The 144,179-nt window shown below is 41.0% G+C and overlaps 2 protein-coding genes across 2 annotated transcripts in view; both read right to left on the bottom strand.

The window, feature by feature from the left end:
• NXNL2 (nucleoredoxin like 2) overlaps positions 1–2,612 on the bottom strand; it is a gene marked incomplete at both ends in the record, with an annotated part of 6,448 nt that extends 3,836 nt beyond the window's left edge. The window contains 2 exon segments of the mRNA XM_082657518.1: positions 2,311–2,573; positions 2,577–2,612. Of these exon segments, the coding sequence (XP_082513644.1) occupies positions 2,311–2,573; positions 2,577–2,612 (299 nt within the window).
• A 56,137-nt stretch (positions 2,613–58,749) lies between these two features.
• Positions 58,750–124,059, bottom strand: SPIN1 (spindlin 1). The gene is given in 7 exon segments (XM_082655880.1): positions 58,750–62,167; positions 62,170–62,355; positions 66,322–66,555; positions 71,484–71,737; positions 85,111–85,159; positions 101,221–101,435; positions 123,968–124,059. Coding segments are annotated over 6 exon segments (834 nt in total). The 5' UTR covers positions 101,273–101,435; positions 123,968–124,059; the 3' UTR covers positions 58,750–62,108.
• Between the last annotated feature and the right edge of the window lie 20,120 nt (positions 124,060–144,179).

Genomic DNA, 144,179 nt, shown 5'->3' with positions numbered 1-144,179 from the left:
ACACAACCAGCTGACAACGCTCTGAATTCATGCATCAGCACAGTCCTCATCCGTCCTGTGAGGTATCATTATACTCAGAGATTGAATACCTTACCTACTGTCACCCCACGAATAGGTCCCACAGCTGGGCTCTGCCCAGGGCCTGAGCTTATTACTAACACTGTCACTCTGTCAGCTTCAAAACTAAGTATGTTCTTTCAAAAGCTGTTTATAACTTGAACGCTAAGCAAATCAAAAACTTAGCACCACTAGATGTGAAGGTATATGAATCCTTCCGCCAGTAAATCACGGGCATTTGGATTTATCATCGAAGACTTTCCTAATCCTGCTGTGAGTGAGGCCTCAGGAAGCAGGCACCCCCGCCCCCACCGTCGAGGGCCTGGGCCTCACTTCTTCCTCGGCATCACCAAAAGCATGTGCTGGGGGGAAATGACTCCTCCAGGGAACTTTCCAAAGTTAGCTTCCATTTTTAATTGTCCAGAAGGAAAACCATCTCAGAATAATTAATTTGGTGGGGGGGGGGGAGGAAATGCCACAACTGAATATTAATCCCCAGAGAAATGCAACACATGCTGCTATGAAACAAAACCCAGAAATTCACCTCCATATTTGTTAAGGGACGGTGGTGTAATGTACTTTGTGAAGAGCAATAAACCTACATGTGGACTCTTACACCAGAGGAGACCCCCAACATGCCAGACAATTGGTGCCTGTGCTCCATTCCTCTCTGCAAATCCTCCACAAAGTCCTCCCCCTCCCCTCCCCTCCCCCCTCCCCCTCCCCTCCCCCTCCCCCTCTCCCCTCCCCCTTTCCCCCTCTCCCCCTCCCCCCTCCCCTCCCCTCCCCTCTCCCCCTCCTCCCCCTCCCCCTCCCTCCGTCCCTCCCTCATCCTTCCTTTTTTTTTTTTTTTTTGTGGTATGCAGGCCGCTCACTGTTGTGGCCTCTCCTGCTGCAGAGCACAGGCTCCAGACGCGCAGGCTCAGCGGCCATGGCTCACGGGCCCAGCCGCTCTGCGGCATGTGGGATCTTCCCGGACCGGGGCACGAACCCGTGTCCCCTGCATCGGCAGGCAGACTGTCACCCACTGCGCCACCAGGGAAGCCCCTCTTTTTTTTTTTTAAATTTAATTTATTTATTTTTGGCTGCTGGGTCTTCATTGCTGCATGTGGGCTTTCTCTAGTTGTGGCGAGTGGAAACTACTCTTTGTTGTGTTGCAGGCTTCTCATTGTGGTGGCTTGTCCTGTTGCAGAGCACGGGCTCTAGGCGTGTGGGCTTCAGTAGTTGTGGTACATGGGCTCAGTAGTTGTGGCACACGGGCTTAGATACTCCGTGGCATGTGGGATCTTCCCGGACCAGGACTCGAACCCATGTCCCCTGCATTGGCAGGTGGATTCTTAACCACTGCGCCACCAGGGAAGCCCCCACATCCTTCCTTTTCCTCCTCCCCCTCCCAGGTCCTACCACCTCCCCCGCTTCTCCCTCCTCCTCTCCATGGAGCTCATTGACCACACCCAATAGAGCACTAGGGTCAATTTCCAGTTTGCTCACAAACTCTGAAATCCAGCGGAGCTGAGGTTTCCTGCCATGTTACATCTTGTCTAAAGCAAGGGTGGGGCAAGATCCCTTCAGAGAGCAAGGATTTTTGTCACCTCTGACACGTCTCCTCAAGAGTCCAGGAACCTGCTTCTTTCTACAGTTATAGGAGCAGGAGACGTCTTAATGAAATTTCAGTCACTGCCAGTAAAAATGAAACTGCAACGTGGCCTGGCACTAAGTTCCTCCAGCCCTTGAGTCCTCAGCCTCAAGTAGTACGGCCTCCAGTCCCGTACTACTGGCCCACAGCAGTCAACCCATGGTCTCCAGTTCTGACCTGAGTGGCCTTTCTGGGTCTCCCTCTTCCGCTCTCCAGATAAGGGGCGGTATCTTCCTGTGCTGTAGGATGGGGCACCCCCGGGCTGTGATTTACCAGAGCAGGCTTCCTGGACAGCAGCATCAGCATCACCAGAACTCCTTATAAATTCAGATTCCCGGAGCCTCAGACCCACTGAGTCAGAGGCTAGAGGCCACTGCCCAGGCTCACCAAGCGCCCATGGTGATGCAGATGCTACCTGTCAGCCAACCGCTAGAGCCTCCCTGGGAAGCCGAAGCAGAGACTACGATGTAGCTGAGAGAGGCTCGAACGGGTTGGCGTGGGGATGGGGTTATCAAAGAGCTCCCGGTAGCTGGGAGAAGCACAGGGATGAGGGATTGGGATGGGGGTTGGGGGGTGCGCCTAACAGCTCCCAGAACCCCCAATCCGTCCCCACTCACTGCCGGTAGGGGTCGTGGAAGGGCAGCGCCAGCCAGGCGCCGTGCAGCTCCCGCATGAAGTCCAGCATCTCCTGAGCGCTGCCGTCGGCGGACACGAAGACCACCTCGAAGGGCCCGGAGGGCCGCGCCTGGTCCACTAGCTCCGCGTAGAAGTCGCAGATCAGCGGCGTGAAATCGCGGCTGGGCGCGCACCGGCCCGTGGAGAAGTACAGAGCCACCACCTTGTTCTGCAGCGCCGCCTCGGCCTCCACCCACGTGCCGTCTTAGGTCACCAGGCTCCGCCCGCCTAGCACGTTCACCATGGCCGGGAGCCTGGACAGCTGCGGCGGGAGGACACCAGCCGGGAGACGCGGGGAGGTGAGTCGGAGCGCACGGACACCTGCGGGAAAACGAGGCGGAGGAGGGGCTGCAGTGAGCGCAGGTGGCTGATCACCTGCAGGCGGACGGTCACCTGCGGTCACCGTCCACCTGCAGCCAGCCGAAGGGACCGGCTAGGTCCCTTCGCACAGCCGGGCACCCGGACCTCGGCACGGGCCTGAGCCTCGGCCTCCGGCAGGAGTAACAGCGTCCGTACTGGGGAGAGGGGTGTACACTCACAGACAGCCGCGACCCCAGACGCAGCGGCTGCAGCAGCGGCACACACAGCACCCGCCTCCAGGGAGCCGAGGGGCCCCGCCCCCGACCCTCCTGCCCCCGCGTCCCGCCCCAAAGCCCTCCTCTGCAGCCCCCTTCACCTCCCACCCACCTGCGCAGCTCTCGGTCGTGCGCGGCAAGCCTTCTCCGCGCTCCCGGCGACGCACTCTTCTCCCCCCTCTCCCATGCCCTCCCCCTCTGCTCCTCCCCTGAGCCCCGCCTGTCGCACCCTCGCCCCAGGTCCCGCTGGCGCTCGCCCCACCCCGCGATCGGTCGCTCCTCGCCTGCCCCAGGGGTCCCGGCGACCCGCGCGGGAGGGTAAGAGCGGTTCCACATTTAGTGGGTAGGGACCCGGCGTTGGGGACACCCTGTTCTTTCCTGGGGTTTGCTCCGAAGTACTGCGCTCGGACCGCGAGGGTCCCTGCAAGAAACCGGAGGCGGTTCTTAAAGAATGTTTTATTCCGAGAACCAGAGTATTACTGTGCCCGGCACTGGGATTCAACAGCGAGCAAAAAAGTTTCAACTCCCTGCGCGGAATGGGTGAGGCACTCGCGCGGGGCGAGTGAATTCAAGGGAGAATTCAAGGGAGTTAGCGCCAAAAAACTCAGTGACCAAGATAAATAGTATTCTGATGCAATATTTTAAGTTTTCAAAATTAATGCAAAAAAAAAAAAGTTAGTGGTGAACAAAACATCAGATATGCGAGTAAGGACAGGATCCCACCCTGCCCTTGGACGCCGACCGCGCTCCTCTCGCCCTGAGTCCCGGCCCGCACCCTGCCTCGCGGAGTTTATATTCCCGTGGGGACAAGAGAAAAGCAAAGGTGAATGAGGAAAATAGAGTGCGTGCGATGGAGAGAGAAGGGAAGGGAAGCGGCGCGAAATGAATGAGCGACGGTGAAGGAGGGGTCGCGGGCAGAAGAGACGCGAGCTCCCTCCCAGCCGCTCGCTGTTCCCGGTTCTCTGCGCCACCCTCCCCCAACCCCGCTTCCCAGTGAAATGGGACGAAAATGCGCAGACACTGTTCGCTACTAGCCAGAGTTAAGGGAAATTCTGTCGGAGGACTGATGCTGTTCCATGAAGCGCGCTGCCAAAGCCTTGATTCACTGTCCTCTTGGAAGACTCAGGGGAATTTACAGGCGCATCGGAGGAAAAACAAATTTTTTTTTGAGAGGAACTAGGAGAACTATAAATCTTGCATATAGAGGTGCCTGACTTTTCTTAAAACTCAGAACTAAGATGAATGTAGCTAAACTCTAAATATCATGAAAACTATTTTGTGATGTTTGGCGTTTCTTCTTTTATCACCACAGTGAGGTAAGTAGAGAACATTCATTTTAGTAACGGTGCCACCGCCCACCAAGAAATTCCCAATTATTCGTATAAATACTGTGTGCCCTCAGAGTGCTGGGGGAGGGGTGGATGTCCCTGTCTGAGAGAACAGCCCACTCAGGTACCATGGTGAAGTGGGGACAGCGCTCCAGGAAAGAGGATCCTGGGGAGAACAGTGCACCAGCACCCCTCCTCACCTAGGGACCCTCCTCCTGTGGCTGCTCTGAGTGTGTGTGTGTGTGTGTGTGTGTGTGTGTGTGTGCGCGCGCGCGCGTGTGTAAGCAGGGGACCCTGCTCTCAAGAGCCTTCCTCATGAGGGACACAGGCACAGCTCAGCTCATCCTCCAGTTCTGCGTCTAATGGGTGTTCTCAACCAGTCTAGGAAGGGACTTCCCAGGACCCTTCCTGAAGCACGATCTTGTGTCATTCGCTACTGACCCCATCCCACTGGCTGGTCTTTAAGGTGGAAGGGGGCTGCAGGTGCCATGAAAGGAAGCCCAGGACCCTCTCCTTGCCTCTTCTGGAACCAAGTCTCCTACACATGTTCCTCCACTGAGCACAGGAGCAACCACAAATGGAGTCCTGGAAACTAGATTAGGTGACTCCTAACCCCAGCTGGGCTGTGCCACATCAGTTCATAGCCAACTTCCTTCCAGGGCATCAAAGAGTGCCTGGATTGCTAGCATCTGCTAATCAGTCTTATGTGTCCTGGATAGTCTCCACGGAGCCAGGCAGCATTCTTACTGCTGATGCTTGAGAGCAGCCCCATGAGGGCTTCCTCACACCTGCCCTCCCTCCCCAGCCCCATCTCCCTGACCCCTGCCACTATAAAAATAGTTTGCTACTTACATACTCTACCCTATCATCCATTTCCCACCTGAATTTAAGGGCAATCTTTTCTGCATTTTCTCCTGTCTGATAGCTTCGGTTCTGTTAAAGACACTCCTTGACCGATCTTTAGACAGGCTCCTCTGAACGCTCTTCTCTACCAGGCCTCATCCTTCTGATAGGGATAGAGTAGGATAATCAAATAGCTAGTTTAAAAATCCCACTGAGGGATTATAGATAGAGAGGGAAATTTAGGGGGCTTTGGGAGAACATTGTAAATTAATGATCACTCAAGAAAGCAATCAGAAAATCGTGAAACAAAGCAGGCTTGCTTAATAATGAAACTAACAACAAAACTATACATCAAGTCAATGAGGCCTGCATCCTGCTGGTTGAGGTTAGTAAATTAAGACCCCTAGGACATGCTCCTCTGTGTGCACTAAAATGTAGGGGAAAGGTGACATACCAAAGTAGAAGACCCTCATTATACTGAAACCTGAGATGATTTACCATATTTTAGCATATGTTACCACCCTTCTGCTGATTCGAATAGCACCGTGACAGTCCTGGTTTGACTATGTAGAGACCAAAAAACTACCCCGCCCAATGTAGAGGAGGAGCTGATTATGGAAGTTTGAGGTATACTCAAGAAAGAGGAATAACGTGGTCTTCTCCCCCTCCCTACTTTTCCTTTGATTATAAAAATATAGCCCGCTAAGTTCTCCAGGCAGAGCCCTCTTGCCTGCCCGCTTGTATCCTTCACAAGCGTCCTATACAAATAAATCACTTATCTATCACTTTGCCTCTCACTGAATTCTTTCCATGCTAACACATAAACTGAGCTCCACCAAGCCCTGAGACGTGTTCTGTGGTTTCATTTGGGGCCCATCCTCAGCCTGCCTCAGCAGTCTTAGCAAAGAATCCTGCTAAGTCATCCCTCACCCGTGAACTGACCACTCTAGCCTGCCTTCAGCAAGACTCCTAAGTAGGTTTAGCAAGAATACCTCACCCTTGATGTCTCCTCTCAGTAATTTTCCATTCGATGATGCCTCAACCCCCCTTTCTTGGCCATAAATCCCCACTTGTCCTTGCCTTTGGAATTGAGTTTAACTCTTTCCCCTATTGCAGTAGTATTGAATAAAATCTTAGTTGCCTTTAACTAGTGTCTGGCTCTATTTCTTTTGGAACAGTTATCAACGGCTGTGACATCTCGGTTTGCTTATAACCATGATATCGACTGAAAGGCAGAACGTTTCCAGAGCTAACTACTGGTTGGCTGGGTACATGGGGTCTTCAAATTCTCTCTGGGGAGAAACTCTACAGTAAAATCATGACTCTACATTTCTGTGTTCAGCATGCATGCTCCCCCCACTTCTGAATGAGACTATTTCTCATTACGGAAATTCCTTTTCTAAGCAGGAATATTTGAGAAGTTCCCATCAGTGCACCTCTGCTCAGTCCTGCCTTTTGTTGACACACTGGATTGCTTCTCCACGCCAAAAGAGGAGCATGTGCAAAACATGGGACCTTAGGCTACTTGACATAAAGTTGACTTTTTCTTTTCACTGACAAAATGTATAAACAATGATTCATTTCTGTCTACTAACAGTTATGAATATACAAATAGAACTATGGAAATAGTTTCTGCTCTGATCAGCATAGCAAACAAATTAGATATCTCAGTGTGCAAATATTACATTTTAAATTCCCTGGCTTTAAATATTCATGCTTATGTTATTTATTTCCTGTATTTAAATATGTGTTATTAGGGATTGGTATCATGAGGTTTTCATGACTCGTTTTCAAAAGAGAGTTTGGCCCATTGCAGGGAAGGGACATTGAAGTGACAAACAGAAGCCTGGGTTTGTCAGTGATGAGCCGTGGGGCCATGGGCAAGTCATCCTCAGTGGGCGCTGGCTTCTCAGAGAGGACTTAACATTTAGCAGTCAAAACAGGCCTAGTGTTGGACTGAGGAAGTGCTCCTTGGTCCCACCAGCTTCTTACCAGTGATGCTTTTAGATAATTCTAGAAGCAGTTGGATTGCTCCACCAGATGGCTTGGAACAGAAAAGTGCAGGCGTGAGAGAAGATGGCAGCATGTCTCACTCAGCTTGGGCTGCCGTAACAAAGAATCACAAGCTGGGTGGCTCAAGCAACAGAAAGTTACTTTCCTACAGTTCTGGAGGCTGGAAGTCCAAGTTCAAGGTTCTGGTGCTAGCTCCCTTCCTGGCTTTTAGACCACCTTTTCACTGTGTCCACCATGGCAGAGAGACAGAGAGAGAGATCTTCCTTGTCTTATAAGGCCATGGTCCTATTGGCTTAAGGCCCCACCCTTATGACCTTGTGTGGTGTTGTGATTTATAATAAAAAATATTTATTTGGTGTTTGTCTGCCATTCCTGGCACAGAGATCCTAAAACTCTTGGGATTTCCTAAGTGATGAGAGCAATAAAGGTATCTTTTTTATGTTAATGAGGTGACCTTTGGAATACACCTAACGGTGGGGGCTGGTTACCAGAGGAACTAACCAGGTGCTTAGAGGGTTAGAACTTTCAATCCCACCCCCTGATCTCCAGGGAAGAGAGAAGGACTGGAAGTTGGATCAATCACCAACCAACTGCCAAAGGTTTAATCATTCTCTCAGCAGACTGAGAGTGTGACCAACTAGTATAGTATTACTCTGGGTTCCCACTGTTGATGTAGCCAGGCTGAAGAATCACATATTCAATGTTTCTGCTAGTTGAGTTGTCAGGACAGAGTGTCATGTAGTCACTGTTACCAGCAGTTGCACTGTCATCATAGACATGGGATGCCAGATCATTGAGTTCTTCAAGTTGTCTAATCCTGACAGATATCATTCGATGTGTGAGCGGCTGCCGAAAGGTATTTAAAACGCTTAAGGGAATACAACACACTAGAGAGGTTAATATGATGCCTATAAGGAGAATGATAACCAAGGATTGAAAAATTCCCCTGAGCAGAGATTCCCGGAAGCCAAGACTTAACCAACTGAATAACTTAGATAGGTTATAATCAAATTCAGGTTTTACTATTCTAAGTCAATCTACATTATTTTTTTTAGTAACTTACATAGACACAACATGATGTATTAGCAAACACATATCCTCATGATTACTTAGGACAGGATGAACATGAGGATGTGTTATTTCAGGAGGCAGAGTTAGGTGAGCTTCCATCTAAATTAGGCCTCTATATGATGTGGGCAAACAGGTAATTTAATGAGGCATTTCTATGGAAACAAAGGAAAAATAAAAGTTAATAGTTCAAGCAAATTATAATTTGTTTCCAATTTTGGAGAGAAGCCAGCTGAGAAATTTTCTAGATTTGAGTCTGAAGCATCTTTAGATGATGGAATGAGGCTGGCAGTTTCAATCTGATGGATTTTCCTGGTTTGTAGTTTGACAATCTTTCTTTGATCATGTCCTCAGAGGTTCTATACAGCAACAGGCATGAACGTTGTCCACATATAATCTGTTGTGGTGAGTTCTCTGAGTTCTATAAGTAGTGATGAAATAAAATTCATATTCTATAGCAAGATGAGCAAAAATTTAAACATAAAATTTTTCTTTGCCCATTTGGGCTCCTCCCTCCCGTTTATTGTGTACTGTGTGTCTGCATTAATGAGAACTCCTTAGGAAATAATCTTCCTTCTTAATCCTGTAAGGGGCCCTGATGACCCATTACACATAGATCTGGATTGCATAAACTGTCAATAATATGTCATTTAACATACAGCCCTCTGTCTCAAAAACTTAAATAACTATGCTTTGACCTCTAACAGGTAGGTCGAACAGTTCTCAAAGCTTTCTGGGAGGTTGTTCCCAGGTTATAATGCTCAATTTGGCTCAAATAAAATTTTGTGGTAGGACATGTGGACTGGCGTCTCCTCTCTGCTTTTGACCTTTCCCTTCTTCTGGTTGGTGGTAGCTTGTTAGTTCCGAGTTCCTTACCAGGACCTCCTGTTGTAAGGTAACTCATGTTGGTGGTTACTAGCTTGCCTAGCCAGAGTGGGCAGTTTCAGTCAGTGTTTCCCCTAACAGCACTGGCTTCTCAGTACTTCTCAGGTGTTCTGATGAGTTCTCCTGTTATTGGATCTCATTGTTTGATTGACGGTCCTGGAAATTTTATTCCAGCTGTTTTACTTAAGACCTGAAGTCATAATGGGCACCAGTGCATTTCCTAGGCAGGGATCTAAAGGCATCTGAGCAGGACATCCAGGGAAACATAAATGGCTGGGGTTCTGTTAAATTTGTTTTAAACAAGTTGATATATGGTCTGAATAAAACTTTTGCTAGTTAAATGAGAGACTGAATTATTCAACTCCAAAGAACAAGGAGACTGACTACTACAACCATTGTGGGGGGCTGGGGGGAGCAGAAGGAGGGCATGAGGGCTGAGACAGAGGCCGATAACTTAGTGTTGCAGGAAGGGGGAAACTTTCCAGGGCCCGAGACTGGGCTCTTGTCTGACACTTGGAAATGAATTGTCCAAGGAGACACACATGCTGACAAAGCAAGAGACTTCATTGGGAAGAGGCACTTGGGTGGAGAGCATAAGCGTAAGGGAACCCAGGAGGACTGCTCTGCCACGTGGCTCGCAGTCTCAGGGTTTATGGTAATTGGGTTAGTTTCCGGGTTGTCTCTGGCCAATCATTCTGACTCAGGGTCCTTTCTTGTGGCGCGTGCAACCGCTTAGCCGAGGTGGATTACAGCGAGGAGGATTCTGGGAGGTTGGTAGGACATGTGGACTGGTGTCTCCTCTCTCCTTTCGACCTTTCCCATATTCTTCCAGTTGGTGGTGGCTTGTTAGTTCTGTGTTCCTTACCAGGATCACCTGTCGTAAAATAACTCATGCAAATTGTTACTGTCTTTGCCTGGCCAGGATGGGCTGTTTCAGTCATTGTTTCCCCTAACATTAGCACTTCGGCAGTTTTAGACTGTCGCAGGGGGAAACCGAGACCTATAAGAGAGTTGAATTGACCCAAGGGGAGCTAGACTCAGAAGCAGCACACATTTGATTCACCACACTGTCCTCAGAAAGTTGTTCAGATCATATCTCATATCTGAATTAGCCTACCAAGTTAATAATGGGAAATTTTACCTCGAAGGCCAAACAGCTCCCAGGCAGACAGCCACCTATGGGAATACCAGCTGGGTTTATGTATGCTTGCAAGTACTTGATTAGGAATTAAAGGAAATCAGGCCCTGAAATGGCTAAAATTGGGTTCTTTTGGCACTCCAAAACATTTTTTGCACAGTTAAACCTGGCAGTCTTCTGGATCTCTGTCTGTAGGGTCTACTGGAAACAATAGTGGTAAGTTTTTCTCTTTTCTAAAATTAGGTTAGCAGGGAAAAATAGTTGTAGAGCTAGTTCCTTGGATCCTTTGAATTGGAAAGTCTTATAAACTCTTAAAATTTTATAGAGATCTTATTTCAAACTATTGTACCTATTTTATTCAATAATTAGTATGCAGAAGTCCCAAAAGCCTTCAAAATTCCAAAATAGCCTCATTGAAAGATTTGTTGTAGGAGGCTAACTAAAGGTTAATGATTTAAAAGGTACCTAAAACTTCAACTACTGCTCCCCTTTACCCTCATTTATTTGAGTACTTATTCTAGTAATCCTGTTTGAATTGCCTTTCCACTCTAAAGACACTATTAAGTGGTTACCTTTAGAAATGGGACCACCTGAGGCTGTAGGCAAGCCTCTTCAGCTCAAAGGCCCAACTGAGGGCCATAGTTAAAAGAATCTCTTGAACCCAGGAAGGATCCTCAAAAGTGCTTCTAAATGGGTTACCAAGATGGGAGGAGGCCACCAGTCTGACTAAACCGACCAAAGCTGATATTCAGAGCGTTAATAGGAATTTTTTTCTTTTTCTTTGGGTGTGGGGGGGAGGCTGCTCCCCTAAGCTAAATGAAAGAAAGTAAAACATTCCAACATAGGTGAATGGGTGTGCCAGTCCTTTGATATCATTGACATGGCCACCCAATTCTTTGAGGAATTAAAAACAACCATCCTTGTTTTACAATTTAGTTTTTAAAGGACCAGCGATGTGACTCCAGAAACAATCCAAAGCCCACCAACCCTTTTGCCAATCTCCAAACCTCACCTATTTATCTTAAAAGGCTTGTAAGTCTTGAGAAAAATTTTGTGGCCTTAAGGGAACAAATTCCTCCTAGGAGGAACTTGCCTTTCTTCTCCTATGCCTTTGAGATGCAAATGTTGTACCTGGTCTTCTCCAGGTATTCTTATCTCTAACATCTTTTTATTTTATTTTATTATTTTTTAACATCTTTATTGGAGTATAATTGCTCTACAATGGTGTGTTAGTTTCTACTTTATAACAAAGTGAATCAGCTATACATGTACATATATCCCCATATCTCCTCCCTCTTGCATCTCCCTCCCACCCTCCCTATCCCACCCCTCTAGGTGGTCACAAAGCTGATCTCCCTGTGCTATGCAGCTGCTTCCCACTAGCTATCTATTTTACATTTGGTATTATATATAAGTCCATGCCACTCTCTCACTTCATCCCAGCTTACCCTTCCCCTTCTCTCTACCATCTTTTTAAAAGTGCAATTTCAAGAAGGTAAAAGCAAAGGGGGGGTAGGTAATTTACAACTTGACTTGTCAAGGACAAATAGAAATCTTAAGTGTCTTTATAAATATTAGTAAAAAGGGTGGACTTCCCTGGTCGTGCAGTGGTTAGGAGTCTGCCCGCCAATGCAGGGGACACGGATTCTAGCCTTGGTCCAGGAGGATCCCACATGCTGCAGAGCAACTAAGCCTGTGCGCCACAACTACTGAGCCTGCTCTCTAGAGCCCGCAACCCACAACTACTGAAGCCCACATGCCTAGAGCCAGTGCTCCGCAACGGGAGAGGCCACCACAATGAGAAGCCCGTGCACTGCAACGAGGTGTAAACCCCGCTCGCTGAAACTGGAGGGAGCCCGCATGCAGCAGCGGGGACCCAACACAGCCAAAAATAAATTTAAAAAAAAAGGATTTAGCCACCTAATCAGATAACCTTGATTTGTTCCATTTGCCAGAAACACAATTTGAATCCAACCTCTTTTGTAACTGATGGGTATTATGTTAAAATTATTTTAACTGATTCATAGCTGAAATTTTGGAATGGGAACTATGGGGTCTCTGCATTTGTGTGTTTGTATGTATCTATATATGTGTGTTGTAAATGTGTGGTATTGCCAAAATTAATTTGTAAAAGAGCTCTAGTTAATTGGCTTAAGGTGCACTTATGAAACCGTGCACCTCAGATTGGGACTTGAACCCACGTGCCAGGACTGGAACCGGCCAAAACCCAGTCTTCCAACTGAGTTCACACACCTGGTTTCAGGACTTAATGAAGCTCAGGTTCTTGATGTCTCATCACAGAAAGAATTCAGTGAGAGACAAAGTGATAGGTAAGAAGTGGATTTATCTAGAGAGAAACACACTCCACAGACAGAGTGTGGGTCATCTCAGAAGGTGAGAAAGGCACCAGGGTATGGGGTTGTCAGTTTTTATACGAGTGGGTAATTTCATAGGCTAATGAGTGGCAGGAGTATGCCAGCTACTTTAGGAAGGAGCAGGGATTTCCAGGAATTGGGTCACCGCCCACTTTTTGATCCTTATGGTAGGTCTTGGAAATGTCATGGTGCCTGTGGGTGTGTCATTTAGCTTGTGAGGGTATCCTGAGGCTCAAGGTCTAGTGGAAGTCAACTTGTCTGCCATCTTGGACCCATTTGGTTCTAATCAGTTTATGTCATATCCTCTGGCTATGTCATTCTTTCAAATGTTGTGCCCTGCCTCCTTCCCTCCTGTTTCATTTATATAAGTACTCAGAAATATAAAGGAAACTGTCCAGAATGAATTTCAGGTTCATATAATCTGGGAAATATTCAGCATTGAATTAATATCTGGTATTAAAGTTAGTTTAAGATTGTTGTTTTAATTAATGCAGACATGTCTTTAGAGCCATCAACATTAAGCATAACACTTTTATTATACTTAGGTTTATTAGAAATCAAATAAGATCTTATTATTCCTGTTATAAAGTTTGTCAGCAAGGAAAATAACTTGATATGATGAAACTTTTAAGTAAATAAAATAGAGGTAAATGAGAAGAGCTTTTTGGCAAACTCTTTAGGAATAATTATGTTTTGGGAATGTCCATCTAAAATAGTATCTGCAGATTTTTGTAACCTGAAACTTTGGAGTTGTGCTAAGTTAAGTTAAGCTTTCTGAGAGGCTGTTCCTGGGTTATAATCCTCAATTTGGCTCAAATAATATTTTCCATTTTTTTTCTTAGATTGACTAATTTTTTCATTGACAGTAGAAAACAAAACCTCAAAGACAATTAACTGGACTAGAATAATGGGTACACTATAGTTTTCTACTGAAAATTTTTTATAGGCATCCCATTTTAATCGAAGATAATTACAGTGAAACTAATTTATAAAATAAATAAGTCTAGTCTTATTAAAGTTGGATTATTAACATAAATGTAGTAAGAATAGTAATTATATGCATAGTTTTAAATATGACATTTCGGGGCTACAGCTTTCATAATATCCAAAGGGCTTTATTGGCTCCATAGAGTCAACCTTAAAAAGTTCTTTAAAACTGCCTGGTAATAAGGGAAGAAATGGAATATTTCCTGCCATATCAGTAAACAAAGGATGTCACGGTCATCAGCAATTGCAGCCCTCCAACGGGAACCCTGAGGAAACTCAGGATATGAAAACACAGGATACTGGCCCCAGATAGCTGAGGTGAATATCAAAGGAATGATTTCAGTGAGCCCAGATTCTTGCATCTTCCCATATATAGAAAAGCGCTAAATTCCTTAACTTAGGATATGTGGTTTTCTTTAATCTACAATAATCTTTTGATGTTCCCCACGACCTGCCCTTTGTTGCAAAACTTCTAAATAACCTGGCTCCCACCCTTACTCCTCGGAGCAGTGCTCTCAGGGTTACTTGAGAGACTGCCCCCTGGGCTTAAGTCCTAAACATTTCTGCCAAATAAAACATAACTCAACTTTTAGGTTGTGAATAATTTTTTGGTTGTGAATAATTTTTTAAGTCCACAAAGGAATCTCATATTAGACCTTTAAAGTCTCTTTAGGTTAAGAAGCTAAGTCAAGGACTTGTCTAATTGTGTCCTATTACAAGGAGAACAGATTTTTATTGTTTATATAAATACTTGTGTTGCCATGAAAAATGAGAATATTTAACAAGAGCTTCTGAATTCTGGAGGGATCAGATAGGGAGAAAAAGATAAATGTTTCAACTTTGTTTACAAAAGTATACTTTATTAAATCGCTGTAAGTTATAGGTAGCTTAAGAGACAGGAGAAGAGGTCCTTTAAATCTGGAAAAAAAAACATGAAAGAACCAGCAACGTTTAAATTAAATCATAAAAGTGATAATCATCTTCATGAGTTCATTCAGTCTCCTGTTAATTCTTGTTTTGCTTCATCTTGGGTTAGCAGCTTCATCAATCAACCAGTTTTCATTAGAGTTTTATAAAGTCTTACCCAGTTCAGTGTTACGATCTTAAAGTTATCAGAAACGTATACTTTAGAGTACTTGTTTAGGACTCGGCGCTTTCACTGCCTGGGCCCGGGGTTCAATCCCTGGTCGAGGAATTAAGATTCTGAAAGCCACCCAGCGTTGCCAAAAACAAGACGGGGGTGGATTCCCTGGTGGTCCAGTCGTTAGAGTACTTGTCAGGGTCCTTTCCATGAATCTCTTTGAAGATGAAGCATTTTTGCCTATAGTTGACTGTAAGTGCATTCAGAGAAGAATAGAGAATAAAAAACAACTGTGAGTGACGAAAGACTTAAAAACAGCCATGGTTAAAATTCACCAAAAAATTGATGCAATTGAGAGGCAAATTGTTTTTTGGTTTTTTTTTGCGGTACACGGGCCTCTCACTGCCGTGGCCTCTCCCGTCGTGGAGCACAGGCTCTGGACGCGCAGGGCCAGCGGCCATGGCTCACGGGCCCAGCCGCTCCGCGGCCTGTGGGATCCTCCCGGACCAGGGCACGAACCCGTGTCCCCTGCATCAGCAGGCGGACCCTCAACCACTGCGCCACCAGGGAAGCCCACAAATTGTTATTTTTGTGATGTATAATACTATAAAATAATAACGGAAATTATGACTGATAACATTACAGCAGGACATAGATTTTTAGGAATTTCATATAATTTCTGAATTACTTATATTAATAATATACAACCATGTAAATAAATATAAGAAAGTTAAACATTAGTTTTTATTTATGTTTCCCATGTAACTTAACATATCAAATAAGCCTAATAAATTAACATTTCTCTGTTATAAGGAGAGAGAGCAACTCTTTTGAAGTCTTCCAGGCACCCTCTGGAAAATTCCTAAGTTAGTTTGAGGTCAAAAAGACTTCAGTCAGAATTTGATTTTGGGAAGTGTGTCAAAAATGTCAAAATGGGACTTCCCTGGTGGCACAGTGGTTAAGAATCCACCTGCCAATGCAGGGGACACGGGTTCAAGCCCTGGTCTGCGAGGATCCCACATGCCGCGGAGCAACTAAGCCTGTGCGCCACAACTACTGAGCCTGCATTCTAGAGCCCGTGAGCCACAACTACTGAGCCTGCATGCCACAACTACTGAGCCCACGTGCCACAACTACTGAAGCCCGAGTGCCTAGAGCCTGTGCTCTGCAACAAGAGAAGCTGCCACAATGAGAAGCCCAAGCACCGCAACGAAGAGCAGCTCCCTCTCGCCACAACTAGAGAAAGCCTGTGCACAGCAACGAAAACCCAATGCAGCCAAAAATAAAAATAAATAAATAAGTAAATAAATTTTAAAAATAAAATAAAATAACTTTAAAAAAAAAGGTCAAAATGTTTAAGACACTTGATCAAATAGGATCACAGGTCACTGTGAAACAACACTTATTCATTCAACCAAGGTGACAAAAGATTTCAAAGGCAAATACAGAAAGTTATATACAACTGACCCTTGAACAACATAGAAACACAACCCTCCATGCAGTGAAAAATCCACATGTAACTTTACAGTTGGCCCTCCAAATCTGAGGTTCTGTATCCTTGGATCCAACCAACCTGGAATCGTGTAGTACCTATCTACTGAAAAAAATGTGAGTATAAGTGGACCCATGCAGTTCAAATCCATGTCGTTCAAAGGTCAACTGTAGTTGTAAAATACCCTAGCTTTTTTAACAGAGAAGACTCAGTTTTCTTAAGTAATCAGACTTGATAAAGACAACATGAAGCACAGGAAATTATTTTCATAAACAACAGAATCTTTGTTTTCTAGGCAGACTACTTGAAAAGTAAAGAAAAACCTTTCAGAGTCTTACCAAGAGCAGACTAAGAGTCTAATAAAACTTTGTCCTTTTAGCAGATGAAAGAACATTGTTTTAGTTTTACATAAGTACACTATTTATTAAAGGTTATTTTTAAAAAACCTTATAATATATCTATTCAATTTTAGCCAGATTTGTCCTCACACATAAAATTTATTTTCCATAAACCTCCTGAAATGTTCTATATCCATTTAGGTTTTGTCTTATTTTTTTTTTCTTTTCTTATTCTGGAACAACCAGTCATTTTTTTTTAGACAACATTGCTCTCTTTTCCCTTAAAATCTTATATTCCTTGTATACTCTTCATATAAAAATATATCCCATTTTCTTCCCATATGTTGTATGCAGAGTTGTTTCCCTTTGCTAAGTTTAACTATTACTAATCTTTACTTCCCAGTGAAAACTAGGAAGCAGGCAGTTGTGAACTGTTTATCACATATTAACATTCTGTAGTAAATTAGCAAATATATAAATACAATCATTCCTCCATGTCTTCGGGGGATTGGTTCCAGGACCCCCATGGATACCAAAATCAGCAGATGCTCAAGTCCCTTATATAAAATGATGTATATTTGCATGTAACCTACACACATTCTCCTGTATACCTTAAATCATCTCTAGACTACCTATGATACCTAATACAATGTAAATGCCATGTAAATTGTTGCCAACATGTGGTAAAATCAAGTTTTGCTTTTTGGAACTTTCTGGAATTTTTTTCTGAATATTTTCAATCCACAGTTAGTTGAATCCATGGATGCAGAACCCAAGGATACATGGTGCCAACTGTACATAAATAATTTATAGTTTTTAGAAACATGTTTTTCATAGCATACTTTTTTTAATGCGGCAAATGACATATTTATTAACAGACCCAGATATCCATTGTCTCTCTATAAAAATTAAAAAGCCAAAAGTAGATAAACTTATCTTTATGTTTAGTGATCAATATCTCAGTATACTATCTTATTTGGATATGACCTAGATATTCAAAGTATATCCATTATTTAGTTAAACTTAGTATAAACTTTTTCTTAACAGTTATGCTTAGATTAGACATCAAACAGCTAACCATCATCTTAAGTTATTTTTCTGGCTGACAATTTTGTAATATAGAGATAGCATGAGGTAATTTGACTAGTAAACCCAGGAAGAAAAAGTTGTATGTTTATGCTATACTTAATGCTGACAATTCTGAAAACATGACTGTTTTATTAAACTAACAAACTTAAACTAGTTTTTATTTATCCAAGATTATCCCAGATCATGTGAACTTAAAAAATATTTGAGTTAGATTCTATATTTCTGTTTTTTACGAATACTTTATACAAGCACTTAGTCTTCTTTTAGCCAATTAAATAGAACGCTTTTAAAATTATCACATATACATAATATAGATACTTACATAGGTAAACATATTGACAGACAAAAACCGAGACCTTTTAGCTTTCATTTAAAAATTTTAGGGACTTCCCTGGTTGTCTAGTGGGTAATACTCCCCGCTCCCAATGCAGGGGGCCCAGGTCGATCCCTGGTCAGGGAACTAGATCCTGCAAGCATGCCGCAACGAAGATCCTGCGTGCCGCAGCTAAGACCCAGCATAGCCAAAATAAATATTAATAAAAAGTAAAAATTTTAGCCATGTCACAGGTACAATAATACAAAACCCAAAAGAAGAGCTGGATCCAAATTGTGTTCCTGGCTGCTGGACTAAGCTAAGGTTACCTGCTCAGATGACCAAAGTTTTTTGCTAAAGATTGTTGTTTGCATGCTGTAAGGATTCTTTTAGAAAAGTTAGTTTTGGAATCATTTTGTGTTTTAGAAACTTCTGCATACCAATCAAAGAATGCATTCTATTGTCTCTGAGAAGTTTGAGATCCTCTTTTCAGGTAGACTTGTCTAAGTTGAAGTTTCCCTAAAGTGGCCATTACAATTCCAAATTATCCAAAAGTTCACTCATTTTCCAAAAAGGCACAAGTTCCTGGTCCATAGTGGGTATACATATAGGAAATAGGAATTTTTGAGGACAGTGGAGCAAGAGTTTTAGACCAGGTAGAATCCATCTTTGCCTTTGGATTCCCTAAAACAAATAATCTACAGGGAGCCCTGTAATCCTACTGCTCCCTAAAACCCAGGGAATCACAGGTTTCTACCCTTACAGACAAAAGGGTGACTTACCAAGAAGCTTCAACAAACAAAATACAGGTATGCACAGTAAAGTCAGAGAGTTCAAAACGTAAAGAGCATGGAGCTGGGATCCAAGAGAAACCCTTACCCTCTGAAACCGTAGTGGAATACTTGCATGCCTCTTCCTAGCTTTCAGTAGTTTACAGCAATCTTTGGTGCCCCTTGGCTTGTAGACGCATCTCTCCAGCCCTCCATCTTCACATGGCCGTTTTGTGACACCAGTCACATTGGATCATGAGCCCATCCTACTGCAGTACGTCTTCATTTAACTTAACTAATCATATCTGCAATGACCCTACTTCCAAATAAGGTCACATTCTGAGGTTCTGAGAATTAGGACATCAACATATCTTTGTTGGGGGGACATAATTCAGCCCATATCACAAGTCTAGAGGAAGAACAGTTACTTCAAGGAGGAGGATTGGAAGACTCTGTAGGAGGATGGGCCCAAGAAAGAGGTGGTAGATGGTGGGCCCAAGCAGGTTGGGGAGAGGGAATAGCAAGCATCTCAATTTGGCTTCAGTGGACATTTGTCAGGAGGGTGGATGGAGAGGATGATGGAAGGTGGATTGTGCCAGCTCACGCAGGGCACTGGATGCCCGGGATGCTTAATGATGATGGTGTTTTATTCAGTGCTGTATGCCAGGCACTGTGTTACCTATTTAATGTTGACAGGCATTACCTATTTTATGTTAACTTATTAAATCCTCCAAAAAGTCCCATAAAGTATTGTAGAAACAAAATAATATATGTAGTTCCTCTCTTTGAAACAAGAAAGTGTGAAATCAGAAATGTGGACTTTTATTTTATTAAAACGAGAAACAGTGAAGCCCAAAAGTACTTTACTTGTTCAGGCACTGAGGCTTCCCATCGCTAACCCCATTCTTTCTGCTGCCACCCCCCACAGAAGCATGACAACCCGAACGCTTCCTTTCTGAGCCTCCTGCAGTCCTGGCCAGTGGCACTTAAGGCTCTTCCTGGAATCTTCCTCTCTGTGATACAAAAGGAATAAGAAGAACCCCCTGTCTGGTGCTTACCTACCTCCAGAAGGCTTGCAGACAGCTTATAAGGAAAATAAACCCCTATCTCAGCAGTTTTCAACATACGTTCTCCAGAACCCTGTGTGACCCAAGACCCTTTCAGATGGCTTGCAGGGTGGAAACCGTTTTCACAATAACACTAAAATGGTATTTGCCTTCACTATATTGACATTTGCCCAAATGGTACAAAAGCAACAGTGGGTAAAATCGCTGGTACAACCTAAATCAAGCCAGTGGCACCAAATTGTACTTAGTAGTAACCATATTCCTCACTTACATGCATTCACACAGTTTAAAAAAAAGTGTTTCACTTAAGAATATTCATGATGATGCTGTAAGAGTTATTAATTTATTAAATCTCAAACTCTGAGTACAAGTCTTTTGCATTCTGTACGACAAAATGGGAAGTTTGCATAAAGCACTTCTGCTGCATACCAAACTACTATGGTTTTCTTCAGGAAAAACACTGTGCGATTGTTTGGCTAGCAAGCCAAACTAGCCATTTTTTCATGGAACATCATTTCTTCCGGAAAGAACAATTGGCAGATGAACTGAATATTTAGACTTGAGCATTTGGCAGACATTTTCTCAGAAATGAATAAATGGAGCCTATCGATTCAAGAAAAACATTACTTGTTGCCTGTGATAACATTCAATCTTTCAAGCAAAAATTAAAATTTTGAAAAGCTTATACTCAGAGCCATGAGCTCAACAGGTTTTCAGTCATTAAAACACTTGAGAGCTTGGTGGTGATATTAACAAATGTGATTTGTTTCATGTTGTATAATAACTAGGTCAAAATTTGGAAGTTCTGCTTAACTCAGTGAACCAATATTTTCCAGTGGTCAATGCATAGTCATATAAATCCATGCACAGATTTTCCATGCACAGATCTGTTCAAAGTACAAGATGCTCTAATTGACTGTAGTGTAACAGAGGATAAAAACTCCATTGATAAGGCTTCATATTGCACATTGCAGCTAACCTTTAAGAAGCTACCACTTATCAAGTGTTGGTGTAGTATCAAAGAAGAATATCCGCAACTATCTGAAGGCGCTAAAAATTCTCTTCCCTTTTCAAACTACAGATCTACATGAGGTTGTATTTTCTTCATATACTTCAACCAAAACAACCTATCACAGCAGATTGAATGTCAAAGTAGATATCAGAATCCAGCTATTTTTTATTAAGCCAGACATTAAAGAGATTTACAGAAAGACACACAGTGATGCTCTTCTCCAAACAAAATAATTACTGGTAAAACATCATTTTTGTAAAAAGATGTGAGTTAACATGTAATGGGTTTATTAGTGTTATTTTAATTGAATTAATACGTAAAAAAATTTAAGTTATTATTTTAAATTTCTAATAAATAGTAATACTTCCAACCCACATGAATGAAAGATCTTTGTCATCCTCAATAGTTTATAAGAGTATAAAGGATCCTAAGAACAGAAGTCTGAGAACACTGCTCTTGTTCAAGGTCACTGCTGGCAGGAGGTATCTGTTATGTACCACAGAAGCATTCATGTTTGTAAGTGTTGGAAATACCTTCTCTTCTGCTAATCAGAGAAGCTAAAGAATACAGATTTTTGATGATCCAGGGCAAATCTTGATGAAGTAAGCAATTCTAATCAAATTGAAGAAATAGAAAGAAGACTTAGTTTAACTATACTCTCTTGTTCCAAGGACACATTTTTCTGCTGTGATGACTTTCCCCTTCATCTGTAAAGAGATCCACGTGTTTCTGCTATTTCCACCTGTACACAAACCTTTAATGTCTGTGTGGTTGTCTAGGAATTGTGAACTGTATTTTATAGAATTATGTTAAGTTACAAAATACAACTGGTATAGACGATATTGATTGCTTTAAAACCACTTCTTAATTGCTTCAGATATCATTACACTGAGGCTGGACTTTCTGGGCTCCTGACACCATTTCCCAGGCCCCATGGGCCTGACCTTAGCACCCACCTGCTAGCAGCACTTGTGCCTCCCCGCTGCTCCCACGTGGGCCTTCATGTCCACTCCAGGCCATGCTGCCCATTGAGAGCACTTTCCTCACTTCCAATGTGCTCGGTGATTCTTGGTCTTTCTATTTCAAGATAACTGTAATCTAAATAGGATTTGGAGATGGCTCAATAAAGAGAAAAAACAGGAAGAAAAGCTGTGACGCCCCAGGAGCATGGGTGCCTCATGCTCAGTGGCCAAGCAGAACTGAGGGTCCTCACACTGATTCACAGCACAGAGGGGAACCCAATGAACCAGAAGTCTCCCCACAGCCTCAGGGAACCCCCAACAGTGAGGGCCTCTTCCCCTGGGGACTCAGGCTTGGATAAGCCAATGCACCCAGTTGGGTTTCTCCACTCACATTTTCGCTTTCCGATTTCATGTTATCTTTTTTTAACTTGTCTATTTCTATTAGTTGGTTTAAATCCCTTCTGGAGCAAGGAGGGAGGGAGATGACTGGTCTGTGAGCTTGCTGGTGACTTAATAAAGAGCCGGCAGATACACACTACTGTATATAAAATAGGTAAACAACAAGGACCTACTGTATGGCACAGGGAACTATATTCAATATCTTGTAATAACCTACAAAGGAGAAGAATCTGAAAACGAATATATATATATATATATAACTGAATCATTTTTGCTGTACACTTGAAACATTGTAAATCAACTATACTCAGTTTGGGCAGGGGTGGAGAGATGTATATCCAGCTCTCACTTTTAGCGTTCACTAAGAATCCCCACTTCACCAACCTCTCAGGTCTCTGCTGAGGGCTCTTTCAGACAGACATTGGGAGAGCAGTTGGCCTGACTAGGGTGAGTGAGAACAGGAAGCTTGAATATAACAACTACAATGTTTGCTCTCACTCAGTCCTCACATCCACCTGTTGACGAGGCTCTGTGTCCGTCCAAACTCGGAGGCCTCAAGGAGCTAGCATTTGAATGAGAAAACCATAAAACTCTTAGTCCTGCTTATCTTTTTTTTTTTTTTTGCGGTACGCGGGCCCCTCACTGTTGTGGCCTCTCCCGTTGCGGAGCACAGGCTCCAGACGCGCAGGCTCAGCGGCCATGGCACACGGGCCCAGCCGCTCCGAGGCATGTGGGATCTTCCCGGACCGGGGCACAAACCCGTGTCCCCTGCATCGGCAGGCGGACTCTCAACCACTGTGCCACCAGGGAAGCCCCCTGCTCATCTTTTTATCAACATCCAACACTAAGCAGTCATACCCAGAAGCCAGTGACATCCACCATTAAGGAAAATTGTCTTCAAGTCTTAACTAACAAAGTCAAAGACAAAGGCAAATGTTTTTTGTAAAATCTTCTCAGCCCAACCTCTGACATGTAAGGACAACAGCGTCTGGCAGCTACCGATAGCTTCTGGTATTCTTTCTGGCCCCTCCATGGATTTTTTCTTATCTCATCCATGTGTTTCTTTAAGCTTTTACTGTAAAGAAGAAAAGGGATTTGGAAAACCACACAAGACAAATGTGCAGCTTAAGATAAACACCCCCACAGAGGCCACAACACAGCTTCGTGGCAGCCCAGGGATGCCCACCAGGCCTCTCTCCCTTTCCAGGAAGGAGACAGAAGTGTCCTGGTGTCCCGCTGGCTCAGGGACTGCTTGCAAGGGGAGGGGGTGCTCCTTCTATGCCCCCTGGGCCCTCCAGCGTGCTTGTCCTTCTTCCCACTGGCCACACTGAGAAGGGAGGATGCCATCCACTGTTAGAACAAACATGATTTGGGGGCTCAGTGCAGCCATGCAGCCAGCGCCATCCTGACACATTTGCAGAGGGTGGATCTCGGGGTCTGGTGAGAAAAAGGAGTCCAATGGCTCTTGGAGGCAGCGGGATGGCCTCAGACCAGCTTTAGAATAATGGACATTGGTAGGGCAATGGCTACACAACTAAAAATATGAGTTTCCCAACTTGCTGCCTTTAACTCGTGCAGGAATGAGAGTTACTAACCTAGTGCAGTAACCATACTCTGACAATAGTTGCCTGTAGGCTGTCTCCAGGCCCGACCTGGGTCTCTGCCAGGGCTCCCACCAGCTGGGTCCAGGACCCAAAGTTAGGAGACGCCTCCTTTTCTTCATCTTCTAAGCCTCAAGGTAAGTTTTTCTGGAAGACACTTGACCAGCTGTTCTTAATTGATAAGGGGCTTAAGCTGCCCATATGTTGTTGATGCAGGAATACTATCTGACACATTTTTATCCCAAATTACAGCTCTTGTAAACTACGCTCCTTTTTTTCAAAAAAGAGAAATCACATGCATCTGCCTTTTGGTTTACTGGCATGATGAGCCTTGCACTTGCTACAAGTGCTGGCTTAAGACAGTGTCATGGTTAGACAGTGAATGCTGCAAAGGCAGCTGCCCCTGCTGGGGGCCATGGCCTCTGTGGGGACATTTCTCTAGCTGAGCCACCTTTACAACCCTGCCTATTTCAAAGTCATATCCAAACACAGTCAACAAGGTTGCTGGAGAGCAGCTCGGAGATGACATCACCCCTAATTAGCAGCTGAGAGAGGAGGGCATGAAAAACAGGACGATGCACGATGCAGGTACAGGGAAAAAAAGATGCTTGAAATAATTTCTATCCTATTAAATTGTTGAGGCTGAAGTCCAATTGGTCTATTTTGTCATTTAGGATCTCTGTTGCCTTATCTTCTATTTGGAAAATCTGTTCATTGATGTCAGTGGGGTGTTAAAGTCTCCTACTATTATGGTATTCCTGTCAGTTTCTCCCTTTATATCTGTTAGTATTCATTTCATTTATTTAGGTGCTCCAGTATTGGGTGCATATATGTTAATGAGTATAATATCCTCTTCTTATATTGATCCCTTTATCGTTATATAATGTCCTTCTTTGTCTTTATGGACTTTGTTTTAAAGTCTATTTTGTCTGATATGAGTATTGCTACCCCAGGTTTCTTGTCATTTCTATTTGCATGGAATATCTTTTTCCATCGCCTTTCAATCTGTGCATGTCTTTCACCCTGAAGTGAGTCTCTTGTAGGCAACATATTGTAGGTTTTTGTTTTCTTTAATCCAGTCTGCCATTCTGTTTTTTTATTAGGGCATTTAGTCCATTGACATTTAAAGTAATTTTTTTTTAAGTAAAAACAAGGTTTATTTCAGTATACACAATGAATCATCAAGGAAGGGCAACTGAGCTTCAGCGTCATTAGAAATAAAAAGCTGGTAGAATAAACTGCGTTTTTGTTTTTGTTTTTTTACATCTTTATTGGAGTATAATTGCTTTACAATGGTGCTCCCACCAAAAGACACAGATTTGGCTGAATAGATACAAAAACAAGACCCATATATATGCTGTCTACAAGAGACCCACCTCAGATCTAGAGACACATACAGACTGAAAGTAAGGGGATGGAAAAAGATATTCCATGCAAATGGAAGCCAAAAGAAAGCTGGAGTAGCAATTCTCATATCAGACAAAATAGACTTTAAAATAAAGACTATTACAAGAGACAAAGAAGGACATCCCATAATGATTAAGGGATCGATCCAAGAAGAAGATATAACAATTGTAAATATTTATGCACCCAACATAGGAGCACCTCAATACATAAGGCAAATACTAACAGCCATAAAAGGGGAAATCGACAGTAACACATTCACAGTAGGGGGCTTTAACACCCCACTTTCACCAATGGACAGATCATCCAAAATGAAAATAAATAAGGAAACTCCTTCCAAAAACAACAGAATACACATTTTTCTCAAGTGCTCATGGAACATTCTCCAGGATAGATCATATCTTGGGTCACAAATCAAGCCTTGGTAAATTTAAGAAAATTGAAATTATATCAAGTGTCTTTTCCGACCACATCACTATGAGACTAGATATCAATTACAGGAAAAGATCTGTAAAAAATACAAACACATGGAGGCTAAACGATACACTACTTAATAACGAAGTGATCACTGAAGAAATCAAATAGGAAATCAAAAAATACCTAGAAACAAATGATAATGGAGACACGACGACCCAAAACCTATGGGATGCAGCAAAAGCAGTTCTAAGAGGGAAGTTTATAGCAATACAATCCTACTTTAAGAAACAGGAAACATCTCGAATAAACAACCTAAACTTGCACCTAAAGCAATTAGAGAAAGAAGAACAAAAAAACCCCAAAGTTAGCAGAAGGAAAGAAATCATAAAGATCAGATCAGAAATAAATGAAAAAGAAATGAAGGAAACAATAGCAAAGATCAATAAAACTAAAAGCTGGTTCTTCAAGAAGATAAACAAAATTGATAAACCATTAGCCAGACTCATCAAGAAAAAAAAGGAGAAGACTCAAATCAATAGAATTAGAAATGAAAAAGAAGTAACAACTGACACTGCAGAAATACAAAAGATCGTGAGAGATTACTACAAGCAACTCTATGCCAATAAAATGGACAATCTGGGAGAAATGGACAAATTCTTAGAAATGCACAACCTGGCAAGACTGAATCAGGAAGAAATAGAAAATATGAACAGATCAATCACAAGCACTGAAATTGAAACTGTGATTAAAAATCTTCCAACAGATTGGCAGAGGGGAAGATGGCGGAAGAGTAAGACACGGAGATCACCTTCCTCCCCACAGATACACCAGAAATACATCTACACGTGGAGCAACTCCTACAGAACACCTACTGAATGCTGGAAGAAGACCTCAGACCTCCCAAAAGGCAAGAAACTCCCCACGTACCTGGGTATGGCAAAAGAAAAAAAGAAAAAACAGAGACAAAAGAATAGGGACGGGACCTGCACCAGTGGGAGGGAGCTGTGAGGGAAAAAAGGTTTCCACACACTAGGAAGCCCCTTCGCAGGCGGAGACTGCGGGAGGCGGAGAGGGGAGCTTCGGAGCCGGAGCCGCAGAGGAGAGCACAGCAACAGGGGTGCGGAGGGCAAAGCGGGGAGATTCCCGCACAGAGGATTGGTGCCGACTGGCACTCACCAACCCAAGAGGCTTGTCTGCTCGCCCGCCAGGGCGGTGGGGGGGCTGCGAGCTGAGGCTCGGGCTTTGGTCGGAGCGCAGGGAGAGGACTGGGGTTGGCTGAGTGAACACAGCCTGAAGGGGTTAGTGCACCACGGATAGCCGGGAGGGAGTCCGGGAAAAGGTCTGGAGCTGCCGAAGAGGCAAGAGACTTTTTTTTCCCTCTTTGTTTCCTGGTGCGGGAGGAGAGGGGATTAAGAGCGCTGCTTAAACGAGCTCCAGAGACGGGCTTGAGCCGCGGCTAAAAAAGTGAACCCCAGAGACGGGTGCGAGCCGTGGTGAAAAGCGCGGACTCCAGAGACGGGCGGGGGACACTAAGGCTGCTGCTGCCACCAACAAGGGGCCTGTGTGCGAGCACAGGTCACTATCCACACCCCCCTTCCGGAGAGCCTGTGCAGCCCGCCACTGCCGGCTTCCCGGGATCCAGGGACAACTTCCCCGGGAGAATGCACGGCGGGCCTCAGGCTGGTGCAACGTCACTTTGGCCTCTGCCGCCGCAGGCTCGCCCCGCACTCCGCGCACCTCCCTCCCCCCGGCCTGAGTGAGCCAGAGGCTCCGAATCAGCGGCTCCTTTAACCCTGTCCTGTCTGAGCAAAAAACAGACCCCCTCCAGCGACTTACACTCAGAGGTGGGGCCAAATCAAAGCTGAGCCCCTGGGAGCTGTGAGAACAAAGAAGAGAAAGGGAAATCTCTCCCAACAGCCTCAGAAGCAGCGGATTAAAGCTCCACAATCAACTTGATGTACCCTGCATCTGTGGAATACATGAATAGAAAACGAGTCATCCCAAATTGAGGAGGTGGACTTCGAGAGGAAGATTTATGATTTTTTCCCCTTTTCCTCTTTTTGTGAGTGTGTATGTGTATGCTTCTGTGTGAGATTTTGTCTGTATAGCTTTGCTTCCACCATTTGTCCTACGGTTCTATCCGTACAGTTTTTTTGTTTTTTTTTTTAATATTTTTCTTAATAATTAATTTTAATAACTTTATTATACTTTTCTTTCTTCCTTTCTTTCTTTCTTCCTTCCTTCCTTCCTTCCTCCCTTTCTTCCTTCCTTCCTTCCTTCCTTTCTTTCTTTCTTTCTTTCTTTCTTTCTTTCTTTCTTTCTTTCTTTCTTTCTTTCTTTCTTTCTTTCTTTCTTTCTTTCTTTCTTTCCTTCCTTCCTTCCCTCCTTTAGACAATGAATCATCCCAAACGGAAGAGGTGGACTTTGAGAGCAAGATTTATGATTTTTTCCACTTTACCTCTTTTTGTGAGGGTGTATGTGTATGCTTCTGTGTAAGATTTTGTCTGTATAGCTTTGCTTCCACCATTTGTCCTAAGGTTCTATCCGTCCCTTTTTTTTCTAATTATTTTTTAATTTAATAACATTATTATATTTTACTTTATTTTATTTTACTGTATCTTCTTTCTTTCTTTCTTCCTTCCTTCCCTCCTTCCTTCCTTCCTCCCTCCCTCCCTGCCTCCCTCCCTCCCTCCTTTCTTTCCTTCTTTCCTACTTTCCTTCTTTCTTTCTTTCTTTCTTTCTTTCTTTCTTTCTTTCTTTCGTTCTTTCTTTCTTCCTACTTCTACTAATTCTTTCTCTCTACTTTTTCTCCCTTGTATTCTGAGCCGTGTGGATGAAAGGCTCTTGGTGCTGCAGCCAGGAGTCAGTGCTGTGCCACTGACGTGGGACAGCCAACTTCAGGACAATGGTCAACAAGAGACCTGCCAGCTCCACATAATATCAAACGGCAAAAATCTCCCAGAGATCTCCATCTCAACACCAGCACTCAGCTTCACTCAACGACCAGCAAGCTACAGTGCTGGACAACCTATGCCAAACAACTAGCAAGACAGGAACACAACCCCACCCATTAGCAGAGAGGCTGCCTAAAATCATAATAAGTCCACAGACACCCCAAAACACACCACCAGACGTGGACCTGCCCACTAGAGAGACAAGATCCAGCCTCATCCAGCAGAACACAGGCACTAGTCCCCTCCACCAGGAAGCCTACACAACCCACTGAACCAACCTTAGCCACTGGGAACAGACATCAAAAACAACGGGAACTACAAACCTGCAGCCTGCAAAAAGGAGACCCCAAACACAGTAAGATAAGCAAAATGAGAAGACAGAAAAACACGCAGCAGATGAAGGCACAAGATAAAAACGCACCAGACCTAACAAATGAAGAGGAAATAGGCAGTCTACCTGAAAAAGAATTCAGAATAATGATAGTAAAGTTGATCCAAAATCTTAGAAATAGAATGGACAAAATGCAAGGAACATTTAACAAGGACCTAGAAGAACTAAAGATGAAACAAACAATGATGAACAACACAATAAATGAAATTAAAAATACTCTAGATGGGGTCAATAGCAGAATAACTGAGGCAGGAGAACGGATAAGTGACCTGGAAGATAAAATAGTGGAAATAACTACTGCAGAGAAGAATAAAGAAAAAAGAATGAAAAGAACTGAGGACAGTCTCAGAGACCTCTGGGACAACATTAAATGCACCAACATTCGAATTATAGGGGTTCCAGAAGAAGAAGAGAAAAAGAAAGGGACTGAGAAAATATTTGAAGAGATTATAGTTGAAAACTTCCCTAATATGGGAAAGGAAATAGTTAATCAAGTCCAGGAAGCACAGAGAGTCCCATACAGGATAAATACAAGGAGAAATACGCCAAGACACATATTAATCAAACTGTCAAAAATTAAATACAAAGAAAGCATATTAAAAGCAGCAAAGGAAAAACAACAAATAACACACAAGGGAATCCCCATAAGGTTAACAGCTTATCTTTCAGCAGAAACTCTGCAAGCCAGAAGGGAGTGGCAGGACATACTGAAAGTGATGAAGGAGAAAAACCTGCAACAAAGATTACTCTACCCAGCAAGGATCTCATTCAGGTTTGATGGAGAGATTAAAACATTTACAGACAAGCAAAAGCTGAGAGAGTTCAGCACCACCAAACCAGCTTTACAACAAATGCTAAAGGAACTTCTCTAGGCAAGAAACACAAGAGAAGGAAAAGACCTATAATAACGAACCCAAAACAATTTAGAAAATGGGAATAGGAACATACATATCGATAATTACCTTAAATGTAAATGGACTAAATCCTCCGGCCAAAAGACACAGATTGGCTGAATGGATACAAAAACAAGACCCATATATATGCTGTCTACAAGAGACCCACTTCAGACCTAGAGACACATACAGACTGAAAGTAAGCAGATGGAAAAAGATATCCCATGCAAATGGAAACCAAAAGAAAGCTGGAGTAGCAATTCTCATATCAGACAAAATAGACTTTAAAATAAAGACTATTACAAGAGACAAAGAAGGACACTCCATAATGATCAAGGGATCGATCCAAGAAGAAGATATAACAATTGTAAATATTTATGCACCAAACATAGGAGCACCTCAATACATAAGGCAAATACTAACAGCCATAAAAGGGGAAATTGACAGTAACACATTCATAGTAGGGGGCTTTAACACCCCACTTTCACCAATGGACAGATCATCCAAATTGAAAATAAATAAGGAAACAGAAGCTTTAAATGATACATTAAACAGGATGGACTTAATTGATATTTATAGGACACTCCATCCAAAAACAACAGAATACACATTTTTCTCAAGTGCTCATGGAACATTCTCCAGGATAGATCATATCTTGGGTCACAAATCAAGCCTTGGTAAATTTAGAGAAAATTGAAATTATATCAAGTGTCTTTTCTGACCACAATGCTATGAGACTAGATATCAATTACAGGAAAAGATCTGTAAAAAATACAAACACATGGAGGCTAAACAATACACTACTTAATAACGAAGTGATCACTGAAGAAATCAGAGAGGAAATTAAAAAATACCTAGAAACAAATGACAATGGAGACACAACGACCCAAAACGTATGGGATGCAGCAAAAGCAGTTCTAAGAGGGAAGTTTATAGCAATACAAGCCCACCTTAAGAAGCAGGAAACATCTCGAATAAACAACCTAAATTTGCACCTAAAGCAATTAGAGAAAGAACAAAAAAACCCCAAAGTTAGCAGAAGGAAAGAAATCATAAAGATCAGATCAGAAATAAATGAAAAAGAAATGAAGGAAACAATAGCAAAGATCAATAAAACTAAAAGCTGGTTCTTTGAGAAGATAAACAAAATTGATAAACCATTAGCCACACTCATCAAGAAAAAAAGGGAGAAGACTCAAATCAATAGAATTAGAAATGAAAAAGGAGAAGTAACAACTGACACTGCAGAAATACAAAAGATCATGAGAGATTACTACAAGTAACTCTGTGCCAATAAAATGGACAAATTCTTAAAAAGGCACAACCTGGGAAGACTGAACCAGGAAGAAAGAGAAAATATGAACAGATCAATCACAAGCACTGAAATTGAAACTGTGTTTAAAAATCTTCCAACAAACAAAAGCTCAGAACCAGGTGGCTTCACAGGTGAATTCTATCAAACATGTAGAAAAGAGCTAACACCTATCCTTCTCAAACTCTTCCAAAATATAGCAGAGGGAGGAACACTCCCAAATTCCTTCTACGAGGCCACCATCACCTTGATACCAAAGCCAGACAAGGATGTCACAAAGAAAGAAAACTCCAGGCCAATATCACTGATGAACATAGATGCAAAAATCCTCAACAAAATACTAGCAAACAGAATCCAACAGCACATTAAAAGGATCATACACCATGATCAAGTGGGGTTTATTCCAGGAATGCAAGGATTCTTCAATACATGCAAATCTATCAATGTGACAAACCATATTAACAAACTGAAGGAGAAAAACCATATGATCATCTCAATAGATGCAGAGAAAGCTTTTGACAAAATTCAACACCCATTTATGATTAAAACCCTGCAGAAAGTAGGCATAGAGGGAACTTTCCTCAACATAATAAAGGCCATATATGACAAGCCCACAGCCAACATCATCCTCAATGGTGAAAAACTGAAAGCTTTTCCACTAAGATCAGGAACAAGACAAGGTTGCCCACTCTCACCACTCTTATTCAACGTAGTTTTCGAAGCTTTAGCCACAGCAATCAGAGAAGAAAAGGAAATAAAAGGAATCCAAATTGGAAAAGAAGAAGTAAAGCTGTCACTGTTTGCAGATGACATGATACTATACATAGAGAATTCTAAAGATGCTACCAGAGTACTACTAGAACTAATCAATGAATTTGGTAGAGTAGCAGTATACAAAATTAATGCACAGAAATCTCTTGCATTCCTATACACTAATGATGAAAAATCTGAAAGTGAAATCAAGAAAACACTCCCATTTACCATTGCAACAAAAAGAATAAAATATCTAGGAATAAACCTACCTAAGGAGACAAAAGACCTGTATGCAGAAAATTATAAGACACTGATGAAAGAAATTAAAGATGATACAAATAGGTGGAGAGATATACCATGTTCTTGGATTGGAAGATTCAACATTGTGAAAACGACTCTACTACCCAAAGCAATCTACAGATTCAATGCAATCCCTATCAAATTACCACTGGCATTTTTCACAGAACTAGAACAAAAAATTTCACAATTTGTATGGAAATACAAAGGACCCCGAATACCCAAAGCAATCTTGAGAATGAAAAACGAAGCTGGAGGAATAAGGTTCCCTGACTTCAGACTATACTACAAAGCTACAGTAATCAAGACACTATGGTACTGGCACAAAAACAGAAAGACAGATCAATGGAACAGGATAGAAAGACCAGAGATAAACCCACGCACATATGGTCACCTTATCTTTGATAAAGTAGGCAGGAATGTACAGTGGAGAAAGGACAACCTCTTCAATAAGTGATGCTGGGAAAACTGGACAGGTATATGTAAAAGTATGAGATTGGATCACTCCCTAACACCATACACAAAAATGAGCTCAAAATGGATTAAAGGCCTAAATGTAAGACCAGAAACTATCAAACTCTTAGAGAAAAACATAGGCAGAACACTCTATGACATAAATCACAGCAAGATCCTTTTTGACCCACCTCCTAGAGTAATGGAAATAAAAACAAAAATAAATGGGACCTAATGAAACTTCAAAGCTTTTGCACAGCAAAGGAAACCATAAAGAAGACCAAAAGACAACCCTCAGAATGGGAGAAAATATTTGCAAATGAAGCAAGCGACAAAGGATTAATTTCCAAAATTTACAAGCAGCTCATGCAGCTCAATAACAAAAAAACAAACAACCCAATCCAAATATGGGCAGAAGACCTAAAGAGACATTTCTCCAAAGAAGATATACAGACTGCCAACAAACACATGAAAGAATGCTCAACATCATTAATCATTAGAGAAATGCAAATCAAAACTACAATGAGATATCATCTCACACCAGTCAGAATGGCCATCATCAAAAAATCTAGAAACAATAAATGCTGGAGAGGGTGTGGAGAAAAGGGAACACTCTTGCACTGCTGGTGGGAATGTGAATTGGTTCAGCCACTATGGAGAACAGTATGGAGGTTCCTTAAAAAACTACAAATAGAACTACCATGTGACCCAGCAATCCCACTACTGGGCATATACCCTGAGAAAACCAAAATTCAAAAAGAGTCATGTACCAAAATGTTCATTGCAGCTCTATTTACAATAGCCCAGAGATGGAAACAACCTAAGTGCCCATCATCAGATGAATGGATAAAGAAGATGTGGCACATATATACAATGGAATATTACTCAGCCTTAAAAAGAAACGAAATTGAGCTATTTGTAATAAGGTGGATAGATCCAGAGTCTGTCATACAGAGTGAAGTAAGTCAGAAAGGGAAAGACAAATACCATATGCTAACACATATATATGGAATTTAAGAAAAAAAATGTCATGAAGAACCTATGGGTAAGACAGGAATAAAGACACAGACCTACTGGAGAACAGATTTGAGGATATAGGGAGGGGAAAGGGTGAGCTGTGACAAAGTGAGAGAGAGGCATGGACATATATACACTAACAAACGTAAGGTAGATAGCTAGTGGGAAGCACTCGCATAGCACAGGGAGATCAGCTCGGTGCTTTGTGACCGCCTGGAGGGGTGGGATGGGGAGGGTGGGAGGGAGGGAGACGCAAGAGGGAAGAGATATGGGAACATATGTATATGTATAACTGATTCACTTTGTTATAAAGCAGAAACTAACACACCACTGTAAAGCAATTATACCCCAATAAAGTTGTTAAAAAAAAAAAAAATCTTCCAACAAACAAAAGCCCAGGACCAGATGGCTTCACAGGCGAATTCTGTCAAACATTTAGAGAAGAGCTAACACATATCCTTCTCAAACTCTTCCAAAATATAGCAAGGGAGGAACACTCCCAAATTCATTCTACGAGGCCACCATCACCTTGATACCAAAACCAGACAACGATGTCACAAAGAAAGAAAACTCTAGGCCAATATCACTGATGAACATAGATGCAAAAATCCTCAACAAAATACTAGCAAACAGAATCCAACAGCACATTAAAAGGATCATACACCATGATCAAGTGGGGTTTATTCCAGGAATGCAAGGATTCTTCAATATACGCAAATCTATCAATGTGATACACCATATTAACAAATTGAAGGAGAAAAATCATATGATCATCTCAATAGATGTAACGTAATTATTGATAGTTATATACTTATTGTCATGTTAAACCTTGTTTTCCAGTTGATTTTGTAGTTCTTCTACAAAACTTTTTTGTTTTTCCTTTTGTGGTTTGATATGGTTTTCTTTTTTATTATGCTTGAGTTTCTTTTTGGTTTTTGTGAATCTATTGCATGTTTTGATTTGTGGTTACCATGGTTTTCAAGTATGTTGACCCTTAACTATATCTACTTGCTTTAGACTGATAATACAAGTTCAAACACATTCTAAAAGAGCTACATTTTTTATTCCCCGCCCTCACATTTTTGTGATTTTGATGCCCTATTTTACATCTTCATGTTCATCCTTTTGCTGTTAATTGTAGTTAGAATTGCCTTTACAAAAATTTTTTATTTGTTTTTGAATCTATTTACTGGCCTATTTAAGTGATCTTCCATCCTTTTATGTATTTGTCTTTCCTATTGTGATTTTCCCTTTCCTATAGATTCTTGCTTCTTTTCTATTTAGAGAAGATATTTCAATATTTCTTTTAGGGTAGGTTTAGTATTGTTGTATTATTTTAGTTTTTGCTTGTCTGAGAAATTCTTTATCTCTCTTTCTATTCTAAATGATAATCTTCCTGGGTAGAGTATCCTTGGTTCCAGGTTTTTCTGTTTCAGGGCTTTGAATAAATCATGTCACTCACTTCTAGCCTGCAAAATTTCTGCAGAGAAATCAGCTGACAGCCTTATTGGGGTTCCCTTGTAACTGACTCTTTGTTTTTCTCTTGCTGCCTTTAGAATCCTCTCTTTATTTTTAACTTTTGCCATTTTACTTATAATATTTATGTCTTGGTGTGGGTCTGTTTGGGTTCATCTTGTTTGGGACCCTCTGTGCTTCCCGTACCTGGATATTTGTTTCCTTTTTCAAGTTTGGGAAGTTTTCAGCCATAATTTCTTCAAATACATTTTTGATCCCCTTCTCTCTCTCTTCTCCTTCTGGAACTCCTATTATGTGTAGGTTTGCATGCTTTACATTATCCCATGGATCTCACCTGTTGCTTTCATTTGTTTTTCATTTGTCTTTCTGTGTGCTGTTCTGATTAGGCGATTTCCATTATTCTATCTTCCAGATCACTTATCTGTTCATCTGTGTTATTTAGTTTGCTATTCACTGCTTCTAGATCGGTTTTTATCTCAGCAATTAAGCTGTATAATTTTGATTGGTTCCGCTTTATAATTTCTAGTTCCTTGTTACAGTGATCTGCATTTCTATCGATAATCTTTCTTGTTTCCTTTAGCATTTGTGCTACCTCCTTTTTGAACTCAGTGTCTAGTAGACTGGTGAGGTCTGTTTCATTATTTGTCCTTTCATGGGATTTCTCTTGTTCCTTTAATTGGGAGTGGTGCTTCTGCTTTTTCATTTTACTTAACTTTCTCTGCCTCTATGACTTTAGGAGAAACAGTTATCGACTGTGGTCTTGAAGGGGTGTTTTTGTGTGGGAGCAGCCCTGTGTAGACTGTGTGAGTCCAATATTTTTGGTATGGATGCCAGCCACATCTTTTCTCAGTGTGTGCTGGCCATTATCCCCTTGATAGTGGGTGTAATTGGTGTTGTGGTGTCCAGAGCCAGCACTGGATGTTTGGCAGGGTCTCCTCTTTGCTCCATGGCTATCACAGTCCTGTTGGGGGCGGGTTCCGCTCCCCAGTTACTGGAGTAGAAGCCCTGAGGATTGGGTTCAATTTGGCTACGTTGCCCTTGACTGCATTCTTTGTCCCAAAGGAGGTGAGTGCTGAAGTAAGTGAGGTCCCTGTGGTCACAGCGAACCTATTCACCACCTGTGCAGAAGTCCATGGTTCTGCCCAGAAGCAGCCCAAGGTCACATCCCTTTCTCCATTGTGTTTATCCTAGACCTAGTGCTAGGCTGGTGCTGGGGTCCAGAGTTCTGTAGCTGCAGGAATTGAGGTGGTTGTGCTGCCGCCTGGGACCTGGGCTGCCTCTGTGGCTGCTCTCTCCCAGGACCTGTTCATCCCAGCTCTGGCTCCAAGCCATAGTGTGGGGTGGGCAGGACCGGAGCACTCCTGCCAGGAAAGGAACTGCTGCATATTCCTCCTCAGAGGCTGTCCGCCCAAGACGTGTGTTTCTGTGGTACCACCCTGTGTGCACGCCACTGCTGGACCTGTGCCCCACTGTGCACATGCTGACAATGGGCTCCAATGAAGGACCACACCCACCATTCATACACTGGCAATGGGCTCTGAGGTTTGGACCATTACCACACCCCAAGCCCTCCAGGCTGTCTCTGCACAGTTAAACCAAGTTTTCTCCCAGGGCCCATCCACCTGAGATTCAGTGCCTAGCTGCTGCTGGTACTAGCAGTCCTACCGGGCATGCATTTCAGGCTGGGAAGTGCGGCAAGTTGGCGGCCTGTCTCTCTCCACCCTGATTGCTAGCAAGCTGGCACATGTGCACTCTTTGAGAGCAAAGTTCAGACCCCTCCAGCCCCTCTATCTGTCCCATCAGACCTCCCAGCAGGCAAGGCGGGTCCCTAGGGAGAGTGCCTGTCTGTGTGGACTTTCCCTCCTATGTCCTCATCCTCTTACTCAGGGTCCTACTGTCTCTCAGAAAGGCTTGAGTTCTTGGGACAGGACCAGGAGAGGACATGATGCCTGGGATTGCAGCACCCATTGTGCTATCAGACTATAGCTAGAGTCAATCATGGAGGAAGGCAGAGGCGGCCCTGGAGTACTACACCTCATCACCCCTCCCCTTCTAAGAACCTTCAGTTATGGGAGGTAATCCATTCTCGTTTGAGTCAATGTTTTCTATCACTGTTGCAGAAAACAACCTATGTGGTGTTTTGTCTAAAATTTCTATCTTGTATAAAGTATTTTGGCAGATTTTTTTCCTACTGTATGTGATGAAATCACAGGGAGAAGAGGCAGTTCAGAATCATGATTCAACAGGTGGTCTAGTCAGACCTGCAGAGCCTTCACCCCTTCCTGGTTCACTCTGGTGGGGGTCACACCCACTCCCTGTGACAGCCCTTTAAAGAGGCCCCTACTGGGGTAATCAGCCCATTTTAAAGGTGTAGATCTGAAGCCTGACTACCACGCCCTGAGCAACAGGGCATGAAGGCAGAGATGAGTCCTCTGTTAGGACATGAAGAGCTGACTGTTCAAACGATTACTTGCTAAGAGATTAGTTTCCAATGAGAGATCTAGAGTTCCTCATGTACATTACAGTAACTGTTGGCTCAAGGCACCTGTGTCTGCTCTCTCCACAGACTTCCCAGCTAAAGGGGCCTTCAAGCCTCTAAGAGCACGTGGTGAATGGCTGGCAGTCTCTGGTTGTCATTTCTCTGTAACCCCCGCCACTGTTACAGACACACACACACATACCACACACCCCACACACACCACACTCACCACACACACACCACACACACAACACACACACACCGCACACACACCACACACACACACACACACACACCACACACACACATACCACACACCACACACACCACACAACACACACACACCCCACACACACCACACTCACCACACACACACCACACACACACACCGCACACACCCACACACACACCACACACAACACACTCACCACACACACACACCGCACACACACCACACACACACCACACACACACCACACACACCACACACACACCACACACACACCACACCACACACATACCACACACACCACACACACACCACACACACCACACACACACCACACACACCACACACAAACGCACACCACACTCACCACACACACACACCACACACACACACACACCACACACACCACACACTACACACATACCACACACACATACTACACACACCACACACACACACACACACACACACACAGGGCCCCGAGCTACCTTCCCTGCACCCCCACACTGTTCACCACTTGTTTTGCCAGAACAGAACAAATATTCTTATGTGGTCATTTTGCCTACAGAGCGTCCACTAAAACACAGGTCTCGTGCACCCCTCCCCCTGCCTTCCTCCCTGCAGAGGTTTGGTCCACAGGCAATGCTCTGTGAGCCGGGACCACTGTTTTCAGAAGAAGCCAATGGGGAGCCCCGTAGACCTCGTATGTAACTACAAATGGAAATCCTTGTGACACCCTTGAATAAAGTAACAGAATGCATGGAGGGCTCTCTGACAGATCATTAATACGTGACTTGAGGAAGTTGGGAAGCTTTTATCAGTAAGTGCTGACCTCACAAAGAAGTCTGTAAGAGAATTAAAACAGAGAAATACAAAGTGTGTGCATGTGTGTGTTAGGGAGAGGATACAGGACAAAAGCAGGTGTAGCTCTCGCTGGCCCCTCTCTGGCGTGGCCTGAGTACATTGATAGTGACCATCAATTATACTGCCTGAGATGGTTGTTGAGACCAAACTTCACCCTGCCCGTCTATCCCATCTCGCATTCTTTGCCAGCCTCACTGCCCACCCTGCAGTTTCTCTAACATAATAAGCCGTGTGCTTTCTCACCCCAGGGCCTTTGCACATGCTGTTTCACTAATCCTCCTTCCCCTTCAGGGCTCTGCTTAAATGCCCTGTCCCAGCAAGTCCACCTTCAACCCCTGGACCCCGTCAGGCCAGGTTAACTCACGCTGAGCACATTTCACACTGTGTAAACAATTAGCATAGTTGTATGTGTGGTATATCTTTTATAGTATATATAACCACATAGTGTGGCAGGAGATAGTTAGTGTTACTAGTAGTTTGAGTCTATCCTACCCTGTGGGCTGCGTGCTTTGTGAGGAAGGGGCTGTGGCTCTCCTGTTCAGATTTGGGCCCTGGGTAACTGGCATGAACCTTCCATGTAAAAGTAAAAACCCACCCTGCCACTCACTGGGCTGAAAGGGCAGCCCCAGAAGACCAGCTGCAGAATTCATAAGAAAAGCACTTCTCACAGGACAGCTGTGCCCTGTCACGACAATGCCTTCTGTGAAGGATTGCTGCTGTTCCCACTGAGAAGCTTGAGTCTCTAAAATCCTAGATTGTCAGACACTTGCCATTTGGAATGAAAGCTGTGAGAATGAAGCAGCCCATGATCCCCAAGGGACTTGGGTCTCTGACTCAGGGATGAAGCCCAGATGTACAACCCAGGTGCACAGCTTCAGACAAGGGGTCTCTGGACACACGTTCTTGCAGTTCCCAAGGAGGTCTACACAGCTCTGCAGGGTAAGCCTATCAACCCATAGCTTCATTCCAATTTCACCTAAACTCCATCCTTTACAAATCCTAAAAAACTCTTTCCCTTTATTGGTAAGATGCCCAAAGACTCCTTTGGTAAGCAATCAGCTCACTATAACAGGTCAATGAACCAGAGGCCAGGTTGGTCCCCGGAGGTCCCAGGCGAGAAGACACATTGATCTGAAGCAGAGCGTGGTGCCTCCTGACAGCCTGTGTGTTGTCCACGTCCCCAGCACTTGGGCCAGTAGGCTCCACGTGGTGACCAGGGCTGCAGCCTCTGTCTTCTCCAGGTTCAATCATAGACATTTAAAAAATTGAGATATAAGTCACAAACTGTAAATTCACCCTTTAAAAGTGAACTTTTATTTCAGTGGGGTTTTGTTGTGCAATCATCACCACTATCTAGTTCCACAACATTTTCATAGTCCAAAAACAGATCCCCAAGACCCACTGAACAGTCACTCCCCATTCCCACACAGCCCCTGGCAACCTCTGATCTGCTTCCTGTCTCTACAGATTTGCCTATTCTGGACATTTCATAGAAATGAAAACTTACGACGTGGCCTTTGTGTCCGGCTTCTTTCATTCAGTATAATGTTTTCAAGGTTCATCCAGCTTGTAGCACGTACCAGTATTTCATTCCTTTTGTGGCTGAATAATATTCCTCTGTATGGGTAGACTATATTTTGCTTATCTCGTCATCAGTTTATAAGACACTTGAGGTTTTTTTTTTTTTTTGGCTATTGTGAATATTGCAGCTATGAACATTTGTATACAAACTATTGTGTGGACACATGTTTTCATTTCTCTTGGGTTTAAACCTAGGAATGGAAATGCTGGTTCATGTGGTAACTCTGTTTACCATTTTGAGGAACTGCCAGACTGTTTCCCAAAGCAGCTGCACCATTTGCATTCCCACCAGCAGTAAATGATGGTTCCAGTTTTTCCACATCCTCACCAACACTTGTCTTTTTGACTAGAGCCACCTTAGTGGGTGTGGAATGAGTGTGACTATATTATTCTTGAGTAAATAGGTTTCCCCTCTTACTATCATACCCAAATTCAAACGTCCCTTTAAGAACACACAATCCTGATGCATAATCACAAGCATGTCCAAGTGCCCTTCATGCTGTGGCCTGAGAGCTATGTACGTAGCGGATATGTGAAGCAGATCCAACCTCTTCCTACCTGTATGACCTTGGGCAAGTTATTTATCATCTATCAGCCTGAGTTTCCACATCTATAAAATGGAGATGGTAATGTCTATTGGGAGGTTTTAATGAGATAATATATGTAAAGTCTCTAGAAAAGTACCTGGAAAATAAGAAGCTACTGTGTTTCTCATTATCATTTTAATATAAATTGATACTCCTGAGCTCCTATTAGCAATAGAGTGACTTAATTTGTTAGAGCAAATTAGACATAGTGATCTACTTACCATCATTTGATCGAACCAAGTGACCCACAATCCAGAAACAATCTCTAAAGACAGCTGGCCAGGGAGGGGCTGAGGCTCAGATATCTGTAATCGACCTCAAAGTGTGGTGTTACAGGCTCCAACCAGCAGGGCAAGATGGGAACTGAGCACTTAGGATGAAGCCCAAAGGATAGAAAGTCATGCCACTGCATTCCCAGTGGCTTGCATCCCCTCTTTCCTGGGGCCTCCCTTGGGAACACCAAGATTGGCCTGGGGGGCTGTCCAGATAACACATTCAGGGCAAACCAGGCTTTCCAAAGCCCTTTCCGTTTTCAGTCTCTGATTCTTCCCTCATCAAGGCAGACTCATTCCCTCATTTGTGGAGGTTTCTTACCCCCTCCAGGCCTGGTGACCTGTTTCTCCAAAGTTGTAACTGCTCAGACCCTCTCATGGATGGTAAAGCGCCCATCTTGGTGACTACTACAGTTTATCCAACCAGCATGAGGGGTGTCACCATGTCACAAGCTCACTAGCCTTTGACTCTCAGAGCGGAGCAGAGGCTCCACACACCTTGCCATCCTGTCTCACAAATCACGGGGGGCCTGTATGAATCTTATTCACCTTGCCTAGGCTACCTCTCCCACGGTCTGGGACTGCTCGGGCAGCCCAGGGTCTCCAGATTTCTCTGTGGAGCCCTGTCCTCTACACCTCAGGCTACTCCGAGGGCAGCAGCTGTCCCTGGAGCCGGTTAGAAATGTAGATTCTCAGTCTTCACCCCACACCCGCTGAATCAGAATCTGCATTCACACTCCAGGAGAATCGTGCTCTCAACCTAATAGTTTCCAACCAACTGACAAATCTTAGAGCAACGCCCTGGGCAGCTGTTCTGCTTAAACAGAGGCCTTTAGTCAGGAACATTCTGTTTTCTGGGTGCCTAGTTTTCATCAGCGTATAAGCCTGCGGCCGTCACCTCTCTTCACTGGCCTTCACAGCTGGTCTACTCTTCCTCCCATCTGTGTGCTCACCCTCAGTCCCCAGAGACAGGACTCCACTGCCTGCACACATGCACACTCACCCGCACATGCATATGCTAACACCACCCATGTGTTCACGTGCTGCACATGCATACACTTTACACGTGGATGTGTACACACACACATGCACATTTAAACACATGCTCGCATACCCACCTGAACATGCAGAGACACACATGCACCCTTGTGTGCATACTTACACACTTGTGAGCACACACAGGACCCTGTTCTCAATCTCTGGGACCAGCTGAGAGAGGGAAGAATAAGATTGATTCCAACATACATCAAGACTCTCTGTAAAACCTGTGGGTAAAATACACAGTCCTCTCTCCTGAGAAAGATCAGGATTTTTCAGCCTGACTTTTGAGAGCCTATTTTGTAAATCTGTATATATTGAGAAACAGTCGGTGGTCTGAATGAATTAAGATCAGCTGCATGGATGCTGACTGACATGGTCAGGTCATGATCACGTTGGCAGGTGTGAGTTCGTGGAAGGACAGGAACCACCCCCTCTGCATTGCCCTCCAATAGGCAGGTGTCCACAACTGGAGAGACCCTTGACCTCGAGGTCTGCCCGTCATCTGTAAGATGTGACCACCCACCTATTTCAGTCTCTGCACAGGGTTCCTGCTGGCCCAATGGCAGAAACTGAGGCTCTCACAGTTCACTGGTCGAGGGCCCTTCACATCTGAACTGAAGCCCCCCCAAAAGTCACACTGAACTTATGGGGAGAAACGCAAAGGAGGCAGATGCCCACCTTTTTAAGGCATGGAATTTATTTTATGTACCAACGAACACATAGTACTTACCTGTACAGTTTACAGGACTGAGATGGACAACCATCCGTGTTAGGTTATGCTAGCGCCTCATCTGCACTGTCCACGACAGCAGATACAGGCCACACGCAGCTATCTATATTACAATGAAATAAAATTAAAAATTTAGTTCCTCAGCCCCACGAACCATATTTTGGGTGCTCAGAAGCCACGTGTGGCTACCGTATTGGGCAGCACAGACAGAACATCCCCCAAGGTTCTACTGGACAGCCTTGTCTTGGATGTTCAGTGCAAGCTCAGCTTTCCATAGCACAGGTCTGATCGTTACTACAAGACACTCAAGTGGACCCATCTGTAAAATGGGAGTGAAAATAATGCCTAACCATCAGAAGAAGTTATTGCAAGGATTTTATATCTTATATATGAAACACACACACAGAACAACCAAGTTCCCAGCACGTACACACATAGTGTTCTGTTGCCTGACAAATCTGAGTTACTGCTATGTCTTAGTCCACTCAGGCTGCTGGGTGGCTTACAAACAAGAAATCTGCTCACAGTTCTGGAGGCTTTAAGTCCAAGATCAAGGCACCAGAAGGTGGGTGAGGACCTGCTTCCTGGTTCATAGATGGATGACTTACTGCTGTCTGCTATCATATGGAGGAAGGGGCAAGGGAGGTCTCTAGGGTTTCTTTTGTAAGGGCACTAATCCCAACAGGGGGCTCCACCTTCATGATCTAGTCACCTCCCAAAGGTCCCACTTCCTAATACCATCACACTGGGCCTCAGGATTTAACATAGGAATTTTGTAGAGACACAACCTGTAGCAATGGGCTCGAGCTTCTGCCAAGTGCCTTAATGCAGGCACACGTGGTTCTCCCTGGAGTCCTTACTTTGTCAGATGTTAATAAGATATCTCTACTGTTAAAGGACTGAGGAAATCTAACTCTGAAATGCTTGCAACATTCCTGTCCTGCACAGGATTTCTCTGCCTTGGCTTCTTCCAAGGTATTCTCCCGAAATCCAAAGCCAGAGCTGCTTTACCCTGGTAAGGTCTGCATTGGCTTGTTACTCACTTGGAAAGGGTTAATCGCTCACCATTGTGTTGGTAGCCATCAGCAGACGAGGGGGTAAGTGATAACTGAGGGTCCATGACATCTCTCCACCAGAGTCTTCTCCAAGCCACAGGTTGCAAACTTCTCTTTCTAGGTCCCCCATCCACAAGTCCAAACAAACTTTTATTCTTGAGAGACTTTCATTCAAAGATAAACTGGTAAAACTCATTTCTTAGTAGCAACCACCAAGCAACTGTATTTCTAAAGACTTCTTTAGGATCAACTATCAAATGTGAATTTTAAAAGACCATCTCAAATTATCACAAAGTCACTGGGAGCAGGGGATGCACTTCTGGAGGAGGCTTTGCAATCCATCATGGCTGTGGGCCCTAGAGGACGAGAGGGATGGAGGCAGTGATTTATTCATTTAACCATTAATTCATTGTTGTTGTGATCAATTTTTCCAAAATAATGACACTATTACCTAGGACAGATATTTGGCTTTATTCTTTTGTACATAATTTAGACAAGAATATCGCCGATATTAAGAGAGACCAATACATCTACACGGACGTGAAATAAATCAAAGCAGTTTTGAAATGGCTACCACCCCAAGGCTACTGAGACATGGGGCGTAAAGAAAAGCACAGGCCAAGGTCAAAGCCACGGCTACCACGAACACAGAGGTGGATGTCGCCTGTTTGCCTCAAAATCTTATGTTCTTATGCTGTGCAAAGAAAGTAACCAGTCCTAAGCACGAACATTCATCTTCATTATAGTGCAGGCATTCTTTTTAGGGCTTCAGTTTAACACTACAGATTCTCGAATACATGGCGCACACCGGGGGAAACAGCTCTCATGGCCAAGTGTAGTCGACATAACCTTGAGTTGCTCTCCTGTGTAAATGTGGCCATGTAAGAACGGAGAGCGAGTCCTCTTGGAGACTGGAAGGTACCTCTCTTCCTTTTGCATCTGGACCCAACTGTCCTTCCTGCCTGGATCTTGAAGGAGCAAGCACATCCAAGCCTGCGAGGAGATGGGGCACTGGCAGTCACTGCTCTCAGGGTCAAGGCTGGGGCTGGCACTGGCTGACCACTAACTTGTGAGTACAACATCCAGGCCAAGGAAACACCAGGAGAGCCGGGGCAGCTTGCAAAGTACATGCAAAATGCCCAAGGGGAATAGCGAAGTGTTCCCAGTTATGACTGCGAAGTGGGAATCCCTTTGCAATGACAGCAACTGGAACTGGAATCTGACGTGGAGAAACTCATAAAGTAGCACATGCAGAAGTGGTTAGGCAACAAAAATGCAAAAAAAGCAAGGCAATCTCTCTAGCCAAGAACTCGAATAGGAGAGACTTGTGAAATCCTCACAGATTCTTATCCCAAATAGCTTCCAGCAGGAACTCCCAGCTTGATACTCTGGTCCTTGAATAATCTCCCCCCTCTGAAGTGTTTTATTTGTTCTCCCTCAAAGTCCAGGTACCTTAGGCAGGAAAGGGTTAGACATCCTGTTTGCTCCCTTCTCTCGTCAGTGTGTCCACCTGTGCAAGGGTAGGAGGCAGCAATGAAGAAATGCACTGAGCCACACACATGTTCTGGTGGGGGAAGGCATGCCGTCTGCCCACCAGCCTCCTGCCGGACTTTGATGAAACATTTTCCCACATGAATTTGCCCTGGTGCTGGGCTGACTTGTAGGATTGCCTCCATAGCTAATTTTTCCTCAAAAACTGCTTTCAGGGCTTCCCAGGTGGTGCAGTGGTTGAGAATCCACCTGCCAATGCAGGGGACACGGGTTCGAGCTGTGGTCCGGGAAGATCTTACATGCCACGGAGCAACTAAGCCCCTGCGCCACAACTACTGAGCCTGTGCTCTAGAGCCTGCGAGCCACAACTACTGGAGCCCATGTGCCACAACTCCTGAAGCCTGCGCGTCTAGAGCCTGTGCTCCACAACAAGAGAAGCCACCACAATGAGAAGCCCGCAGACCGCAACGAAGAGTAGCCCCCACTTGCTGCGTGCAGCAACGAAGACCCAACACAGCCAAAAAAAAAAAAAAAATAAAAAACTACTTTCACAAAACCCCCTAGGACCACAAATGTACATGAGACTAACATTCTCCTGTCCCTCGCACTACCACCTGTGTGCTCTCACACCTGCTCCAGCCAACAAATGCAGCATCCCAAAGCACATCCCAAAGCACACAGGCGTGCATAAACACAAGTCTGCATTCCACCCCAAGGTAGACTCTGGAAGGTTCCTCACTGCAGCGGGCTGAGCTCTGATGGACGGATGTAGTGGTGAGACTCGAAGGGTGACAAGGCGGCGTTCTCGACCAGCCTGAGTGACCTAGGTCCACCTCTCCACTTGCCTTCGCTTTCTGAGGGCAGGCTCAGCCCCACAGCATGTAAGATGTGTTTAATTCCCAAACTAGCCTAAAGCAGAATATTTCCAGTAACGGGTCACTGGGAGTGAAAATAAAGTGTATAAGGTCTCATTCTCAGCTGCTTTTGCTTTCGGTATTCTTAACTTTTTGGTTTTAGTTTTTGGCTTTTCACACTCCCTTCTAGCCGCCTCTTCTGGTTCTGCCTTTCTCATGGGCCTGCTCCCTCTTCCAGATTGAGCCTGCTCTCGGTCTCCGGAAGAATCAGACTGTCAGCATCAGAAGGGGCCCCCTGGCGTCAAGGTGCTTCCTGTAGCTTTTGGTAAACCTGCAGGCCTCACAGCACCGACTCACCACCAACCACTGCTGCCCCGTGGGGGCCCATGGGCCACATGTGGGCATTCGCCCAAAGGGCTTCTCAGCCTGGGCCGTAAGCTGCCCAGCTCCACAAGTATTAATACTTGTAGCTTTTTCTCTAGTTTTCTTGCCCTCCTCTCAGCCTTTTAGCAAGATGATTCACTTGTGATGATGACGTTATGGTTCCCACCAGTTATTTTCCTAAATAGAGAAAACTTTAGTTTTTCGTGACTTCAGCTCTGATGCTGTTTCCCAGCACTTGACCCAGAGGACAAAGGCGCATGACGCTCATGGAGCTCACAACCCCCAACCCCCTCGGCAATCTACCTCGTCCAAATGCAAGTCACAAACTAGAACACCCTCCTTTGGTCTAGCCCCGTGTCCTCAGACTGGATACCAAAGCATCACCCATGAGGTTGTCAGAAAAACAAATTCCCAGGCAGGCAGCCCAAACTCAGAATCACAAACTGTCCCTCCCACCTTTCCTTCTTTTTAGAATTCAGATATCATCTCAGGAGTCTTCTAAATGCTTTATTTGAGATATAATTCACATATGTATCATAAAATCAACTATTTTAAGTGAATAATTTTTTAGTAAATTTAGTAAATGGTTATACAATCATCAGTAACAGTTCCCTCAACGCAAAATGACTCCTAGTATCCACTGGCAGGTGGTCTCCATTCCCAACTGCAGCCTCCAGCAACCAACCAATAATCTACTTTCTGTAGTTTTTACTTTTTAGGAAATTTCACATAAATGGAATCACAGAATATGTGGTATTTTCCATCTGTCTTCCTCCATTTTATGTTTCTGATATTGTAGCTTGTACCAGTTCATTCCTTTTCCTATCTGAGTAGTGTTCCATTGTATGGATCTACCAGTGTGTTTATCCACTCACTGGTTGATGATAATTTGGTGTATTTCCATTTGGGGGCTATTATGAACAATGTTTCTATAAACATTAGTTTACAAGTTTTCTGTAGACATATTTTCTCGATTTTCATGTGTATTTTCCTAGGTACCTAGGGTCTTATGGTAAATTTGTATTTAACTTTTTAAGAAACTGCTAAACTGTTATCCAAAGGGGCTGCACCAATTTCTCCACATCTTTACCAATATTTGTCATTGCCTATCCTTTGGGTTACAGCTATTTTGGTACTGTTATTTGGTACAGTTATTCTGCATGGGAAGTGGCATCTCAGTTTTAATTTGCACTTCCCTAATGACTAAGGATGTTGAACATCTTTTTGTATTTATTGGCCACTTGTGGATCTTCCTTGGAGAGATATCTATTCAAATCCTTTGCACTATTACTTGGATTGTCTTCTTGTTAAAGAGCTCTTTGTATACTCTGAACACCAATCTTTTATCAATATGATTTATAAATGTTTCTTTCCAGTCTGGCTTGCATTCTCATTTCCTTAACAGTGGCTTGTAACACACAAGTTTTTAATTTTGATGGAGCCTAACATCAATTTTACCTTTTAGATTGTGCTTTTGGTGTTGTATACAAGAAATCTTTGACAAAGAGAGTTTTTATCATGAAAGGTGTCACACTTTGTCAAAAGGCTTTCCCTCTGCCTTTTGAAATGACTCGTGTCTTTTGTCCTTCCATCTGTTAATATGGTGGAATACATTCATTGGCTTTCTGGTATTAAATCTCACCTGGCCATGAACCTAAGCCTTTCTAAATGTCATTGGATTTGTTGAAGATTTTTGTATCTATATTCATAAGGGATACTGGTCTGTAGTAGTGTTTGTGATGCTTTTGTCTGGCTTTTGTATCAGGATAATAGGGGGCTCATAACATAGAACAAGTAAGTATTCCCTCCTCTTCCATTTTCTGAGTCTCTGAAAGATTGGCATTATTTCTTCTTTATATGTTTGATTGCATTCACCAGTGAAGCTATCTGGCCCTGGGGTTTATTTTCATGAGAGAAGTCTAGTTTCCAGCCTAATCTCTCCACTTGTTATAGATCTAATGAAATTTTCTATTTCTTCTTGACAAAGTGTTGATTTGTGTCTTAAGATTTGTCCATTTCACTTGAGTTGTCCATGTGTTGACATAAAGTTGTTCACAGCATTTCCTTACCGTTCTTTTAATTTCTATAAAATTGGTAGTTATGTGACCTCTTTGATTCTTTTTTTTTTTTTTTTTTTTTTTTTTTTTTGACCTCTTTGATTCTTGATGTTGGTAATTTGTGTCTTCTCTTTCTTCCTTGGTCAGTGTAGCTAAAGGTATGCCAAACTTGAGCTTTTCAAAGACCCAACAATTGCTTTCATTGATTTTTCTGTACTATTTTTGTTTTCTATTTCACTGATTTCCATACTAATCTTTATTATTTCTTTCCTTCTGTTTGCTTTGGATTTATTCTTGCTCTTCTTTTTCTAGTTCTTTTAAGGTGGAAGCTTAGACTTTGATTTGAGATCTTTTTAATATAAGTATTCACAGCTATAAATTTCCCTCCGAGCACTGTTTAGCTGCATCCCATATATTTTGATATTATGTTGTGATTAACACTTATTAGGAAGTGATATCCAAATTTTTTTTTTTTTACAAACACCTCTTTAATCATCCACTTACTATCGTTTTTGCAAAAGTCCAACTTCCAGGAAGATAACAACGAATTTAATATAAAAGGTTGTTAGTTAACTAATTCAAGCTCTGTACTTCAGATTCTAAGAAGTAACACTGAGCATATTAAGATCTATCTATGCATACAGTCCAGTAATCAGGCCAATGTGAGCTATGTGGAAAATAAACATGGATGCATTTGGTATTAAGCCACTGCCTACACACACACCCATGTCATCATTCAGACGGTTTGAAGACTGAGTTCCATCCTCTTAAAGACAAATAAGAATTCTGTGAAACACACAGCTAAGTGGTTATTTAGAGAAATTCCAAGTGTACATGGCAAATGAATTGTGATAAAATACTATTCTTTTGTTCCTACAATAGTTTCTTTTAATTAATAAGCACCTTTCAAAGTTATAAAATGACATCAATTCATTTTCCAAAGTTAAATCAATGTGTGAGAGCATGAGAGAGCATCCTGCAGGTGAAAATCATTTTGGCACAAGGTACTTCCGTGTCCTGCAAGTTTTCTGTTTTGTTTTAAAACTATTACTGAGTATCCTTTCAGGAATAGAAGTAGTCTAAAATGACTTGAGTTCTGTTTCTGATGAAGCTCTCAACATCATTTGAATACTGAAGCCTGAGGGTTGTTTTCCATCAGAAAGTCATACCTAAATGGGCAACAGCAGACAGGGGTCACCTGGCTGAGGTCCGAGGTAGAACTAACACAGCCTGGCTCATGAATGGGCAAACACAGGAATGCCATGTGCTGACATCTGAACAATCTCATAAGCACATTCACAGAACTCCAAACACAACAACTTTAATCATTTCCCCAGTTCCAAAGTCTTTTAAGACTTGTATATTGACATAAAAATTAATCTGAAGGCTTAAAACAGGAAGATTTAAGTCAAAATCATTAGAAACATGAAAGCATTTTCTAACCATCCCTGAGATACAGCCTTGGAAATATTAAAATAACAAAAACTCCATGATTTTTAAATACTCCCTAAGATCCAAGATGGTAGGTCTCAAACTTGAGTATGCACAAAATTAGGGGTAGGGAAGGAGTTCTTCTAAGATTGCAGTTTCCTGAGTGTCAACTTTAGTTTGTGTGAAGCCTAGGAATCTGTATTTCTAATAACCCTCACACAGATGATCATGTAGCTGACTCTCATGCTGCACTCAAAGACACTAGCCTAAGATGGGTTAGCAGAAACAATTTCTCAGTCTTACTGACCACTCTTAAAGACCACCCATTTCTGATGATTACCAAAATTAACATGTAATCGATTCCTATTTCTTAGCTCTTTAACCCCTTTCTACTCCAGAATAATAACTTAATGGTGAGTTACAAGCACAATGTCAGACAGTGAGGAAAAAAGCTACAGAACCTCACCTTTTAAATACATAATCTTAATATAAGTAAATGAATCTTCTATAAAGGCTTATTTAGGCTCATGACAGACCATTAAAAGTGTGTTAACTGTTGATAAGGCAAGGAAAATAAAAGCATGAAAGGAATGCGGACTAATGTGTAAGAGAAAATGGTCACGTCAGCCAACATTTCATTACAGTACACGGTACCTGCTTAGCCACCAGCTCCAACAGGCAACCTGGAGCTAGGCAGCTGCCCTTTTCTCTGCAATCCTGGTCACCAATGTGTGGTGCTAAAGTGAAAGGGAGAAATTAGACCCTCAGTGGCCTTCCCAGGAACCACTCAGAGAAAGAATTCCCATGTTGAAAAATGAAGTGCTCTTAGCTGCCACAGCAAACCCCACCATCAAACACACTCTTCATTGACAGTCATGTAGGACCAACTCCTGAGGCTGTAAATCCAGCATGGTCACTTGGGATACAGATTTGACACTTCTGTCTGTGAACATTTTCCTGGGGCCTCCTGACCATCCACAATAGGAGTGTAACTGAGACAGCAGTTACGCAACAGATCTTTGTGCAAAGAGAGCAGTTCTCTCACTGCTCTTCCTTCCAGGAAGCAGCCAGGGGGTAGGGGTGGGGGGGTAGGGGTTGGGCAGCAGGGTCCTTGGGGGCAGGTGGACATCCTGACCTCTGAGGTTTGAGTGTCACCTCAGTGTTCGGCAGACTGGATACAATCACTTTACCAGGGACTACACTTGCCACTGGCCCTCAGGCCCAGGCTGCTCCCTGGACTTTACGGATGCCATGAGGGGTGACGGGTGACAACCCCAAAACTCAACTGGTCTGTGACACCAATCACGATGTTATGAACATGCTGTGCAGCAGGCAGTCAAAGAGGCCCTGGTGGAGGCCAGAACAGTGGAGATGCCTCCTGACTCTAGCGTGGGCCTCCGCCCAAGCCCTCAGCTTCACAGGCACTCTGCAGGCACTCAGGAGCTGGCAGACAGCCTGAAGTGGAGAGCCACTGAAAGACAGACTCAGGTGAACCTGAGATGAATCTGCTCAGAGTGTCTCTTCTAATGCTTAAAGGTATCCTAGGCACTGTATGAATTAGCTTACTCCTTTCTGCAATAATGTACTTTCATATACTTCCCTTTTGGGGGGATTTTCTGCTCAAAGTCACTCAAACCAGAACTTTTTCAAAACGATACTCTGGACAGTACCCAGGGAACTAGGTATGACTTTACCATCTGAAAAAATTCATGACATAAGATTCTTAAAATCTTGTCTTTAAAGATCATAAAAAGTAAATAAATCAACAGAAAATTATATTAACATGATCCTGAAATAAGATGCTTAATAAAGGTATGACAATTTACTTAAGTACAAAGGAATTTTGGTAATATGGTTAGCTATAAAAGGAACTTAATTTTCTTGGAAAAATTAACAGTCAGCTTAGAACAATGGCTTCAAATAAATTTTGAAAAACTTCTAATTTACCTTCAGTTCAGTGCTGAATGAGCATATAAACTATTAAGTTAAACCTAGGATGCTCAGTATAAGGAAAACATTAAAATACCTTGGTATATAAAAGTCCCATCTTAATAGTGTCTTTCCTCAAAATACTTAAAATGTCTTGAAATCCAGTAAATCCTACAATATCACATCAGAAAAGTGAAGCTGGTAAAGTTGGTCTTTTCTCCAAAGAAGGTAGAGATAAGAATACAGAGCAACCGTTAAGATGGGTGTCTTAAAAAAAAAAAAAGATGGGTGTCTAGCCAAAAATCATGCCTTCACCCGTTTCAGCTTGAAATTGTAAGTAGAACTGTTTTTAAACAGGAAACAAATTACAACAATTTTAGAATATTTTAAATTATGAAGACACAGAAACTGCAGAAAAGGTTTTGGATTTTTCTGATATTAATGGTACACAATTTGAAACTTAACCTTGCACTTCATGATAAACTATAAGGTGCACGTAAACCCTGAGAAGCAGCAGGTATGACAACACAACCAGGCAAGTCCTGACCACAGCCAAATGGATCCTGCTGGAACGTGGAACACAAGTTTGTCCTGCTGTCTCACAGAAAGCCCCTCACTGGAGGAGGCTGGGCAGAAACAGCCCTGGTGGATTCCAGCGTATTAACGGTCTGTTGGCCAATGGTCGGCTGGGAGGATTTTGACTGTAAACTGAGAATATGCTACAATTTACATTTTACTTTGTTTTCTCTTTCTAAAAGCTACACCACACCACTCTTTGGTGTCACAGACAACTAAAATGCTTAAATGGCAGTTGTAAGCTCCTCCATGGAGCACAGTGTAGCAGGGAGAACACCGGTTAGGAATAAACACCTTCATCAGCTTCATGTTCATCAGCCAAAGTAATTGTTGGTATAAGGCACCTCACTAAACCAGATGAGCAGTGGGAAGACTTCGATGTAGTAACACGTAGAACAGACACGAGCTTATTGCTATCTGAATTACGTTGCTAGTTTAAATGTAGTATAGACTGTCACTTATTCTGAGGCATTTTTGCAAAAACAAGTTACTCTTTCCTAAGTGCTTTTAAAAAACAGGAGATAATAATATTATTCTGGATAAACAAGTTAGAAGTTCAGAGATGTTAAAAAAAATAATCATGCAAAGAAAGAAACTGAGCACAGAGATGTTTTAAAATAGAGAACAGAGACCAGACTCCAAATACCTGCCCAGGGCTAATTCTACCAGGCCTTGTGAATTTATCCTGCAAAGTCCAGCTGCTGCACCGGACAGTGCCCCCCAAAATCCCAAGTCGTAACCACCATATAACTCACGTACTGGTGAAATTTAACCACACAACAGTGACCACAAGTTTTAGGAGCCATTTCAGTGAGGTGCCTCTCTGAGATGGCAGTATACCATATCAATTTACATTATCTGGAAAGAAACAGCAATCTTCCACAGGACTCTTAAAACTTCACTATTAAGGATGGAGAATTTTCAAGGGCAAAATAACTATGTATACCTATTTTGTTCCATAAAAGATTTTAGGTAGCTTATGAAATTATTTGTATAGTATTCACATTTACAAAATATCCTAGAGGCAAATGTACATTTTTGCTACTATCTGAAGAGTATTAAAGCTGAATTAGGTTAGAATTGACTTGTTTACAGGTTATAATAAAGACTTGCAACATAGCAACATTTGTAATTCCATTCTTAAGAAGTTTAATTAAACCCTCACCTCCTTTAGAGGAAGGCAGCCTGCTATCTTCACTTTCTCAGCAGGACAAAATCCTGCTCTTGGTGTCCACACCCTCGACACTTTCCCAGGCGCCCCACTGAAGAACACAAGCAATGGCACCGTTACGCGCCAGCTGCCAGCTACCATTCTCGGACAATTTGATGGTTATTTCTTTTGAGCACACATGAAAATAAAATGAAATTCGGTTGCAGTTTAAATAAAGCAGCTGGCTTTACCTGAGTGTGGGACCAATGTTAAATAGTCATACCAGAAATTAATTAAAGATGGGACATCAAATACTAAGGTGAAATTAATACCTGCAAACAACCCCGCCCCCTCAAACCATAATCAACTTTTAAAACTTTTCCAAAGAGGGACTGATTTCAGATTATATTAGAGAAAAAGCAACATTGGTGATTAAAGACACAGTGCATCAAGGCCTCACTTGGGGTGGGAGTGAGGACAGTGGTCATTACTCTCCTATTACACACAACGGCTACGTTTCATTGGGCATAACTGTACTGTTTTAAAGATACGACTTCCCTCTTAGGCAGCAAAACATTCTGAAAGTAGACTATTTAAATTACTCCAAATCAGGCCACTGGCTGACACTGCCAACTCTAGCACCATGTTTTACGAAAGCACTAAGGAGGCAGTTCAGTGTTCATGACCCCTACGACAATGTGAGAACATTAGCAAAACACAGATGCAGACCTTTATTCATGAAGGTTATCTTCATAGTCTCCTTCTTAGTCACAATAAAATGGAAAATGTGGAACATCCCACTGACCTTTCAACGGTGCTTTTTACAACAATTTTTACATATGCTGGGAGATGCTACTGTTCTGAAAAAATATAAAAATGGAAATCTTCCCGATTGACATTATATTAAGTGAAACTGTATCAAACTAAAAGATCTCAAAGATCATAAAATCAAAGCAAATCATGGCAAGGCCTGAAATGACAGAGCTGCTGTCTGTGTAAGGCCCTGACACCCAATGAAATCCCAGCACGAAGGTGACTCGCTCCCTCTGCATCAGGCTCAGGTCTGCATCACGCGAACATCCAGCATCACTGGATCCACTCATCTTTTGAGTGAGTAGGGCAGGATTCTCCCCAAATACAGATGAGGAAAAGAAGTTAGAAAGGCTAAACAATTTGCCTGAGATCATACTGATAGGAAGTGGGCAACCAGAACTCAGAGATTTGGCTCTTCTTTCAATGCTCTCTTTAGTACACTAAATTTATCCATCCCTTTTAAATAAAAATAGAAAATTAGTATTGTTTTTAAAATAATTAGTCTATCAAAAATAATGCTCTGCCAATAAGATTTCTTTTCCATTGTAAGCTTAACAGTAAGAAAGCCCAACTAAATTTTAACACGGTGCTGTGGATTAAATTGCATTACCCCAAAATTCACCTGTTGGTATCCTAACCCCTGGCAACTCAGAATGTGACTGTATTTGGAGATATGGCCTTTAAAGAAGCGGTTAAGGTTAAATGAGGTGGTTATAGCGGGCCCTAATCCAGTGTAACTGATGTTCTTACAAGAAGAGATCACGGCAGACACACACAGAGGGAACACCATGTGAAGTTGGAGGTAGGACAGCTGTCTGCAAGCCAAGGAGAAAGGCCTCAGGAGAAACCATCCTGCTGACACCTTAACCATGGAGTTTCACCTTCTAGACCTGAGCAAGAATAAATGTCTATTGTTTAAGCCCCACAGTCTGTGGTGTTTGTTACGGCAGCCTGAGCTGACGGACACATATAATATGTAAAGCAGTATCAGAAAACAATCCTTCAGTGGTCTACCACATGTAATTTGATCAGAGCATGACCCTTTTTAAAAAACATAACTACCAAATTTTAAAAAAGGGCCAGTGACAACGGCTGAGACATTTGTTTTCGTTTACTTGTTTGTCTTACAAATGCATGTGAATTAAGGAGACGGCTGGTAACAGGTGTTAGTTTCCTGTGCTCTGTGTGATCTCTCCCCCACAAACTGCTCAGAGGCAGTAATTCTAGTTGTAGGACAATGCAGACTGTGGACTCCATCCCTTCAGACATGTTTTTCAGTCCTTAACATACTGCTCTCTTCTGCTGGCTGGACTGCTCTGAAAATGACCACAATCTTGTCCTTCTCCTGTGACAAATCAGATTTGGGATAAATTAAGACAAATGCAGTGGTTAAAACTACTTGGCCACGGTATTACAGGGCAACTCGAAGCAACACTTTGCTCAAATCAGGTCCCCCGTAAATAACAGACACGCACACACACACACACACACACACAGAGTAAACACAGCCCACACAAAGTACAACTCTTGGGAAAAAAGCCACAGTCACCAGGGACTACTCTCCTCTCGTTTTTCTAGTGGGAATGCACAGTGCACAAGAAGTCGTGTTCAGATTTCTTACAAATCCTTTAGGAGACAAATCTAAGGCAAAAGCTTTAAAGCAACTTTCACAATCTGTATCAGAAGACAATTCAGAATGCTGAATTTCAATCTTCAGTTGTTAACTGTTCATATCAATGTCAAGGTTTTTAAAAGGTCTTGGTCTTCCTTCTGTCCCTTTCACATCATAATCTGCTTTGGTTCCAACAAGAAGACACAGAATTTAAAGTTACGTGTAATGTGCCAATCCTATGAAAAGGATTTTTAGGTAGTTCACATGGTACTTCAAGCTCTAATGTTCCCCCAGAGCATGAATTTTCAAAGCATAAGTTGAAAGTAATGAAAGAGGATGGAGATAAAGCGGAAGCAGGAACACGCCCACAGTACACATGGCAGCCTACTCACCTACTGTTAATAGCCAACGTAAAAAAGAAATGCATGGAAAGGGCCCACGCCTCTGTGTCACCATTGCGAGAGGTGACAGGGGTCAATGCGCTACCTGGTCCAGTGCCCTCACATAAAAATTAAGCAGAAAGAATGCAATGTCATTTTTAGGCAAAATGATGTGCCAAGGCAGTACCCGAAGACCATCTGCCACTGAGTTACCAAAACCTACGAATTTTAGGGCCCATACAGGGGCAGAGACTATCCTAGAATGTCTGGAGAAACAGTTTACAGACTCACCTAATTTTCCGAAATTCAGCAGCCTAAAAACTTAAACACACACACACACACACACACGTATATTAATGACATAAGACAATTACTGTGAAAACTAGGAAGGAGCATAAGAAGTCTAGGTTTTATAAGAATATTAACTTAATGACATGTTTAAAGTGTCTGAAATATAAAATAGTATCTACATTCTTGTGATGGAAATTATTTAAATATTTCCAGTATAATTTCTCTCCAAATAAAAGATACTTATTTTTATACCTTTTATTAGCTATATTTATTATAACTTTGGGTTACAATTCTCACTATAAAGAGACAGATTTCTACATTCTAGTGACTTAATATAAAACCTTTTATTATGCAACTTGGAAATAAAATACTTTTTGCTATCAATGTACAAAATAAGGTTACAAAAAATTATCCATAGAAATTACTGGACCATAGACTATTCAAATCAAATCACCCCACTTTAGTAATTTAATTCTGAGGCGTGAACACAGCAGCTTGGAGCCTGGGCACAGGCATTGAAGGTCTGAGTCCTGATGGCCTCTGTAATCCTGGACAAGGTACTCAACCCTCACTCCTTTTACAACAGCACAACATGGAAAAACGTCATGCCTTCCTCACAGTATTAAGAATTAAATGAAGGGACTTCCCTGGCAGTTCAGTAGTTAAGACTCTGCGCTTCCACTGCAGGGGGCATGGGTTCGATCCCTGGTTGGGGAACTAAGATCCCGCATGCCACATGGCATGGTCAAAAAACAAAAAAACAGAAGGTGTTTGGCAAGGTACTTACTAAGCACTTTTGCTAGTGCTTTATTAGTATCAAATGCTTTATTATCACAGAGCTGTGACTGTACCAAGTGAAGAAACAATGGAAAGCAAGCCCATCCCTGCAATTCTCCAATAGTGGCGACTGCTCTAGACCTAGTTCTTCAGTTTACAAACAGCAGTCAGCAACCGCCAACCTTTCGACTAAGCTTGCTTTGTTATTTTGGGGGAAAATATTTCCTGAGCTGTACCTTCGATACTGCAACGAGTGATTTACCTTCAGGAAGAAGACTGTAAGATCTCGCCCAGGGTGAACACGTGTGCTTCCAGGTTCATCTTCTCCCAACACCTGTCTGCGACTCCTCCCACCAGAGTCTGAGAGGTGGTCCTGAATCCCCTTGGCCAGGGCCTCAGCAGTAGTCATTGCAGCTGCCATGCCAAGCCTCCCCAGCCACTCTGGCCGCAACAAAAGTGACCTGTCCCGTCCTAGCTTTAATCACGGATCCTTGGGCCAAACAGGGAAACATAAAAAATGAATCTAATTAAGGGCAGGCATACCATAAACTCTACTTTTCACTCTCACTGATAAAATTATCCAGGAAGATAAAATATAGAGTACATATAGTTCCAGTATTACCTAAATGTCTTTGTCCTTACTACTGGAAAAAAAAAAAAAGGAGATTTTTTCACTGCAGAATTTCACTAGTTGGTATTTAAGTATTAATAAAAGCAATATATAATTATAGCAAGAAAAGATGTGAAAGTATAAAACACACATTATTTAATTCTATTTAAAACAATTCTTTTAAGTTTAAAATTTTATGATAAATTGAAATTTCTCATTAATTGCTAATCACAAACTTTCATATTTTGGACTATATAATATATTGGGGCTACTGATTATTGCTCCCTTTCTTTACAGGTCCTATTACTTATCATTCAAATAAAAATTCTATTTCTTTCTGTTCCTATATATATCTGACATTTACATTTGGTGAAAAGAGGGAAAAAAGGTCTCTTAAAATCTTCAAGTAAAACTTCAAAAACTTTTTCAGAAGCACGTTTAACACATCACAGTTTGCTCATAAGCACAAAATTTACAGTCAAAAGTTGCACATAAAGGGTTTATTTTAAATGTTTTAAGGATAGGATAGAGTTACATCATAATTATAAAAATTACTTACAGAATGAACAGATTTATATTGTTTATACTTCTAAATGCAGAGAACAGGGAACTGTCTACACATTGTATAAAATAAAATTAAAAATGAATTCAAGCTTGAAAGATGAGGTCATTTACCTAATATTAAAATGCGAACACGAAGACCTCTGAACTATACACATTCGTTCGAACTGCACTAATGATGGAAAATACAAAAAGCGCAGCATTTCCAAGGAACCACAGACATTTTGACCATAATTATTTTCTGTTACAATAATTCCTGTTTTGTCTTTGGAGAACTGTCTTTTTTTTTTTTTTTAAGACAATCAGCTTCAAGAATGTCTTCAGGCACTACAATTTGTGACAATCAAAACAGTCTTCTAATGGGTCCACAGCGTTCAGAGATTCAAGCCCAATGCACTTCAGGGTTTGGCACGTAAAACAATAATAGAAATGAAATCTGGTTTAGAAGCAACTGTGATTGTTTTAAGAATGCACAGTCCCTTCAAATGCTGCATGACATACACAACTGGAAAATCACCTTCTGTTGGCACTACATTTGCTTCACCAGTGCATCTTCATCCTACAACCACTGAAACAGCACAGTTAAGCAAATATACAGAAACTGAAACCAAATAAAAACAAAGATAGAAAACAAAAAACCTAAATATATTTAACATGCAATTTTAGTTAGTTACATTGAACATTCTACTTAGAATAGAGCATGCAAAAAAGGATGGTCTGCTTTTAAGGTTTTCCTTTGAAGCTTTACATGGCAGCCAGACATCACGCACGCACACACACACGACACAATAATACTATAGCAGGTCAATGAGAAAGGCCAATACATTTTATACAGAGATTCATGTCTTGTGTTGTCACAAGTCCCATGATAATTTTGGAAATTAATGTTGTATTCCTAGAACAAGGAACCAACATTCCGATACCAGGAAAATGCAAGCAATGCATGCAGATCTGAAACATGAGCCTAGACGAAGCCTGAAATACTCGGCTGGGGAGCAGAGTTAGTCATGGCATCAGGAAGTGTGGTTTAAGCCACCAAAAGAAAAAAGAATGGGAAAAAAAAAGGAAAAAACAAAAAAAAAAAGACCCCTTCCCCTTCCTTCAACCCTAAAGGCAATAAATGGAACAATGATTAAAATAATGATGATAATAAATCACGTCACATTCATCTAGAGAGATCACGTGGTATTAAAAGTTGCTAAAGGTACTTGCAGAAAAACCACAATGCAAGTCATTAAGTAATGCCAGAAATGTTTCAACTCAACTGACCCAACCCTCAGGATACCTCCAAAGGACTTTGTTTTTCAGTCTGAAGTCACTGTGTCCTGTTCATGCAGTGCACGCTGGACAACACACTCTCTGGGCCACATGTGTCCACTTGGGCACAGGGAGCTGGGCTCAACCTTGAGATTCACATGCAGGAACTCTTACAAGAGCCTCCAGGAGAACAGATGACAGATCTGTAGCATGACACTTGTTTCAAGCACAGGAGGAACATCTAAGACCTGGGTACCCACTGCATGGAGAAGCTCACCCCTGGCTGCCCTCAGTGAGGCACTGGGCACGCTGGAGAGAACTGGGGTGCTGTATTTACATGGTGTGCGAGGTTACCACCCACCAGCACAACAAGGCACAGCCTTCCTGAAGGCAAAAATGGGCATCACACAAACCATGCAGAGCGCGGCCTTGAAACTACAGAATCTCTTAACATCAAGAACAGCCATGACAGACGTCACACAGACCTGGTGTTTGACTGAGATTCATATGCATTTAAGCTTTCTGCCCAAATCAGAGGTAAGATTTTCAATCTCCACAAGACTGGTTTCACATATCATCTTTCTCCTAGCTTTCAAACTGCCAGGGATCATCCAAAACAAAGTGATAGACTGATGTTCTGCTGCTAAATGAACCACTTTTGCAGTTCTATTTTAGTTAAAACCACCTTGCAGGAAAGGATTCAATGGCTAAGGGCTGCTATCAGTCACACCCACAAGCCAGTGCAGGTGACTGACCCTGATGTGGCAGGATCCACCAAATGGAATGAATCCACATCAACAGCATACCATGAGTAAGAACATACAGCACCACAAGAGGTGTCAGGAATTTAAGCTGTTATTTGTCTAGACATTCTTCGAGGGGAAAAGCCAAGGGGGAAAAGCCTTCTGACCATAATCATATATCAGTAATAACAGTAATAAAAATAAAGGTATCCCAGAGAACTTGTTAAAAGGCAACAATGTCATTCTTAAACTTACATTTCTAATATAAAAGCACTACGTTCTTCCAGGAACTTACCAAATACACATAAACCGCTGATATACTGTTGCCTTTTAAAGCCGTGTACTAAAATTCCAGATTACTAATTTGTACAAATAATGGACCAAATGTGCCATCCAAAATACACCTGGCATTACACTATGTGGACCAAGTACCTGGGCTTTGCTTAAAAAGAAGTATTTATGATAAAAAATGTAAACAAATAATATACAAAGCTTAGAATTAAAGGCAGCCTTTTACCCAGATTTCTAACTGTTTTGTAAAATTGTAATGTGGGTCATTAAACGTTCACAGGTGATTCATATTTGAATTTACAGTTTAAAGCCTCCAGACTGAAATGGTACTCTGAACTTGACTTTCAAAATAAGCTGAATGTCCCGATGTGCTTCCTGTGCCCAAATTTAATTTTAAATAAACAGCAGTAATACAATGAATACACTAAATACAAATGGCTTGGGTCAGCACTCCTGTTAAACTGGAGAAAATTATGTAACCCCCACTCCAACCCACAAAGAAAGGACTGCCCACGAAGTGTGTGTGTGTGTGTGTGTGTGTGTGTGTGTGTGTGTGTGTGTGCGCGTGCGCGTGCACACAGATCTATGTGTGTGTATATATACATTATATATGTATACACACAGATATAGATAGATAGGTAGATATAGATACATATATATCTCAAAAAAAGGCAATAACAAAAATACCAAACTATGCTTGCATTGTGGCAGCAGAATAACAGTGTTAAGCGTGAAGGGGAAAGTGGATAAGATCTACTACAGTTTTAAATGACTATGATACTAGCTTAACTTTTACCAGACTTGCCTGTAACTCCCTTCCAAACAGACAGACTTCTTTTAAGAGGAAGGAGTTCCTTACACAAAATGCTTTGTGTTCACATAAATCTGTACTATTCAGAACAAAACCAGTTCTGCTGGCAGAGATTGTGGGTTCGCAGGGACATTTAAGCTTTCATTAAACTGGAAAGCAATCAAGTCTTTATGTCTACAAATTATACATTTAAGAGTTCCACAAATTTGGCAAAGTTCGTGATGACATCTAGGATGTTTTCACCAAATCGTAGACATAAATATGGAAATCATCATCAAACTTGATGAAATAGACAGACGGTTTGGCTTCTACTTGATGAATGACCATGCCAGTCCTTTTAGAGCCATCTTCTTTGGCATATTCCACTTGTTTGCCTACCAGGCTGTCCACAACTTCTCCTGGTTCCCTTTCTGCTGGAGGTGAATCATCTGTATTTAAAAGGGGGAAAAAAGAGAATTTAGAGTCAATTTTTAGATACACACCAACTCACATATCTATTTTAATAATTAAAAAAAATTTTTTTTAATATCCTGAATTCACCTTGATTTTCTAGACCAAGAGTCAGCAAACTTTTCCTTCAAAGGCCAGACAATACATATGTTAGGCCTGAAGCCATACGGTCTCTGTACCAACTACTCAGCTGTATTGTTGTCACATGAGAGCAGCCACAGATGATATATAAATGAATGGTGTGGTTGTGTGCCAATAAAACTTTATTTACAAAAACAGTGTGCTGATCCCCAAGAGCTAGACATGTAAATGATTTTGAAAATCATAACCAGAAATTTCTTTGGCTTATATTTAGTTATAGCTATAATTACCTAAAGAGGGATGGACTAAAAGAAGGAAAGGGTCAAGAAGAAAACTGAATACAGTTGACCCTTGAACAACAGGGGTTTGAACTGCATGGGTCCACTTATACAGGGATTTTTTCCAATAGTAAATACACGATCTGCAGTTAGTTGAATCCACAGATGCAGAGGAACTGCAGATACGAAGGGCTGCCCATAAGTCATATGCAGATTTTCAACTGCGCGGAGGATCAGTCTCCCCAACCCCCAAGCTGTTCAAGAATCAACTGTAATTATACAACTTCTTTCTTTTTTAAAAAAATTTTATTGAAGTATAGTTGATTTACAATGTTGTGTTCTATAGCTTCTTAAAAATAAGGCTGTTTTCCTTTGAAATAATTTCAAAGCAGATAATACCTACTGGGATTACTGAGAATGTGCCTAAATGCCTAAGTATTCCTGTCTTATCCTGTGAATCCTTAAAGCTTTTTTCCCCTCAACTTCATTTCATCACACATGGTCCTCTTAACCCAGTTTCAAAATAAAAGAGATTTCCTGTGCTATAAAAATAGGTGCTAAGTGAACTCCATCCTCAGACCAATTACAACTGAATCTCAGAGGATGGCTGAGGCACCTGTACTTTTTGAGAAACCCCCAAGAAAATCTGAGTGTTGGAAAACACTGCCCGCCCTATGACCTAGCAAGAACTCTGTAAATTCTAGGAATACACATAAAATGAGAACAAACCATCACTGCCAACAATAAAGAAACAAAGTACAAAAAAGGGTAGCCAGGGGATGGAGCTAGGCAGTTACAATTCTATTTTAAGAAACCCCTAACAAGTCCTGAATAACTCAAGCTCTTATCCATGTAGTAACAGAGAGCCTTCAAGTAGGACAACCAGGTATCCTGGTTTGCCCAAGACAGTCAGTGCTTATGCCTGTAGTCCTGACACAATGGTTAGCAGTGCACCTTTTTATTTTCACATGTATCCTGGTTTGGATCATATCATGTATCTGTATTAACAGTAGTTTGCCTCTTTGATTATAATAAATTCTCTCATTGAATGGCATAATCTGAAACCTGCTATTCTGATCTCACACAACACAAACAAACCACCTGAGCATAGTGTTATCAGTTCTTTAAAAAAAGGAAGTAAAGAGGAAATCTAAGCTGAACTCTTCTTCAACAGTGCTCTTCCATCAAGCAGCAACATCATACCACACCACACTTTTGTGGCACCTCATGTGTACAAAGAAATTACGAACACATGATCGCCATACGTTTTACAGTAACCATAAGTGAAGAAGCCAAGGACTCAGAGGCCACTGCAGAGCTCTTTGTATCAGAACATCACAACAGCAAGTAACAGCAAATAAACTTCCATACCACTCGAAAGAAAGGAGGAGTGAGAGGATAAAGACGTGGTTGGTACAGGCAATGATTTAATCTGCAAATGACCTCATACTTTCTATTATCAAGTCAACAGTACTTGCTTTGGACATTTCTCTACAAAAAAAGTTTAAAACTTCATATAGGTTGGAGGAAATGTTTTTATGGTATGCTCTCATATTTAAATTCCCGCCTATATAACACTTTCCATTACACATTTATAACAAATATACACGCACTTAAAAAAAAAAAGATTAAGAAGGCAGAAGTCAGGGCTAGATGAGCACATGAGTAGATTCAATGAGTGGCTTGTTCACAGGAAGAACTTAAAAAAAAAAGGAACAGAGATGGTGTTACATTGCTAATATATCCAGTGTCTGTCAGTCAGCCATATCTGCCTAGGGCCAAGAATTCATGTGTTTGAGGAAAAGCTATTGAGTAGTTTAAAGAAAAAAAAAAAAAGGCTTACGCAAAAGTGAAATTAAGAAAATAATTTTATTCACAATAGCATCAAAAAGAATAAAATACTTAGGACTACAAGAAGTGCAAAAACGTATACTCAGAAAACTAGAAAACGTTGATAGAAATGGAAAAAACTCAATAAATGAAAAAACATCCCATGCGCATGGGTCAATGGCTTAACTTAAGATGGCAATACGCTCCCGCCAAACTGATCTAGAGATTCAACACAATACCTAACAGAATCCCAGCTGACTTTTTTGCAGAAATTGACAAGCTGATTCTAAAATTCATACGAAATTGCAAAGAACAGCCAAAACAATTCTGAAAAAGGAGGATTCACACTTCTTGATTTTAAAACTTATTATGAAGCAGTGTAATCAAGTGTGACACTGGCATAACTACAGACATATGGACAAATGGAATAGAACTCAAAGTCCAGAAATATCTTCATACCTCCATAGTCAAGTAATTTTTACCAAGGGTGCCAAAACTATTCAGTAGGAAAAAGAACAGTCTTTTCAAAAAGTGGTTTTCAGACAACTGGATTGCCACATGCAAAACAAAGAAGTTGGACATGACACATCATAAACAAATATTGACTCAAAATGTATCAAAGATCCAAGTAAGACCTACATGTAAGAGCTAAAACTGTAAGACTCTTAGAAGAAAACATAGGGGCAAATCTTCATAACCTTTGATTTGGCAAGGGTTTATTAGATATGACACCAAAAGCATGAGCAATAAAAGGAAAACTAGAAAAATAGGATTTCATCAAAATTAAAAACTTTTGTACTTCAAAGAATACTTTTAAGAAACTGAAAAGACAACTCAGAGAATAAGAGAAAGCATCTGCAAGTCACATATCTGACAAGAGACTTATACCTATACTATTGACTGTTACGACTCAATAACAGAAAGACAATGCAATTGAAAAACAGGCAAAGGATGTGAATAGATATTTCTCCAACAAGACACACAAATGGCCAATAACACACGAAAAGATACTTGACATCTTTAGTCATCAAAAAAAAATGAAAACCAAAACCACAATGAGATACCATTTCACTACCACTAGGATGGCTAAAATCAAAAAGTCAAGTAACAAGTGTTGGTAAGGATGTGGAGAAATCAGAACCCTCACACACTGTTGGTGAGAATCTAAAATGATGCAACCACTTTGAAAATCAGTCTGGCAGTTGCCTAAATGATTCAACCCAGAGTGATCACTATGCCTCATCAATTCCATTCCAAGGCATATACCCAAGAAAACTGAAAACAAATGTCCACTCAGAAACTTGTACACAATTCTTCATAATAACCAAAAAGAAGCAAAAAAATCCAAATATCCATCAACAGATGAATGAATAAACAAAATACAGTATATCCATACAATCGAGTTGTATTTGGTTATTAAAAGAAATGAAATACAGACACACGCTACAACATGGATGAGCCTTGAAAACATAAGCTGAGTGAAAGAAGCTAGTCACAAAGGACCCCACATTATATACACCATTCATATGAAAGTCCAAAGTCCAGAACAGGGAAAGTAAATTATTCTTGGCAAAAGGGTAAAAATTTCACAACCTATGCTTTGTGCATGACTAAAAGAATAATCACTTAACCCTAATAATTAAAATTTTTAAATGTATCTGCACAAGAGTTAATCAAATATCTTGCTCTAAAGATATTTGATTTATCAAATTATTTTTGAATTATCAAAAATAAAAGTTGTCAATCTATACTTACTAGAATCGGGCATAATGCGAAGGTCGCCTTCTTTATAATCATCTAAGAGCTGGTACATGTACAAGACAGGATCTTTTTCATAGGTGATGTAAAACCATGTGTTCATTATAGGGGCGCGTGCTAAGACCATTCCCCTCCACTCGTCTTTAGAGCCATCCTCGGTCTCAAACATGTGTTCCACTGCTTTGCCAATCATTGTGTCGGCTAGGTGTGCATCACTGATTCGAGATGTTGCTGGGGACAAAAAAGCAAACAATGGTTTACGTGAAAGAATCTGCTTTTTTCTTTTTTTTCTGAATTCATCTGTTCTTGGTACTGTACCTAATTAAAACTTTTAGTTTATTCAAGGTATAAAGTGTTTTTTTGTTATTGTTTAATCGATAATTATTTTAAATTATGAGATAGAATTAGACTTACAGAAGAGTCCCAAAAATAATATTGTTCCCATATACCCTTTACCCACCTTGCCTTTTAAATATCTTATATAACCATTGACCATTTATGAAAACCAAGGTATTAACCTATTCAAGGCATAGGTTTTTACTCTTGCCCCTACAATCTATTTTTTACAATAATCAGAGTGATATTTGTGGCCGTTATACCAGATTGTGTTGGTCATTTGCTTAAAATACTCCAGCACTTTCCTTTCATAATTTGAATAACGAACTGCTTCTCCAGATCCACAGCCCATTGGCCATCATCCCCTGGCAGCCCTCTGCCCTCCTGCTCATCACATACTGCTTGACTGCCTTACACCTCAGCAGCATGGGCATCTTTTCCTGGGATACCCTTGGGCTGACTACGACCCCCACATCCTCAGGGGCTGGCTCTTCCTGAGCAGATGTCCTCCCAGAGGCTTTCCAGGACCACCCGGTGAAAATAGCCCCAACAATCAGTCACCTAACCGAGCTTGATTTCTTAAAGACATTTACCACTCTCTGCAGTTATCTTGTTTTACATGTTTGTTTACTTGCTTTTAGACTGCACAGTGATGAAAGCAAAGGCCTTTCCCATCTTGTTTCCAATACTGTGATCACAGGGGTTCAACATTTGTTGTATAAATTATTTCAGAGGAAAGCAGGTTGTTCTAGATGGCCTGTGTGATTAGGAACACAGGCCTCCCTACTGGTGTATCAACAGCCCTCTGCAGCCCTGCTCTACATTAAAGACATAGGTGAAAAATTACAAGTTTCATTTTCTTTTTTAATATTGGGAAAATTATGGAGGAACCTACTGATTTTAAGATTTATCCATTCCTCACATTTTAGACAATTATCTTTAAAAAAAAATTAGCACTTCTTACTCATGAGTCCTATTTTTGTCAAAGTTCAAAGGAACAAAGATTAGAATTTCTTGGTAAAGATACTGCTATCCAATTTTATCAGAAGGACACTGTAAACACATACGGTAGTTTTCTTTGCTTAAGTATGCAATAATTACCCAAAATAACAGAGAATTCCCCACTGTGCATGACACTATAGCAAAATCCCACTAGTTTTCTTCATACCAGAAGTTATCAAACTTTCTCATCTTAGGACTCCTTTACATTCTTAAAAGTTTTTGAGCATTTGTTTATATGGATGATAAATATCAGTACCAACTATTTTAGAAATTATAAATGACATATCAAAAAATATGTTAAAATACCTACAGAAACACATTTTTAATGAAAAATATTTTCTAACAAAAAATTAGTAAGAAATGTCTAGCTTTAAAAATGGACAGCTAGGGGCTTCCCTGGTGCCGCAGTGGTTGAGAGTCCGCCTGCCGATGCAGGGGACACGGGTGCGTGCCCCGGTCCGGGAAGATCCCACATGCCGTGGAGCGGCTGGGCCCAAGAGCCATGGCCGCTGGGCCTGCGCATCCGGAGCCTGTGCTCCACAACGGGAGAGGCCACAGCAGTGAGAGGCCCGCGTACCACCAAAAAAAAAAAAAAAAAAAAAAAAAGACAGCTAGAATCTCATATCTGTTTCAGCATTCAATCTGTTGTATGTACTTTTAGTTGGTGTATAAAATCACAAAGATATGCTGTTGAAAAAATATTTTATTAGTGTTCAGATAATTCTAGGTATTCTTCTATGATACCACATCAAAACTCAACAAGTGGTAGCTTTCCTTAAAGGTTAATTGCAATGTAGAATCTGAAATCATTATCAATAAACTTCTGTCACACTATTAAATTAAAATTCATTTGTCTCCAGAATACATAAAGAACGCCTACAACTCTACAACAAACAAAACAAAAAAATCAAGTGACCTGATCAAAAAAGTGGGCAAAGGACTTGAACAGACATTTCTGCAAAAATGACATACGAACGGGCAAAAAGCATATGAAAGATTCTTAACATCACTAATCATCAAAGAAATGCAAATCAAAACCAACAGAAAATAACAAATATTGGTGAGGATGCGGAGAAATTGGAACCCTCGGGCACTGTTGGTGGGACTGTAAAATGTTAACAAACACTATGGAAAATATTACGTATGTAGGCTCCTCAGATAATTAAACACAAAATTACCATATGATTCAGAATTCCTGGTTAATTACTCAAAAGAACTGAAAGAAGGGCTCAAAGAGATATTTGTATACCCATGTTCACAGCAGCAGTATTCACAATAGCCAAAAGGCAGAAGGAACCCAAGTGTCCAATCATGGATGAATGGGGAAAAAAATGTGGTATACACATGCAATGGAATATTATTCAGCCTTAGAAAGAAAGGAAATCCTATCACATGCTACAACATGGATGAATTTTGAGGACATTCTGCCAAGGGGAAGAATCTAGTCACAAAAAGACAAATACTACATGATTCTACTTATGATGTATCTAAAGTAATCAAATTCATAGAAACAGGATGGTGGGTGCCAGGGGCCAGTGGGAGGCAGAAAAGAGTAGCTGTTGTTTTAATGGGGAAAGAATTACAGACTTGCAAAATGAAAAATTTCTGGAAACCTATTCCATAACAATGTGAATATACTTAATGCCTCTGAACTGTATACTTAAAAATAATTATGGTAGTAAATTTAATGTTTTGTGTTTTTACCACAACATAAAAAATCTGTCGGTCTTTGAATGGATCTTTCACCAATATATGATTTGGTAACATCATGCATTGCTCATATAGAAAATATTGTATTCACTGAGTTATGCAGATCTTCCAAATAGTGGGAAACTCCAGTGTATAACTGTGAAAGGATGAGAGTGAAAAAGGCAAATTATATCTTAAGATTTTTATGAAAATTAATTTTGACCTAATAAGCCTCCTGAATTGGCCTCTGGAAACCTCAAGGGTCCTCAGACTACACTTTGGGAACTGGTACTCTGTGACATCACATGCTTTTGGGTTGACTGACTGACTTTTCTCTCCACCTTTAGCTTAAGGAAAACAAAACTGTAACTTTAATGTACTGCCTTAAGCAAATTAGGAAAGACCATTTTCTTCCTACATGAAACATAAATGAAGTCCAAATAAATTTTCAGACTAAAGTATCATAGGGAATACCATAGTTAACTCTTAATTAAATTAGGCATGTAACATATTGCTGCTTTGCACACAGGCCTTTGGATTTCCTTTTTTAAATTGCTTTTCTGTTTACAAAAGCAATCCATATCTACTGTTGGAAACAGAGATGGCCCAGAAGTAGAAAGAAAAACATTAAGAAACCCTTAAATCCCATCACCAGAGATACTCATATATCTTCAGGTATTTTGGTTTAGTCAAATCACTTTTTTATCAAGATAAAAGGTTTCTTCTGTCCTATGATGACAACAGAGCTAACACAGGTCATGTGGCAGAATGCAGTAAATTTCAAGTAAGCTAGCAGCCTTGCCCTTGAAGGGGTCAGAAACTAAAATTCTGGGTCAGAAAAAGAATGTATGATAATTACTGAGCACAAATAATTGATATAAAGGTGTGGATAATACTTTTTAAGCCCTAAAGGGAAGATTCTTCAATGTTAATTTCTAATGTGGAAAATGGACTGATGTCAAGATCAGGAGAAAAGAGGATGTGCTTCACAAGGAAGAATGTGTTCAGCTGAACTTAGACTAAAATGCCAAAGATTTACTATTACATAATTAGTTACCTTTGGTTAAAAATACAAATTTAAAGAAAGATTTCTGTGAAAGCTGAACTATATTTATACAAGATGAATAAAGACAGTGTTTGCTATCTAAAGCAAGGATTAAAAAAATAACTTGCTGCTCTGGCAAAGTTAACTTGATGAGGAAGCATGTGTTCCAGGAACACAATGGCAAAAACAAAGGGGGAAAGGGGGGCTAGGTAAGCGTCTTCCCTTGACAATTTGATCCCAAATTTCTATCCTTCAAGTGCAGATCTGCTGAGGCTCTATTTTGTACATATATAGGCTTCTAAGGACAATTCCAAAAGCATAAACCAGATTCAAGCAATAGCAGCATCACTGTAATAATAATAAGAAAACATTTCAAAGTAAATACTCTGAAGAAAGTAACAACTTGGGTGTATTCCGTTGATCTTAAGAATAAAATCATATTTTATTTTATTCTTAAAAATAAAACCAGTCATTATTATTTAACTGACACCTTATGCCTTAAGGAACCTAAGGTATGCAAGGCAAAACTGATTTGTATGACATTAAAAAAGCCATTCATTTCCCACAAACCTTGTACAAACGAACCCCAAAAATGTTGTAACAGAGTTCACATGTTTTGGTTGCTTAAATTTTGGCTGAAGGTACAATTATCACTTATATAATAATACACAATGATAAAAATTCACTTCACATAAAGATCCTAAAATAAATACATGAAATTTTTCTGAGCTATTATAATCTGATGAAATGAGCACATTGAATATTTGAGCTAATGAGAAATACTCTTACTCACCAGAGTCCAGATAAACTGAGCAAAATGTGGGAAATAATCATATTAGAAATTATTAGACTGTCGACTTCTTGGGGAACAATTTTATACGTCTTTATATCCTTCACAGTTCCTTGAACTTTGGTTTTAGAACATTTGCTGAGCAGTTTTTGTGGTTTTAGGTGACTGATTTAAATGTGTATCAGAAGTACTTATGCTCCAATTAAAAAAAATACCAGTAATGCTAATAATCAAAAAGCATCCATTTCAATAATCATTTTTAAAGCATATAATGCACAAACAGTAAAGAGAACTTACCAACTCTATCAGGGAGGACTTCAAGCGCAGAAACTCTTTCATCTTTATTAAGTTCTAGTCCATAAACACAGTCAAATCCATCGTATTTTATAAGATACAAAGAAGGATTTACAGGCACCTGGTCCAGAACGGTTCCTTTCCACTGGGTGATGGGGCCATTCCCCTCTTTCCACCCATGCTGAATCCTGCAGCCTACGATGTTCCGCCGGGGCTGGGAAACAGGTTTGCTCGGCCCCACACTGCTCCGATGTTTTCTGTATTCACACATATACACACGTAAGGTATCATCTCAAAAGTATGCACTCCTACCAACACAACTACTGCTAGCTAGCATGCTCCCATCACAGATGATCCGGGTCCTATGCTAGCTAATGTTGCCACACTCAGGGTTCAGGTGGCTACAGGCAGCCATCTCCCAGTCCCACAGCCGTGCAGTGGTGGCTCACAGGTGGGGCCTGTCTCTAGCAATAGAAGCTTCTTGTGCACCCTAACTGTGGACACACAGAAAAACACAACTAGTCAATAGCAACTTAGCCTTAAAATTAAGTATCAGTTTTTCAGCTTTCTGAGTTTCCTTTAATTCAATCAACTCACAATTATCCAAATTAATCAAAGAAAGACAAGGGCTGACTACATGAAATAACCACACATGCATATGGCTTTATAAAATAGAAATCCATTTCTCATTAAAAAGAAACTCAATTTCACCCATTCTAATGCCCACATAATTTTGTCCTCACTGGCTTAAACAATAAGAATAAACTAGACATTTAACTTTTTCTTAAACTGGAGTCCAGGCTGGCTTCTATCCATGCATTTATACTATCATTACTTCTCTAGAAAACATAACCTTCAACACTTAAATTTGTAACAAATACTTAATGTAGTATTAAAAATTATTGAAGCAACACCAAACTACATTCTTTCTCAATTACAAACAATCGAAAAATCTACATACAATGTTTACAAGTAATACACCTGGCTCTCAGTATCAGGGAAAAAATCTTCATTTCATGTAGAAATCCAGAGACAAGGGACAAGACTTGGCTTGAACGCAAGCTGAAGTCCAAAGCCATGCTGGCACATGGATGCTGCTATATGCCAAGAATGAAAAAATTTAGGGAGCAGAAAAGAACCCACTCATAAGAACCCAAAGCTTATGTGGGCATAAAGCTCTCATCTGGTAAACCACAAATAAAAGTGGTGAACAAATGGCATAAATACAAATAAACTTTTAAAAACAAGTAATTTATTGTAGCCTGTAATATTTAAAACTACAGTTGTATATATTTTAAGTAGACCAGCTTGGCAAACTTAGTGTTTTGTGAAACAGAGAAACAGGTTACAACAAGATATTAAAGCTGTCTCAAGAAGGCCTAGAATCAGTTGACACAGTCCTTTACCTAAGCAAGATAGGGAACACCATTTGGGGAACACCTCAGAAGGAAAACTTCTCCAGTTGGACTGTAAAAGGGTTCAAAAGGTTATATGCAGGACATGAGACCAGAAAACGCTGTGTCTAACCCAGCCCTTAAGTCTCTGCAAACACCCAGCCAAATGGCCTTCCAGGAAAGGCAGAGCCTGAACTGAGGACACATACTGAGAATAACATCCTGAGTAGGGTGAGGCCCGTGGGTAAAGGAAAGATGAGGTTCAGATGCTTACAGGGTGGGCCCAAAGGAGGCCGACCTCAACAGGTATCACATAGGAGACTATACAGAGAAACTTGAGTATGCCATGGGAATACTGAAGAGCTCTGCAGCAAGGATAGCTGTCCTGGAATACTCTCACCCCTTCTCATGTACAAAAGTCTCGGGAGAGAACCATGGTGGCACCAATGGGCAACGGAGGCAAACCCAAAAATATGCCCACAAGGCAGATGGAAATTACCACCTAACATTATGCACATAACAGAGGCCATGAAAGAGGAACTTACATCAAAAACATAAGAGCCCAGATGAGAGACAGCTACACAAGAGAAGATGTGAGAAAAATCAGACACAGTCAACAAACAAGCAGCAATTTGAAAACTTTTCAGAAATGAAGGCTAAACTAGAGGAACATGGAAGAAATTGACACCATGGGGCATTTAAGGAAAACAGATAATAAAAAAGAGACAGATGGGAACAGATATGAAATTCCAACTTCCATGTAACAGAATCACCCAAAAGCTAAAATCAGAGGAACAGAAAGAATACTAAAATAATTCAAGAAAAATATCCAGAAATAAAAGACTTAAATGTACACACATGCCCCTGGGAAAACTGACCCAGAACTACTGACACTAAGACAGTCTAGTGAAACAAACAAACTTTAAAGAAAATAACATCTCGAGGGCATCCAAGCAAAAGAACTGCATCATGTGTAAGGATAATCACATGTGTAAGGAAAAGAAAATCACACAGTGACACCGTGTGCCACCAGATAACTGAGTGACAAACTTAAGGTTCTCAGGAAAGAAAATGTGAGGTGAGGGTTTTACAGGCAGCCAAGAATTCTATACTGACCTCCAAGTAAAAGTATACAGATAAAACTGTGTGAACACATAAGAACGCGGGGAATACTGTTCTCACAAATGCTTCCTGAAGAAGTTAACAGTTGGCCATCCATATCCATGGGTTCCACATCCTCAGATTCAATCAAACATGGATAGAAAAATCCCAAAATTCCAAAAAGCAAAACTTGAAATTGCCATACGCAGGCAACAATTTACCTGTCATTTACATTGTATTTACAACCACATAGTGTTTACACTGTATTAGGTATTATGAGTAATCTAGAGATGATCTGAAGTATATGGGAGGACTTATGTGGGTTATGTGCAAATACTATGCCATTTTATATAGGGGACTTGAGCATCCATGGATTTTGGTATGGTGTGAAGGGTCCTGGAACCAATCCCCCTCGGACACCAAGGGACGACTGTACAGGACAGAGTTTCAGATAATCAGGAACGCCTGGGGACTTCCCTGGTGGTCCAGTGGCTAAAACTCCGTGCTTCCAATGCAGCAGGCCGGGGTTCGATTCCTGCTCAGGGAACTAGATCCCACATGCCACACCTAAAGATCCCACGTGCCGCAACTAAGACCTGCTGCAGCCAAATAAATAAATATTAAGAGGGAAAAAAAGAAAGAACACTTAGAAAAGTTTCAGCACAGAGCTGATAGTAAGCAATGAATATCTCTTACTATAGAACAAACACAGGAACAAGAGAAATAGAGTAGTATTTAACTATTACCTGCTCTGAAAATACAGTTAACACTACTCTGAAAAGGGGGATGAAAGAAGAATACGTAAAGTATAAGAAGCTCACCAAGCAAAAGAATATTACTTGGAACAAAGTACCTGGTATTAAATGGAGAGAGAAAGGAGAAAAGCAAGAGCTAAATTCAATATTGTTCATAGTAAGGAACCAATCTATATAACCTTAAATGAATTAATAAGATTAATTTTAAAGGACTTCAGTATAAAACTTAGTGGAGAGGAAAAAACCTTAATAACATATTATCGAGTCTGTAACTTGTAACTACTACTAATACTCAAACCCGAAAGAAAGTGAACCTCAAGACCTTTTCATAATCCCTGAAAATGTGCCACTACATCCAACTGGCCCTCTGTAGGGATATGGCTGGTGAAGGTGATTACATTCCTCCTTTAGAATACAAGAATCTTTGCTAGCATTATGTTTTTCTTCAAATAGACAATTACCTATCTTCTTTTGATCTTTAGGCAAAAGTCCTTGTGTTTCATCCTGTGTACAGGATCAGGCTTTCTTCACAGCAAAGGCAGAGGTTGGTTCCCAAAACTCACTGAAGAAAGAATTCAGTCATATGCACCATTTTGTAATTCACACAGACATTCCATTATTACTACCAAAATTATAAGCAAATTCAGCATCTTCACCAGTGTGATGGTTAATTTTAATGTGTCAGGTTGGCTGGGCCACAGTATTCAGGTATCTAAATCAAGCATTAGATGTTTTCTGTGAAGGTATTTCTCTACATGAAACTAAAATGTAAATCAACAGACAGACTGCCTTCCATAACACAGTTGGGCCCCATCCAATCAGTTAAAGGTATTAAGAAGAAGTGTTCGCCCCCCACAAAGAGGCAATTCTACCTTCAGACTCAAGCGGCAACATCAGCTCTTCCCTGGATCTCCAGTCTCTCTATGCACGCACCATTGGTGCTGTTTCTCTGGAAAACACTGACTACAAACAGAAAAGATTCCATCCTAGATTCAGAGGCATGAAATTTTCTACTACTATGATTCTCAACAAAACCAATATAAACTTAGCCATTGATAGCAGGAAAGGGCAACTGGAAGACTCAGAGCAGTGATTTTCTAGTTCAGTCACTCATCCTTTCTATACTCATTAGTGGCATTCTTCTGGAACCGCAATTGCTTCTGAAGAGGGAGATGCTTGATGCTTTCTAATCACATTTCAGAACAAGCAGTTTTTATCCTGGTCACCTCCAGTGGTATAGTACACAAGGCTCTCCTCCATCTTCTGAACAAGACAAGGGACTCAAATCTAGCCAGCAAGCATCCCTATTCAAAGTGGCTCCTATATCCTTTAATTCTGAAGAAACACAATTCCTCCTTTTTGCATGGATTTTATTTCCTCACTTTCTTTAAGGGAACTTTAATCATTAACTTTTAAAATTATTTATTTATTTTTGGCTGTACTGGGTCTTCGTTGTTGTGAGCGGGCTTCCTCTACTTGCGGTGAGCGGGAGCTGCTCTTCGTTGCGGTGCGCGGGCCTCTCATTGTGGTGGCTTCTCTTGCTGCGGAGCATGGGCTCTAGGCTCACGGGCTGCAGTAGTTGTGGCACGCAGGCTCAGTAGTTGTGGCGCACGGGCTTAGTTGCTCCGCGGCATGTGGGATCTTCCCAGACCAGGGCTCAAACCCATGTCCCCTGCATTGGCAGGTGGGTTCTTAACCACTGCGCCACCAGGGAAGCCCTTAATCACTAACTTTTGTTGTGGTAAATAATATGCTTGGTCTATTCTAACATTTTGCTTTGTGTTTCTGTTTGCAATGCTTTGTCTCATTTCCTCACCCCTTTCTTCCTTTATACAGCTAGGATGAGCAAGATTTCTTTGCACCAAATAAAGCTTCTAATGGAAGCTGCAGGAATCTATAGATCTTATTTCTGAACTTACAGCAATTACTTCTAACTTCCTAAATATCCTATTTAAATTCCCTGACAGTCCAGTGGTTAGGACTCCATGCTTTCACTGCTGAGGGTGCGGGTTCGATGCCTGGTCGGGGAGCTTCCCACAGGCCACATGGCTCGGCCAAAAAAAAAAAAAAAAAAAATCCTATTTAAACTTACAATTTTCTATTAAAATCTACAATTAATCAAAACCTATACTTTCCCTTCACCGGTCCAAGCAAGACTAAAAGTAACAAAAAAATTCTTAGTAAAAGAAGGAAAGAATTTTAAAAACAAACACCTTAGCACCTAGTAACCCCTTCCTGGCCACTTTCACCACACTGCTGAAATTCAGTCTTTTGTTCCAAACTGTTATTTATCTTGCTACTATCTTAAAAATAATTAAAAAAAAACATTTCCTTATTTAGAAGTAAACAAGAGGATTTTTGTTGCTTTCTGCAACATTTATATTTTTCTCACGTACTGGGTTGGCCAGAGAGTTCGTTCTGGTTTTCCCGTAAACCTGAACTTTTTGGCCAACCCAATATATTTGGTCTTTCTAGACATGTCCTCTGGTAAGTCAGATAGGGTTAACAAATGCAAACTCCAAATTCTTGCAAGCCTCAAAATATTATTTTGTTCTCATCCTTGACTTGCCTAGGTATACAAGGCAGGCTCAGATTCCTTTTCCCCTCAGTACCTTTATTGCAAAAGGTATTTTCATTGTCTTCTACCTTCCAGAGTTGAGAGATACCAGATGCCAATCTGATCCTTGCTCCTTTGAGGGTAACCCATCTTCCTCTTCAAGTTGCTTTTAGAATTTTGTTACTGGATTCTGAAATGTTACCAGGACTTGTGACATATGTTTCTAATTATCCCTCACTAGCACTTGGTCAATCTCTTGAATTAGGTAAAACAGGCTTGAATTTCAGTCTATCTATTGAATACCTTACATAATATTTTTAATTTCTATGAACTGATTATTTCTTTATCTTGAATCATTTTTCTTTTTAATGAACACACCTTCTGATATCTGAGGATAATTTTCACTTTTCCTGATTCCTTATGAACTTCTGGGTTTAGCCTTGTCTTTGTTGAGTCTGCTGCTGTCTGAGTGGCATCTTTCTTAACACTTGCAGATTCCTGGTTAGCTGCCCTGTTCCATGTATGACTTTCTTTGGTACTATCAGTGTTCCTCAGGTGCCTGATGATTCTTGGTGTTCATACTTCAGATGCAAGGAAAGATTAAGTGGTATCTGTAGCTGAGATGTATTTCTTCAGGCCAAGTCAGGGTCCCTGGTGTCTGAGTATTAAGTACAGGTTCTGATAAAGCAGCCAGGACCCAGGGAATTGTGAAGCAGCCGAGACTGAGTAGCAACTTCAAGTCAGGGGAGGTAAGGTGAGCATCTACTGCTTAATGGTTTCTCACCCATAATGATTCAGACGACTGCAGCCAGCCTTTGCTCTCCCTGACCTGAACAGATTCTAGGGGTCTAGTTTGAACATTTAACTTTTTCAACTTTTTGGAGGTCTTCCTTTGCAGCTGAAAGTGGTTGGGAGTTCCTTGGCTTAGCTGAGTTTTTATATAAATCTATTCGCATCTGCTGTATATCTTGCAGAGATTTCTCAGTGTTCTGGTCTGCTGGTAGGATGATCTTTCTACACCAATAACAAAAACTGCAAATTTAATGCAAATTACAATGAAGTACTATTTTCTAACTGCTTACAGAATAAATACAACCCTCCTAGTGAACAATCTGGCAATCCACTGTCCCAGTAATTCCAGGTCTAGGAATTTATCAAAAGAAAACAGTGGACAAGCACAAAGCTACAACTACAGTGAAGTTCTGAGCAGTGTTCATACCAGGGAAAACTGGAAATAAAAAATGTTCAATAGGGCTCACTGAATTAATAAGTAACAGTGTATCTATATGATGAAATAACTACATAGCTATTAAAATCACAGAAAAAACATGACATTTTATTCCTTGGCTTGTAGACACATCACTCCAATCTCTGTCTTCACATAGTCTTTTCCCCGATAAGTCTGTGTCCAAATTTTCTTCTTATAAAGACACCAGTCATTGAATTGGGGGACCTCCGTAATCCAGTATGACCTCATCCTAACTTGATCACATCTGCAAAGACCCTATATCCAAATAAGATTACAGTCAGTTTCCAGGTGGACACGAATTTTGGAGGACATTATTCAACTCAGTACATACATCCCTTCAGAGTCGTTGCAAGGAATAAATGAAATAATGTTTCCAAAGCACTTAGTACTGTGCATGGCAGGGCACACAGTAGGACACACAATTATCCATACAGATATGCAGAAAAAAACTTTTTAAAACATACATTAAATTATTAACAGGTGTAATCTCTGGATGATGGCATTAAAAATAATTAAGTTGTCTTCCTCTGAATTTACCTGTGTTTTCAAATTTTTCTATGACTTAAGTATTTTATTTTCATAGGCAGATAAAACACAATTTTTAATTACTCTTAATGCAATGGATGTCCTAATTCTGCAATAAACTATATATAAAAACAGATTTATACATATTAGTGTTATCAATTCCAAATTTTATTTCTGTTGCCTTTTTTTTTTTACATCATTTCACTAGTTCTAAAAGAAGAATTCAAGGAGATCTAATATAGATACCATTTCTGCTCAATTTATTTAATAAACAACTTAATTTGATCGAAAGGAGGAGGTAAAAAAGAATGAATGGATGGGACTTCCCTGGTGGTCCAGTGGTTGGGACTCTGTGCTTCCACTGCAGGGGGAACGGGTTTGATCGCTGGTGGGGGAACTAGGATCTCACATGCCGCGTGGCGCGGCAAAAAAAAAAAAAAAAGAATGGATGCCTCAATGAATACTAAAGACAAAAACAGTAATTAGAATAATATACTACTTTTTAAAATCATCAGTCAAGCTTTCCAATTACTGCACCTTGAATACCTAAACTGTTCAAATACCCTTGCAGCCGAAGTTTACAAAGAAGAATGTTTAAAAATATTTTTAAACATATGTTAAAATATTAAATATTATTTAATATTAAGAGTGTAGAAATATATAAGTTTTGGATAAACTGATTTAAGCTCTTCCAACTATAGCATCCACTAGAAGACAAGGTTTAGAACTTCCCTAAATTACAAGAAATATACTAAGAGTATCTAATATTGGGCAAAATGTTGATAATTGCTGAAGCTGGATGATAGGAATTCGGGATTTATTATATACTACTTTATTTTTGTGTGTATTTGAAATTTTCCATACTAGAAAAGTTAAAAATTATATATTAAACAAACTCTAACATTTTACTTTAATTTCTAATTGCTAATTCAGATTCAAAAATCAGTAAGAAAAACTTTAAGGGGGGACTTCCCTGGTGACGCAGTGGTTAAGAATCCACCTGCCAATGCAGGTGACATGGGTTCGAGCCCTGGTCCGCAAAGATCCCACATGCCGCGGAGCAACTAAGCCCGTGCACCACAACTACTGAGCCTGTGCTCTAGAGCCCGTGAGCCACGACTACTGAAGCCCGCGCACCCAGAGCCCATGCTCTGCAACAAGAGAAGCCACCGCAATGAGAAGCCCGCACACCACAACAGAGTAGTCCCCACTCGCTGCAACTCAGAGAAAGCCCACACGCAGCAACGAAGACCCAACGCGGCCAAAAATAAATAATTAATTATATATATAAAAAAAAAAACTTTAATAAAAATTAAAGCTTACTTACATGAGTTGAAATAGTATATATAAAAGCAAACAATAAGAATATGTCAGATTACTGGAAGAAGATATAAAAAGAACACAAACACACGTGTGTCATCTCTAGACAGTTCAATCTAAGAACAGTACAGGGAATTCCCTGGTGGTCCAGTGGTTAGGACTCCTCGCTTCCACTGCTGAGGGCCCGGGTTCAATCCCTGGTTGGAGAATTAAGATCCCACAAGCCACACAGCATGAACAACAAAAAAAATTTTTTTAATAAATAAATAAGAGCAGTACAAATAAGGATGTGAGATTAATGATTTAAAGCAATGAACTTTTAAAATTTAAAATAACAGTTCCTTTAATATGGTGATGTTGTTTTATGTTCTCCCTGGATACATTATTTTTAACAGCCTTAGTCTCTGGTATTTTCTTTGGAAAAAAAGTCTAAAATGTTCTTAACTATCATTTACTAGGTAGTCAATAAATAAACAGCAATACTGTAAACAAATACCAAGACACTTCATTCAACTGAGGACATATGGAATTACATAGCCAAGGGCAAATAAAAAGCTGCATCCTGTCAAGATCCAAACAATTCAAGGATAAAAGCAGAGAAACAAGAATTAAACATCTATAATCACTTTCCTTGTTTCTTATCTCCAGAAGCTATAAATGGCTTTTCTTGTAGTTTCAATGGGAGAAAATGGTGACCAAGTACACAGCATCCAATCATCCTTCATTGCTGTAATTTTGTGTACTCATTTCCAAACAACTTGACTTAGTTATCTAATGTGCTTTAAGATATCAGCTCTGATAATGGTCTAGGCCAGTGCTTCTCAAACTTTGGCATCCATTGAATCACCTAGAGAGCTTTTGAAAAAAGATACCCAAGCCCTGCCCCAGAGACTCTGGGCTCCATTCCGCAGGTCTGGAGAGGGACCAAAGACTTTCTAACAAGCTTCCAAGTGCTACTGCTCCTGGCACCAGACCTTTGTTAGTAGAGCTGATCCAGAAAAAACACTAATTTCTATCCATCCATGTGCCCAAAAACGATAAACTGAGAGTGCAGAAAATATTTCTGTACTTTGCTCAATACTTTAAATAAGTTCTCAATGTACCATTCCAATTATTTGGTCATTAAGAAAAGAACAAACTAGTGGTTACCAATAGGGAAAGGGAAGTGGGAGGGGAAAAATAGGGATAGGAGATTAGGAGGTACAAACTACTATGTATAAAATAAATAAACTACAAAGATATATTGTACAGCACAGGGAATATAGCCAATATTTTATAATAACTATAAATGGAGTATAATCATTAAAAATTGTGAATCACTATGTTGTATACCTAAAGCTCACATAATATAAATCAACTATACCCCAATTTAAAAAAAATCTGTTTTAAGACCTTTCATCTTTTATCTAGACTCCCTTATTGACTTAAGTTGACTACTGTTTCTCATCAGTAAATATCTTACTTTTATAGTCAATATTTAAAGGCACCATACTTCTTCAAGTTAAATTTTCAACCATTACAATTCTACTATGAACCAGTAAATGACTGCCACACACCATGTACTTTGGTGTATGAATTAATTACTGACCTCTTTCCTTATTCTATTTAGTATTGTGAGATAAAAGCAGTTTCCTTACTTCGTGTTCCAGCAGATTTCAAAAGAAACTATTAAGGCAAATAATTATCTTTCTGCAAAATGCATACCAGCAAGTCGAGAGAGAAAAAACTGCTTCTCTAGTACTTGTTGCTTGATAAAAGTTCTACAGCTGATACGGTCATTCCCAGCTTAAACTGGCAATATAAAAACAAGATGGAGAAAGTCAAGTTTTCCATCCAAATCACTATGGTTTTTCCATTATTTTGTCTACACAGTGTACACCCTGAGGATATCAGAGATGTCCATGGCAAACATCCAAATGCCTCAAGGGTCTTCCAAAGCACTAGTCACTTTCACTGGTGTTAATAACAGTTACTGGCAAATTGATTAAAAAGTATTACATATTTGACCAATTTAAGATTGTCAATACCATGGATCATTTAGATGCTTGCTCCAACTGTTATCTAGTCTGTGTGTTTAGGACAGAAATAATATATTTTTCAGATATGAGACAACAAAACATACAGTTCAGGAAATAGAATGTGGTAGTTAATATGGGCTTTAGAATCAGACTGTCCTATTTCTGAATCCTAGCTCAGTCACTTCTTGTATGTATGACCTCAGACAAGTTACTTAATCTCTCTGTGCACGAAGAATTCATGGTCCCTACCTGACAGGGATGCCATGAACACTAAATGAGACTACACCAGGGACACAAGGAGGAGGATCACAGTCACAGTTTTGGTTGGTGACTAGTATTGGTATCTTATAAAATGAAAGGAAAACATTCCCTGGAAATCCTCAACTTAGCATATAACAGCTCCTGATCCATTTTCTAAATGTACATTAGTAGGAAATACACCAAAGCCCAGTCATACCTTCCAACAGTACCCTGAAATGTAAATCTATCCACTATTCCAACTAGGAAGAAAAGAGCCGGATTTACATTTGAAAACTAAGACAAAGAATCACTGTAGCTAAATTCACCGTACATGTCCCCAACTACACTCCCCTTCAAGATGTAACTTCAGTGCACATTTCCCAAACAACCTCCTGGGAAGCCAGGAAAGGCTTGTCCACCAGCTTGTCCCCCAAACACACCAAGGACTCTAGCCCGCAAGAAGTACAAAAGTTTGTTTCTATTTACTTTAAAAAATGAGAACAAGACTCAGCTACACAACGTTTCTGGGTGCAGAGGTACTGCTCCAAGCACTGGAGACCTGATTACCTGAATCCCCTAGCACCCATGGGGACGGTAGGTGCCGTTCTCAGGACGGTGGCTCTGCCAGCATTTGTTTCCTGGGAGTTCCTGTGACTCTCTCAAGCAAGCAGAGGCATCTGCACATGGAGTTATTATTGCTCAGTCTCCCTGTTCCAACACGGGAAGCGAGAGGAGGCATGACCACGGGTCAGTGGCTGCACATGAGGAGTCCCGAGTGCCTTACTTTCTGGAGAGCCACAATGGGGGCAGGCAAGGAGAGTGAGGCTCCAGTTCTGCTTTCCTATATTTGTTTGCTATAAACACTTCATCTGTAGAAAGGATTCTATGATAAAAAGCTGAAAACCTTGTTGTTCTAGTCCAACACCATGACTTTACATGAGTTAAGCAGAGCACCAGGCACATGAGGGAACTTGGTAAGGCCCACAGCTAAGCCAATGGGGCTTCCCACTCCAAGGCCAGCCTCTCCAACAGCCATTATTCCCACTCACCCTTCCAAGGACACCTATTAACACCTTTCACTTGTGAAATGTGGAAACTTTTGTTTCAGTTTTTTCCCATCCCACCCATCTTCAAATTTGCACTGAGATTAGAAAAAATAGGAAAATGACTGATAACTTTTCCTTTCAACTTCTCCCTTTTAATATGTTCAAAACGTCTACCCTTTAAGTGAGACAAGCACACCTCATATTAAAGCACTAGATCAAGTTCCCTGCATCATGCAACATACAGGATGAGAAACCCTTTTAGCTGTACACATATGAACTTCAAAAATTGAACAGGTAGGTATTTAAGCCTTGTGTTTTAGGGGAAAAAAGATGAAGAGTTCCGGTTTTGCAAAGTTAATGTGTAATTTACTTTCATTTCCCACTGTATTTAAGTTTTTTTCCATTACCTTCTATTTGTGCCAAGACGTGGTGTACCATTTATGGTAATGATATGATAATTAGTGGAGATATATTACATAAATTATCAGATTACTAGATACGGCAGAAGATGTGAAGGTGATGGGCAAATAAATGAAATTTGAGAAACGCTTTATCAAGCCTCAGGACTTGCCTTATCTTCATATTTTTACTTTCCAAGTCATTTCTTAAACTGAATATCACAAATATTTACATTACATATACAAGTATTCATTTAAATAGAGACATATTTAGTTTAATCACCAACAATTACTCTAAGGCACCTTTATTCATCCAAACCTTCCACAAAAGCTCAGAGGACTCACACTCTTTGACCACTACAGTGCGGTGACCAAGAGGTGCAAGCATTTCAATATGAGTAATTTGAAAATAATTGCTATGGGGAGTCTTAGGAGGTGCTAGGGTCAAGGAGAGTCTTCCATATTTAACAATCCATGATTAAGACTCATACAATCATAACTGATTTGTTAGAGAGGGTTCCATGGTACAGTAGCCGTCACTACTGCACAGTAGTGGATACTTGTAAAATCTATTAAATAAAATACAGTACCAGTGGATATTGTTATTTAAGATAGTATCTCAATTTTCTTTTTGGACATAACTACATTACATACAAAAGAAGATTTCAGGGAGGAAAAAAGTTGCTTCTACTCTCTAGTACCTATAGAATTTAGGATTTATAACACATTTGTCACTTAAAATTATCTTTCAATATACTTATGCTTTCTCTAAATTACAAGCTCCTCATTCATTTGAAAATCTTATAAAGAAATGAGTGTGCCTGGCAGAGTGCTAGCCAGGTCCTCAATGCACAGGGATTAGATAGCACACCACTACTCAGCATGCAGCAAGGCTATATGTGATGCTGGCTGCTGTGAGGCAAGACCTGCTCATACAGGGAGAGGGCCTCACATAGATGACCTCATATCTCATGTAACCAAAGGCCACAATTTGCTATCTAAAAAGGCAAGTTTCAGAATTGCTTACTTGTGGGATGTCCGTTTCTTCATCATGCTTGCAGATACACCAGCATGGCCTAAAAGAGAAGTGAGTATGAGTCAACGAAAACTGAATAAAAAATAGTTCAAACTCAGGAAAAAGTTAACTTATGAAGAACTGCTATATAAAGTATGAAGTTAAAATAAACCACAAGGGAATTCCCTGGTGGTTTATGGTTAGGACTCTGCGTTTCCACTGCCGAGGGTCCAGGTTTGATACCTGTTTGGGGAACTAGGATCCCACAAACCACAAGGCGTGGCCAAAAAAACCCACAAACAGTCAACATGTAACAAAACCATTTGTTTACTTATCTTTTAAATAGGAGATATAAGGGATTCTGGGAAGATAAAATGACAGAGACAGCAGTTTATCTCCCTAAATCAGCCATAAAACACAAAACCAAAATCACACGGACAAAAACTACAACAAAAAATGACAATCCTAGTCATAAAGAACTAAAAGGTACAGAACTTGTCTTCCTGCCACAAACAACTAGAAAATGGGACAAGAGATATGACATATCTGGATCCAAACATCAGGACAACAGGCAGCAGAGGACTATGGAACCAGGGAGCAGAGGTCCCCACACCAACCAAGTGCATCCCCATAACAACTTGTGGATGACGGTTCATGAAGGGAAAACCAAGAACACTGTGGTTCTGCTACACTGAGAGTCAGATGGGAGTTGCGGAGGGAGAGGTGGCTGGGAGTTGTGGATCTGAGTGCTGGCAAGGAGAGAGATCTCAGAGGGAGCTCCAAACATCTGGAAGGAGAGGGGTGGTCTTAAGTCTGGCTAGATATTAACCTGCAAAGGCATGAGGGTTTTTCAAAGTCCATCTAGCCACCTCTTTGAACACACAGGGCAGTCAGTAAAAACCATAAAAAGATAATCCGTTAACCAGAAGGATGAAGTAGCCCTAAGAATAAAAGCTGCTATAGACCCATCCTAGCACCTGCTTGCCAAAACAAACTCCAATATTCATTAAAGGACATCAATAAAACCCAGTGCTCCACAACACACTTCAAATGTCCAACACCCCAACTAAAATTATTAGACCTGTGGAAAAGCGGCAGACTGTAACCCCATAACCAAGCGGGTTATTACCAAAACGATGTAATTAGCAGGCAAGGATGTTAAAAGAACTATTAACAACTATGCACAAATAGCTAAAGGAAGACAAAAACACTTAAAATAGAAAAATGGGGGTGGGGTGGGGAGAAGAGAATAAATAAATGAAACTGGTGATAAATACATGATCCAAAATGAAAGAAAAAAAATCACTGGATATGATTAATAGCAGATTAGACCCCACAGATAAAAAGACCAGTGAATGTGAGACATTGCAGTAGAACATATCTAAAACGGAACACAAAGGAAAAAACTGGGGGAAACAAACAGCCTCAGTGACTTGTAGGACAATATCAACTAGCCCAACATAAATGAAATGCACTCCATGAAAGAGAGGACCAAGGGGTGAAGGAAGAAAAAGTCTGACAAAAATAATGACAAAAAGTTTTCCAGATGTGGTAAGTATATAACCGTGGAGCCAACAAACTCAATGAAGCCAAAGTAAGATAAAGACAAAGGAAAAAACGACACCAAGGCACAACCTAATCAAATTTCTGAAAACCAATGATAAATAAAATATTTTAAGCAGACAAAGAATAAAGACACCTTAAATTTAGGGAAACAGAAAATACTAGCTCCAGATATGTTGTCAGAAACAATGTAAGCCAGAAAACAGTGGAATAAATCTTTAAGGTGCTGCTAAGATAAACAAAATAACCTACCTGTGGATTCAGAATACTATAGATAGCAAAAATCTTTCCAACCCAACAATATTGATAATTTCATTAAACATAGTCTAAATGAATCAATTAAGAGACCATATAAAGAAGGAAGAGACGATTATTAACATCAGACAAAGTAACTTCAGGACAAAGTTATCAGGGATCAAAAAGGACATTCCAAAATGATGAAAGGATCAATCAAGAAGCCATACCAGGGAGTTCCCTGGTGGTCCAGTGGTTAGGACTCCAAGATCTCACTGCCGAGGGTCTGGGTTCAACCGCTGGTGGGAGAACGAAGACGCCACAAGCTGTGAGGGCGCGGCCAAAAAACCAAAACAAAAAAAGGGAAGCCATAACAATCTTAAATGTATATGAACCTAATTATAGAATACTGAAATATATGGACTTCCCTGGTGGTGCAATGGTTAAGAATCCGCCTGCCAATGCAGAGGTCACGGGTTTGATCCCTGGTCCGGGAAGATCCCACATGCCGCAGAGCAACTAAGCTCATGTGCCACAACTACTGAGCCTGTACTCTTGAGCCCACGTGCTGCAACTACTGAAGCCTGTACACCTAGAGCCCATGCTCCACAAAAGAAGCCACCATGAGAAGCCCGTGTACCACAACGAAGAGTATCCCTCACTCTCTGCAACTAGAGAAAGCCTGCGCACAGCAACGAAGACCTAACGCAGCCAAAAATAAATAAATAAAATAAAGAACACTGAAATATATAAAGCAAAAACTGACAGAATTCACATGGAAAAGTGACATACTCATAATTATATTTAAAAATATGAACGCTTCTCAGTAATTGATATAACAAGTGGCTAGGAATATCAGAAAGGATATAAAAGACCTGAACATCACAAACAGCCAACTAGGCTTAGTTGACATTTACAGAATGCCAATCCAATACTGTCAAAATAAAGATCTCTTCCAAGTTCACATGGGACATTAACCCAGATACACCATATGCTACTCAGAATACAAACCCTCAATACACTTAAAATAACGTGAAATCATACAAAGTATGTCCTCTAACTATATCAGAATCAAGTCAGAAATAAATAACAAGGTATTTGGAAACACCCCAGTATTTGCAAATTAAACAACAATCTTCTAAAACTTCACGGTTCAAACACAAAATCACAAAGAAAATTCAAATATTTTGAATAAAAATATGAAAATGAAAACAATCTATCAATATCTGTGGAATGATGCAAAAGCATGCTTACTATATTGATCAAAATTCATGCTAAGTAACAAGATCCACCTGGGTGGAGCAAGAAGGCTTCTGGGTTTTCTGCAAAGTTCTCTCTCCTTGGGCTTACATTAAGACATGCAATTTTTAGACATAAATTTCTGTACTTACATAACATTTACAATTCTAAGAAGTTAAATGAAAAAGGAGATATATGGTCAATTGGTCTGTGTAAGATTGTCCATTCTACTTCATAGATAAAAACAGTGAGACATTACCCCGATTGCTTAGAGAGCCATTCTCCCCTACTTTCACCTAGCATGCTTATATATATACAGTGCATGAAGTGGGCAGCTCATACATGAAGATAAGATACAGACTGAACAGAGAGCAAATCTATCCAGAGCATCCCTGGAACATCCCTAGGCTTACAATAGATGCGTATAACGATATAAAAAATGCAAAAGTAGACGTGAAAATACAGGATTCGATCAAGATCTACTGGAATTGTACCTGGTGTCAGGATCCCCTCCTTCCCTTCACCACTAACTATACAAGGAAAGGGCAGCTGACGTTAGCATTTGGTACACCCCCGGTCTAACACCCACGCGGCTCCCTGCATCCTAGACACTTAACAGGCCCCAGACATCGCCACACTCCCCACAAAGCTGACTTTCCCATTTAGATGAGTACCGTGACAAAAACAATCTTCTGATCACTCAAGAAAAGGTAAGCCGTTTGTAATTAATCCTTAATTCTTAAGTATGAATGGACAATGATCAATAGTCAAACAAAACAAAAAAACAAACAAAAAACCCAGTGGTATGAGAAAGATAAAAATAAGCATCACTGTTTGTAGTTCCAAGACCTATGAAAATTAAATAAAAGAACTGGTATCCTCAGGAAAACTGAAGATACTATAGTCATAAAATGGGAACAAGTCGCTATAAAAAGGGACAACAAGAGCTCTTGAAAATTAAAATAAATGAAGAGAGAGAACTTTCCATTTCCAGTCCGGCATGTTAGGAGCTTGGAAGTTATCACTCTGTCCTAACAAGGGCTGAACAAGCTGAAAAATCAACAACTCTTCTTAGATTGGTGAGAGAAGTGAGGTTACAAGGAATCACTGTCCCCAAAATTGGAGACACAGACAAGCCGATACAGAGAATCACAATTCATGGTAGCAGAATCCTCTGCAGGAACCAGTACCTGGGTAGGAAAACCTGAAAGGCAATTGACTAACTGCTAGAGGCTTGATGTGGACAAGTCTGAAAAATAAAAACTCCAGGGGACCTAGTCATGGGAAGGAAGGGGCTCCACATTTTTTTAAGTTTTACCTCCAGAAGCACCATCAGGTTCTCACAGTGAAGAGCAAAGAAAAACCCCCTTATGCTTTCAGCAGAGGGAAGGGAGAAGTACCCTTTTTGAAATACACCAAAGTATTACGTTCTTAACAAGGCCTGACCTTGAGAGAAACTATTTTATTGGAGCCTTACTGTATCAGGGCCTAAGTGACCAGAGGGAAGGGAAATACCCAACTCCAACTCTCTAGCTGTCCCCTGGTGTGACAGGTATTTCAAGGCTCAGCCCCCTAGCCACCCTGTAGGACACAAGAGGGGAGGAAACTGAGGAGCACAAGTGAAGGTCACAGCCCGGTGAGGCAGACTCACTGAAGACTAAAACCTCATCACAGAACTACATAGTGTATCTCTCCCTCCCACACCACACCACCATATCACTTAAGGCTCATTTACCAGAGCTCCTTTTACCCAGAATATCATGTCTGGCTTTCATCAAAAACTGTGAGGCACAGTTTGAAGAGACAGAGCAAATACCAGAATCAGACTCAGATATGGCAGTGATGCTGGAATTATCCAACTGAGAACTTAAAATAACTATGAATAACATGCCAAGGGCTCTGAGTGGCTGAACCACACTGACTCTTCTTTGTCATCTCCATCCCACCCCGTCTCCCCTTTCTGCATGACTGAGCTTTAGCTTACTCACAAGAAATGCACCCAAAGCAGGTAAGTTTCCTATCAACTTTTACCCTTGCCTTCACCTGATATGAAAACTGGGAGAGTATCTTTTGCTTATGCAGATGGTTAGTGGACATGAGACCCCTGAGGGGGGGAGGAAAAACCCCAGTCCCATCTGTGTGGGTGTGCTTCTCCCTTAGTAATCAGATTCCATTTTTAGCTTTGGCTCCTTTAAATCCCCCTATACTCCTTTTGGTGGTATGGAGTGCAGCTGCAAACACCTATGGATGGTCGTCCAGCTGATCCTGCCTGTGTATAAGTCACCCCACAATAAACTTCATAATTGCACTTTATGACCGCTTCACTTTTTAGTCTCAAAGACTAAAAAAATTAAAGAACCATATAAATGGACAGATATTCCATGTTCATGGATAGGAAAAACCAACACTGTCAAGATGTCAGCTCTTCCCAACTTGATATGTAGATTAAACGCAATCCCAATCAAAATCCTAGCAAGTTATTTTGTGGTTATCAACAAACTGACTCTAAAGTTTATATGGAGAGGCAAAAGACACAAATAGCCAACAGGATATTGAAGCAGAAAAACAAATTGGAGGACTGACATTACCTGACTTCAAGACTTGCTATATAACTACACTAATCATGACAGTGTGGTATTGGTGAAAGAACAAAGAGATCAATGGAACAGAATAAAGAGCCCACAAATAGTCACCCATAAATACAGTCAACTGTTCTTTGACAAATGAGCAAAGGCAATAAAATGGAGAAAAGACAGTGTTTTCAACAAATGGTGCTGGAACAACTGGACATCCACATGTAGAAAAATGAATTTAGACACAGATCTTATATCCACCACAAAAATGAACTCAAAACAGATCACAGGCCTAAATGTAAAACAAAAAACTATCAACTATAAAACTCCTAAAAGGTAACATAGGAGAAAATCTAGATAACCTCAGTTATGTTGAGAACCTTTTAGATACAATGCCAAAGGCAAAATCCATGAAAGAAATAATTGATAAGTTGGACTTAATTAAAATTTAAATCTTTTGCTCTGTTAAAGACACTGTCAAGACGATAAGAACATATTTGGGAAAGACATATCTGATAAAGTACTGTTATCCATAACATAAAGAGAACTTTTAAAATTCAGCAATGAAAACAAACTGATTAAACAACTTTTAAAAATTGAACCAAAAGGGCTTCCCTGGTGGCGCAGTGGTTGAGAGTCCACCTGCCGATGCAGGGGACACGGGTTCGTGCCCCGGTCCGGGAAGATCCCACATGCCGCGGAGCGGCTACGCCCGTGAGCCATGGCTGCTGAGCCTGCGCGTCCGGAGCCTGTTGCTCCGCAACGGGAGAGGCCACAACAGTGAGAGGCCCGCGTACCGCAAAAAGAAAAAAAAAAAAAAAAAAAATTGAACCAAAAAACCTTTACACCTCACCAAAGATACAGAGATGGCAAATAAAAGTATAAAAAGATGGTCTATATTATAAGTCATCAGGGAAATACAAACTCAAAACAATGAGATACCACTAAATACACCTATCAGAATGGTGAAAATCCAAAATATGTATTGATAACACCAAATGCTGGAGAGGATGTGGAGCAACTGGAATTCTCATTCACTGTCAGTGGGAATCCAAATTTGGAAGTTTCTCACAAAACTCTTACCATATAATCCAGCAATTATCCTCCCTGGCACTTATCCAAAGGAGGTGAAAACTTACATCCACATAAAAGCCTGCACATGGATGTTCATAGAAGCTTTATACATAATTGCCAAAACTTGGAAGCAAGCAACAAGATGCCCTTCAGTAGGTGAATGGATAAATAATTGGTACTATATTCAGACAACAGAATATTATTCAGTACTGAAAAAAAAAGCTATCAAGCCATGAAAAGACATGAAGGAATTTTATGACTCCAACTATATGATATTCTGGGAAAGGCAGAACTATGGAGACAATAAAAGGTCAGTGGTTGCCAAGGGTTAAGGGGGAGGTAGGGATGAATAGTTGGAACACAGGATTTTCAGGGCAGTGAACCCATTCTGTATGATACTATAATGGTGGATTTGTGTCATTATGCATTTGTCAAGACCCACAGAACATACAACACCAAGAGTGAACACTAAGGTAAACTACAGACTTAGGATGATGCTGATGTGTCAATGTAGTACCTTCACTGTTAACACATATATAATTGAGTGTGGGATGCTGCTACTGGGGAACTCTGGGGAGAGATGGGGGGTATATGAGAAATCACTGTACCCTCTGCTCAATTTTGCTATAACTTAAAACTGCTCTACAAAAAGTCTATTTTTTTTTAATTCTTTAAAAAAAATAAAGAGGTACTAGACTTATTCTTTGACCATCAACACTGGGCTAGACAACAAGAGGTAAGTGATGCCTTCAAAACTGAGGTAAAATTATTTTGAATACAGAACTCGTAACCAGATAAATTACCAACTGGCATTTACAGTCATGTACGGGCTCAAAATTTAAACCTTAAACAAATCTTCTCTCAGCATTATTGGAAGATACTCCAGAAATTGAGAGAAAAGCACTGTAAACACAGAGGATCTGAGAAACCATCTTAGAAGTTCAGCGCAGCTTCTGAGAAGTAGGCTAAGAGACCCATACAGATGGGAGCAAGAGACAAGGGACTCAAGGAAGATTTTCTCCAAGAAGCTGACTCCACACAACAGAGAGTATAAGATAAATTACTCATACCACAGACAAAAGTTAATATCTCTGACATTAAAAGAGCCTCTGAAAGTAGAGAAGAAAAAATGGGTGAGATAAGAACAGAAAAAGGCCAAAGAGGCATTTACAAGTAACACAAGATATGCAGCCTCACGCATACAACTACAGAGATACCATTCCCACCCATCAGATGGACAAAAATCTACACTGCTGACAACATACAACGCTGGTGAGACTCTGTGAGAAACACATATTACTTGCTGGTAGGAATGCAAAACGGTACAGAGCCCATTGAGGGGAATCTGGTGACATCTCACAGAATTACATATACATTTAAGATCTGATTCAGTTCTACCTCTAGAAATCTATCCTAATGGCACTGGCAAGACAAATGGACAAGGCTATTCATTGCAGTTATTATTTCTAATAGCAGAAGAGTAGAAACAACCTAAATGTCCAAATAACTGACTACTGAACAAACTAATTTGGTACATCTGCACAACGGAATACTGTTCAGTTGTAAAGAGTCATGAGCAATTTCTCTACATACTGCTAAGAAGAGGTCACCTATACATACTGTTAAGTGGAAAAAGCAAATAACAGAAGAGTAGGTAGGTGTGTATATATTCACTGGGCACCAATGTCAGTTAGTTGTCAATGGTGGGTTATATCACCCATCTGAGGATCACAGATTTTCCAGTGGAAAACAGAACAAGACCCTTTATTAGGGAGCTACATCTATTTGTTGATTGAAATGAGAAAAAAAGCCTAATTTACAAAATAAACTGTTTAATGACTCACCAAACCACTACTTAAACTGTACTAAACCATGACAGGCAAGTAAAACTATATATACTCAAACTGTTTTAACAAGCTCATTCAGACACATGTTCCAAAATAATCAACTTTTGACTTAACTTTGCATGGACTCAGATTCCAAGGATAAAGACCAATGTCTGTTCCAGCAACTCATTTGGATTAAAAATACCAATCCCCCTACACACCACACTCATTGCCTCCAATCCTATTAACTCACTCATTCTTCCCCTGTGAGCACCTTTCCCTCTTGTGAAATTTCCCTGGGAGGCTGTCAAGGTGACAGGCTCCCTGTTGATCAGCAATTTTAATTAGTCTGGTTTTACATGACCAGCAGTCGTCTCTGGGGGTGCCACTTCAACAAAGAGAAAAACAGTATGACTTTATAACTTTAAGGGAGAAATCAGGAAATCTGAGAGGTATTAAATACTCTCATCATACAAGCAGGAAATCTGAAAATCCATCTCTAAAGAAAACATTCACAAGAGAAAACATTCACAAATAGAGACGAAAAGCAAAGAGACACTAAGACAATCATAAGAGGTAGAGCTAATTCAAGAAAGGCTTTTTAAAAATGCAACTTACAGGGGCTTCCCTGGTGGCACAGTGGTTAAGAATCCACCTGCCAATGCAGGGGACACAGGTTCGAGCCCTGGTCTGGGAAGATCCCACATGTCGTGGAGCAACTAAGCCCATGTGCCACAACTACTGAGCCTGCGGTCTAGAGCCTATGATCCACAATTACTGTGCCCGCATGCCACAACTAGTGAAGGCCACGCACCTAGAGCCTGTGCTCCACAACAAGAGAAGCCACTGCAATGACAAGCCTACACACCGCAACGAAGAGTAGCCGCTGCTCGCCGCAACCAGAGAAAGCCCGCATGCAGCAACAAAGACCCAATGCAGCCAAAAATAAATAAATTACAAAAAATAAAAAATAAAAAAAAATAAGTTTCTAGAGAAGAGGGAAAAAAACCACTGGACACATACAAAGGTTCAGAAATGAAAATGGCATACAGCTTCCCCAAATAGCAACACTGGATCTCAAAGACAATGAATGGAGCAATGCCTGGAAAATTCTGAAAGAAAAAGTTATTTCCAACCTAGAATCTTTTCCCTGCCAAATATAAAGCATGAGAGTAGAATAACAACAATGTTGATACAAGGTCCAAAAAAACTTCCATCTTCTATGTGCATTTTTTAAAATTCTTATTAGAGACAATTTCAGGAAATCTGAGAAGTGGAAAGTAAAGAATATGAATGAATCACTATACATTCCACTTGCAGCTTTAACAATCAACTCATTCACTGCCTACTCTTGAAACTTTTGAAGATGTACATGCTTTACCCAGGCAAGAGTACACACTAAGAGACAAAATGCATGGGAACCAGGAGGAAAGGAGAATCTAACATGCAAAAGAGGAAAAAGAAATTCCAAGGATGACAATGTTGCAGCAGGTCGAGAGAATAATCAACAGATGAGAAAAGGACAGAAGGCACTAGGAAAAAATCCTCTAAGAAAAACACGGACAGATGGATTTGGCATGCAGGAAATTATACTGAGAGGAGCTTTATAGAGCTGTTGGAGGGTTTAAGAGACTTCAACTTGCAAAGAAACTTAAACAAATAGAAAAAAACTAAAGCAATCACTAAACTCCAGGAAAAATGTGCAAAAAAAATAATCATACTGCATTACTTGGCTCAAAAGTTCAGTACTTATGCAGTAATCATGATAGAAACAGTAAGTACCATTTTAGCCAAAACTTAGAAGGCTAAAGAAGTAGTAAAATTGTCCCTGTTTGCAGATGACATGATGCTATATATAGAAAGTCCTAAAAGATGCTACCAGGAAACTAGTAGAACTCATCAATGAATTTGACAGTTGCTGGATACAAAATTAATATACAGAAATCGTTTGCATTTGTATACACTAAAAACAAAATATCAGAAAGAAATTAAGGAAACAATCCCATTAACCACTGCATCAAAAAGAATGTATCTAGAAATTAACCCACCTAAGGAGGCAAAAGACCTGTACTCCAAAGACTGTAAGACACTGATGAAAGAAACTGAAGACAAACGATATACTGTGTTCTTGGAATGGAAGAATCAATATTGTTAAAATGACCATACTACCCAAGGCAATCTACAGATTCAATGCAATGCCTATCAAATTACCAATGGCCTTTTTCACATAACTGCAACAAAAAATTTTATTTGTATGGAAACACAGAAGACTGCCAATAGCCAAAACAGTCTTGAGAAAGGAGAACAGAGCTGGAGGAATCATGCTCCCTGACTTCAGATTATACTACAAAGCTACAGTAATCAAAACAGTATGGTACTGAAACAAAAACCGACATAGAGATCAATGGAACATGATAAAAAGCCCAGAAATAAACCCATGCACTGATGGTCAATTAATCTACGACAAAGGAGGCAAGAATATACAGTGGAAAAAAGACAGTCTCTTCAATAAGTAGTGCTGAGAAAACTGGACAGCTAAATGTAAAACAATGGAATTAGAACATTCTCTAACACCATATACAAAAATAAACTCAACTGGATTAAAGACCTAAATGTAAGACTGGATACTATAAAACTCCTAGAGGAAAACATAGGCAGAACACTCTTTGACATAAATCACAGCAATATTTTTTTGGATCTGTCTCTTACGGTAATGGAAATAAAAGCAAAAATAAACAAATGGGACCTAATTAAACTTAAAAGCTTTTGCATAGCAAAGGAAACCATAAACAAAATGAAAAAAGACAATCTACGGACTGGGAGAAAATTGCTGCAAATGATGCTACTGACAAGGGATTAATTTTCAAAATATACAAATAGTTCATACAGCTTAATATCAAAATAACAACCCAATCAAAAAATGGGCAGGGCTTCTCTGGTGGCACAGTGGTTGAGAATCTGCCTGCTAATGCAGGGGACACAGGTTCGAGCCCTGGTCTGGGAGGATCCCACATGCCGCGGAGCAACTAGGCCCGTTAGCCACAACTATTGAGCCTGCGCGTCTGGAGCCTGTGCTCCGCAACAAGAGGCCGCGATAGTACTAGAGAGGCCCGCGCACTGCAATGAAGAGTGGTCCTTGCTTGCTACAACTAGAGAAAGCCCTCGCACAGAAATGAAGACCCAACACAGCAAAAATAAATAAATTAGTTAATAAACTCCTACCCCCAACATCTAAAAAAAAAAAGGACAGAAGACCTCAACAGACATTTCTCCAAAGATGACATACAGATGGGCAACAGGCACATTAAAAGAGGCTCAACATGCATTAATTAGAGAACTGCAAATCAAAAAGTACAATGAGGTATCACCTCACACCAGTCAGAATGGCTATCATCAGAAAGTCTACAAATAATAAATGCTGGAGACGGTGTGGAGAAAGGAGAAAAAGGAACCCTCCCTACACTGTTGGTGGGAATGTAAACTGGTACAGCCACTATGGAGAACAGTATAGAGGTTCCTTAAAAAACTAAAAACAGAGCTACCATATGATACTGCAACCCATGCACCCCAATATTTGTAGCAGCACTAATTATAATAGCCAAGACCTGGAAGTAACCTAAATATTTGTCAACAGATGAATGGATAAAGAAGATGTGGTACGTATATACAAAGGAATATTACTCAGCCATAAAAAAAATGAAATAATGCCATCTGCAGCTACATGGATGGACCTAGAGATTATCATACTAACTGAAGCAAAGAAAAGTATCATATGCTATCACTTATATGTGGAATCTAACAAAATGACACAAATGAACTTATTTACAAAACAGAAATAGACTCACAGACATAGAAGACAAACTTATGGTTACCAAAGGAGACATAATGGGGGAGGGGGATAAATCAGGAGTTTGGGCTTAACATATACACACTACTATATATAAAATAAGTAAACAACAAGAACCTATTGTATAGCAGTTAGAATGATACTCAGTATCTTTTTTTAAAAAAAATCTCATTTATCTGTCTGTCTGTCTATCTGTCTGTCCGTCTATGCCAGGTCTTAGTTGCGGCAGTCGGGATCTTCGTTGCAGCACACGGGATCCTTAGTTGTGTCAGGCGGGATCTTTTAGTTGTGGCATGCAAACTCTTAGTTGCAGCATGTGGGATCTAGTTTCCTGACCGGGGATCGAACCCAGGCCTCCTGCACTGGGTGCGTGGAGTCTTACTTAGCCACTGGACCACCAGGGAAGTCCCAATATAATCAATATCTTGTTAATAACCTATAATGGAAAAGAATCTGAAAAATAATACATACATATGTACATGTATACATACACAACTGAATCTGTTTGTTGTATACCTGAAACTAACCCAACATTGTAAATTAACTTTACTTCAATAAAAAAATTAAATATTGACTTCATTATTTAAAAAAAAAGGTTAACGGGAGAAAAAAGATGTTACGTGAAAAAGCCGTCATCCTCCACAGGTTTCAATACATATCTAAATTTTTCAGATCAAGAGAAATTTGTGTACTCATTTACAAATTTTGAAGGTAAACAGCAAAATGAATGGAGTGCCTACTTTTTGATATAAGTCTTCGGCACTACTTGACATTTCACCCATGAATTTTTATTGATTTGATAAAAGTAAAATCAAGGTTTTAAAAATATTTGAATATAGCAAAAATAGTTGTTAATCTGAGTATTAGGCACATGAATATCTATTACTACCATTCCCTGTACCTATCAGTATAATGTCATAAAAGGAGAAAATTTGCAACCTTTGGTAAACTAGTAAAAATGGAGGCTAACTTTACAGGAAAAAAAAAATATGAAAAAAGCTTTACTGTAAAAAAGGACTTGCTGCCCAACGTCATTAGGTATATATAAACTACCACTTTAGTAACCAATTAAATTCCAACATATTTATATAAATAAACCTAAGTTATTTTAAAAATAGAAATCCCTGGAACTTCCCTGGTGGCACAGTGGTTAAGAATATGCCTGCCAATGCAGGGGACATGGGTTCGAGCCCTGGTCCAGGAAGATCCCACACGCCGCAGAGCAACTAAGCCCATGTGCCACAACTACTGAGCCTGCACTCTACAGGAGCCCATGAGCCACAGCTACTGAGCCCACGTGCCACAACTACTGAAACCTGTGCACCTAGAGCCCATGCTCCTCAACAAGAGAAGCCACCACAATAAGAAGCCCGCACACCACAAAGAAGAGTAGCCCCCGCTCGCCGCAACTAGAGAAAGCCCGTGCGCAGCAACAAAGACCCAACGCAGCAAAAATTAAATAATTAATTAATTTAAAAAAAAAGAAATCCCTAATATGTTGAACTAGGTACATAAAGAGAATGCAGAAAACTCAATTTTCAAATTTTTATTGATCACTCACACCCTAATGTCAAGCACTGTCAGGTATTAGGAGTTGCCCACTGTGGTGGTTTTAAAACATGACCACAATTCTCTGACACTTCTCCCATGGAGCAGAGTACATGCCCACTCCCTTGAACCTGGGCAGACCTCTGAGACTGCTTCAATGAACAAAATGCAACAGAAGTGAACCTGTATGACTTCCAAGGCTCCAAGAGAAGAGACCATGCCACTGTGCCTGTTTCTCTTGGGATACTTGCTCTGGGAGCCTTCATGTAGTAACTCCAGCTACACAATGGCCCACAGAGGAAGAGAAACATCCTAGGAGCCTTATCCACTGAAGGCCCCCACTTTAGCCTTTCAGATGGCACCAGACTAAGGGCATAGCTGAGCCACCATATCAACTCTGGAATGCCTATTTGGGCTTCTTGCTGCATGAGAAAAAGAAACCCCCTTTGTGTGTGAATTTTCTTTATTTGTAAATGGGCACATTTGTTACTGATACAGGGATTTAAAAGTAACAAAGCCTTTGTCTATGTTAACAGGGAAAATGATTAAGACTAGTTTATAAGTAATACTGATCAAGGGATCAGTATCTCTCTAAAATAGAGTATAATACACAACAGTGAAAAACAATAAATGACCCCAGGGTTTCATATGTTAAAATATTCATCAATAGGCTGATTAGAATTTACAGAGTACCTACTTTGTCTTTAGCACTAGACCATATGCTCTAAAAAATATCAAAGAGTAAGAAAATATAAGATCAAAGAACTGGCTAGGATTAGACAATCTCTCCCTTAACAGTAACATCTCTTGGTTTAGCTCCTTCAATTACTTACACCATACTACACATCACTTTAATCAATTCTCTCTCCTAAGAATATGACTAAATCAGTGAAGAAAATAGGAGTGCTGAATTTAGAATGGTGTGCATAAAAAGAACTTGAGGGTACGAATTACTATTTCAAATGACAGAAACATGGGGCGTTCACTGATCAACAAAAACTTGACAGCAATTTTTGCAACTAATGAGATGGAATAAACATTTCGTTACAAACAGTATGATCAACAAAAAAAAAAATGCTTTTTGCAGAGCGGCTATAATGTGCCAGGCACCTACCTAAGCATCTGACAACATAAACACATTTATTCTTCATAATAACCCCAATAGATACATACCATAACAGTCCCATTGTTTAGATGAGAAAAAGCAAGGCTTAAGAAGATACAAAATGCACCAATGTTTATACAGCTAATAAAAGAGCAGGACAGAGCTGATGAGCCTGTTGGAATTTAAATAGTAACCTCTCAGGTGACTTATACTTCAGTCAGTCACCACTACTGCAAGTTAATCTTACTGACAAATATTTAACAGTTAAATCAATATTATCTTTACGAGAGGAACTAAAATCAAAGAGAAAAGAGAAACTTAAAAATCTTAATCCCTGTGGCTCTTCTACAAAGGAATTCCAAACACTACAGTTAATAAATATAATAAATTCTAAATCACATAGCAACCACTTGTAAGATTAATAGTAATTTTCCTAGCAGAATTCTCTGATTCATTTATCAAAGAACCTTAATATGTTATGACAGGTTTTTTCCAATATTCAAATGTATTTCTGGAATGGAGAAAAACATAAATCTTAAAGAAAATACTACTTACCTATTTTATTTTGTAGCCTATAAGATTTTTAACCTTTGTTTTTAGGGTGGACAAAAATCATGCAAAGTCTAAACTTCTAGTATCGGCTGTGTGCCACAAAAATAAGAATTAATTTCTATTAAATATTCATTTCCATACATTTCATTCCAGTAAAGTTCTTTCAAATAAATACACAAAAAACTGAGCTTACCTTTTTCCCTATAAATATCCTAAATCTCACTAAATCTAATACTCAGCTAGTCATCTCACTTTCACATCTTCTTTCAAAAACAAATGATAAATCCTTTGTTTACTATAATCCTACAAGTATTTACAATTCACTTGCTGTATTTACTGGACATCTATAACTTACTGCAAGAGACCACAGGAAAAAAAAATTAATATGATCCCTACCTTTCAAAAACCTAAACCTGTTTCTTTCACATGTGTATGTGTTTAAAATACTGGAAATCACAAAGCTTTAGGAATAGCAAACCACTACGAATTACATGAGAGCACTTCTCATTTTTACAACTGTTTTAAATTTATTGTACTAAAGTGTAGAACTGCACTGCCTACCTGCATCAGCTCTGGACCGCTGGCCAGGTGTCTTCCCGAATGGGGTCTTCATTCATCTGTATTTAAGTGAGCAGCAGAGCTGCTGGACTAGGGTGAAAATTCAGTATGCTCCAATTTGAAAGTTTTCACAGAATTTCAATGTTCTTGTTAATCCATCATCCCAAGCGCCTTTTTTTTTAATAAGTTCAGCAAAAATACGTGAAATCCTAAGTACTCTGTAAGACAGTGAAATAATAGTTCATTACTAGAGCATCACAAAAGCAAACTACTCCAAGTAAGCCATCAAACATGACAAATTTTAAACGTAACATCAGCTAAAATACACTTTGCCAGGAAGTAATTAACTTTATTTCCTCAGACCTCAGTGCCAAGGACAACACAGAGAAGCAGGAGAAAAGGAGGTACTAGACCCCTCAACAAGGAAAAGTGCAGTTCCTCACGGGTCAACTAAACATAATACAGCATCTGGCTTCCGGCTTCCCCCATTGTATCCCAACCCATTTTGCTGGCAGCCAATCCATTTTGCTGGCAAAAGTCAGAAAAGGGTAGACACTGGCATGTCAGAAAAGATTTAGACTGGCAGGTCCCATATTCTTGATGGGACACAAAAAGACCCAGCAAGGCACTGGAGTGGGCAACAGAGGTGTGGCAGGTGCATGGTGGAACAACAGCTGGAGGGTGAGGCAGCACTGGAAGCTACTTCAAGTCTGAGCCACAGCTAGAGGTATGGTCAGTAAACCAGCAGCCTTGGGCAAAAGAAGGGATTACAGCCAATAAGACTTCGCAGTTCCCTTTCTGCTCCCAAGCTTCAGGAAACCAGAGCGGAAGATCCAATAACTCTGGAGGAGCCTCAAAGAAATTTCCATACCCATGCAAAAAAGTCAGTTTATCATTTAATTGAAATTTGGGTCCAGTTTACAGTCCACGTAGTAAAACATATATGGAAATGTATTCTCATAAAACACAAAAATATCCACCAGAAATTTCACTGAACCACATGACTACGTTCAGTTCTCGTTGTTAGTCATCATGTCTACATCATACAGCCATGCATTCACAGGTTTAAGAATTGAAGGGAATGAATTTTCTAGAGACTAAAATTCAACAAAATAGTTAAAATAATTAAAAAGCCTAAATAACAAGGGAGAGAGGAATCATTTCAACTGGTAAAAATGCTTAACTATATAGAACTTCAAGGGAAATTTAAAAACAAATGGCTTTTATAATTCATTTAATGAATATTCAGAATGCCTACTGTTTGAAGCTTAGGTAGAAGGGGAGAGACAGTACACAAATAAGTAAGAAAAAGAGACAGTATTTCAAGTGGCAATAAGTTATACAGGCATCCCTCAGAGATATTGAGGGTTCAGTTCCAGACCACCACAATAAAGCAAATATTGCAATAAAGTGAGTCACACTAATTTTTTGGTTTCCAATGCATATAAAAGTTATGTTCATATTATACTGTACTCTATTAAGTTTGCAGTAGCATTATACCTGAAGAAAACTATGTACATACCTTGATTTAGAAATACTTTATTGCTAAAGATGCTAACCATCATCTGCCAATGAATGCCAGGTTGCCACAAACCTTCAATAAAACAAGGTATGCCTGTATAGAAAAAACATGGAAGCAGCAGCTTTTCTGAAGGCGACTTTTCCCATGCAAGGTTCATGTGCTCTTCCTAGGAGCTACAACCAGCCTGCCTCCCCACGCACTGAGGTAAGGAAATGAAGTCTAGGCTGTCATGACAACAAAGTCTAGGCTGTCATGACAACAAAGACATACACTTGTCTTTCCCAAGGCCACCCAACAGACATGTAAGCCTCGCATCATTCTACCTCTTTCAGCACCAGAAATCTCACTTCCCCATTCAATTCTTCCCACTCTGATGTATCTTTCCCTACTGGAACCCTACAGCCCTCTTCCCCCATCTGCCCAAACCTTTCTGCTGCCTTCTGAAAGGCAGTCTGTCTGTAGCAAAAGTCTATCTAGGGTCCCCTCCATCCAGCAGCTCTCTCCAAACTGGTTGTTTGTGTTCCCCAAACAACCTTACTTACACAATCTCTCCTACCCCAACACCCCAACGTGGAGGCACGTGCCATAGCACTAGTAATAACAGGCCCCCCTTTTCGTTGCAGTCATCCACCTATTAATCCTCTAGTCATCTGCACACACTCTTGAAGATCTTACTTGTTTTCCATCACATTCTTGGCAACATATGATCCTTAAACAACGTGCTCCCTTGGTTCTCTGACATCCTCATTTCAAACTACCTACCCAACTCCAACCAACTATCTCCACAGCCACAACCTCAACCTTCTCATCACCAATGACTACAATACCTCTGGAATCTTTGTTTCAAGCATCTCACACTCAAAACCACCTCTGATCATTCCACTTTTCCTACACCAGAAGTTCCACTCCAACAATTCTTTGATGCAACCACTACCTCCAAACTACAGCCTGACCTTTTTCTTCCTTGGGGACTAACTTCCCTCATTACTCAGCTTAGATTCCACAGATGGTCAACCACTAGAGTGACTCCCTTGCTTTTCTCTTCCTGTCACTTTCTGGCAAAACCCTAACCCAACTCCTTTCCTACTGCACCCACAATTTCAGCCATTAAATGGGGCTGAAAAACTTCCCAATTTATAATCTCATTATCTCAAGTGGGCATTTGACAATACCAAGCCCATCCTCCTATCTGCTAGTTAGACAGAAGCAAACAGAAGAGAACTACTCATCTTCCCACCACAAATTCGCCAGCTGGTTGGTAGCCTCTGCTACTATAATAACAGATAAACTGTGTTTAAATTCAACCCTTTCATATGTTTTAACAATCCCATCTCTATCTTCTCTATCAATTTCTGTTCTCATCGGTATACAATAAATAATGCAGTATTTCCCAATTTTAAAAACATCCCATGACTCTGCTCCTTTTCTCTGACACTCTTTACAAAGCTGCTTCAAAGACTGAAGAATATTTTAATCTACACAAGTATCAATGTTTCTTAACTTAATAAATCAACTTGGTTCTATAACATGAAAATTTTAGCTTACTGATGGTCTAAAGAGTATGTACCCTTCTCACTAGCAGATTTAAGCTTATCTTGGTATGATTTTTCTACTGCTTACCACTTCATTAAAATTTTCAGGTTGAAATTGTTATAATACTTTTTAAAAAGTATAAGACACAGATTGAAAAAAAGAGTTGCAGAAGGGAATGATATAGGAGCTTTTTGAATAATATAAGAAAACAAAATTCCAGATAAAAGTTCTTCCCCATTTTTGAGTTGCAATTCTATTCCAACTGCTTGATCTTATCTTAAATCCTGAGACAGCACAGTCTCATTTCTAAGATAGCAGGAGTCATAATTTTTTTCAAATATTACACAAAATGTTGTCAAATGGAGCTTAAATTGAAGCCAATAAAAAAGATAGCTCTGTATTCAGGACTAAACCCAACAGATTGCTAACACCATTCAGTGAAAGGCTGTTAAAAAATAATGTTGCACAGTACCAAAGAATCACCCCAAATTACCTGTTGATTATAAATGCTTCTTGACAATGGAGGGATCAAACAATTCAACACCACTAATTGTGAGCCAACCACACTTTAGAGGCTTCCAGATGTGATGTGATGCAAGGTACATCACATCATTATAAAACATTCTTGACAAAAATGCTTTATCTAAATCTACTTGAGACTCTAGACCTAATTCCCAGTTTTTAAGAAATACAGGTGATACAAGAGAATGTGAGAAGTTTCTACAAGACAAATGGAATACACTCCTTAAAAGGTCAATGTCATAAGAAAAAAAGGTAGACATACTGCTCTAGATTAAAAGAGACTAAAAGCAGACAGCAAGCAAACCCTGAATGAATGGTTTGGAGGGGAAAAAGCTATAGAAGACATTGAAGTATTGAAGTCTGGGGAAATTTAAATAGGGTCTATATAGTAGATGACACATTATGGAATTATCATTAACCTTTAAAAGCACAATAATGACACTGTAGTTATACATGAGAATATATTTATTCTTAGGAAATACATGCTGAAATTTCTACAGGTAGGCTGAATTAATGTCTGCAAGTGAATTTCAAATAGTTCATGGAAAGAAAGTGATACATACACAAACAATAAAGTGAAAATGACAAAATATTAATTTTTGAATCTATACAAAGAACATACTAATGTTATTCTCTGAACTTTTATTTCAATTTAAAATTTTTCGTAAAGAAAGCTGGGGAAAAGAAGATCCTGGATTTATTTCCCTTTGCTATAAGTCCATCTGTATTAAATATAATTAACTATCCAAGCATGCAATTTTGCTAAACAATCTTTGAAACATGTCATGAATTTAGTTTCGAAACTCAAAATATTTCTGTAACCAGCTGAAAGGGGAACACAAGATTCTCACAATTTCACAAACAAGTGTCCCCAAGCACATGCTGTGTGTCACACACTGCTATATATGCATCAACTCAGACTCTACACAACCACCATAAGGCACACATTATACTTGTTCCATTTTGGAAATTAAAACCCTACGGCACCGGGACTTCCCTGGTGGGGCAGTGGTTAAGAATCCGCCTGCCAATGAAGGGGACACGGGTTCGAACCCTGGTCCGGGAAGATCCCACATGCCGTGGAGCAACTAAGCCCGTGAGCCACAACTAATGAGCCTGCACTCTAGAGCCCGCGAGCCACAACTACTGAGCCCGCACACCACAACTTCTGAAGCCTGCGCACCTAGAGCCCGTGCTCCATAACAAGAGAAGCTACCACAAGAAGCCCGCGCACCTCAATGAACAGTAGCCCCGGCTCACTGCAACTAGAAAAAGCCCGTGTGCAGCAATGAAGACCCAACGCAGCCAACTATAAATAAATTCATATATAAAAAAACCCCTACAGCACCTTTGTTATACAGCAGAAACTAACACAACATTGTGAAGCAATTATACTCCAATAAAGATGTTAAAAAAATAAATAATAAAAACCTACGGCACCGAAATTAAAATGCACGTGGGCATACAGACTACAAGTAGCATAGCTGAGATAAATTTCTTATTTTAAAAATAAACACAGGGACTTCCCTGGTGGTCCAGTGGTTAAAACTCTGTGCTTCCACTGCAGGGGGCACAGGTTCGATCCCTGGTAGGGGAACTAAGATCCCACATGCATGCTGCAACTAAGACCTGGAGCAGCCAAAATAAATAAATAAATAAATATTTTTTTTAAAAAAAGTTACATATCAAAATATTTGCTGCCAGCTGCTATCACCAAACAGTGCTATTTATAAAAAGAAAATAAATTTCTAAAACTGCTTAAGCAAAAGTGCCATGTTCCAAAGAAATCTCAACACTAGTGGAAAAGTACAAACCGCTAAACACACCAAGTGTTAAGCTGAAGTCTGGGCTGCCAACAAGTGTCTTACAGTTGTCGTCACAAAGGGTTCAAAGTGTGGGGAGGAATGTATGCTATCACAAATATTTATGTGAAAAATGACATATGGCTAAAATCTGAATAGGACCTGAATATTAAACAAGAAATAATTTTCTTAATTTCTTAATTATGATATTGTAGTTACAAAAAAAAATCCTTATTTTTAAAAGTATCATGATGTCTGCAATTTACTGCAACTTTCAAATGGCTTAACAACAAAAAATGTTGAGTATAACAAAATGTCAGCAAATGAATCTCAATGGAAAACATACAGGTATAACTCAGCTATAGGTTTAACTTTTCAGTGTATAGGAAGTTTCATTAAAGAAGTTTGGGGAGGGCTTCCCTGGTGGCGCAGTGGTTGAGAGTCCGCCTGCCGATGCAGGGGACACGGGTTCGTGCCCCGGTCCAGGAAGATCCCACATGCCGCGGAGCGGCTGGGCCCGTGAGCCATGGCCGCTGAGCCTGCACGTCCGGAGCCTGTGCGCTGCAACGGGAGAGGCCACAACAGTGAGAGGCCCGTGTACCGCAAAAAAAATAAATAAATAAAATAAAAAGTTTGGGGAAAACAACAGCAGAGAGAGAAGAACAGCAAAATCTGGAATTGGTGGCAACAACACAGATTTACTGTAGGTACTCCAAAGTCTGTAGCTTATTTCCTAAGGTGTGATTTTTAAAAATAGATTAAGAAAAGGTGGTAGGGCTTCCCTGGTGGTGCAATGGTTAAGAATCTGCCTGCCAATGCAGGGGACACGGGTCAAGCCCTCGTCTGGGAAGATCCCACATGCTGCGGAGCAACTAAGCCCATGTGCCACAACTACTGAGCCTGTGCTCTGGAACCCGTGAGCCACAACTACTGAGCCCACGTGCCACAACTACTGAAGCCTGCACACCTAGACCCTGTGCTCCACAACAAGAGAAGTCAGTGCAACGAGAAGCCCCCGTACCGCAACCAACAGTAGCCCCCACTCGCCACAACTAGAGAAAGCCCGCACGCAGCAACGAAGACCTAATGCAACCAAAAATAAATAAATAAAATAATTTTTTAAAAAATTATATATAAAAAAAAGGTGGCAAAGTATTTGCAATTCCTGAATCTGGATGGTGAGTATACAGGTGTTCGACTGCGTTTCAACTTTTCTGTATGCTTGAAAATGTTCACAATAAAATGTTAAGAGAGAAAAAGGGTCAATAGTTTCAGATTCTATAAATCTGGAAAGAAAAAACATTGTATTACAACTCAGAACCTTCCTAAGTACCCAAAAGAATTTACCAGAAAGCCCAGTCACAAACGTTTCAATGGATGGCATGTAAAAACAGTGCTCTAGAGGTCTCCAGCATAGGCTGTCCCTTTGGCTAAAACCTCAAGATTAAAATGAAGGGCTGTTTGAACACAGCATTGTTAATTACCCAGTGTTTGGCTATAGTACATACCAAGTGTATATCTGAAGGCCTTCAGGGCCACAAATTCTCATATCAATATAAACAAAATTATTAAACAGCCTAAATTACGAGACATCCAACCACCAAGTTCTAACAAAGGAGCTCTTAAGGATGGACAAAATTCACAAGTATCATGAATTTGGATGAGGGAAAAATTCTATCTTCATTTTCCTAACTTTCACCTGAATTATACAGCAAGCACTTCCTTCCATCATGAGCGTATGAAACCACATTATTTTACCAGTATCCCTGACTTTCTCAACAACAGAAATCACAGATCTTTCCATCCCACTGCATTTATTACAGATCTCAAAACAGCTTTTAAGCTCATCAATTACTTCGGGGTTTTTTTGTTTTTTTGGCTGCATTGGGTCTTTGTGGCTGCGTGCGGGCTTTTCTCTGGTTGCGGCAAGCGAGGGCTACTCTTCCTTGAGGTGCGCAGGTTTCTCATTGCGGTGGCTTCTCTTATCGTGGAGCATGGGCTCTAGGCGCGGGGGCTTCAGTAGTTGTGGCTCGTGGGCTCTAGAGCGCAGGCTCAGTAGTTATGGCGCACAGGCTTAGCTGCTCCACGGTATCTGGGATCTTCCCAGACCAGGGATTGAACCCGTGTCCCCTGAGGTGGATTCTTAACCACTGCGCCACCAGGGAAGCCCTCATCAACTACTTCTAAATTAAGTTATGAGGCCTGCCACAGAACAAGACATGACCGGAGTAGGTCAGCCATCAGGGCATTAGTCATCAAACTGTGACAACAGAATTGGTGACTGTTGTAAAACAAAGAGTTTGCCTAGAACTTGCCCCCTCCCCACCCCCCGTTCCTGGGAAGTACCTTCTAAATCGTTGGAATGTCCTAAATGACAGGAGTGTTTGTGATTTATGGTGGGTCCCTAGATAGTTTGTGCTAACAAGATGACTCAGGATGGGGCTGGCCACACCAAAAAGACCAACCACGGGATTAGAGGATTGGAGCTTTGAATCCCCTGATAGCCCAACTTTCAGGGAGGGAAGCTAAAGACCGAGCTCAACCTCATGGCCAATGATTCAATCAGCCATGCTCACATAACAAAACCCCAATAAACACTCTGGACATAGAAGCCGGAGAGAGCTTCCCTGGTCAACAATACTCTAACTCCATGCACCATTACATATCCATGTGCAGGTCAGTGATACTCCTGACTCCACAGAAGAAAACTAGAAGATTCCCATTCAAACCCTTCCAGACCTTGTCCTGTGTGCTTCTTTTGGATGGTCATGGATTTGGATCCTTTTCTGCTATAATGAAACTGTATCATAAGTATAGCATTTTCCTGAGTTCTGTGAGTTGTTCTAGTAAATTATCAAACATGAGGTCACGAGGACCCCCGAATTTGTAGCCAGGTGGTCAGAAACGTGGGTGGCCTGTGGACCACCAAGTTTATTGTTGGTGTCTGTAGTGAGGGCAGTTTTATGGAGGACAGTGGTTCGGCCTATAAAGTCTGACCTCACTCTGGGTAGCTAGTGTGTCAGGATTACAGTGCTGTGACACACAGATCTACTATGCTCTCTTGTATTCCCTACCATCAATTATTTGTTGATCAATATGTGAAAGGAGAGAAAAGACCACCTCAATTTACTTTTTGATAAACATCAAGAGCTGTCACTTTAGTACCTTAAAATATGAAATTGTTTCTGTATGTCTTATCTGTCACTTAACATACTAACAAAAAAGCCATATTACTAAATTAACATTGTTTTCATATTTAGTAACTATTTAAATATAACATTTCTTCTTTGCTCCCTTGTATTTTATTCACTGTATTCAGAAACATTCTGAGAAGGTATCCACAGGTTTCACCAGACTGAGAAAATGTCCGTGGCACAACAACCCCTGCCTAAAACCACTGGCAAAAAGCAACCCTGAATCTTTGATGTGTCTTTAAAGGCCACCTGCAGGAATCAATGTAAAGAATGGACAATCCTGGTAGTGATGGACTGGTAATTTAGACCACTCTCCTGAAAGCTAGAATATCAAAATAAAATCTAAAAGAACACCCTTAACAAAAACTATTGGGAAGCAGGGTTTCTTATAGAAAAGGTTAATTCCAGGTGAGCGGGAGGAAATATATGAAGAGCCTGGAACATCTTGCCATACCAGAAGCCAGGAAGCTATCAAGGTCAGGAAGATCACTGGAATGGTGTCACAGAGACAAAGGGGGATCTTTTACACTATTTTCTTGACTATTGTACAGTTCACCCTCCACATCTGTGGGTTCCACGTCAACAGATTCAACCTACCTCAGATCAAAAATATTCAGGGGAAAAAAAATTCCAGAAAGTTCCTGAAAGCACTGGCAACTATTTACACAGCTTTTACATTGCATTTACAACCATTTATGCAATATTTATGTTGTATTAGATATTATAAATAATTTAGAAATGACAAAGTATATGGGAAGATGTGCACAGGTTATATGCAAGAAACTACGTCATTCTATGTAAGGGACTTGATTTTGGTATCCATGGATTTTGGTATCCTCTGGGGATACTAGAACCAATCGCCAGCAGATATCGAGGAACGATTGTATATGACTGAAAACTTCCGTGACAAAAACATGAACACACACAGTGACACATACACTAACCATATGCTTGAAGGCATCAAAGAACTTGAAGATAGCAGTGCTTCCAGAGGCAGGACCTAGAGTGGTAGGTAAACCCCACATATGCAACCACTTTTCTCCCTGAGAGTAACTGCCAAGTGTTAAGGGGCAGCTAGAGGCTAATAACTTTGCAAGGTGAGGGGCCAAAGACCAGAACCCAGGGACTACCAAAGGAAGGAGGGGGCTGGTGAACCCACGTCTCTATGACATGGAATCCTGAATTGCTCTTGGGAGCTGGGGGGATGGTAAGAAGTCCAGCCGCAACTCCTCTTTACCCTAAAACTTAGCGGAGGTGATCCCAAGCTGCCAGCTCCCTCAGACGTCTGGCAGAGCAAGCATAAATCCTCTCTAGGAATATCATCCTGACCCCAAATTATCTCAAACACTTTAAAAAATGTAATCTACTACATGTGCAACTATGCAAGTTAGCCCAGAAAGAGACAAAATAAAAACTAGCAGAAACGACAGATAAACAACAAAAAAAAGCAGACCCACTGGGCTATCAGGTGTTGCAGTTACAAAATCATACTTTATAGTAAGCTACAGGAAGGTTACAGGAATAAATAAAATTATTAAATGAAAAATAAAATAGCTGTGACTATTATGTTCAGAGACAGAAAAATAAGATATAAAACTTTGGTAGAAAACTATCACAGAACCAGATTTTCCAGAAGTGAAAAAATACAATAAACTCAATGAATAGATTATCAATAGGCTGGCCTCGTTAAAAATTAGTGAACAAGGGCTTCCCTGGTGGCGCAGTGGTTGGGGGTCCGCCTGCCGGTGTAGGGGACGCAGGTTTGTGCCCCGGTCCCGGAGGATCCCGCGTGTCGCTGGGCGGCTGGGCCCGTGAGCCATGGCAGCTGAGCCTGCGCGTCCGGAGCCTGTGCTCCGCGGCGGGAGAGGCCACAGCGGTGAGAGGCCCGTGTACCGCAAAAAAAAAAAAAAATTAGTGAACAAAGATAGATCAGAAGAAATACCAAGGACGAAGCATGCAAAGGGTAAGAGACTGGGAACGCCTCACATGCATTTAAATGGAGTAGAGGGTAGGGGGGACAGGGCAGAAGAAATACTTTAAAAGATAATGGCTGCAAACTTCTCAAAAGAATAGAAAACATTACCACAGATTCAGTAAGACCTATAAACACAAAATATAAATAAAAAGAAATATATACCTAGACACATCATAAAAACTGTTGAAAACCAAAGACCAAAAAAAAAAAAAAAAAACCCATAAAAGCCTGAAGTAAAAAAGATCCCATCCATGACAGCAAATATTAAACTGACAGTTTACTTAAGAAAAAAAATGAAAGCTGAAAATCTAATAACTTCTTTCAACACCTTAGAAGAAAACTGACAAGTTAGAACTCTATACAAATCAAAAATATCCCTCAAAAGGGAAAATCAATTTGAGATATTTTTAGACTAACACATACTCAAAGAATTCACTATTAGGAGTCACACAACAGGGGAGAAATAAAGAATGTTCTTCAGGCAGAAGGAAAATGGAATTGGAATTGGATTGGACTGGAATTATAACAAGGAACGAAGAGCAATGAAAAGGGTAAATCTAAATGGCTACTACTGTACAAATTAATAGTGTCCTAAGACAAAATATACACAGAATTAAAATAGCACAAACTGTGCTACGTAAGTGAAACTAATATAAATGGAGTTTAAGTGTCCAGGAAGAGGGGGAAACAACCAAATATTAGATTTTGACAAGTCAAAGATGCATGTTTTAAGTAACCTTGAGGTTAGCAGAGGAAAAAAAAAAAAAAGGCATTCAAAGAAAGCCAAGAAAGGAGTAAAAGACACATAAAACAGGTACAATAAACAGAAAGCACTTATTAAGACAACATACTCAAACCCAACTATGTCAACAGTTGGGTTAAATTTAAATATCAATAGACTAAACACTCCAATTATGAGAAGTATTGTCTGACTAGATTTTTAAAATCCCACCTATATACTGCTGACAACAGAAACGTCCAAAACATAGTACAAAGAATGAAAGTACAAGGTTAAAAAAAAAGATATACACTGCACCTGCTAATCAGAGAAAAGATAATGCAACTACATTAATATTAAGCTAATCAACCTTTACCTCTAATAACACTTTTGCCTTAAGGAAAGACAATTATTTTAAAAGACTCAATCGGTAAAGAAAATACACAATGCTAAACATTGTACGCACCTAGTAACATAGCCACAAAATAGATAAAGCAAAAATTATCGCAAGTAAGGAGAAACAGACAAATGCAAAATATGAGTATTAATACATTTCTCTTGGTAACCAATACAACCAGCAAACGAAAAGGAAAAAAGGATGTAGAAGAATTTAACACAATTAACCAAGTTAAACTAACAAACATAGAACACTGCATCTAACAAAGACAGAAGCACATTCTTTCCAAGCACACACAGGACATTTACAAAAAGTGATCATATGTTGGACCATAAACCAAGCTTCAAAAAATTTCATAAGCTTTTAATTACATAGTATTATGACCACAATGGAATGAAGACAGAAATCAGAAAAAAACAAATACAGCACAGAAGATTCTTAGAGCAGTGAAACTATTCTGTATGACACTATAATGTCAGATACATATTATAAATGTCAAAACCCACAGAATATAGAACACCAAGAGTGAACCCTATGTGAACTATGGACTTTGGATGATAATGATTTGTCAATGTAGGTTCACCCATTCTAACAAATGTACAATCTGGTGCAGGATGCTGCTAATGGGGGAGGCTGTGCTTGTGTGAGATCAGGGGGTACAGGGGAACTCTGTACTTTCTACTGTTTTGCTGTGAACCTAAAGCTGCTCTTAAAAATAAAGTGTATTTAAAACAAAAAAAAAAGTTTATCTGACAAGATAGGTTAATGAGTATGCTATGGTTACAAACCACCCTAGAAATCTTAGCTGCTTAAGATGAAGAAAATTCCCACTCCCACCCATTCCCTCCCCCTCTTTTCTCCACCCTTGCCCTCTCCCCCACCCTCTGCTCTCTGTTTGCTCTACACCAGCGGTCCCCAACCTTTTTGGCACCAGGGACCAGTTTCGTGGAAGACAATTTTTCCATGGACGGGGCGGGGGGGCGGGGGGATGGCTCGGGCGGTAATGCAAGTGATGGGGAGCAGCAGATGAAGCTTCGCTCACTCACCTCCTGCTGTGCAGCCAAGTTCCTAACAGGCCGCAGACAGGTACCTGTCCGCAGCCTGGGGGTTGGGGACCCCTGCTGTAGCTGGAATAGAAACTGATAGGTATATCCACACTGGAAGTTTGGCATTATCTACTAATACCAGACATAGGCATAATATACGACCCAACAATTCTACTCCTAAGTCTACCCAACAAAAAAGCATACAAGAAACATGCACCTGAATGTTCACAGCACGTCTGCTCACATGAGCCCCGTGACAGTCATGGAAATGAGACTGCTGTATCACCTAACATGGGGAGCTGCTCTGTTCTGAATCCATCATCACCATTCCCCCAGCCCAACTTCCCACAGGCTATTCTAGCCAATGACTGGCCATAGGCAGGATGCTAAAGCAGGTCCATTCCTGCAGGAGAAGGAACTCCTCTGACCCCAACTTTGGCTGGAGGACATGTCACTGGCCTTACTTTCTTAGAACTGCACTGAAGTCCGAAGACTTATCGTACCAAACGTTCCCTCCAACCTCTTCCTCCTCTACATACATCAGTCCTGCAAGGGGCTGTTGGCTTTGTCACAAGTATTTCTCCTACAGCAAAATCTAACCCCAACTTGTTGTCTTCTTGTCCTTGGGGGACCTTAACAGGCTCAAATTGGGAACAACCCAATATTTATCAACAGAAGAATGAACTACTACCATGGATAATACATGAATAAATCATTACATTAATAAACAAACTACAACTATACATGACCGAGTGAATGAAATTAATGACAAAATGTGTAGAGTTCCACGGTTGGTATGTCACAAACCATGGATCTGTAACTACTTCTGTACTTTCAGTACATTTCACCAAAAAAAAAAAAAGAAAAAAAGAAAAATCAAAAAGGCAAGACTCTGAAAAGTCAACTATCCTTAAACCAAAGGGGAATTTGCTACTTACTATTAACTCAGATTAAGAAGCGACCCATATGCACTAATATGTATAAAATAGATAACTAATAAGAACCTGCTATATAAAAATAAAATTCAAAAAAAATAAACTAAAAAAAAAAAAGAAGCTGTATGCAGCCAGACTGTTTACATGGAGCCCTCCTCCCCCTTCCTTCATCATTCTCACATCCCTCAGAGGTAACCACTGTTAAAAGACTGCTGTGAATCTAATGACATATGCAAATTCTTAAAGCATAGTAAGTATAGATATACAAACATCTTAAAACACATACATGCACACACAAAGTTCTACAACTTGCTTCTCTTACTAAACATTACATTTTCCATGCAGTATAGGAAATTTTTTCCTCTTATTTTTATTTCCCTCTTATTTTTAATAGTGACAGAACATTCCAGAGTATGGACATAAAGATCACTTACTTTACTGTTAACTTCAATATTAGACAGATGTTTCTCATTTTTCACTACCACAAACACCACTATAATGAAAAATCTTACACATACAGGTTTGTACCTTTGTGCAAATACATCTATACCATAAATTCCTAGCAGTGGAATTGCTAGGCCGAACAGAGTACAGGCATTTTATATTGTTTCAATGACGCCACCTTCCAAAAAGAGTCCACCAAATTATAGTCCCACAAGTCATATAAACTATATATTTAAAGGCTAATGTATTTTAGATGAACCCTACTTTATGGACTAAAGCTTGTGGTGAAGAGTAATTATGAACGGAAAGTACATAAAATTGCTTTTATCTTTCACTGAGTCAATTTAAGGAAAAATTTCAGAGGGTTACACAAAAATACCAGAGTAACCAAAAAATTACCAGTAGTTACAACCCAGAGATTGATTCTAAATAAAAAAGACCATTTAAAAGACCTGACAACCCAGGATCCAACTGTCACCACAGCATTTACAGATCCCAGTTCAGTGCCAGCAGATCCCACTGTGATTTCTGATCTACAGAGAAGAGTGACCAGAGTTCTCAAGGATACTGGGGCTTATCGTACCAAATGTTCAGATGTCTTGCAGGTGTCTTATGGCTGTGGGATAAGGCCTGAGTTGTGAACCTTCCCAGGAAGGGTAAGTCTTTCATGACAAATCCACTCCAATACTCCAATCTCCCTAAGCCTTTGGATACCTTCCTCTACAGTATACCAAGGTAGTTCTGGCATCTCAACTCCACTTAGTACAGGTCACCCTTCGGTTTGTTTCAGGCAATCAACCAAGCAGAGCCCTTTCTAAGCCCTCAAGCTGTAACACTGAATCCAGAATCTCTCCTTATGGGTCCACATCAATAAATTTGGCCTAACCCAACTTTACATTCCCTTCACCTTCAACTCACACCCTTAACATCCATTCCCATAAATATTCCCCAGGTTCCTATTTCGCTCATGGCAAACTAGACAATCTTTTGGGTAGGCCTACCTCTTCATGGGTCACAATTTGCACCTCACCCTTTGGGACCTCCTGGGATGATCCTAGGGGAAGCCAAATGCAGGTTTTTCAGGCAAAGGGAGATTAAGTTAAGGGAAGGGATGGAAAGGTTGCTTCTACTGGGAAAGGTAGCCCAGCAGAATTTAGGTGTTCAAGGTCTCCAGTTAAATCAGAATCTGACCATATGCCGCTAATCCAATTTTCAGGATCCCATTCCTTACCAACCAATGTTTTCACTTACAAACGGGGAATTCAATTTGCAGTTTTAGGGCAGTTGTAGAAACTTTCAGGTCCCTTATGTGGAACCTGACCTGGTAATTTAAAACCCTGAACTCATCGTTTTGCTTTGCAACGTTTTCACTTGGCTAGGCTAAATCGCATTCCCCAAGATTTCCACTCCCATTTGTTTCCAGATTGGGCGGGCCAGAAGAGAGACTACTGTGCAGCACGCGGAGGAAGCAAGTGAAGGGGCAAACATCTGGTAGGACATCTGCAGTCTGCACCCACTGAACTCCCCATTTGCTTCAATGATGCGAGGCTGCAACAACTACTCTACCTTCCCCCAGGCTCCCTGAGAGTCTCTGCCTCCTGGGCCAAGTGTGTGTGGTTACCTCCATGACAAAGGGCCAGTTCTTTCAGGATATCCACACAACCAAGGTCAGAGGCAACAGAACTGACACAGCTTTCCATCTGTTTTGCTGTGGCTTCCAGTCTGGGTTCTCCCCCACATTACATCCACCTTCCCTTCTCAAATGCCTGTCCTATGGACTGCAAACTCCAGCATCAGGCACACAGACAACAGTCTTATCAACGAGTTGCATCATCAGCTCCTACACTGTGTTAACTGAGATCCCTGAATAAGACTGTCTGACAGACCCCTGTGCAACAGACCACACATTTAACCACACAGCCTCAACCTGCCCTTGGACAATTCTAGTTACTGCCCAGGGAATTTGAGCACTCACAACCCAAGTACTGAACTAAGGACTAGAAAAGTAATTACAGACAAAACAAGAAGAATCTCTACTTTAATGAAGCTCAGCCTTTTTGAGAAAACAAAAATCCATTAAATCATGTGAACAAATGTAACCCTGTAATTTTGATAAGCACCAGGAAGGACAACAATGTCCCTAATAGAAGAACTTGACTTCAGTAAAGTCAAGAAAACTGCTAGTTACTGTAGCAAGTGGTGGATATATCGAAGTTCCCTATTCTACCTTTATTATAAAATGTGCAAACTCACACAAAATGAATTTCATAAAAAAGTGATGCCTGAGACAAGCTCTAAATGAAACTAGGAATAACTGAAACCCGGACGGAAAAGCATTCCAGGAAGAGGGAAAGAACAAATGCCACACTCCCTGGTGGCGGAGATGATGATGGGCACGGGAGATGTGAGAAGGACCTGCATGGCTGGAGCAAGGAAAGCAAAGGGAGATGTGGTATTGGTGAGGTCAAGGCCCCAAAGTTTAAGAAATATGCACACCCTTAAGGCCACGTTTTGAAGTTCTGTCCTTAAAGCAATGGGAAGCCACTGAGGGTTTTACGTAAAAGGTGACATAATCAGATCTGCCTTTTTAAAAGGTGATTTCTGACACTAACAAATTACAAACACATTTACCTTTTACCCAACAATCTCACTATCTTGAAACTATACCTGCACAAATACAAAACAATACATCCACAAGGTTATTCACAGCAATGGAATATAAACAACCCAAGTGTTTATAATTAGGAAATGAACTACAAGCACAAAAGAATAAAAAAGAGTGTATACGAAGTGATCTCTAGAATGTATTAAGTAAAAAGGAAGAAACAAAAGTGTACACAAACTTCTTTTTAAGAAAGGCAGGTAAAAAACATACTTGTGATTAAATTTGCAAAAACAGTGGAAAAATAAACCAGAAACTAATAAAAGTGGGGCAGGAGGGTTACAGTGCAGGGATAGGAAGAAAAGGGAGAATGTGAACATACCTTAGTAATGCAGCTTTGATTCTGGAACTATATAAATGTTTTACACACTGAAAAAATACATTAAAACATTAAAGAAATCCTTAAAAGTTAAAGATTTCATTCAAATAAACCAAACTAATGATCAAATTGGTTACAAAATTAGAGGGAAAATGTTTTCAAATGATTTTATAATTCAGATTGTCAACTGTACATCCTTGCATGGATACATTTTTAAAACAAGGAGAATAAAATACAAACCTACAATCACTCTACTGTTATTAACGTTTTCAAACTACTATATTTATACTGTAGGATAAAGGAAAGTAACTACTGTTGCTAAGAATGCAAATTTTTAACATTAGAGAAGAAAGGATAAAGTCAAAGTAAAAACCCTATAAAGTTAAATGTGAATTGGAAATATCAACACAAAATCAAAATTTATTATTTCCCAAGCCTATCCAATGAAAGCAAGGGCATCTCAGTAGCAGTAAGGACACACAGCACCAGATTTTGTTATCTAAATTCCACTGCCTGATAAAAAGAGCTAAAACAACTGGCTGATAGATATTGGGCAGGAAAAGCACAAAGTGAATCTAAGACATCTTGTAACATGAGCAAGAAACAGTTCAAAGATTAATGGGGTCGCATCCAAGGGAAGAGTACTAGTTTGAAAGGACCAAGCCATGCCCAAATTAGAACAAGCTGAGGGAAAAGAATGATGACTACTTGTTTAAAACACACCAAATACATAAAATTCCTTGGGTCCACAGTGATCCTGAAAGAGAGAAAGCAAAAAGAAACAACAACAAATCAACCCTGTACATAGGAAAAAGAACATTCTTATCCTGTGTCAGGACCTAAAACTCACACTAGGAATATTAACTTAGATATATGATTAGTTAATATACAGGTAGATATACAGGTCATACATACGTGTAAGTATATAGATCATCTATAGATAAATACGTGGATCATTTGCAGACAGGTCCAAAAATTAAACCTAGGTTATAAGGATATAACTATAAGCAAGCTGAACAACAAATATAAACAAACAAATATAATCTAAATTTAAAAAGTTGTCATGCTTTATTACTACAATCTAGAAACATCTAAAATGGTATGAAAATGCTTTATTAACCTCTTCATTTACTCTATCAACATTTGGATAAAACAATATCCATGATGAATGGATCCTTCCTCCCTCTACCCACCCCACAAAAAGTCAACACACTTAACATTCTAGGGACTCCAGACAAATTGCCCCTGCTTCAAATGACTTCATCTGCCTTCTTGAACAGGTTACACTCTTTAAACTAGAGCTCCTACACTGGCAGATTTCCTCCAATGCTCCTTTCATACGGTTTAATGCCTTCCAATGGCTCCCCTCACCTTTAGGATAAACACCAACCACCTTGATGAGATATGTACAATTATTTAAAATCTGGCCCCAAATTCATCCCTAGACAGACTGGCCATGCCAAATTATAAGTGGTGTCAGCAGTGGTATGATCAATACCCACAGAGAACTTATGATGTCCAGGGACCCTAGGAATCAGTCACACAGGAGTAACCGATAATACAGGGCAAACTTTTGGTTGTAATTCAAATCCAGAATGGTCTCGAACACTCTCTTCAGGACTCTGCTCCTGCTGTCCCTTCATCTAGACTTTTTTCCTCTCCTAATCTATATTCTTAACCCTGCTGGAACATCACCTTCTCTTCCCAGATATCAAAAGCATAGAATTTCCTCATCTTATGTATGGGTATCTTCCCTACCAAGCCGTAAGGTCTCTGAGGGCACATCTTTATGTATTATGTCCATACACGACTTATGGCAATTTTAAGGCCATATAATAAGCACCCAGTAGAGATTTAATTAAAAATTTAATTGGGGCTTCCCTGGTGGCGCACTGGTTAAGAATCCGCCTGCCAATGCAGGGGACACGGGTTTGAGCCCTGGTCTGGGAAGATCCCATGTGCCGCGGAGCAAGTACGCCCATGTGCCACATCTACTGAACCTGCGCTCTAGAGCCTGTGAGCCACAACTACTGAAGCCTGCGCACCTAGAGCCCGTGCTCCGCAACAAAAGAAGCCACTGCAATGAGAAGCCCGTGCACCGCAACGAAGAGTAGCCCCTCCTCGCCGCAACCAGAGAAAGCCCGCGTGCAGCAACGAAGACCCAACGCAGCCAATAAATAAATAAATGTATAAAAAAATTTAATTGAAGACAAGCACAACTAAGCAACCTGATGCTGAAAAAAAATGCTAATAACTATAGCAAAGTTCAAAAGCAGGATGGAGAAGGAAATCAACAATGACTGGCACCAGCTGCTGAACTTCAGGAACTGTATTGGGAACTCTACAAATCCATTGCATTTAATTCTCATAATAGCTTTATATGATAGGTTTCATCCTATAGGATGAAATCTAGCTTTCATCACAGGTTTAAGCTTTTTAAGAAAGCTTAAAAAGGCTATGTGATGAATCATGTATGTAGCTTTGAACCAGTAAGGAGTGTGGCTGGATTTCAACCCAGACTCTTCTGAGCTGAAGGCCATCTCCATGTCCAACTCCAGAGCTCTTATCCTTTGCACAATTGATTCCCTGCTTCCAATTTCTTTTCATTCAAGGAAAAGAGAAAGAAAACACAATTAAGCATCTAATAAATATAAGAAAGTATTTACATGATATATGTTAACTGTTCTTTCTCAGCAAATTAGAATCCTGCTAATAGCTAATTCAAAAGAAATACCCAACAGCATTATTTTTAATCTCTAAAATAATCCACAATAATTCTTCAGGAACAACAGTACCCTTTTTATGTGTTTCCAACATACCGGCAGAAAAAATGCTAACAATTAAGGAGTGCAGCCAGTGGAGTTTAACTGTATGCAATCAGGTAAGTCATTGGGAAGTGAGAACACTACATAATTAAATTTCTTCTAGTTAAGACCTCAAATTAATAACTCATAATTATACACTATCAGTGTGATAAGAGCCAAATCTGAGGTACTCTTTCCCATAGAATGCACAGGCACACACAAATCACATCAACCTCCCAGTCCACAATTTACAGGAGTGGTACCATTACCGGTAAGGACACCAATGACCAACGTTTCACCATTACCTGGATTTCAAGAGTGTTACTAGATATTACACGAAAAACAAAACAAGAAGGGATCTGGGGCCAAATACGGAAAACAGTGCTGGTACTATTTCTCAGAGCCCTTAACCTGATAATGTGAATTGTGACCCTTGGGGAGAAGGAAAAGGACAAAGCAACGTTTCCCAAACTAAGGTAACCAAGAACCGTTTTGTTTTTCCTGTAGCATTTCTTAGCACTAGTATTACCAAGAATACCACCTTAAACACTGCTTCAGATATATATTCCAAAACTAAGTAAATACTGTTACTGTGGTCTGAATTGGTAAATAAAGGTACTGTCAGAAACAATACTATCAAAATTCTGGGGCCAACAGAAAACCTTAAAAAAAAGAATGCTAGGGGTTTCCCTGGTGGCACAGTGGTTGAGAGTCCGCCTGCCGATGCAGGGGACACGGGTTCGTGTCCCGGGCCAGGAGGATCCCACGTGCCACGGAGCGGCTGGTCCCATGAGCCATGGCCGCTGAGCCTGCGCAGCTGGAGCCTGTGCTCCACAACGAGAGAGGCCACAGCAGTGAGAGGCCCGCGTATCACAAAAAACAAAAAGAATGCTAAGTTAATCATAGAGATGACTGAGGGCCTCTTTTCCTTACCCATTTCACGGCATTTGAAAATAACCATTTTGCATTTTGTGGGACTTCTGGTGGTCCAGTGGGTAAGACTCCGCATTCCCAATGCAGGGGGCTCGGGTTCGATCCCTGGGTGGGGAACTAGATCCTACACGCATGCCGCAACTAAGAGTTCGCATGCCACAAGTAAAGATCCTGTGTGTGGCAACTAAGACCCGGCACAGTCAAAATAAACAAATAAATAAATACTAAAAAAAATAAAGTAACCATTTTGCTACTCAAGAGTCAAAATAAAGAAATTCTATTTTATTTCTCACAAGAAACACACATCTACTACCCATAATTTTGACAAACATATTTAGCAACTCTTACATTTAATTATCAAGTCTGATAATAAAGGTTCTGTAATCCAGTAGCTACTACAACTTTTTGGTATTTGCCCATTAACCAAGGTTGGGGGGATGGGGGAGAAGCCTCCTCATTTCACTCACTCTACCCCCATCCGAAATTTCACAGCCTCTGAAAGTTCACAACCTTTAAGAATGTTCACAAACTCAATCTGTCCTGGTATACATCCTCAAGTGTAGGTTTAGTTTTCACTTCCTAACAAAAGCTGTGTAGAAAGCAATTACTGTACTCTCCATCAATGCTTTCAGACCGCGGAGCTCCTTCCAGAAAATTCCAACAGAAGTTATATAGGAATTCGCATTTTGGTAGGTATGTCGTCTCTGGCACAAGTCACGTTATACAGTGTAATCCGTTAACACTTAAATGTATTTGGTGTTGCTTTTTAACGTACAGCAAAATCCATATTTGCTACTTCAACATGCATGGAAAACCCTCTCCAAAACCAGGAATCTCAATCCACAAATCATAAATAGCAAATAACCGTAAAGCAAATGCGTAAACAGATTTGGGGTGCCTATTTCGTGGCATTTATTGCTGAAACCATCACTAAAATCTAACCCGGTAGAGTCGAGGACGCATCCGCAGTTGGAAAGATGAACAGAGCCAAACCGAAGGCACTGCGCAGTTTCCGAGCCGTGCAATTAATCTGAGCAAATGCTTGCGGAATGCGTTCAAGGTCACTCGTGATGAAAAAGAAAACTGTGTGAGTGTGGGTGTGCAGAAACCCCGCCGTCCGCCAGTCCCGCGCAGAGCTGACCAGGGCGCGCGGACAGGCAGCCAAGGGGGCGGTGGAAATTAGGAGGGGGGTGTTACGGGGAGCCCCGAAAAACCACCTTCTCCACGAAGCCTACTGCTGCAGGACCCAGGGCTGCCGCCGGGGAGGCTACGCCGTCGTAGGTACACAGCCCTGGGTGGGAGACCAGCGCCAGGCCTCAGGGGGGTCCAGAACCCGGAGAACCCCCTCCCCTTTCTGAGGTCTCGGTGCAGAGCCCCTCTCTCTCTCACGCTCCGGGGGGCAGTCGCCATTCCCTCCCCCACCGCCTTCCCACCCTCCACCCCAGCCCCTCCCCACGCCCCGAGGGCCCGTTCCCCTCCCCCCTTTACATCCCCTCCCACCCAACCAGGGATACAGTCCCCACCCCCGCCCCAGGGGACTCGAACCCCTCCCCCTCAAGACCCGAGGGTCCCATTCCTTCCTCCCCGCCCAGCCCGGGTTATGCAACACTCACCCCGCCCCGCCCCCCGCCAGGGCCCGCCGCAGCGCCCCCGCCGCCCCGCGCCCCCCGCCCACTGTGTGCCGAGGCCTCCGGAACAAAGCGCGCGGGCCGACCGGCCTGGCCGGGGGCGGCGGCCATGTTGGCGGGGGCGGCGAACAAAGGCGCGCGGTCAGAGCCCGAGGCCCCCGCCCGCGGCCCGGCCGGCAGGGGGCGCTGTGCAGGCGCCACCCGCCGCCCGGACAATGCGCCTCGGCCCACTGCTCCCCGGGCGCCACCGTCCCTCAGCGCGCCCCGCCCGCGACCCCGTTGCGGCGCCCGCTTCCCCACGGCGCACGGACCTCACCTGCCGGCCACCTAGGCCGCCGTCGGCAGCCCGCGGGCCCTGCCGTCCCGCGCCGCGCTCCCGCCCCGGCCCAACCGAGCCAGACGGCGCCGCCCCGCCCCCGCTCCGCGGCCGCCGCCGCCCGCCCCCGGCCGCACGGCGCACGCGCACTGCGCCCGCCGACTGCACCGGCCGAGCGGCCCGGCCCCGGCCCGACGGGCCGTACTACGCAGGCGCTGCAGTCGGTGGGCGGGGCCTAGAGGGCGGAGGGCGGGGCCCGGCGGACTTGGCTTGAGACTGCTCACCTGGTGGTGGGGCGGGACTGAGTGGGGGAGGGCCTGGAGGTGGGGCGGGGCCTGGTGGCAGAGCAGGCCTTGGTCTGGCACAACTCACCTGGCCGCCGAACAGAGCGGAGCGGGGCCTGGCGCCGGGTGGGGCCTGGCGGCGGGGAGGAGCCGGGCGCGGCTCTCACCTGGGGGCGGGGCTTGGCTGCGCCCCAGCTGCGCGCTGGAAGAGGCGGCGTTCAGGGCCCGGAGGCCCGGGAGAGGGGCGGCGCGGTCGCAACGGAAGTCTGGCATCCTTGGAAGTTTCGTTTTCGCGCGGTGGGAGGGCTTTCACCGAATGACTGTCCCTCCTTGTCCTTGAATTTAAGCAGCAAGTCGACCTGCGTCGCGCACGCCGCCCCTTTGGATAAAACCGGATACAGTGACAAGGCCCTCCACTGGCTGAGCCGTGGCCGCAGAGACAGCGTCCAGTGCCATCTGGCTTCCCGCGCGGACCCCTCCGCCGCACTGCGCCACCGCGGCACGGACCCGGGCCTCGCCCACTCACCTGCCCTACCTGGCAGGGGAGGGTGAGCTCTGCAGCTCTTGACCCTGCACTCCCTCCCCGTGCGCCGCCCCCACCACAAACTGGAGAACTCGCTCGGCTCTCCGCGGAAGTCAGGAGCCAGGCATTCCCACGGTTACTTGTGAACTTGTTTGAGTTATGTTTAAGCCAAGATGCCCTTTGAGTGTCAGGTTAATTGTTTGCAGGAGGACGGGGAGAGGAAGGAAGCGTCCAGAACAGTTTTGACTCCTGCGGAGTGCCGTACCTGGAGGCTGAACCCCGGGTCTGAACCCCTACCCCAGCCTGGAGTTCTGCCCCCAAGCCCTGGCCTGGGTCTCGCCTCTCCCCACATCCTCATCTCCCGACTCCCGCCCAGCCCTCTCCGCCCACCAGCCCGGTGTCCTCCAGCGAGTCGCTGGGCGGACGTGGTTCCTCGAGTGCAAAAGCGCAGTCACTTCGTAATAAACCGCCTCCCCGAATGTTGTCAGGTCAAATGACAGATGTATTATTGGAAAGCACTGTGTATACTCTAACCTGCAGGACAATTGTCAGTTAGCAATGCTCTTTGGGATTTTACTGGCACCTTTTTCTTCCAAGTAAGATTGATACGTGCCTGTTGGAACAATTAAAGTGCTCATCTCAGATGACACACTTGGCAAGAGCTACAAGTTCACAGGCCAAGTAGAGGGCCAATTTAGTTACAGATATACAAAAGTGTGTCGCCGTACTTACCAGTTAGGAAGTGTTGAGAAATTGTTACTTTCCTTTCTGTTTAATGTTTATGATGCAGACAGTAGTGGAGCATTTCAGAAACAAGGAGAAATGGAAGGAGGCAGGTGCCAAGGAATCAGCTAGTTGGAATATTTCAGTGGCATCCCCTGGATTTCTCCACCTCGCTACTGTTGACATTTGGGGTCAGATAACTCGTTTTTAAGGGAGATGTTTGGCAGCATACCTGGCCTTTACCCTCTAGGTGCCAGTAGCACACTCCCTCCTCCAACATGAAAACCAAAAATGTCTCCAGACAAAGCCAAATATGTTGTCCTACCCCCTCCAACACCGGAGAACCCCTGTTTTAAAGTTGGCCTCTAGTGATGATCACTGGGAGCTATCAAGAATGCACAGGCCAGGGCTTCCCTGGTGGCGCAGTGGTTAAGAATCCGCCTGTCAATGCAGGGGACATGGGTTCGAGCCCTGGTCTGGGAGGATCCCACATGCTGCGGAACAACAAAGCCCGTGCGCCACAACGAATGAGTCTGCGCTCTAGAGCCCGCGAGCCACAACTACTGAAGCCCACGCACCTAGAGCTGGTGCTCCGCAACAAGAGAAGTCACCGTAATGGGAAGCCCATGCACCACAACGAAGAGCAGACCATGCTCACTGCAACTAGAGAAAGCTGCGCAGCAACGAAGACCCAATGCAGCCAAAAATAAAAATAAAATTGTTTTTAATTAAAAAAAAGATATTTTCTAAAACAAAAAAGAGTGCACAGGCCAGGGATGTCAGCCAGCCCTATGTCAGGAAGGGCCACACTCCAGAGAAGGCAACTACTAGTCTTTCTGCTAAAAATATCTCCATGGCCCTCAGAAGCCTTACTTGCTAGCTAGCGTGCTGAATGTCAAAAATGAGGTTTTACGTCACCCATGTATATCTGCCAAAAAGGTTTAAAATGAAGCTAGTCACAGGGGAAGAAATCAGACAAATCCAGTGTGAGAGACATTTTGCAAAACAGCTCCACCAGACTCTTCAAAAAATCAACATCAAGAAAAACACAGAACAGCTAGGAATAAGTTCAAACATAAGAGACCACAACCAAATCCATTGCATGACCATTGATCCTACACCAAGTTGAAGGAAAGAAGCTATGAAAGAGATTTGGGAGATAATTGGAGAACTTGATGGAAAATATATTAAAGAGAGTATTATTTAGTCTGTTAAATGTTTCACTGTGATAATGGCTATGTTTGAGAACGTCTTTGTTCTTTGGAGTTGTGTGATGAATTATTTTAAAAGTTGTGGTGGCTACAATGTTCTTTCAAATAGCTCAGAAACACATGTATTTTATATACAGGTAAAGCAAACGTAGCAGAAGGTTAACAATTGGTAAATCTAAGTGATGGGTATATATGTTTTAATTCTGCAATTTTTTTCAACTTTTCTGGAAAAGTGAAATTTTTCAAAGTAACAAGTTAGAAAAGTGGAATACGAAGTATTTTGTGAATTTCTGGAATGCTAAATAAGCCAAATTGCTTCAACTTCCCAGGCAGCCTCTGTTCTCTTCCAACTTGCTAACTAAGCATTTCCAGAAACTTAATTTCTTTACAGTTTTTCAACCACACTGTACTTCTGGAGATTACGTCAGAAGGGCCTGCATGTATTTTTCATCCTGCAGGAACTATATTGCTGGCAAATATAAACAAATATAAACAAGCGTGTTAAAAGTTTCAACTTATACAAGGCCTATGTCTATTTTAATGCTGGATCCCAGGGATTCTACTTGGGGAGAAGGGAATTTCTGCCCCAGAGATGAACCCACAGTGAACCTTGGTATATTCACCCCACTGACATTGATGGATCATAGGAAACTGATCCTCAGGAGCCTTTTTAAATTAGTTATATTTATTACAGGATTATTCAGTTATTCAACACAGCAAAAAGTATTCAGTCTTCAGTATGTACCCCACGCAATAGGGATGATTCTTTGTATTAACTTAACCTCTAGGTGAGTGAGCCTTATAGGCCACCAGTCACCTTGTAAGTAAGGATGATCTCTCCCCAGTGTTTGCCTGGGTCAACTCCAATTGGATGCTATAGCCTGCTGTCCCCGGGGAAGTGGAGACAAAGGTCATTGAACTGGGAGCACTCAGGGCTTACAAGTTTAACATGATGACCCTCATTATGATTGTGGCTTATGCTGGTTCTCCTACTCGCACTTGTGGCTATAGGTTATGGCTATGCTGGTTAGGCAGCCCTATGTGAATCCTGAGAAGATGGTGGCCTCACTAGGACAGAAGCCACTCCTCTCCGCTGGCTCTGGGGTCAGATCTCTGACTAGAGCCACATTGATGCACATATTCTACAGGGAGAAGCATGAGGTCTAGGGCTGTCATCCAGGGCAGAGGTGACCACAACCTACCTGGATGGCCAGCAGTGGGGCCAAAAAAGAAGGAAGAGGTAAGGAATGCTCAGGAAAAGGCAGGGTCAGCTCTGCCTGGCACCTCTCCAGGTATTTACCCCACTCGGGGCTACAGGAGGCTGGAATGAGTGAGGATGGTTTCTCCAAGCCTCTTAGCACCCTCTGTCACATCGTGTCTTCTGAACTTCCAGAGGACACACCTTTGTTTCTATTTTCTGCGGTATCTGTACTGCCTGGACTAGAGCCTGGTGAGAGATGTGGTTCATTAAAGACTACAGAAGACCAGTTGTGGTTTGTAGCCAGCTTCCCCAAGTTTGTTTCACGGCCTCAATGCAGAAGTTTTTCTTCGAGGGGAAGTAACCAGTTAGGGGAAAAAAACAGGTTTGCCAGAGGTGCTACTGCTGGCTCTGCAGGAGCCACACACAGACCTAGATCCAACACCCTGGCTTCTGACCCCTTCCCCCTCCCCCTCCGCCTCCCCACCCTCCCCACCCCCCACCCCCACCCCCACCCCCACCCCCGTGCCCTCTCTAGTGTCCTCACCTTGTTGGAGAGGGGAAAATTTCCCCCTTTACTCCTCTTGAGTTCCTGTGGGTGGACTAATAACAAAATTAACACAAGACAGAAGAACAGGAGAGAAAGAAACAAATTTTAATTCATGCACATGTAGGCCTCATAGAAATGGGATCTACGAGGTGACCAAAGCAGGCAGATTTTATACTTTTTAGACAAAGAAAAAATAAATTTGTGAGGAATTGACAATACAAACTTAGGTTTTGGGTGCTCAATTAGTGAAAAATCTAAACAGAATTTGGGCTTGGGGTAGTAAATTTAAAAAGTAACAGCGTTTGTTTATACAGGCTTCTCAGCCTGATTTCCTTATCTCTGGTGATAAGGATCTCTCTTTGCCTCCTGGTACAAAAAGGGTACCTTTCACATAGGAGATTTATTTCCTGTTTTCAGGGAGACAGAGGGGAAGGTCAGAGTGTCCCTCTTGCATTGGCCATTTCTTAAGTAACTTTAATTCAAAATAATCAATGTGCCATTGTGGCATATTTGGAGGCAGTCCGCCCTGGCTCCAAAAACCTCAACCAGGAGGGTATGAGTCCCTTCCTTTCCCATTCTGAATGGAGAGGTCTGGCCACCTTGCTTCCCAGGAAGCCTCAGACCAGGTAGACCCCAGCAGCTTCCTATTAGAGGGGGAAGAAGCCAGATTTTGCAAGCCTCTTTCCTTGGAAGTCTGGCAGCAGTGGGACCAGAAGAACCAAAGAGGACCACTTTCTTCTCAGGAATTCTCTCAGAAAGTACTCTTTCTCCACACTCATTTTTGGCTTACCTTGGAACCTCAGGAAAATCATAAATTAGAGCACCATTCCTCTTCCAGGCTTCTCTCAAATAATTGAAACTATCACTGTCACAGCACTGCTGAATGAAAAAGAGAGCCAGAAGAGCCATTCCACTCCCTGGCTCAACAGATATCAAATGGACCCTACTGAGCACAAGGTACTGCATTAGCCTCTGGAGGGGACACTATGTCTACATGCACAAGAGTGTTTACACTTCATGAAGGGAACATCACATGGTGCTAAGGAAATATTTACTGAATGAATGACTCCAAGAAAGAAACAGCAGGAGCAGAGTTCAGCCATCTGGTCAACTAAGAAGCTTCCTCCCCTGGCTCACTCCCACCTTTCTCCAGGTCATTCTCTACCCAGCAGGCAAATATATGCTTTTAAATGTCACCTCCTCAGAGAAGCCTTTTCTGACCACCTGCACAAGTAGATTGCCCTCTATTCTCTTTTACTGACATCCTTGTTTATTTTTCTTTGTAGTACTGATTCTCTTTTGTAATTACATCCAGCACTGACTTGTTTAGTCACCACCCACCCCATTATAAAGTCCAGAGGCCAGAGGCAAGATCTGTTTTCCTTATCAATATACCTCCTAGAGGACAGTAAGGGTTCAACAACTATTTATTATAAATGAATACATGACTTGTCTGAATACTGTATCATGCGCATTTGTTAGAACATAGGGTTTGTGAAGGGCCTCAAGTGCCAGGATATTGGGGAATTTAAATTCTATGCACATGTAAGGGAGTTTCACCATCCAGTGGGAGACAATTGAAGATGTTCAGTCAGGTTCGTGGGGTGACTTTTTTAAATCAATCTGTTGCTATCTAGAAGAAAATTTAGAGTAGGAATTATGAAATATAGGCGACCATGTAGAAGGCTACTGAAATAACTTGGGGGGGCTGGATTTGAACTGGATACAATGCTTATGAAAAGGGTAATATAACAATAACTTTTAAACAGCAAGCAATACATATGACTGGTTCACTTTGCTGTGCAGCAGGAGCGAGCACAACATTGTAAAGCAACTCTAAATTTAAAAAAAAATTAAAAGGAACCCAATTAAAAAATATATATTAAAAAAATAAAACAAACAGCAAGCAAACTACTCGATGATAGAGGAGAGTTATTATTTTATTGAGGAGGAGGATTATGGTTAGGTTGAGATGGAGGAAGTCCTCATGATTTAAAGAAACATCCTGAAAAAAATTTTTTTAAGTATTTATTTATTTATTTGGCTGTGCCAGGTCTTAGTTGTGGCATGCAGGATCTTTAGCTGTGGCATGTGAACTTTTAGTTGTGACATGTGGGATCTAGTTCCCTGATCAGGGATCGAACCCAGGCCTCCTACAGTAGGACCGCTGAGTCTTAGCCACTGGACCACCAGGGAAGTCTCCTGAAAAATTTTGATTAAATGATATGATGATACAGTTATGCTGAGTTCTCTCAACAGAGTGGTTTTGCCTGGTTATGTAAATGGAATCAAACAGTGACCTGCCTACATACAACGTAACACTTCAATACTGTTTATGCATCCCTAGGGATACTGTATGTGAACTGGAAGATAGCTGCTCTTGGATATATTCCTAGAAGTGGGATTGCTGAATAAAGAGTATGAATATTAATAGAAATATTAATACATACCACACCCATACAATGATATGAATGTCATTTTAGATCTTTGCAAGTTCAGTAGGTGAACAAAATCATATCCCATGATAGTTTTTATTTACATTTGTCTCATTTTATGACAGGTTGGTCTCTTTTCATATATTTAAAAGTCATTTGAGCCTCAGAAATCCACTAAAAACTATTAGAAGTGATAAACAAATTCAGCAAGGTTGTAGGATATAAAATCAATATACAAAAGTCAATTTTTTCTTATACAGTAGCAATGGGTAAACCAAAAGTGAAATTAAGAAAACAATTCCTTTTATAATAGATTTCAAAAGAATAAAATAGGAATAATTTTAACAAAAGAAATGCAAAAATTATACTCTGAAAATTACCAGTGTTGAAAGAAATTAAAGAACTAGATAAGTTTGAAAGTATCTCATGTTCACAAACTGGAAAACAATATTTATAGATGGTAATACCCTCCAAATTGATCTACAGATTCAGTACAATCCTTATCAAAATCTCGACATTTTTGCAGAATTTGATAAGCTGATCCTAAAATTTGTGTACAAATTTAAGGAATACAGAATGGCCAAAACAATATTGAAAAAGAAGAATAAAGTTTGAGGAATCACACTTCTCAATTTTAAAACTTACTACAAAGCTACAGTAATTAAGACAATATGGTATTTACATAAGCATAGATATATAGGGAATTCCCTGGTGGTTGAGTGGTTGGGACTCCAAGCTTTCACTGCTAAGGGCCTGGGTTCAATCCCTGGCTGGGGAACTAAGATCCCACAGGCCACTGTGTGGCAAAAAAAAAAAAAAAAAAAGAATAGATATATAGGTAGATGGAGTAGAATTTAGAGTCCAGAAATAAGCCATCATATTTACAATCAATTGATTTTCAACAGGGTACCAAGACAATTCAAAGGGGTGCCAGTATTTTCAACAAATGGTGCTCAGACAAATAAATGTATATCCACATTTTAGAAAAAGAAGTTGGACTTCCATCTCACACTACATGTAAATATTAACTCAGAAGTACCAAAGACCTAGATGTAAAAATTATAAAATGCTTAGAAGAAAACATAGGTATAAGTCTTTGTGACCTTAAATTAGGCAATGGTTTCTAATTCTAACACCAAAAGCACAAGCAACAACAACAACAAAATAGGTAAACTAGTGATCCCCAAAATTAAATCTTTTGAGCTTCAAAGAACACCATCAAGAAAGTGAAAAGACAACTCACAGAATGGGAGAAAATATCTGCAAATCACATATCTGAAAAGGCACTTGTATAAAAACATACAAAGGACTTAGTAACACAATAATAAAACAACAAATAGCCCAATTAAAAATGGACCAAGGATCTGAATAGTTCTCCCAATAAGATAAGCAAATGGCCAATAAGCATAGGAAAAGTGTTCAGTATCATCAACCAATGAAGGACCACATATTGTATGATTCCATATATCTGAAATGTCCGAAATAGGCAAATCTGTAGAGACAGAAATTAGATTAGTTGTTGCCTGGGATGAGGGGTTAGGAAGACGGAAGAGTGATGACTAAGGTGTGCAGACTTTCTTCTGGGCGTAATGAAAATGTTCTAAAATTGATTATGATGATGGATCCATAACTATGGGAATGTACTAAACACCGTTGAATTTGACACTTTAAAGGTGTGAATTACCCGTAAATGAATTAAATCTCAAAAGAAGCTGTTCAAAAATGAAACATAAAACAGTCATTTGATATTTATTTCTTGTGAATTGTCTATGTCCATGGTCAATTCTTCTATTTGGATTTTTGTTTTATTTTTCTCCTTAATTTGTAGGAACTCTTTGCACCTTGAAGAATACTAGTTTTCTGTCATATGTGTAGCAAAAAATTTACCAGATTTTTTATTTGGGTTTTTCTTTTGTTTGTAGTATTTTTTTCCTGCAAAGATTTTGTTAACACCAGACAATAAAACAGCCAGTTATTATACCAGCAAAGCAAGTTTATCTGGGAGCAGAAAACAACTGCAATTCGAGACACGCAACTATAGCAAACCACATTTAGGTCCAGCCTAAGGTTCTCATAGCCCATCTGTAGGCACGGTCATAGTAGTAATATCCCCAGAAATCAGGATAAATCTCCAATGTGCCTGAATTTAATGAACAAGATATATCACTGTATCACCAATATCTGCCCGTAGCCCATTTTCAGTAAGATGAATTTTCTTGCTCGTGGGGTCCATGTGGAAAACAGCATGCTCAGAAATGGGCGTCTCCTCAGCATGCTCTTTTCCCAGGACAGGAACTTGCCAAGGCCCCAACAGTGGATCGTCAAATCTCATCAGTTTCACTTTGGAAAGGTCTTTGATTCCTCAGTCCACTTTCATTAAACGCCAGATTATAGAATCACGGTTATCTCCTTGCCTGATTTCAATTTTGGGTGAGAAGTGGCCATTGAATGGCTGAGAATTCACTACGGAAGCTGATACACCAGGTTCTGTTCTAAAAACATTAAGTGGTTTCCCAGAACAGCAATCTTCCCTGACTTTATCTGCTTCAGAGGCACACTTGACTTCTGTGTGTTCTAGCTCAAGGGAGTTGGTCAGATAGACTCTACTCTCCATGAGCACTGCCTGTTCTTCAAATTCTAATTGCAAATCCAGAACATGAGGTCCCATCTTCTCCAGATTTTCCTTAATCATTGTGACAAATGGCATCACTTTCTTCATGTATTTCTTCAATTCTGGCAAATTGCCTAGTTCATTAGCATGACTTTGTTATCAGGCAATTTTCCACTGTTGGTCTCAAAGTGATTACGTAGAACTGACAGGGTGATGTGTTGCCAAGATGGATAGCTCTTCACCACATAGATGGTGTAATGTGAAGGCTACCGAGGGGGCTGCTTGTCAGTCTTCCTTTAGCTAGTATCATATAGTTCTTGAGTTGCAGTCTAAGGTCATGTGCTATTTCTATGAGATACTGTGAGGAATGTATCAAGCTTTCATCCACAGGACCTGCCAGAGGCCATGAAGCATTCATAACTAAGTTGGGCTTTCCCAGGAGTGTCCAGATGTGCTCACACAAATGAGGACAGAATGGAGCCAAGAGAAGTGTCTGAACTTCAATAAACCGGAACACAAGGTCTTGGTGCATCCCTTCTATGGCCAATTCATGGTACTTATCTTTCGCAGCCTGAAACTCAAAAATCCTGTTTTCAAAGCTTCTTTAAGCATCATCTTTTCATGGTTTTGATCTGTTTTTATAATTTCACTGGCAAAAACTCTATCATTGAAGGTGTTGGCAGGACCACTTCTTAGGCTATCCCAGTTGGCAACCATTTCTTTCACCCATTCCACCCAGGTGTACAGATGGAGAATACCTGCATCTGCCATGGTTTCCATAAAGTTAGCATCTTCAACAGTGTCACCAGCATCAGCTAGAGCCAAGCACATTCCATCGGCTGAATATTTATCAAGAGCTTGGGTCAAAGTGAGGAAGTTGCCTGTGGAGTTTTGACATCAAAATCCAGCAAAGAAGTGCAGCAAAGTAAGGAGAGGAAACTTTTTGTTGAGGAGAAGGGAAAGTTGGGAGGGGCTATTATAAACAAAAAGCCCACTAGAGCAGGGGTCCCCAACCCGGGCCACAGACTGGTACCGGTCTGTGTCCTGTTAGGAACAAGGCCTCACAGCAGGAGGTGAGCGGCGGGTGAGTGAGCCATTCATCTGTATTTACAGCCACTCCCCATCACTCACATTACCACCTGATCTCTGCCTCCTGTCAGATCAGCCTCAGCATTAGATTCTCATAGGAGCATGAACCCTACTGTGATCTGCGCATGCGAAGGATCTTATGAGACTCTAATGCCTGATGATCTGAGGTGGAGCTGAGGTGGTGATGCTAATACTGAGGAGCGGCTACAAATACAGATTATCATTAGCAGAGAGGCTTGACTGCACAGAGACCATAATAAATCAATTGCTTGCAGACTCATATCAAAACCCTATCAGTGAGTAACAAGTGACAATTAAGCTGCATCTGGTGGCAGGGTTTAAGTCAGAATTTGACCCTTATTTTAGTCTGCACGTGGCCCGCCCATTATTTTATTTACCACTTCCATCCGCGCCTCTTTCCCACACTGTGCACTTGTCTCAGTCATAGTTTTGGTAAGCCCACAAGCTCACCCTAGCCAAAATGAGTAAAAAACAAATGTCGCTGAAGAGCTTCTTTGAAAAGGGTGAAAGACCCAATGATGAGAGAGCAGAAGACTCTCAGGCTGCCAACAAAAAAAAGCTGCATTTAAAAGAAAATACCAAGTCTTACTTAAATTGCAGCAGGTGATTCACATTCTCCAAGCCCACTTTGTATAATATGTGGCGACCAGCTATCCAACGAAACCATGAAACCTTCAAAACTGCTCATCTATCTCAGCTTTCACAAGAGTTTGAGCATTACTTCCCAACCACAAAAGACCCCCGAACTGGGAAGGAATGGATCTGCGACCCATTTGTGAATAAGCCAGGTGAATCGACTTTGTCTGTGCTAGAAGAGGATCAACTGCTTGAGATTGCAAATGATGGTGGCCTTAAAAGTATGTTTGAGACAACTTCAAATCTCCATACTCCATACATTCTGGATTAAAGTCACAGCGGAATATCCTGAGATTGCCACAAAAGCACTGAAAAGCCTGCTTCCATTTCCAACATCCTATCTTTGTGAAGCAGGGTTTCCTGCAGTGACAGCAACCAAAATGAGATTACGGAGTAGACTGGACATAAACAACACACTTCGGGTGTCCCTGTCTCCCATCACCCCCAAATGGGAAGATATAGTTGCAGGAAAACAAGCTCAGGGCTCCAACTGATTCTGCATTATGGTGAGTTGTATAATTACTTCATTATATATTACAATGTAATAATAATAGAAATAAAGTGCACAATAAATGTAATGTGCTTGACTCATCCTGAAACCATCTGCCCCACACCCGGTCCATGGAAAAATTGTCTTCCACGAAATGGGTCCCTGGTGCCAGAAAGGTTGGGGACTGCTGCACTAGAGGAAACTGGGAGTTCAAAGTATAGTGGCTTTTCATTGGTTAAGTTGTGACAGTCTCTCATTGTCTGAGCCATGCCAAGCAAGAAGAAAATCTCTCTTCCTCCTGCTGGTGGTAATAAAGTAGTATCATTCCTGTAGGAGATGGAAGGTACTTCTCTTGCTGTTGGGATCTTATAGACTTCAAATGGTATCTGTGTGAGAGCTCCCCCTTCTGCCCTCCCAACTCTATTTTAGTGAGGTTTCCCTTCATTAAGAGAATGAAGAATGTCACCAGGCTTATCAGTAAATAAAGGATGTTGGGGCCATCAAGCCATGGACCACTGCAGATGCCCCATAATGTGCACCATGAAGAGATTCAGGATGGAGAAAAGCAGGATACCAGTCCTAGAGAGTTAAGGTGCATATCAAAGGAATAATTTCGATGAGCCCAGACTCTTGCATCTTCCCATAGATAGAAAAGTGCTAACTTGAGATGTCTGGTTTTCTTTAGTTAGCAGTAACTTTTGATGTTTTGAGTACCTGCTTTTAGTTGCAAAAACTCCTGTATATCCTGGATCCTCCCTTGCCTCTTTGGAGCAGTCCCTTAGAGCTATCAGAGACATTAAATCTGTGAAGCCGCAATGCTTACAAACAAGGACCCTGGGTGGTGATTATTTTCACAATTTGCCTTCAAGACTGGGTCATCTACCAACTTCAATCTGGGCCTCACCGCACCTCCTGTGGCTATGAGGATGATTCAGAGGGCTGAGCAAAGCCTGAGACACATACAGTGAGCACTGGCATTCTAGCAGATAACATACATCCAGGATAACCCACAGAGGTGCAACCTGTGGCCAGGACAAAGCCAAAACCTATGGAGAACGTAGCTAAGATGCTAGCTTCCAGGCATCGGCAACCTAGGGACAGAGAGACTCCCACCAGGTATGATCTGTCCCAAGCCCTGATCCCAAGGCCTTCTACTTTTCATAGCAATGCCAGCTTCCTGGAAGGAGGAGGGAGTCTTCATTTCAGGAGGGCGGGAAAGGCCAGTTTCATCTATTCTTTCGATATCCCCCAAATCTGTGAGTCCTTAGCAATTTGGCATTTGAGTCTCAAACCCACTTATCATACTTCTCAAGTTTTTTTTCTCAAACTAAAATCTCTACCTTGAGACCTCAGAAGCCTACTCTGTAAATCAAAAGCCAAGAATTTTGTTATCTTCAGTCTTTTTCTGATCACCTCTCCTGTGAGGCAGAATAGTTGGAATGTTCTAAATTGATGAGCTCCAAACATGTTCGATCTCGAAGTTGAAAACCTTTTGAGCAAGCACCCCCATGTGTGAATGTGCTTCTAATGTGTGTCCATATATACTACTGCTAATCTTTACATAAAAAATCGGCAAAGCATAGCTTTTTCTCTCTGCCTTGGATGTCAATTAAATTCAATATAAGTTCGCCCAGCTAGAGTGCGTGCAGTGACTTTCTGCTAATGATAATGTTGTGTTGGTAGGTGGTGGAGGCTAAGGGGAAGAATTTTTAATTCCAGGAGATATGGTTTTTGGTTCTCAAGGACAAAAGTCAATTGGCCCTTTGAAGCTCTTCTTGGAGTAGTATCCGGCAAATCATTCCTTAATTATCCTGTTCACCCCTTATGTTCCAGGCTCCTCAGTGGGCTCTGTACCCCTCCTCCATTATTGCAGTCGAAGAGCTAGACTTCTGAGGGTAAAGGAAAAAAAAATGTTCCTTGCTATTCCAGTTCTACAACCATCAATCTATTAACCACTGCAGTTGCCTGTGCACCTGAGGGGAATTCAGGATGGAGAATAACAGGAAGCATTCTGGGTTTTGGATACCAGCCCCTAAGTAGTTAAGATGCATATCTAAGGAAAAATTTCAATGACCCCAGATTTTTGCATCTTTCCATATACAGCAAAGCACTAAAATCATTAACTTTATATGTCTGTTTTTTTTGTGATTAGCAGTAATCTGACGTTCAACTACATGTTTTTTTTGTTTGTCTTTTCCAGCAAAAATCTCATATATATGCCAGCTTCTCCCTTACTGCTTCGGAACAGTTTCTCAGGGCTGAGAGGCTGTCTCCTGGTCTACAGTCCTCAGCAAGACGCTGAATATACTCAACTCACAGCTCTTACAGTGTGTGTGTTTTTTAAGTCAACATGAGCCATCGATCACCCTTGGGAAGAAAAGGAAGATGAAGGATTTTTTTTCTTGTTAAAACACTTTCTTACTAGAAAACTCATGCATACTTGCTGTAAAAGATACAAAGAATGACAGAAATGTATAAAATGAGCTCCACCTGCACCTTCAATGCTCAGGGAAGGCTCCTGTTGACCTACAGGGTCCTTCTTTTATTGGAAAAGTTCCTTCTTTTCAAAGCACATTTTGGATATCCTTGAGAGTAGCTCTTTGTACACATTTCAACTACTTTGTGGGGTAAACTTTGTTTTTTAAATCAATATTTGCTATATCAAAGTTACAAATTTAAAATTAGTGAATTCTAAAATTGTAAAAACCTAGTTCTTCTTTAAATAAACTATATAAAATATAATTCATATTATTCTATTTATATATCTAGCAAATCTTTAAATAAATTTTAAGGCTTTTATACAACTTAAGTCTCCTTAAACATTTAACAATATATTTGATTTCCATCAACTATACTTAAATAAAAAATAGCAAAATACGTATATATGTGTGTATATATATGTGTGTGTTTGATTTCCTTTGTGAGTACTTTGGTTGTTTGATTAGTGAACAAAATTTTCCCAGTAATCACCAATCTTCATAAATTCATGAATTGTAAGTTCTTTTATTTATTTTTTAAATTTTTTTGCTGTATGCGGGTCTCTCACTGTTGTGGCCTCTCCCGTTGTGGAGTGCAGGCTCAGCAGCCATGGCTCACGGGCCCAGCCGCTCTGCGGCATGTGGGATCTTCCCGGACTGGGGCACGAACCCGTGTCCCCTGCATCGGCAGGCGGACTCTCAACCACTGCGCCACCAGAGAAGCCTGTAAGTTCTTTTAAATGGTAATAATATTTACAAAGAGTAAGATTTTCTTTTAAAATTAAAACAGTCTTGTCAGTTATTTAATTACACATTTTAAGCTGAAATTACAAGATTGTTGGGCCCCAAATCTCTGAAACTTTAAAAATACTTAAAATGCTAAGTATGCACAAAAATATTAACTCTATATGTTTGATTTATGAATTAGGTCTACACATACTTTAGATACATTGACACAACAAAGACACAAGCATGTGATGCCACCTGAGTGGAGTGAAGTAACCATCCCAAGCAAGGTTATTCTCTCAGCTCCAGAAAATCCAGGTGATCCTTCTCAAAATAAGGGACATATTTCTGTACCAAAGGGAGTCCCAGCCCATGTTTCAATCACTCAAGTTGTACATTATCTAATTCCTATCCGAAGATCAACAGCCTCCCCCTTAAGATGGTACCTAACCTCCTTGCATTTGGGATTTTTGTCTTTTTGTGGCTCTTAAGATATTTAAGTGACATTATCTCCCAAGGCTCTAACTCTGCACCCACAAATTCTAAGGTCTGTGTTGGATTCTGTATTTCCCAAGGCTTTAACTCTGCACCAACAAATTCTAAGGTCCTTTGAAGGAATTCAGGAACACCACCCCAAACTATGCCTCTTTGGTATACTGATTATTTTGATCTGAAGGTACTTGAAAAAAGCAAATGCTTATCTGCCTAAAGACAAATCCTCCAAAAAAAACCAGGGACTTCCCTGGTGGTCCAGTGGGTAAGACTCTGTACCCCCAATGCAGGGGGCCCAGGTTCAGTCCCTGGCTGGGGAATTAGATCCCACATGCATGCCGCAACAGGTCCGCATTCTGCAACTAAAAAGTTCCCACATGTCACAACTAAGACCAGGGGCAGCCTAAATATAAATAAATAAATTTTTTTTTTAATTAAAGAAAAAAAAAAAAAGAACTCAATTGTCATCAATTCCCTCCCAGGAGTTTTTCACTCACTAGGGAAGATTGACTCTTATCACAGGAGAAGAGACAGGAAGTCACCACCACTCTTAAATTTTGTCCCAAGCTACTATACCTTCCATCTGGTTTTTTTGGGGTTTTTTTTTTGTAAATCATTTACTCTCCCCTAAAATGCTCACATCCCTTCTCCCCTTCCCCTATTATGACAGTATATAAGTTCTCAAATCTCATCACCATTTTGGGTATTCACTTTTTTCTCTGAGACACCCCCATTCATGTGATGTTCAAAATAAACAAATTTGCATGCCTTTTGTTCTGTTTACTGTGCCTGTTGCCAGTGTGTTTCATAGACCCACCCAGGGCAAGTCTTTCCTCCTCTACCCTTTCCAAACACAAATCTCTTCAAAGATAGTCTGGAGAGACAGGTACACAGAGTGAGGGGAGAGGGTGCTATCCTCCCTCACCTGCTACATCAGTGAAACAGATCTTGCCAATCAAGAGTAAGCAGTGAAAAAAAAAGAGTAAGCAGTGTCCCCTCCTGTCTCTCACAGGAGCTGGCCTGTGAGCTGGGCCCAGGAGGACAAATGAGGGACATACAAGCATTCAAGCAGAGGGTCCTAGACCCACTGGCCACTCCTCCCCTGCCATCCTCATCTCTCCATTCTGAATGTGCCCTTTGTTTTCCACATGCCAGGGAGATTTTCCTTTGTCACTCACTTTAAGCAATTTTATTATGATATGCTTTGGAGTAATTATCTTCATGATCCTGCTGCTTGGGGTTGTTCAGTTTTGGTTTTTGTTCTTGTTTGTTTGAGCTGTGGGTTTATAGTTTTCATCAAATCCCCTCCCTCCATACTTCTAGGAATCAAGTCACAAAAATATTAGGCCACTTATATTGTCTCACAGTTCACTGATACTCTGTTTCATTTTGGATGATTTCTATTACCAGGTCTTCAAGTTCATTAATCTTTTCTTGTGCCTTGTCTAAAATGCTGTTAATTCCATCCAGTGTATTTTTCATCTCAGACATTACATTTTTTATTTATTGAGGTCCTTTCTATTTTTTTTTCATATGTTCCAATAACTCTTTTATACATATGTGTTCCTCTGCCTTCTTGAACATCTGGAAAACATCCATAGTAGCTATTTTAACATGCTTGTCTACTAATTCTATCATTTGTATCATTTCTGGATCTGTCTCTACTGATTTATTTTTCTACTAATCATGAGTTATAGTTTCCTAGATCTTTGCATATTTGTTAATTTTTTTATTGCATGATAGATATGGTAAATATATTCTTGGGTGTAGGAATTTTTTTTAGTATTCCTTTAAATGTTACTAGCCTTTATCCTGGTACCTACTGAAAGTATTTGTAAATAGTTTGATCCTTCCAAGACTTGATTTTCACTCTAGGGCTAATTTGTCCCTACTCCTAAGCCAATACACTATTGACTACTTTTCTCAACACCCTGTGTCTTAGGAGTCTTTCCAGTCTGGCTAGTGGAACATGAATTATACCTGGACTGTGTGAACCTGGGGATTGTTCCCCTGATCCTTTCTGGTGATCTTTCTCTGGCCTGTCTCCTCAGGTACTCACACTTTTCAGAACTCATTCACATATCTGCAGACAGATTTCTGGAGTTCTCTGTGGAGATCTCTCCTCTGGGGCACTCTATCCTGTGAAGCATAGCTGCCTTGGCCACCCCCATCTCTGAGCTGTGTCTCCTTAACCCAGGGATCCTGCCACTGCTGGGCTACATCTGGGCACCCTTTATGATGCTCCGTGGCCAGCAAACCATCCAAGCAGTAATCCATAGTTGTTTCCTATATTTGATCTATTTTTCAGTTGGGTAAGGCAAGATACAAATTCTGTCCCCTTTATTCCACTCTTACTGGAAGGAGAATCACTCCCTTTGTGATCTTTGAATGGTCAGTTCTCTAGGACCTTCATGTTTAATGAATATGAGGCTCATGGACCAGCAGCAGCCCCTGGGAGACCCACCTGCTACTGAGTCACATTCTTCCTTTTAACCATCTCTCCTCGTTCTTCATACACAAGTTATGTGCTGCCTCAGGAAACAAGCTCAAGAACAATAAAATTCACACTCTAGTTTAAATAAAACACTAAAAACAGTGGAATGCAAGTTAAATAAGAACACCATCTATACATGGCATGGAAAATGCTGTATTGTTTAGCTTGCCTTTGGTCTAGAACGATTGCTGCAAAAGTATCATTACCACAGGGATCCTTGATCACATATTCTTTTCATTAAATTTAGCAAAAGATCCCCTCTATTTTGGTCTCATTTTGGTTTTAATATAAAGCTATCCTTACTTGTAAAGCTTTTTTAATCCTAGAATGAACCCAACACTGAACTGGGTCTTTTCATTTCAGCTACAGCAGACAGTGTCTGTAGCCAGAGAGCCTGCTTCACATTTAGGCAAGGAAAACACATGACAAATGTGTAAGTTATTCATTTGGCATTTTAACTGAACCAAAGAGCAATTCATTTTTGTAGAAAAAAATTTAAATTGCCTGGTTTCTCATACCTGGCTGTCAAGCAAACAAAGGCATAAAGTAGGATAGAAGATTCATTTGGACATATTCCAACAGCAGGTGTTTTCTAATGTAGGAAAGTAGCAAAAGCTCTCATCTTTCAAAGCATATATTTAATAAGTTCAAATAATATCAAAACAAATGAGTGCATAAATACTTGGAGGTCACTATGTATCTATTTTAATGACTCATTCATTCATTTTCTAAACGTAGTAATACTTCTGATAGAATTTGACTCATTCAGAAATGTGACCCCACACTCTAGGTGATCAAATTCTTTAGACCACTTTTACACCATAATGGTGGGATTTTTATGTATTCATTGAGCATCTACACTGTGTTTAATTATGCTTTATTCCGATAAATTTACACCTTGCACACCAGAGATTCAAAGAGTCAGAGGCATAGAACTAGTGAACAATGACAAAGTAGGTTGGTGTCCATTAACCTATGAGAGAAAGCTCCTTAAAGCTAGTGAGTTTCCAGGTTTAATAAAACACTAAATAATGTATCACAAGGTTCCACGTCATAGTGAGTAACATTATTTCACAAATTTTGTAATGATAATTATAAAAGGTTTGCTTGTAAAGCATTTTAAGTACTTTAGTAATGTTATTGGTAAGCCATACTATGTAATTTATATACCTATGGTCAGTGTATCTGGAGATGGAGAACAAGATTATGCTCAACTGAAGGAAAAAATCATGACAATGGTAATAGCAGTTCTTTAATGGGGCAAACACGATTCTGGCAAATCCCACTCTAAAACCATCACAGCATGTAATAACAGCAAAATGCTAACATGATTTAAAAAGAAGTAAAAAAAAAAAAAAAATCCACTGAAATTTGACAATAAAATTCCCCGTCATGGAGATCCCTACAAGATGCTGCCATTTTTTTGGAGTTGTTTATGTCAAAAGTATAGAAATAACAAGAGTCTTCAATTTATAGTTACAGATATCAGGCTTCCCTCCCTGCCCTCCTGCCCTTATTCAGTTAACAAATATTTTTTGGATGCCTACTGAGTTTTTAGGCACAGTTAGGTGCAAGGGATATCATGCTTAATAAGACGTGAATAATGCCTGAAAAAAATGAAGTGCAACTACGACAACAAAAAAGGAAAATCAGTTTCCACCAATGAAGCCTGTGCAAAAGTTGTATCCTTTGGTGCCAGAACTTCTGCCCAGTCCTTGAGAGACATGAGGCCACAGGAGTCAGGCATCTGAGCCTCAGTGGTAGGAAACCACATTATTCCAAGTACAAGTTCCCAGAAATTGAGAGCATGTGTGGGGTAGAAGAGGCATTCTTCCTGTTTGTCTTTAAAGTATTTGTCTAGGTTTAGATAACTTAATTTATCTTTCTAAAAAGATTTCATTGTATTTTTCTCTTTTTTTGGCTATGCCGCGTGACTTGCAGGATCTTTGTTCCCCGGACCAGGGATCGACACCAGGCCTCAGAAGTGAAAGTGCTGAGTCCTAACCACTGGACTGCCAGGGAATTCCCTCACTGTATTTTTAAGTTAGGAGGTCTGGCCTTTTGAACATGGAATGATACATGAGAAATGTCCTACAGGGCCTTTTCGGACATCCTAAGAGATCTTTATAGCATGTATTGAGATATAATTTACATAGCATACAGTTTATCCATTTAAAGTGCATAACCATCACTACAATCGGTTTAAAATATGTTCATAACTCCAAAAGACCCATATCCTTAAGCAATCACCC

This window comes from Grampus griseus (genome assembly GCF_964374135.1).
Source record: "Grampus griseus genome assembly, chromosome: 6".
NCBI lineage: Eukaryota > Metazoa > Chordata > Mammalia > Artiodactyla > Delphinidae > Grampus > Grampus griseus.
This window is presented reverse-complemented; position numbering and strand designations above follow the sequence as displayed.